The 144,179-nt window shown below is 41.1% G+C and overlaps 1 protein-coding gene across 3 annotated transcripts; it reads right to left on the bottom strand.

The window, feature by feature from the left end:
* Positions 1-25,767: 25,767 nt before the first annotated feature.
* Positions 25,768-90,669, bottom strand: MEI4 (meiotic double-stranded break formation protein 4). Of its 3 annotated transcripts, XM_070733111.1 has the most exons (5): positions 90,468-90,669; positions 78,781-79,026; positions 76,986-77,521; positions 63,327-63,458; positions 25,768-26,130 (listed from the first exon to the last, which is right to left on the bottom strand). In XM_070733111.1, exons 1-5 carry the CDS (start codon positions 90,544-90,546, stop codon positions 25,873-25,875), a joined length of 1,251 nt encoding a protein of 416 aa, XP_070589212.1. In that variant the 5' UTR covers positions 90,547-90,669; the 3' UTR covers positions 25,768-25,872. The 3 variants fall into 3 exon arrangements, with proteins under 3 accessions (XP_070589212.1, XP_070589213.1, XP_070589214.1); XM_070733112.1 differs by lacking the exon at positions 63,327-63,458; XM_070733113.1 differs by lacking the exon at positions 78,781-79,026.
* Positions 90,670-144,179: the final 53,510 nt, after the last annotated feature.

The following is a 144,179-nucleotide window of genomic DNA, read 5'->3' as shown; positions in this document are numbered from 1 at the left end:
ATAGGCCATGGGTTATCTAGGAGCTGGGGGTTATACTCTTTTATCTCAATTGTACACAGTAAAGTCTTGAATTTATTTTTTAAAAAGAAAGAAGAAAAACTAGCTACTCAAGAAAAGAATAATGCAATTGAAAAAAAACATAAAATATGTTTGCAGAATTCAAACTGACAGTTTTCTCTATGCAATATAAAGATTTCAACCACTATCCTACTTTCCCGAAGTTGATAAAGGAAGGTATAAAAAGAGCCGGGGTGGCGCAGCAGGTAGAGTGCTCTACTGCAGGCCACTGAAGCTGACTGTAGATCTGCAGGTCAGCAATTCAAGTCTCATCACCGGCTCAAGGTTGACTCAGCCTTCCCTCCTTCCGAGGTGGGAAAAATGAGGACCTGGATTGTGGGGGCAATATGCTGGCTCTGTTAAAAAATGCTATTGCTAACATGTTGTAAGCCACCCTGAGTCATAAAAATCAACTAAACAAACAAACAAATAAATAAACAAACAAACTCTGCAAATTCATCATAAGCATTGGAGAAGCCCTTCTTCCTTTGCAGAGCAGCTAGTGAGTTACCGGTAACTAACTGAAGTGCTATATTCCAAAGGAGTAGGAAAATTTGAGCTTCCATAACAGAGAAATGTGTGTTATAGTTCAGATGGAACAGACCAGCACACCCTCGAGCAGGGGCTCCTCCCAGTTCGGACCAGATTGCCTGAACTGTTAGTAACCCACTGATGATGCGACAATGACATCACGAATCTGGTTCAGTCAGTGCTGGTCTGTGGGCACCGCCATCTTTTTTTGTGAATTTTTCAGTTTTTGGATGGCTTCTCTTCCGCGGCTTGAAAGAGAGTCTTCTCGCCCACCCCCGGGTTAATACTGACCTTCATTTCTTTGCCGAAGTGCAGCTGATCAGCTCCTCAGCTATGTTTCGGGCTAAATCCTGCTACTAAGCATGCACAGAAGTGAAATTGCACAAGGGGACGCGCGTATGTGGCTTGTGCATGCATGTGTGAAATGTTGCGATGCAAACCGGTGGTGAAGATAAATGGAACCCACCCCTGCCCTCAAATCAAGTAAATGGAGAATTAATAGAGAATTAACTTTGTGCATTATACAAACTGTTACCTGCTTCTCTGGTAATGTAACAACAGGGCAGTGCAGATAAGCCCTAAGGATTTTCCATAATATTATTTTCACTCATTTACTTGACTCATATTCTCCTAATAGGTCTTATCCACCATTTTAAAAGGAGCCTTACTTCAAATGATCAATGTCCTTTGAGAATTCAAATCAATTTTTTAAACCTAATAGTGCCCATATATGTCTAATTGCCTTAAGTGCTAGAAATACCACCAACTTGCTATAGTTAGAACCAAGTGTCTGCCAAGATTTTAAGGATACAAAATAATATAATTGAATATTATCCTTTAATAAATACTAAAATCAATATAACTTACAATGTTTTATAATTTACAATAAATTACTAACATTTAGAAGTAGGCCCAATATTTGAAATTTGGGAAATTAAACTCCCCCCTCTTCATATGAAAGGCATAGCTTTAAAATATCAGTCCTTATTGTATTTGACCATTCATTAAGACTTTTATTTTGGAAATATTTTTTCCAAGTTAAAGATGCAGTCTTAATATGGGCTTCTGAAAGCTTGGTAGATTTATTTTGTGTAAAAAGCCATCCATCTGCTTGCTAGTGTCACTGTGTTTATGAAAAGTAGACTTGAATAAAACTCCACCAACTGAGAATTGCTTTATAATTTCTACGAATAGCTTCTGTGGAATCTTTTATTATAGATATTATTCTTTTGTTTTGGATGTTTCAAACATAAAGCCAACAGCTTTCCAGGTTTTTCTCCTTGTTCCCAATAGAACTGCTCAATACACTTTAATGAATATTCAATACTCGAAGCAGATAATTGGTCTCACTCCAGTTTTACAGCTCTGAAGGCACAGTATGATTCCAATGTGTGAATAAATATTCAAAGCCTCCTTCACTTGTTTTTCTAACTTTTTAAAATACAATTTAATTTTTTTCTGTTAATTTGCCTGTGTTGGGTCTGTGTTTTCATTATTGTTTAATAAAATGAGGCTTGTTGAGTAACGAAGCATTAGTATATCTGTTCTCTCTAATTTGATTAGAGATCAAATTCTCTGATATTTTTTTTAATCAAACATTGTGCAAAATTATAACTGGAAAGCTCTGATTTTGAACTAGATTAGCCACTGATTGATTTATTATAAACTCCAACCCAGCCCATTCAAGCACTTTCTACCTTCATGGTGTCAACTATAGATGCTCTTCTAATTCTTTGCTATTTGCAATAAGCCTTTTAGCCTCATTTAGAATTCTGCACCATCATAATTAAAAGGCTGTCAGAATCATATTCTAAAACTTCAGGTATTTATTAATCCCATGGTAATCTAAAGTTTGATATATTAAAATTATCATACATATTTTATGATTAAAGCAGACTATTTCACGTTAGAAATTTTATAAAGCCTATTGCAATTCATTTGCGTAGTGCAGCACTGCAGGCTACTCCAGCTGACTGTTATAGCTGCAGTTTGGCAGTTCGGATCTCACCAGGCTCAAGGTTGACTCAGCTTTTCATCCTTCTGAGGTGGGTAAAATGTGGACCCAGATTACTGGGAGCAATATGCTGACTCCGTAAACTAGCTGTAAAAAGCACTATGAAGTGATATATAAGTCTAATAGCTATTGCTATTATTTGCAGGGTTCATTTTTGTTCTTGTTTAAACAATATTTCGTCCCACCTCATTAACAAGTTCCTTCTTTCTTTTCCTTTTCCATACTCCTTTCTCCAAATCAAACTAAACACAAATGCTACCTTAAGGGATTCTGTTTGGTTCCTTGATAAAGGTAAGTGTTGTGGATAGCTCTGACCCAGCTCCTGCCCCAATGACTGTGGATGTGGGAGAGACATCCACATGCTGCAGGCCTGTTTTGCCCCCGGTGGAATCTGCTGATGAAGGCTCCTCTGACCAAGAAGACATGAGTGACAGGGAGGAGGAGAGTGTGGCAGACAGCTCAGAAGGAGATCAATTATCTAGCTCCTCCTTGGATTCCAAACAAGAGTTAATGATACAGCCACGCATGCGGAGAGCGATGCATAGGCAACAACAACTGAGAGATTATTATCAAAGAAAATGAGGCCACCCGTGGTTGGGTGGGGCTGTGGTGATTAGTGAGGCTGCTATAAATAGCAGCCTGTGAGTTTGGCCATTGTGGAGGATTATCTGATCGTTGTGTTTTGTGACTGCTTTACTGACTTTGACCTTTTATGTGCTGATTTTTCCCCGCTTTGAAACTAAACCAGAGCAAAGTGTGTTTCTCTTTGTGAAAGAAGAAGGACTGTGAATTGCCTCACAGCTGCAAGCTAAGTATCTCAGAACTGATAAGAGACTTGTATAAATTACCAGTTTGTTTGGAGACGAGTGCTCTTTGCTATACCAAAAGAGGACTTAGTTTAAGTGACTTTTCATTATAAAGAACATTGTTTTGAATTTTCAAACGTCTGTGTGTCTGAAATTTGTACCTGTGAATTTTTGGGAGGATTCTACCAGAGAGCCCGACAGAAAAGTAAGGGGCATCAAATCCTGAGGAACTATGAGGGCTGTGGATTTATGGATAAAATTAGTGAAATGGCATTTACATTCACAGAGCAAAGGATGAAATAAATCCCAGAATATTAAACAGTCTGAATAGTTCTGGGTTCATAGAGCCTGCACAGTTCACTGCTCCAGAGAGAACTTCATATGCGGCAGAAAAGCATGGTTAAAATGCATTGAGGCAGCAGCACATAAATCAATTATGTTAGAGTTGATTGCAAATCAGGGCAAAAAAAAAGCAGTATACAACAACCCTGGATTAGCTGGATGATGGAATTGGCCTCTTAGAATGGACTGCATGGAATTTCTGCAGAATTGTTTTATGCCAGAGTTTGCTGAGGCATAGCTCTGTAATTTCACTTCTGGTCTCCCTAAAGCATATCCCAGTTGTGCTTCAGTTGAAGGGCAGAGTAAGTGCATGTAAAAGGCCCCAGGCTTTATCCAGTAAACAATTTGAGGAGTTTTTCTTATCTGATCAAGACGGGTCCTGGAAATGTATGAATGCCTACCAAATCCTTCCCAGTCTATTTTTTAAAATTAACATACTAACCTTAGTCCTCGCAACAGGGTCAATACAACTAACAAAAGTTCAAAACAACAATTCTAAAATTAGCCATCCCATGCAATACACACACACACACACACACACACACACACACACACACAAATCGAAAGACCAAATATAGAATACAAAGAACTTGACTAAAGCTGAAAAAAAAAGTTCTTCATGCCAGAACAATCGATTTATTTGCAAACCGGACCAATGAAAGAAATCAAGCCAGAATGAACAGGAACATAAGACATGCCATTCCATACCATACTTGTGCATCAAAAGTGGGCATGGAATGGGTGGGAAGACATGAGAATTGACACTCTGTTCCCACAGCAGAAAAAGAAATAAAACATTGCGGTTGTAGAGGTTTAGCAAGACTCTGTGCTTTGGAAAAACTTCTTCTCTTGTTCTGAAGAGATGTTCAGTCATCCAAGTCATGGATGTCTTTTTTCCCCCAGGAGGCAACTGGATTGTCTTCTTTTTCTTTGAAGACATTTTGCTTCTAATCCAAGAAGCTTCTTCTGGTCTGACAGGACAGTGGGGAATTGTAAGATTTATATTCCTTGCAAATAGCTGGTCATTTTAGAGTAAAGTGACCAGACGTCCTGCTTTTGGTGGAACAGTCACGATTTTTAACAATTTGTCCGGCGTCCCGTGGCATTTTTTAAAAGTCCCGGTTTTTTGAAAGAATGCACAAGCTAGGGAACGGCAGGAGAACAGGAAGGGAATATATGGTTTTCGGCAGCCATGTGGCTAGCCCCCAGCCTTCTCTCCGCCCTCCCCTCCTCTCCCCCCCTCAAAAAATCTGACACAAAGATAAACAGATTTCCTCCCTTCCTCCCTCCCGCCAGCCACAATTTGTGAGATTTTCTGAAGAAAGATGTGGTGTGCATGTGGTGTGCTTTTGTGTGTGTGGAGTGAGCGAGGAAGAAATCTGGAAAAGCGAGGAAGAGGGAAATTGTCCACCAATGTGTGAGCTGGGCTGGGTGGGTGTCACGTCACCCCCGCCTGGCATTCCCCCCCTCAGAGCAGCATCCAACCCCGATATGTGCTGGTAGGGTCCAACAGGTCCACATAAGTCACCTCCCTTCCCAGCTGGCACCCCAAGACTGGCACCTCATGCAAGAGGCGGCCACTTGGTGTCCAGGCTGAACCGCAGAGCTGCCCTTTGCCAGCTTGTCAAGAACAGAAGAGGGTGGAGGAGGAGGGAGCCCATCTGCTTGCCTGCTCATCCAATGAGGAAGAAGCCTGGTGGCCTCAGTAGCTGCTACTACTCCTACTACTCTGCTGCCTAGATCGGCCTTCAGAGGGCAACACAAATTTATGCTGCGAGGAAGAACTTTGGGATAGAGGGCGCGGTGTGCAGGCTATGGGACACTCCTTCGGGCCTGGCAGCAACAAAGCCCGGGACCATGGAAGAAGGGATGTAGGGCTCTGTGAGTGTCCAGGGCTGGGCGAGGTCTTTATGCTGCTCTCCACACAGAGAGGCCTGGAGGGTGGGGTGGGAGAGCAGCTGCCATATGGTCCTTTCCGCCTGCCAAGCAGCCAAGTATTTTGCTGCCAAAGGCAGTGAGTGTGACTCAGCTGAAGGTCTGAGTAGGTGGTGCTGGGGAGAGGTGGCTGGAAAGAAGATGGCTTGCCCTGCCCAGTTGGACTGGTGGAAGCCAAGGCCAGCGGCTTGCCTGCCCTCCCTCCCGCCCTTCAGGTCAAAAGCGCCTTCTGGGTAGAACCTAACTCGCTCCTTCGCTTCCCTGCCCAGATCCTCCCTCCAAAGAGGAGTTGAATTCCCCGAATTTCATAGACCAATTTTTAATCAAGACACCCCCACCCCCAGTCAATGGTGTCCTGCTTTACCAATGTTAAAATCTGGTCACCTTATTTTAGAGGGTACTTGGAGCACTTGGAAGTTTATCTATGTACTCAGGGTTACCTGAGTATTTTTCCTGGTTCCTGTAGTTTGCATTTTTTCCTCTGGAAATCCATTCCTACTCCAATACCATTCAAAGGCTATTCATCCCAAATTATACAGCTAATACAGAGATTCTGAGTCATCCAGGTCATGGTTGTCCCAAAGGTGCTTTCTTCAGGACTTCCTTGTTTTTTCTTTGAAGATATTTCTTATACTCTTGTTCTTCTCTTGTGTGCAACTTCCTTAGTAAAGCCTGGGTAGACTGATGTTTTCTTTTTCTTAGGGAGCACCCACATAGTTCCCTCTAAGCTGAGCAGTGAGCAATCGCTCACTTAAAAATCATCATCAACTCAGAGTTTTCCAAACCTGCCCAGAAGCCGAGAGGGAAAGAGTGAGAGGGAAGGAGAGAGAGAGGAAGAGAGAGAAACAGATAGAAAAAAGAGAAGAAGGAAAAGAGAAAGAAAAAGAATGGGAGTAAGGAAGAGAGAAAGAAAATCAAAATCTAGTTTGAAACTAGCTCAACTATTTAAGTGGCATTTTGATATTGATAGAATTGCCCTATTATGAGCTCACTGTTATAGACGCACAGTACAGTATTTTATTTTGAAATTCTCTGAGGCAAAACAGGGTGGGTTTTTTATTTGTTTGTTTGTTTGTTTGTCTATTTATTTATTTATTTATTTATTTATTATTTCTGTGCCGCCCAGTCCCGAAGGGACTGCCGCTCAGACACTATACTTTTCCGCCCAGCCCCCCAAAAATTAGAGGGAACACTGAGCACCAGTGAGATCTTGCTAATTCCTCTCTATATGTATGCAAAATCTCTTATAGTAACATGCAGGAATTGAACAATAGCATTATTTGAGCCAGCCTCAATAGCAACCTTCACATAATGAGGATTTTGTTCACATGTTCACTTCAGAGGTGGTTTGCTCCTGGTTTGCACTGGTTCTATAGAACTGGTAGTGGGAATTTCTCCCCGCTCACCAAACAGGGAGCAATCATTGGCTAACCATATCCCCATCTCTCAGCAGTGTAATAGGTGCTGCTATCTTGTTTTTTTACTTCTGTGCATGTGCAGAAGCCAAGTCTTTGATACTGCACATGCAGTGTGCGCCATGAAGTGTGTGCACAGGAGGAAGTGAACCAGAGGCAAGGTAAGTTAGAACCCACTGCTGTTTCAGTTTCTACAGTCTAGTAATGTGAGTTTGATTAGTAATATTCACAATGCCACTCATAGTTTTATTCTCTCTAGCTGAGATTTCAAAAGAATAATTTAATTATTGAAAATACTGTAATTATCATTCTGTTGTTTCCTAAGCTTTCATTTCATCCTCCAGGTTAGAGACTTTCTTTTAGATCTATTTAAGAGAGATATTAGTCTCTATAGTGACTGGGTAGCGAAGAGACCATTAGATTCTCTTCCAATTAATTAGCAAAGCATCTCTTAATTGCTATGTAAATTACTAGTGGGATCTTTTACAAGGTGTGATCTTTTACCTATAACTGAGTTTACATTTTACTGAGTCCAACTCTCCATTCAGCTGTCACAATTTTAAGCTATTTATTGCCACCACTTGCACCTGCTGCCAAATACATGTCTCTCCCCTATTCCAAAAGTCTAATATTATTATTGGTGATGATATTGCTTTGCAGGAAATTCAAACTGCTCAGCACCACCTTAAAAGATCAACTGAAATGCTACGCGTTCTAACCTTCTGCAGACCACATTAATATTGCTACATTCTTTTCAGGAGCACCTACCAAGGCACTTCCAGGTTGAAAGGAATAACTGGTGACATCACCATTGCCCAGGGAATGTGCAAGGGGGCTCGTTTCAGTCCCTGTTATTTTTTCCCACTGAAGTGGTACCTATTTATCTACTTGCATTTGCATGCTTTCAGACGCCTAGGTAGGCAGGAGCTGGGACAAACTGATGGGAGCTCATTCCGTTAGGTTATTTGTGATCTTGGGTTTTGAACAGCTGAGCTCTCAACAGTGTTCAGACTCAGAGTCTTAGCCACATGGATCACGGAGACTCAGTGATCTTTACTCACTGATGGAGATGTACCTTTCTATCACATAAGTATCTATGAAGCTAGAAGACAAGTTTATTAGATTATTAGACCTGTTGTAGCCCAGTTTAGGTCCTGTGATTTTTTTTCATGTACATATTTCACTCGTCCTGTGATTTTTTTTCATGTACATATTTCACTCATGCTGAAAATATCTCAATTTTCCACCATCCTTTCTTAGCTTAAAATGCCTCCCCTTGTGCACTTCTGCCTAATATCCACATCTTGATTTTGGGAGGGGGGATTCAATGTTCTATTGTCAATTCTTGGTGCAAGAAGGGTAAACCAAATTATTGATTCATTGAAAAGGATAAGTGGATGTTGAATAATCTTGAAAGGTGGCAAATAAGATACAAGTACTTCTACAGTTCAGGTTGTTATCCTTTCCTGATTGCTGGCACAAAAGCAGTTCTGGCAGATGCAAGTCACTTTTTTTTCTATTTTTGTTGATAATTACATATACTTCACAGGGCAGAGGAATGAGGTGAACAAACTGAGCTTGCAAAATTTTCCCCATCCCTCCTATTGGCACTGACATCTGCAGTACTTATAATGTGAATTTAGTAAGCAAAATTTTCCCTCCGCCTGCAGTTTTTGTAATAACATTTTAAAAATGTAACTCCAATATTAAAAAATCTTTTGTAATTGAACTGTAACTTGCTTTTTCATTTAGGATTTGGTCCTAGTAAACGTTTTAAGAAGCAACAAAGATCCATTGAAAATTAGTAATCTTGTCATAGGTGCACAGTGCAGCATTGGCTTATAAGCACTTAACAGTTCTTCTTCCTGAGTCATTCCATATGCTAATTTAATCAACATACCTCCCAGAGACCAATAAGAGCACACAGAGTTGGCCTCCTCCAGGTCGACTAAACAATGCAGGTTGGCAGGACTGCGGGGGGGGGGCTTCCCTGTGGCTGCCCGGCTCTGTGGAACAACTACCCCCAATGTCCATGCTGCTCCCACCCTACTGGCTTTCTGCAAGGCCATGAAGACCTGGCTTTGCCGGCAGGCCTGGCGGCCATAAATTGTACATCTTTCATGTCCAGACCTTTATGAATGGTGTGTATGTGTAAAAGTTGACTCTTTTTTTAAATAAATGGGTTTTATCACGGGGTTAGTTTTAGAGATTATATTCAACTTCTTTTTATTGCTTGTATCTTTTTGTATTGTACCATATTATTTTGTAAGCCACCCGGAGACCTTTGGGATTGGGCGGCATAGAAGTCGAATGAATGAATGAATGAATGAATGAATGAATGAATGAATGAATGAATGAATGAATGAATGCAAGGAAGGCAGCAGATCTGAGTCAAAGGTTATATTCACTTACCTTCCCTACCAGTTCAGAAATATGAGCATGCACCCCCCATCTATGCACGTGTGCAACCTTCCATGAATGTACTTTATTTTATTTGTTGGTTTGTTTATTTAATCAAGTACGTATTGGTAGTATACATGGATATAACACTGTTTATATACACAAGATGCGTACTAATAAGAGGAAAATTTTAGGACAGGGACGGTAGCCATGCTGGTGCACTTATGTATGCCCCTTACTGACCTCTTAGGAATTGGGTGAGGTCAACAGTGGCCCACCCACAGATCACTACTGATATGCCTGAATCAGTTGAAAATGGCAGAATACTACCACTGATCTGAGTGTTCTATACCTGACTCCAACATATCTGTCACCATAACTTCCAATATAGAAAAGATTTTAAAAGTATGCTCACTAAACCTGAATGGTTATAATTTGTAATCACATGAAATATCCTTTCTTTGTGCAGTGTAGCTTCCCTCTTCAAATTAATGTTTTTTTTAAATTAATGGTTTTATAACTTAGTTTTATATTTGACTTTTTTTATTGTCTTGTATTTTATATTGTTGTAAGCTGCCCTGAGTCCTTCAGGATTGGAAGTCGAATAAATAAAGAAATATTCTGAATTTTGTAATGAAAAGAGTGGAGCCTTCTGTGGCAGGGGCGTTGAATTTTGAAGGTTATCAGGAAACAAGAGATACAGCTGACATGCATGCTCTTGATTGCCAGATTTATTTCCTTAGTGTTTTCATTACAGAAGTTTACTCTTGGTTTTCCCTGAACAAAGATCTTCACATATGATTTATTCTAAATGGATACGAAGGAGGGGTGGGGAACCTCATGAGACAGCAAATGGGCAATCTGAGTCTTCTGCTTGATTATATCTCAAGTTTCTTTTGGGGCTTTTTTTTTTAAATTGTCCTTCGTCCTTCTTCGTCAGTTGAAATAGCGACATGGAAGGCAGGCAACCTATTTGTCATAGCGTGACTGACGTACAAGTCTATATCAAAGTAAATGATGCTCACAAATCAAATCTTTCAATTATCTTTGCCCTACTGCCCAGTTTTCAAAGCAATGTTTTTCTGCTGCAGCAGATCACATGCTCATCACCACCAAATACTGTATAGAAGCTGGAAACCCATGAAAAAAAAACACTTGGTGAAATGAATTTATATATCCATGAGTTTAGCAAATTTGGTGGCTATTGGAACTGAAAAAACACCTATGACGCTATCTAGAAAATCATGTCCAGGATGTTAACTCTCGGCCATGTATGTTGATGGAAAAATAAGGGAGGCTGATTTGATGTACAGTGCTCCCTCGATTTTTGCGGGTTCAAACTTCGCGAAAAGTCTATACACGGTTTTTCAAAAATTGATTGATTATTGATTGATTGTTAGAGTTGAAAGGGACCATGAAGGCCATCAAGTTCAACCCCCTTCCCAAGCAGGAACCCTATAGCACACCAGTCAAGTGGCAGTTCATATTAAAAATATTAATTAAAAAAATACTTCGCGGGTTTTTCCCCTATACCACAGTTTTTCCCACCCGATGACGTCATATGTCATCGCCAAACTTTTGTCTGCCTTTAATAAATATTTTTTTAAATAAACTTTAATAAATAAACATGGTGTGTAATAATCTGAATGGTTGCTAAGGGAATGGAAAATTGCAATTTAGGGGTTTAAAGTGTTAAGGGAAGGCTTGTGATACTGTTCATAGCCAAAAATAGTGTATTTACTTCCGCATCTCTACTTCGCGGAAATTCGACTTTCGTGGGCAGTCTCGGAACACATCCCCCACGAAAAGCGAGGGAACACTGTATCCTGTTTCCCCCCACTCCCTGACAAACCGATTAGCAAAGTATTGCTTGTGAGTCTTTTAACCTATAGGAATCTTTGACCCAGGATCACCTAAGTCAGTGATGGCGAACCATTTTTAGGTTGGGTGCTGAAAAGGTGTGCACACGTGTGCCTGCACCAGAGGTGGGTTTCTCCCAGTTCTGACTGGTTAGTTCAAACTGGTAGCAAACCACTGGTGATGGCACGATGCCATCACAGAACCATTTCAGTCAGTGCCGGTCCCTCAGAGGTGGGTTCCTCTTGGTTTGGATCGGTTCGCCTGAACCAGTACAACCCACTGGTGACATCATGACACGGTGATGTCAAGGAACCAGTTTGGTCGGTGCCAGTGTGCAGAGGCCACCATCTTTTTTAAAAAACAAACTGAATTTTGTTTTTGGATTTTTAAATTTTTCCTGGGTTTTTTCTTCTTCTACACATACACAGAAGCTGAACTGCCGGCACTATGCATATGTCAAAATTGGTAGCGCCATCTCCACCCCCGCCCCTGTCATAAGCAGCGTTCCCCAGGGAAGCGTACTAGGTCCTACTCTCTTAATTCTCTACATCAATGACCTCTGTGACCATATCGAAAGCAACTGTGTTCTTTTTGCCGACGATGTGAAACTTTTCAACACCACTGATAACACACTCACTCTCCAAAAAGACCTGGACTTTGTCTCAGACTGGTCTAACACCTGGCAACTTCAAATATCAACCAACAAATGCTCCACCCTCCACATCGGCAAAAAGAATCCAAACCGCACATACGAACTGAATAAACAATCTCTCACTCCCAACCCACACTCAGTAAAAGACCTTGAAATACTAATATCGAATGACCTAAGTGCTAAAGCCCACTGCAACAATATTGCCAAAAAAACTTCTAGAGTTGTTAACCTGATCCTACGCAGCTTCTGCTCAGGCAATCTCACACTACTCACAAGAGCCTACAAAACTTTTGCCAGAACCATGCTAGACTACTGCTCATCTGTCTGGAACCCATACCACATCTCAGACATCAACACCCTTGAAAATGTCCAAAGATATTTCACCAGAAGAGCCCTTCACTCCTCCACTCGAAACAGAATATCCTACGAAAATAGACTAACAATCCTGGGCCTAGAAAGCCTAGAACTACGGCGCCTAAAACACGATTTGAGTATTGCCCACAAGATCATATGCTGCAACGTCCTACCGGTCAATGACTACTTCAGCTTCAACCGCAATAACACAAGAGCACGCAACAGATTCAAACTTAATATGAACCGCTCCAAACTTGACTGTAAAAAATATGATTTCAACAATCAAGTTATCGAAGCGTGGAACTGATTATCAACCCCTAACCCCCAACACTTCTCCTTAGACTATCCATGATTGACCTCTCCAGGTTCCTAAGAGGTCAGTAAGGGGCGTACATAAGTGCACTGGTGTGCCTTTCGTCCCCTGTCCAATTGTCTTTCCTTTCTTTCACCTATCTTATATACAGTATTCTCTTCCTTTCATATATCCTCTCCTCTAAGTTCACTTTTACCCTCATATATATTACCACATGTCTATTTTTCTTCCTATGTATTTATGTATTGGACAAATGAATGAATAAATAAAATAAATAAATATTGTTTTCGGCTTTTTTTGAGGGGGAATTTTTTTTCAACCACTGTGCATGCAAATATGCATGTGCCCATGAGGTGTGGCCACACGGCATGGGAGGAAGCAAATCGGCAGCGAGGTAAGTTAGAACCCACCCCTGGCCTAGACCCATAAGGCAATACCTTCCCCCTCCCATGCACGTGCATAACCCCCATGCTGCTCCCCACATGCATGCGCACAACACTCCCCCACATTGCCCCTCCCCGGCACATGTGCACAGGCCTCACTGAAGTCTCTGGACTTCCGGTAGGCACATTAGGCTGTTTTTTTTGCGATCCCCTGGTTTCAGGAAAGCCTCCTGAAGTCTGGGGAGAGTGAAAAACAGCCAAATGAACCAATCAGAAGTTCATTTCTGAAGTTGTGTTTGGGCCACTGGGCCGTTTTTCGCCGTCCCCAGGCTTTAGAAGGCTTTCCTGAAGCCTGAGAGAATGAAAAAGCTGAAAAGAAGGCTGAAAATCAAATGGCCAGTGCATGCATGCACGCTAGAGCTGACATAGGGCAATGCCTTCTGATATGGCTCCAAGTGCCACCTGTGGCACACATACCATAGGTTTGCCATCACTGACCTAAGTCAAGGTTCTGTAGAAATTCTCAGTCATCCAGGTCATGGTTGTCCCAAAGGTGCTTTTTCGGAGGCAACTGGACTTGTTTTTTCCTCTGAAGATGTTTTGCTTCTCATCCAAGAAGTTTCTTCAGCTCTGACAGGATAATGCTTTTATTCTCCACTATCCTGTCAAAGCTGAAGAAGCTGCTTGGATGAGAAGTGAATTATCTTCAAAGAAAAAACAAGCAAGTCCAGTTGCCTCTTGAAAAAAGCACCTTTGGAGTAAGCCAAGGTTCCCCAATCCCTGGTCCATGGGCCAGCACTGGTCCATAACATAGCCAGAAATCAGGCTGTGTAAACAAGTGAAGCCCCATCCATAGGATGCTGGCAACATACAAAACCACATCCTCACCAGTTTGTGGAAGAACATCTCTCCATGGAACCAGTCCCTGGTGCTCATAAGGTTGGGGGCCACTGACTGAAGTACATTGGAAGCTTGAAAAAAAATCCTAGGCAGTGATGATGGCAAACAACTTCTATAATGCTGAAACTATAAATATGTCCATGTGAAATTAGCAAGAATCATGTTTAATTTTCAGGCTTTAGATTAATGATCTGACTGTCGATATAATAGGATAGCCATATTAATGATGTGTAGCACCTTTTCCTACTAACGCATTTTATTAACAAGCATAAGCTTTTGTGAGTTGCAGTTCACATCATCAGACTGATCGATCTTATGGCTTTTAAATAAAATTAGGTTGTTGGAAAGATGTTACTAGACCAGAGGTGGGTTCCTCCCACCCAAACCATTAGCGACCCACTGGTGATGTCACTGAACTGGATCAGCCAGTGCCAGTCCATGGGCGCCACCATTGTTTTTTCAATTTTTTTACGGTTTGTTAAGATATTCATGAACTAGGAGAGTCAATGGTAACAAGGTCAGCCAATGAATAGCCATAGCAACTAATGGGAGCTAACCACTCCTGAATCTGTGCAGAGAATCAAAACTGGAAATATAAGCTTAAGGCTGGGCATGGCTCCAGTCCCACACTCTGTACTCTTCCGCTTTGAATTCTGATGAAACTGTTTTCTGTGTGTGCTGCTGGTTTTGATTCTTATGCAACAAACTCTAATACTATTTGCAATGTTTTTCCTGTCCTGCTGCTTGAAAAAGGGCCCTCCAGCCCAACCCCCGGTTTATCCTGACCTATTCCTTCGCCCGAAACTCAGCTGACCTCAACAGTGTTTCCGGCTGATTCCAGCTACTGAGCATACGCAGAACCCAAATTGCACAAGAGGATGTATGCGCACACACAAGTGGAGCAAGTGTGTGCAGAACATCACAATGAGAACTGGTGGGGAAGGTAAGTAGAACTGATCCCTGTACTAGATTCCTTTGAATGCTTAACTGTGACATTACTGAAATGCAGAGCCGAGATGGCGCAGTGGGTAGAGTGCAGTACTGCAGGCCACTAAAGCTGACTGCTATATCTGCAGGTCAGTAGTTCAAATCTCATCACTGGCTCAAGGTTGATTCAGCCTTCCATCTTTCCGAGGTGGGTAAAATGAGGACACAGATTGTGGGGGAAATATGCTGGCTCTGTTAAAAAGTGCTATTGCTAACATGCTGTTATGCCCTTTGTTAAAAGGGCTTTCTAAATAAATGTTTAAAAAGAAATACATGAAAACCAGAGGAAACTAGGTGTGCCCAAGAAAACAAGAATTTAGAAGAAGTGACAACAGAAACAGAATTATGTATGAGCTACACTGGAAAATGTTAACTTGATTCTATTGATGAGTATTGCCATCAGGGATTTTATTGCAGGGATATATAGATAGATAGATCTTGTTTAGAATAAAATAACTATTCATCTATTGATCTCTAGGGGTTGAGCAGTACAGCTTAGAAGAGACCCATGCTGTATTCTGTTGTGTCACCTGAGACCTGCTGAAAGTACATAGAATCGCACCTGAGCTACCTCCTGTCAAACCTTTTATGAAAGCTAATTATGTGCTAAGAAAACTTCCATACTTTCATACCCAAAATGTAATGAAATGAACTTCCTCAGGCACAAGGATTCCCATTGTCCCTGTATCATTTATACACGTTGGAAAGTGTAAGAGGCTTTATGTAAACAAATAGTCTTGCACATAAAAAAAGAATTTAAGAGTACCAAATCACCCGCCGACCCCCTTGATAGGGAAGGCTCTCAAAAATGTAATTGGTAAACATATAGATTCCATTCTCATAAACCCGAGCAGCGGAACTTCTAATGGGCTGGAAACTCTGGTTTGTCCTTGACAGGTTACACCCAAGTTACTCAAACGAGAAGGAAAGTTTCAATATGGCTAAAATAAAAACATTTGAAATAAATGATGCAGTATATGCAAAAAACTTCACCACAGGTTCCCTGTGGCTACCTGGGAAAGTCCTGGAAATAACAGGCCAAAAATCATACATAATAGGTCTGGGGGATGGTAATAGCAATAGCATTTAGACTTATATATCGCTTCATAGTGCTTTTACAACCCTCTCTAAGCAGTTTACAGAATCAGCATATTGCCCCCAACAATGTGGCATGCCATGTGGACCAACTACAGGACCGCCAGCCATTAACCGCTGATTGGGAAACAGGCCCACCCCCTAACAATGTTCTCCCTACAGCTACAACTAATTCCTGAGAGCCGCTGCTCTTATCTTTTGATCTGGAGGTGCCACCCAGCGACGAGGAATCCAGCTTGGCCAAATCTGTCATGTTGGGTGAGCTGTTCCAGAAGGTTCCAGAAAAGGAGCCAGAGAGAGAAAACACATCCTCTCCAACCTTAGCAATGCCCCGAATGAACTGCACAGGTCAACTAGAGAATGGGGATGCTGACTTCATTTTCCAGCAGGACTTGTCACCTGCCCACATCGCCAAAAGCACCAATACCTGGTTCAATGACCGTGGGATTACTGTGCTTGATTGGCCAGCAAACTCACTTGACCTGAACCCCATAGAGAATCTATGGGGTATTGCCAAGAGAAAGATAAGAAACATGAGACCAAACAATGTAGAAGAGCTGAAGGCCACTATTGAAGCATCCTGGTCTTCCATAACACAGGCTGATAGTTTCCATGACACGCCGCATTGAGGCAGTAATTGCTACAAAAGGTGCCCAAACCAAGCACTAAGTACATCTGCATGCTGATACTTTTCAGAGGTCAATCCTTGTTTTATTGATTGCATGTAATATTTTAATTTTATGAGATTGTGGATTTGGGGTTTTCATGAGCTGTAGCGCATAATCATCACAATTATGACAAATCATGGCTTGAATTATCTTGCTTTGCATGTAATGAGTCTCTGTCCTATATTAGTTTCACCTTTTAAGTTACATTACTGAAATAAATGAACTTTTGCATGATATTCTAATTTTTCGAGTTTCACCTGCATATTGAATACAAAATACAGAATAAGAGTTGGAAAGGACCTTGGAGGTCTTCTAGTCCACCCCCCACCCCCCATCTTCAGAAGCAGTTGGTCTGTTGTCTGAGAACAGGAGGAATAGAACTGGGTAGAAATGGAAACAAATCCTAATTAAATAGTAGGAGACTTATGGAGTTCACGTTTCCCACCTCAAATTAGGTAATGCAAAATGAGAGGGCTCTGCAGAATAAAAGAAAGAAAGAGTGATGCTTGCATGCAAGTCTAAACTGCTTATGCACTTGTTCTAGTTGCTTCCCGCAATAAATGTGGGAGAGGTAAATTTCTTTAAAAATGACTGTCCTATCAAATGCAGCTATCTGTCATCCTTTGAATACCACAATGAAAAACCATATTACGGAATCAGATGGTGTAATTCTTGCTTCTCCTTTCCACTTTAGACTGAACATGACAATAGATGTCCCAGAATTGAAAGTTCCTCAGATTATAACTTTCTGTCCTGCACTTCAATTATAGATAATCCTTGCTTAGCAACTACCTCTAATAACAAACATTCACAGTTATGATGGGCATGAAAAAACAACTTTAGGACTTTTTGTAAAGCAAAGAGAAGCTGAAGTAAGATCATAAGCAGAGTTGCAGTTTCACATAATGACCATTTCACTTACTAACTTGTAGTAGCTAATAAAAGGACTGTCTATAAATAATTTCTGTTTCTCATAGAATTAAAGCTTCCCATTATTGGTTAATGATCATTTAAATAATTTTGTTAATTAGAACTAAGAACACATAAAGTTATCATAACTTTTAAAAAATGGTTAGATATGGTGAGATACCAGGCTGACACTGAATGTTACAAAGTAAAATCTTTTGCTTCTAGGATAAAACAAAAGAATGAAAAGTAAGAAAAATAATTATCTTTGTCAATTGATGTGTTGACATATCTGAATATTTAGAATGTTTGCAATCTTTCACGGGTTTGTTGAAGAATTGTAAGGCAGTAAACAATTGTCAAAAATGCTTACCATGATATACAGTACTTGACTGGTATAAGATTCTTTATACTGTTTATTGCAATTACCGCTTAAGTGATTCTTATGCTATGATGTAAATTTGTTCAGGAAGATTTCCCTGCATATTTTGAACAAAATTAAAAGTACCAAAATAAAATATTCAGGATTAGATTTAAATAATTTCACTTCTGAATCTCTAGAATATCAATTTTGACGGAATTCTTTGGTGGGAGAAGGGAGGCAGAAAATAATCTGAGGTTATCCAGAATATATAACAGCTTGGGGCAGTGTTCCCTCAAAAAATTTTCGGGGTGGGCGGAAAAGTATAGTGTCTGAGCGGCAGTCCCTTTGGGACTGGGCAGCATATAAGTATAAATAAATAAATAAATAAATAAATACAGTGTGGGCGTGCGCTATCACACGAGCGAGTTCTTGCATCCATAATTCTATCCTTTCTATGTCTCCCTCCCTCCCTCTTTCCTTTCTATCTCTCCACCCCTCTTTCCTTTCTATCTTTCTCTCCCCCTGCCTTTCTCCAAGCCCTTCCTTTTCCCTCTCCCTCCTTTCTATCTCTCCCTCCTTCTTTCCTCCCTCCCTCTTTCCTTTGTATCTCTCCCTGCCTCTTTCCTCCCTCCCTCTTTTCTTTCTATCTCTCCCTCCCTCTTTCCTTTCTCCCTCTTTCCTTTCTATCTTTCTCTCTCCCTGCCTTTCTCCAAGCCCTTCCTTTTCCCTCTCCCTATCCTACTACCCCCTCTCTCTCCTTTCTATCTCTCCCTCCCCCTTTCTCTCTGTCTCCCTTCCTTCATCTCTTTCCCTCTCTCCCTCCCTCCTTCTTCCTCTCTTCCTTCCTTCCTTGCTCTTTCTCTCTCCCTCATACCCTCCCTCTGTCTTTCCCTCTCCCTCCTTCCCCCCTCTTTCTCTCTCTTGCTTTCTTTCCCTCTCTTTCTCTCTTGCTTGCTTTCTCTCTCATTCTCTCTCCCCTCCTTTCGCTCTCTCTTTCTTTCACCATGCCGGCAACAGAGAGAAAAAGAGAGCTCGAGCCAGAGAGAGAGTGGAGGGCACCGTTGTCTTCGCCTCTGCCCGGCTCTGCAGCTAAGAGGCAGCAGCCATCAACCCCCTCGCCCTCCCAGGCGTCCCCGGTGCCCGGCGCCCGGCCACGCTCTGTCTCCCGGTAGCCCAGCCGACTTTTACCTGCTGCCGGATCCGTTTTCTCTTCATGGCGCAAAGCTCACACCCTGCCGCAATCAGGGAAGCTCCAGCCGGGCGGAGCGCACCATAAAACAAGAAGAAAAGGTCAGCTGTGAGGCGGCACCCCCCCACCCCGCCTTTCCGTGGGGCCTTTTCTTCATGTTTTACGGTGCGCTCCGCCCAGCTGGAGCTTCCCTGGCGGCGGCAGGGTGTGAGCTTTGGGGCCCGGAGGGAGGGAGGGTTGCCAGCGGTAGCAGCGGCAAGGTGGTCAGCTGTGAGGCAGCTACTCCTGGTGCTGCTGCTGCTGCCGCCAGGGAAGCTCCCCCCACATGCACTTAGCCATGGCGCACTTAGCTGCGTCTTTCAGTTTTTGAACCCTGCCCAGGAGCCAATTGCCAAAGGTAGGCTTTTGCAAAAGGTAGGCGATTGGCTCCTGGGCTGGGCAGGGTTAAAAAAACGTGCGCTGACAGCTGCAGCTAAGCGCGCTATGGCGCATAACTCAGCTTACAGGGATCTATGGCTTGGGGGCCTTCTTTGGGAAAATATTTCTCCACAGCATGGTTGCAATATTCCAGTTTCTTAAATTCAATATATAAGTCAACAATCTCTTTGCACTGTAAGTTTAGAATTTGACAGTGGGGCAGTTTTGCTTCTGGGAGTGTCAAGTCATTGTCTGGGTGTTAAGTATTCACCATCGTCGTAATGATCATGATGTCAGTTTAAAAATAAAAGAACCAAGAGGAGGAGAAAGGGAACGGCTGGAATGTTTTATTTCATATCTTTGCAGCTTCTACTTTCCCACAAGTGGACATCTGAACAGAAAAAGATACAGTATACCGCAAAATTTGACTTCTATTTGCTAGGGACTGGGTTTTTTCTTTGTTGGCTATGCTTCCTCTGCTCAGCTGAGCTCTAGTTTTCCAATGAAAGTGTAGCCATCCAGTGTAAAGGGGACAGTGCTGCAGAAAACAAAAGGAGACACACACACTCTGACCCTCAGAACAGCCCGCTAAGTGTTGGGTTTGGATTCTCCTGCAGCGTACTGAGAAAGGGCATTCAGGTAAGACCAATGTTCATTCTTCAGTGCACTGCTTGGAGAATCCAAGTGTGGGACATATCCAACCTTAAGACCGATCCCGGGTCTCCAGGGTTGAATGAACCCTCTGAAGAACTCTCTGTCTGAAAGACACCCCAGCCGAGGCATAACTGTCTCATTTATAGTGACAGATAAATTTATTTATTTTATTTATTTATTTATTGGATTTGTATGCCGCCCCTCTCTGTAGACTCGGGGCGGCTAACAACAATGATAAAAACAGCATGTAACAATCCAATCCAATACTAAAATAACTAAAAAACCCTTATTATAAAACCCAAACATACATACAGACCTTATATAGGGTTGACGGGGCGAGCATAAGTGCACTAGTGTGCCTTCCGTCCCCTGTCCAATTGTCTTTCCTATATTTTATATATCTTTTCTCCCATTCATATATCCTTTCCTCTACTCTTCATGTATTCTATTCTCATATCTTTTCTTCTATCCTTTCCCTGATATTTACTACTACAGTACATGTTTTTATTCTCTTTAACTTTCAATTTGTATTGGACTAAATAAATAAATAAACAAATAAACAAACAAACAAACAAAAAACAAAACAAATAAACAAACAAACAAACAAAAAACAAAACAAACAAACAAACAAAAAACAAAACAAACAAACAAACAAAATGACCAAGTAGCCGCCCTGCAGATGTCTACAATGGATGCCTGTGTAGCCCATGCGGCCGTTGTTGCTACACTTCTGGTAGAGTGAGGTAAAATCTGTCTGGGTAAAGGCCTGATTTTAAGCTCATAGCCTTAGCAATGCATGTTTTCAACCAACATTTTTCCTGCCCATGGACAAAGGATGGAATGAAAGGAACAGAGATTCAATTTTCCTAAAGGGAGCTGTTCTTTTAATGTATCTTTAGAGGCCCTTCTGATGTCCAAGGTGTGCTATCTTTCTTCCAATAGGTGATTCGGGTTTGGACAGAAATCACCAAAATGATCTCCTGGGCCCGATGGAACCAGTTCACCTTGGGCAGAAAGGAGGGATCTAACTGCAGAATCATTCTATTCGACTGGAAAATGCAAAGGTCCACACGCACCGATAATGCTGCCAACTCAGATATCCTCCTGGCCAAAGTAATGTCCATGAGGAAGGCAACTTTAAGGATCAAGAACTGAAGACTGATGGTTGTCAATGGTTAGAATGGTGAAGACCTGAGTGCCTGTAGGACTAAGGAAAGGTCCAATGAGGGATGTCTATGAATGACAGCTTGAGATTAGCAGCTCCCTTGAGGAAGCTTAGCACTTTTGTATGTTGAGTGGTTCTCAATTAGTGGCAAAGCCACTGCGCTGGAATTTCATTGTGGCTGCAAGCAAAAGAAAATTGCTGTGAGAGAAGAAAAATCTCTCTCTATGCCACCACAGCATGCAAGAACTTAAAAATGGCATGAGAATCCAGTTCTCCCAGGGCCTCTGTGGTTTGTAAGAAGAGCTTTGAAAATGGTGCAAGAGCAAGAATTGGGTTCTTCCAGTGCTGTTGCGCCTTGCAAATGAATGATTTGGCGTGAGTGAAAATATGGCTCTCTCAGTGCCTCTGCACCCTGAAAAGGCTCCAAAGTGGCACAAGGACAAAATTTGGCTCTCCCAGCACCACTATGGCTTTCAGGGGTTGGAAAATGGCGCAAGAGCAAGAATCTGGCTCTCCCAGCAGTTGCCCCTTGCAAACAATTGATTCAGCACAAGAGCAAAATTCAACTCTCCCAGTGCTGCTGTGACTGCAATGGCTGAAATTTAGCATGAGAGTGGAATCTGGCAGTCCCAATGCTGCTGCCGCTTGCACACTGAAGAATGTGGCACGATAAGTTAATTTGGCTCTCCCGTATCTCAGGAACAATCAGGTCCTTGGAGTTTGCCCCAGCGTGCTAGACAGTGACTCCGGAGCTACCCAAACAGAGGGAGCCGTTGTGTCGGTGGACTGGGAAACCAGCTCACCCATTGGCAGCAAATTCAAATAGGGGAGCAGAAGCCCACAATTACTGGAGGAGCCCTATAGAACCCCAGATGCTGTCTATTTGAACAATCAAGGTGATGGCGGTCGGCCTGGAGCCCCAAAGGAGAACAACGTACCCTCTGGTAGCTTTGCATCCGATGACAGCGCAAAGGCTGTAACGCAATGAAAAAGGATCCCTTTTTTACTTCTCCAAATTCTTCGGCTCCTTGTCTGTTGAAAAATCCGAGATGAAGGCTTAGACTCCAATTTATTTGCCAGAGGCAATAAGCACATATCTCTCTAGCTAGAGTGAGTTGAAAAACTGGAGCTCAGCCAAGCAAAGGAGGCGTGGCCAACAAAGAAAAAATCAACACTCTCTGGCAAAATAGATAGAAGTCAACCCATGCTTGGATTCTTCAAGCAGCGCACTGAAGAAGCATCCTTTTTAAAAATTCTATTTCTCCATTATGTCTGTCAATTTAATGGCAGACTCCCATGTCTGCCTAATGAGCAGCATTGGTTTGATAGGAAGCATGTTGTGCTGCACTCAGAATCAAGAATAATTTTTAAAACTAGCATGCTAAGACAACACTAAATCTACTACAGTAGCTGTTTTGCCTGGCACTGTATAAAGCCGATCTTCTCAGATGTAAAAGATTGTAGAGCCTTATTGGGTAAAACATTTAATTGCTGGTAAAATGTTTAATTTGATTATATCATCTTACTTGTTTTACCCTAGCTCAGTGAAAGAATTTGGCTAATTATTCCCTTCGGCTATAAGTATTGAAGGGTTATCGGAATATTACTACTTTGGTTGAGTAATTAGACTCCACTCCATTTTTATGTTAATGATTCTCTCATTAACTAAAGGAGTTTAATGATAAAAACAATTAACAGTGAGCACAAAAAGAACTGAATTATTCAACTGAATAGAGTAAATTCATGTTGGTAAGAAAATGAAAATTAAAGCGACAAGGATCAAACAAATAAAATAATTTTCCAGAGCTTGCCAGATGTTTGGATGCAATTTCCATCCACATCTAAATCTGCCACTATAAACTTTTTCTGATATCTAGTGGTTACTCAGACCTTTGCAGCCCACGTAAAACAGTTCTCTACTCATCCCTTTTCATATTGGGCACAATCGATGGGAAAGATAATTCAACATAAGACACAGGCAATTTGAAACAGAAGAAATGTGAAGAGAAAAGAAGAGATGAGGTTACAACAGGCATAATAATAGATTCTTTGATGATGAGAGCAAATATTAGAAAGTTTACTCTAGAAGACAAATTGATCAGAAAATGAAAGATCAAAGAGTTTTCTATAAACCAGGGGTGCCAAAGTGCTTATATCTGGCCTGCGATGCCACCCTGAAAATAGCAAAGGACAGGCCTGTGGTTCTTCTGCCAGTGAAAACAAAGCCTGGGAGGACCACATGTGGCCCTCCTAGACTCCATTTTTGACTGTGATGGTCTCCTTCAGCCTTCTCTCCAGTGAAAATGGAGCCTAGGGCGGTCCCTGGGCTCTGTTTTCACTTGCAAAATGTTGCAAGAGGCCTTTGTGACAAAAATGGGGACCAAGGGGCGTGTGTCACATTTACCCCACTTGGGCTCTGTTTTCACTGGCAGAGGGCTGCAGTAAGCTGTTACAGCTAAAAAGCTTAGTTTTTGCTGACAGAAGGCTAGCAAAACAAACTAAAAGCAAAACAAATTTGAGCATCCAAGAAGGGACAGGAAAAGAGAAAAAAGAAAGACAAAGTAAAAGATGGGAAGAGAGCAAGGAAGAAAAAAGAAATAAAGAGGAGAAGGAAGAAGGAAGGAAAAAAAGGAAAGGGAAGAAAAATTATAATGAGAGGGAGGGTCTAAGGGAAATTTTGCCACCAGCACCCTACTGCCCTTTTTCCACCCCCTTGTCTCCTCCTGACCTCTCCTGGTGGTTTTCCATCCAATCGCTGAGGATGCTTTGGTTACAAAGTTGAGTCTCCTTGCATGGAGAGGGAGTGGGCCTCCTTCTGACCCACAAATTTTGCCTTCCCACACACACCATGAATCTGGCCAAGGAGAGTGAGAAATTGTTTAATAGCTATTCACACAATTCCATCTCTCTTGTCCTTTTTTCTCTGTTGCAATTTAGGTATGCTCTTATAATTTTAGATAGCTATTTTTAGAACAATGCTTTCCATTTCAATTTTTCTCATTAATCTTGATTAATTGTTGAAATGGCTAAAGGCCAAGGTACATATTATGTATGTAATTTGCCTGAAACGTTTTTTTAAAAACAAGAAAATTCCCAGCTATTCAGAAATTTACTATATGTTGCAAAAAAATGGCTGATGCATTGGGTTTTTCACCTAATGGGAAAATCTATGTGATATGCTTCTATTAAGTACTAGAGGGTTTTTATTCAGTACTTGTAAATGGTAGATCTTTCCTAATTGTAGCTATGCCAATCATTTATTTCTTGAAGTAATGGGGAAAACTTTTAGCCTTTTGACCTTGTGTTGCGATTTCAATTTTAAAAAGTCCTTGAATTGTACATCTTTGCTAAGAGTTAATATTCTCCAGAGATCTGTTTTGAAAAGGAAGTAAATTGATAGCTGGAGAATAATCAGAAATAGAATTTACATCAAAAAGCAAATTGTGACATAATTAATTATGGTCAATTAAGATACCATTCTGAGAAATTTAAAAACAAAATACTTGATAGGAAAAAAAATCAGCTTTGAATCCACATTGATATTGTTCATTACAATATTTTTTAGGAAACAATTCCATATTCAGTAATTAAACTTGAAAAGGGAGGCCTGCATATTTATTTAACATTCCCCCTTCTCCATTGTAGGACAATCATTTTAGGTGACTCGGTATTAATTATAATGGAATAAATTGCAGTTTATACAGCTACTATACACTCTCACACACATATATTGTAGTGATGTATTAGTGATATATTATTTATACACACACATACACACCTAAATTTCAGCAAGGATTACACATTTGATTTATAAAGTAAACAATATCTAAGTCTAATTATACATTGCAGATATCTAATTGTCACAATGAAGTATGTGACCATTCTTTATTGTGGAAATGTATTTAGTGCTTTCCAATAGAAAATAATTGAGAACCTTTTCCTGGAAGCCGTTGAGTGGGAAAATAGTGTATAAGCTACATCCTATATTCTCTCTTCTATTCTTTCTCTAATTCTATTTCCTCGAAGGTGTCCTCTATTACCTTCATTGTGTATTATTGTGTATTGGACAAAATAAATAAAAACAAATAACAGTTCCTAATCATGATGACTATTCAGAAAGCTAAAACTTAACTATGTACTTAAGTTGTCTGAAAAATATCATAATTAGGCTCCTAAATTGGTGCCCTTCATTGCACTACAATTTTAAATATTTTAATATCTGAATTCACAATTTCAGAGCTGATTTTCAGCATTAGAGCTAATCTGCTTTATTCAAAGGAACATATTATAAATGTTGCTCAAATTTTAGCCATGAAAAACTGAAGTGATCATGAAACTGCCAAACACCCAATCATGCATCTGACACCAATAAAATAAACATTTATTAACACCTTTGCTTCAGAACTTTATTCTCATTCAGTGAAGAATTTTAGTTACTTCCTGCCTCTTTCTTAGCAAAAGCTGATCAGTTTCTTCCTTGAAGTTCTGTTTGTGCTGCATTCAAAAGTGTACCCAGGCGCCATAAATAAATACAGAACAAAGGAAACTCATCCGAGAGATGGAGGACAGCTTGATCAATGTCCTGCAAAACCTTTTTCTTCTCTTTTTCTTCATAACCAAGACTGGTTTTGGTTTTTTGCTCTGTGTGTGTTACAAGAAGCTGTTCCAAAATGTTACACAGAAAGAAAATATTTTCATACTGTACATTGTATTTGGCTTGAATCTGGGATGGGGGAAAAAAGATAAATATCAGCGTCAGTATGAAATAATGTACAGTATACAGTAACTTGAAAGGAAAATATATATGATTATTTTGTACATGCATTATTTTATTTATTTTATATATATGCTGCCCGTCTCACTGTCAATGGAGTGGGGATGGGATCTTCTTCTTAGCCCACTATCTCAGTGAAGAATGCCCCCATCAGGGCCCCAGGTCAATTGGCAAAGCCAGGTTTTGTGGCTCCTTCAGAAGGCCAAGAAGTTGGGGGTGGATCTCACCTCAAGGGACATAACATTCCAAAGAGTTGGAACCAAGGCAGAAAAAGGCCATTCTCCTGGATCCCACCATTCCACCAGCTGGAATTATATTATGCAATACTTGATGGTACATTTTTAATATTATGTACAGAATGCACTGAAAAATCATGTGCGAAGTAATGTTTAATCTATTGGTGGCTTAATTTATGATGGGTCATTCATCAATGTACTACTAGTTAGTATTAGTAGTACATTGTTAATACTATTGCAATCAATGATAATAGGCAATTGCAGATTGAAAATAATCTCTAGAAAAATTTATGGCGTAGATTGGGGTGTTAAAATCAATTTAATTGATGGCCACATCATGGTTGTGTTTGAATTTGGGGGGCCAGGGGGGGCTGTGATCAGCTTGACATCACTCTTTTTTTTTTTTAATAAATTTTTATTGATTTTATAAGTTTACAAAAAACAAACATATAACAGTGCACAGTGCATGTGCCCATCACCAAACAACACACACACCCCATCACCCCCACCACCCCTATAGGAGGATTCAAAGACTTTTGAATTATTTGTCTATCTATTAATCCTTGGCTCTATCTTGAACGCTTTTTTTTACTAAAAGAGTGATTGTAGTTTATTTTTCGTATTTACATCACAGATTCTACTTAACATATAATCTTTTACCTTGTTCCATCGCACCATCAGCTTCTCTAGTTTATTCTCATCAAAATTATTTAATCTTATTTCCATAATTTCAAAATGTATGTAATCCACCATGTACCAATACCAATTCTGTAGTGTCCATTTTGTAGAGTCTTCCCATCCTAATACTATCACCGCTTGAGCACTTTCCAATGCTACAGTTTTAATTTCTTTAGATTCTCCTAGTTCCCTATATTTAATTAAGATTGCTGTTTCTTTTGTAATTATCCAATTAATATTTAACATTTTATTAATTTCATTCTGGACTACCTTCCAGAATTTCTGTATTTCTATACATTCCCAGATCATGTGCATAAAGATTCCTTTTTTCTGGCATCCATGCCAGCATTTACCTTTCTCTTTCCCCTGGAAGTATGCAAGTTGTGCAGGTGTATAATACCACTTATGTAAGATTTTTCTTCTCATCTCTTTAACTCTCGTATTTTTAATCTTATATATGTTTACTATTATTTCTTCCATTTCTCTTTCGTCTATTTGTAAGTCATCCTGCCAACATCTTGTTAAACTTTTAACTACCTCTTCTTGCCTCTGCAATAGCATTCTATATATGTTACTGGCTTGTCCTTTACTTTCATTTATCTTTACCCTTATTATTTTTTCCAAGTTATTTTCTTCTCGTAAGAAGGCTACGATCTACGCATGCGTCGCCAGGATTGACGCACCAAGGGAAAGCTCTCCCACATGAAGAAAAAGAAATAAAAGTTAACCCTTAACTACCCTCTCTAGCTTACTAAAAGTGGACTGAGAGGAGAGTGAACTGAATAAACTGTCGAAAAACTTTACCAGAAGGAGTTAAAAGTTGAAGTAAATAACTCTTTTTGACGCGGTTGGGTGAAGAAGTAAGAACAAAGCGAAGATGGCGTCTGCTGTGGAGCTGGAGGAGAAGATGGACTCGTTGCTTAAAGGTTTTGCTGATATGGGCAAATTGCTCCAAGAGATGAAAAAAGATTTATCGGCACTGGGAACCGGAATGGCGGAACTGAAACAACAAACAAAAACTCAAGACCAAAGGATTGGAAAGCTGGAAGCGGGGAAATCTTGCCAGGAAATTCGTATCATAAATCTTGAAGATAGACAGCGTCGTGCTAACATACGCTTGAGAGGCTTCCCCAAAGATTTTGGGGGGGGGGCAAACAACTTATTCAAGAAATCCTCCAGTGGTTCATTGAGAACAAAGTTACATGTGAGTTGCAAGAATTTGAAAGAGCGCATTGGGCTTTTGGACCCCGCAGGGGTGATTCAAAAGACATTGTTATCAGATTTCTTTCAGAAAGAAGAGCTCCAGAGATTTTTAAAGAACTCAAACAGATTTTAAACTTACGCTACAAAGCCTTTCCAATACGTGTTTTAAAAGATTTATCTGCCGAGACTCTCAAGATGAGAAACCAGATAAGAGAGATCTCTTCTCAGCTGTATGAAAATGGGATTAAATTTTCTTGGAGATATCCTGCCACCATTATTGTGTTTAAAGATACTAAATTTTTCCAGGCAAAGTCATTAGAAGAAGGAAGGAAGCTGCTTTTACAATTGGGATTAAATCCAGAGGAAGCAATGCAGACCCAGGCATCGATCGACCGGCCAGATGCAGCAGAACCGTTTCGCGAGTCAGAACAAACCAAGGAGGAGAAGATTGCCGAACTTCAAAGAGAATTGGCCTCACTGCAATCGGAGAAGCGTGATCAGCCTCGTGTGACCAGACAGAAGAAAAAATAATAAACTGAACTGAGTTGTCGTGCTAATATGGTATTAAGTTTTTCAACTAATTAATTTTTTTTTTCATACTTTTGTATTTCTTGTTGGGGGTTCACGCTAGTTAATAAAGGGAGAGGAGGGAAGGAGGGGGGAATCTTTTATTGTTTTGTAAAATGGGGGAGAAGGGAGGGCTTTCAGAGGGAACGTAGATCAAAGAGTGCCTCTCAGTAACGGAAGGTTTTTTTTCCGTTGCCTTCCCCTGTGGGAAGGTCAGGGGAGGGGCACAAGGGTGTGGATTCTTTGGGAAAATAAACAATTCTCCGGTAGGCTCTGTTTTGTTGAAAGAGGAAATGCATTTAGTTTATGTAAATGGGTGATTTAGGCCTTCTATCTCTCAATGTAAATGGTCTTTCATCACAGAAAAAGCGATGTAGAATCATGAAGCTGGCTAAAGACTGTAAGGCAGATATTTTATTCTTGTCGGAGACCCATAAGGGAAGGGAAAAAACAAATAAATTAGTAACAAATATTGAATGGGAAAGAATTTATCATTCGAAAGGAACGAACAAATCCAGAGGGGTGGCAATAATGGTTCATAGAAGAGTGGATTTTCAGTTAAGCAATATTAAGAGAGACAAGGATGGTAGAATGTTATTTATTAAGGGGAAAATAAGAAATAATCTAGTAACTCTAGCGGTTATTTATGCCCCTAACGTAAATGCAAAACAATTTATAATAAATGTAAAACGGAAATTAGATAATTTTGCGGAAGGTATAGTGGTTTTAGCAGGTGATTTTAATTTGGAATTAACAACAGGGAAGGGGGATAAGAAAAAGTTACATTTAAATAAAATTAATATGATGGACCTTCATCAAAATGTGGTTAAAAGAGACACTTTCTATTCTGCAAGACATAATAAATTTAGCTGTATAGATTACATGTTAATTAATAAAACAGATAAGGTTAAGTTGAAGAAAGCAGAAGTGAAAGCCATCTGGCTATCAGATCATGCTCCTATGTTAGCTGTGTTAGAAATAGGGGTTTGTAACAAACAAAGAATTTGGAGGTATAACCCCATTGTCTCTGCAAATGAGGAGAGCAGAACTAAATTACAAAAGGAACTCAATGGATTTTTTAGTATTAATGCAACAGGTGAGGTTAAAGAAACAATAGTCTGGGATACACATAAAGCAGTGATGAGAGGTAACTGCATTAGTACGGAAGCTTTCCTTAGGAAATCCTGGAATGTTAAGAGGAATAATCTATTAAAAGAGATAGAATTAATCCAAGAAACTTTAAAAATTACAAGAAACAGAGAATGGAATTTATTACTATCATTTAAGAAAAAGCAATTGCAATTACTTGATGAGGAAAATTGGAATAAAATGAAGATGATTATGAAACATAGAATTAGAAGCTGGAACAAGAAATCTATGAAGCAAATGGTACATTATTTAAAAAAAAGAAAAGAGAAATCTTTTATCTCTGCTTTAAAAGATAAGGATGGTTTAATAAAACGTAATACTGTAGAAATGGAAAAAATAATGAGAGACTTTTATGGGGAATTATATAAAAAAGAGTATGTTGTTTCACAAACCTCAGAGGTTAAAAAGCAATTAAAGAAAGAGGACAGTCAAATGTTAAATGCAAAAATTACAAGTGAGGAGATATCTAGAGTTATTAAGGGATTGAAACCTGCTAAAGCTCCTGGTCCAGATGGTTTTACAGCTGAATATTATAAAGTGTATATGAACGAATTATTACCGTATATGGAGAAATTGTTTAATAATGTAATGGAAACTTTTGAAACTCCACAGACGTGGAAAATGTCAGAAATTATAACAGTCCCAAAACCAGATCGTGATTTAACGGATCCTAGTTCCTATCGCCCTATTAGCTTGTTAAATCAGGACTACAAAATATTTATGAAAATATTGGCAAATAGGGTGGAGAATATATTACCAAAAATAATTGGAGAAGATCAATAAGGATTTGTGAAAGGAAGGAAAATCTTTGAACCAATAAGAAACGTGATTAATGTTCTACATCATGCTACCAGTACCAAAAGGAAATTAAGCATTTTAAAATTAGATGTTTATAAGGCCTTTGATAAAGTTAATCATGAATACCTATTTCAACTATGTAAAGATTTAAATATGGGAAATAAATTTTGTAAAGTTATAGAAACAATATATAAGGATAATGTAGCTCAAATTAGAGTAAATGGCAATAGAACAGAAATGATTAAAATTCAAAATGGAACTAAACAGGGTTGCCCATTATCCCCAATGCTATTTGCATTAGCAATCGAGACCTTAGCAAATAAAATTAGAAATGATAAGGAATGGAGAGGCTATCAAATAGGGGAACTTGAATTGAAATTAAACTTATTTGCAGATGATGCTATAGTAATGTCTGAAACCCCAATTGAAATGATGAAAAAAATAATGATATTACTTCAAGAATTTAAAGATCAATCTGGGCTTAAGGTTAACATAGAAAAATCAGAGATAATATGCTTAAATACTGGCCCCAAAGAGCAAATTGAAATTCAAAAAATCTCAGGATTGAAATTAGGTTGTAAAAAAATGAAATATTTGGGAATTTGGTTATTTAAAAACCCATCCAAAATAACAACGGCCAATTATAACTTAATATGGAAAAAAATCCAGAAGCAGATCAAAAATTGGAAGGGAAAAAAATTAGGAAGAATGGCTAAGATAAGGGCCCTTAAGATGATGATAATACCAAAGATGATGTATTTGTTTCAAGTTTTACCGGGCAGTTTTCCTGAGGCAAAATTAAGAGAATGGGATAATAGACTAAACTTTTGGATTGAAGGAGAGAAAAAATCTAGAATAAGGAAGCATTGGCAGTATGCACAAGAAAAAGAAGGAGGTTGGGGAAGCCCATCTCTAGTAATATATAGAAATGCATTTCAAATTGAAAGGTTAATCGAGCTACAGTTATGGGGGGAAAAGAAATGGGTAGAATTAGAAAGAGAAATTAATAATATTAATAATAAAGAATTACTATTTAAAAGTTGGAATAGAATTGAAATCAGTACCCTAAGTGATTCTTTTAAAGCATGTTTAGAAATATGGCTTAAATGGCAGAGGACAAGTGGAATAAAGTTATCCAAGCTATCAACGTTGCATGCACTGAATATAGGGGATGAGGCTAATTTAATTAGAATCATTAAAATATTAAATAGTAAAGGGGTAATGAGAATGGAACAGCTATATGAGAAAGATGGAAGAGTTAGTAGAACTAGATTGGAATGGCTGATCGGTAAACAGCAATGGTTGCAGATTAATGCAATATGTACATGTTTAAATAAAAGTGAGAATAAAGCTTGACATCACTCATGCTGGGAATGCCTGTAGTGGCCCAAGCACTTTGCCAGCGAAAACAGGCTCCCAATCGGTTTCTGGCTGCGATGGCCTCCTGCAACCGTCTGCCAGCAAAAACGTTTTGCTGGCAAAGGCACCGCAGGCTAGTGCTTTGCTGTTTTCAGGGCGGCCTCATGGGCCAAATCTAAGCACCCTGCAGGCCGATCTGTCCCCTGTGCCTTGAGTTTGATACCACTGGTCAGGATACAAAGCATTCATTAAGCAAGAAAAAAAATCATATTGCTTCACAGGAGACAGGTCTGATTTTCTTTGTTTCTAACAGATCAATGAAAATGATTTGCCATATCAAATTAAAGTAGTAATATGAGGAAACCATAAATATCTTGATTAATCAATTATGCATGCAGTATATTTTTCAGCCATCATTTCAACATGCTTTTTAATTAATTAAATGTATTATTTTATTGAAAGGTATCAGTTTGCTTTTCTTGAATATCAATGAAGCAAATGCTTTGAACAGTTTTCCCTTTCTATAAAGACAATCTAACACGCTGAAAATGAATTGAAATGAAAATGAAGTCAAATAAGGAATAGTTGACTCCAACTGACAGATGACCTTACCCAGAGACCTCATGCTAAAGTTAAATAAGTGTAGAATTCAGATGCAATCTCTTCCCTATTGCCAAAATTGAATGAATTCAACCACAAAAAAAGCTAAGCCATCAAAATACCAGGTTCTTCAATCAATCATTGTACTTAAGCCAGCAGGATGGAAAGCCTCTATAAAACTAAATCACCAAAATGGTTGATTGTGTCAGTTCTCCTCAAAGTCATAAACAAGTGCAACCAATTCTGTCTCAATATATGTTTGAGCCTGAAACCTCATTGAAAAGAATGCATATAATCAGCCCAGTCTAAACTCTCAGTGATAACAGCCCCACCATCTCTTGGATAAAAAACCTGTCCAATAGAGTTAGGTCTAGAGACCTATAAGTGGTTGGATTAACAGTCTGGGGGATTCTGCTTATCGCCTTAGGGGTTTTCAGGGTCTTTTTTGTTTGTTTGTTTGTTAAATTTATTTGCCACCTATCTAAATTTATTTGTCATTTATCTCACGAGGGCGCTACTCTACTACGCCACTTACAATAAAAAGGAAGAAATGAAAAGTGCAAACAAAACAGAAGTAAAATCATAGAATAATAAAATAAACAACAGAAAATAAAAAAGAAAACTTGTCTCAGCTAATCACCTAATACCACTTTGATGTGACTTGAGCAGTTGGTTTTCAATTCTGACTCTATGGCCCGGTAGATATTCTTAAAATTCATCTTTCCCTAGCACAGTAGGAGTCACTTAAAAAGATCTGCTGGACAGCTACCTGGAGGTGTGATTTTAAGCAGAATTTTTTTTTGGTCACTCTTATCATCACAATATAATTCCTAACGTGGGGGTCTTATTTGAGTTACATCATACTCCTTATCTCTTTTATAGAAATTTTATTATTTGAAACAGTTAATTGCCTTCTGTTGTTATGAAGTTACAGTCTTTTCCTATATTCACTGCAATTTAATTCTCATAGATTATCAGACATTTTCATTGAGCCTTTTAGCATTGAAGCTGGGTGGCTCTTGGACATTTCTGCCCTGAAACTAGGGCTTTCAATTTAACTCTTAGTGTACATCTTAAATTTCTGGTAGAGAATGGCTGTTCACTTTTCCATAACAAAGACAATTGAACAGATAAGTATAAAAGATGATAGATAACATGAAGTAAACTTATATGAAATTTACTCCAAATAGGATAACTAGAATATCTTGTAGCTACAATATCTCGTAGCTCCTACAAGAAAAGAAAATCAGCTATAAGGTTTACCAGCCTATGTCTTGAAATAAAACATGGAAACTATAAAACAAATATAATTTTAAAACAAAATCACATTAGTAAGTTCACTTTATTTACAGTTACATTGCCAGACACTATTTATTTGTTAAAATTTGCTGGTTTAAATTAAAGCATTGGAAGCCATTTTAAAATGAAACAACATTCAAGCAATTTTACATGTACAGTATTATCCCTTTGTGGAGAACAATTAACCTACTTTTTGACACAAGAGTTTGAATTACACAGCAATAATGTTACAGGAACGGCATATGCAGCACACCCATATATTTATAGTTGAACATTTGGAGTCCATTCAAGAATGCTGAAAAGAAGGTATGATTAATCAGCCCATTGAACAGATAGAAATGAAAACAGCCCCTGTGAAAATTAATATTTAAGCTTCCTGTCGTCCTGATATTTTCTTTATTAAAAGATTCCAGGTGGTTGAAAGTAGATTAAAGTTCTAATTCCAATTGTTACTGAACAAAGGCCTGACACAAAGTTTCTGCTACTCATGCAAAATCTCTGCTGACTTGAAAAACCACTTATGCATATATATGAAAACATTAAGGTAAACTGGTAATTTCTAACTGGGTTCTGTCCCAAAATAGCTATTTTTAGGAATAAGTAAGGTTTTTTAAAAGCCATTTTGTGAGTACACCTATATCTTATCCTCAAAATTCCAAATACAGGTATGCCTATCAGTCTAAAAAGGTTGGTGATTCCTTTTATGAAATTTTATAATAATCAATTGGCTACTGTTGAAAGATTACATTAAATATATGCTCCTTAGTTTGATCCAATATAGCATTTCAAATATTTTGTTATTTGTTATCGCTGTCAAGAATACAGTGATCCCTCGAGTTTCGCGATCTCGATCTTCGCGAAACGCTATATCGTGATTTTTTAAAAAAATTAATTAAAAAAAACACTTCCGCGTTTGGCTTCGGGAGTCAGCTGGGAAGCGGCGCGGCTGTTTTAAAAGGTCGCAGCCGGCCTGGGGGGCTTCCCAGCACCCCCCTGAACCCCCAACCCGGGTTCGGGGGGGGTGCTGGGAAGCCCCCCAGGCCGGCTGCGACCTTTTAAAACAGCCGCGCCGCTTCCCAGCTGAGTCCTGAAGCCAAACGCCAAAGGCGAACTTCCGTGTTTGGCTTCAGGACTCAGCTGGGAAGCGGCGCGGCTGTTTTAAAAGGTCGCAGCCGGCCTGGGGGGCTTCCCAGCACCCCCCCGAACCCCCAACCCGGATTTGGGGGGGGTGCTGGGAAGCCCCCCAGGCCGGCTGCGACCTTTTAAAACAGCCGCGCCGCTTCCCAGCTGAGTCCTGAAGCCAAACGCCAAAGGCGAACTTCCGCGTTTGGGTTCAGGACTCAGCTGGGAAGCGGCACAGCTGTTTTAAAAGGTCGCAGCCGGCCTGGGGGGCTTCCCAGCACCCCCCCGAACCGCCAACCTGTCTTCCCGGCCACCCACGCAAAGGGGAAACCCCGGCTCCTCGCTGATGCCCGCCGCTCGCCCGCCCGCCAGCAAGAGGGGGAAGACCCAGGGAAGGTTCCTTCGGCCACCCAGCAGCTGATCTGCTTGGTAGCGCAGCAGCAGCGAGGAGCCGAATCGGGGTTTCCCTTTTGCGTGGGCGGCGGGGAACGCAAACTCCACCATCTACGCATGCGCAGCCATAGAAAAAAAAGGGCGTGCATGCGCAGATGGTGTTTTTACTTCCGCAACCCTACATCGCGAAAAATCGATTATCGCGAGGGGTCTTGGAACGGAACCCTCGCGATAATAGAGGGATCACTGTACTTGATTTTTCCATCTTAAGAAAACTATTATTTATAGCTAAACAAAATTTGCAAATTCAGTCTTTCTCAATCAAATTCTTATGCAATCCTTTCCCATCCCAAGAGAAGGACTTATGCTATGCATCTTTCAATAAGTATTGCATTAAATAATGCATTATTAGTAAGAATGGTAATTGAAGGTTGGATGATGATATTCCAGATCCTTAGGAAGGAACTGATAGGTGGACAAAAATGGCAAATCCAGTCTTAATGTATGGCTATGTGGCTAACTTTAACAATAATACTCCAAGAGTCATATGATCTAGCCACCTCAGCCTGTTTTTTAATTATCTGGGATTTCTTCTTATCAGTTTTATCTCCAACAATTTGTGTTTCACTTTGTTTATCTAAAGCAATTAAAGATTAACTTCACTTTTAGTGCTTCCAACATTATTCAATATTAATATAATTATCAAGTAACTTACTTTTTCTTGTGGTTCAAGTTACTGAACCGCAATTTCCTTAGCACCATAGTTCAAAGACATCAGTATTTCTTGAGTTTTACTGATGGTTCAGCTTTTATAATATATACCAGTGATGGCAAACCTTTTTTTCCTTGGCCAAAAGGTCATGTGCATGTGCTATCGTACATGCGTGACCCATAATTCAATGCCTGGGGAGGGCAAAAACAGCTTCTCCTGCCCCCCCCGGAGGCCTGTTTCCCAACTTCCAGTGGGCCCAGTAGGCTTGTGTTTCGCGTTCCCCAGGTTCCAAAGGCTTCTAAATGCACTTTGGAGCTGAGCTAAGGCAATGGCTCATGTGCCAGCAGATATGGCTCTGCGTGCTTCCTGCGGCATCTATGCCATAGGTTCACCATCACTGGCATATACTGTATTACAACTGGAAAAACTATAGCCTTGACAATATAAACAGTTGGAAGAAAGGGATGATATTTTCTTCCATTTACAGAAATTACTCTGCCAATTCTCCAGGATTTTCTCAAACAAAATACCATGTCAAATTTTCAATCTGGAATCTGGAACCTGTGAAGAACAATTCTGCTATTTATAGTTTTCTGAAAGACTGTAAACTATAATGTTGAAGAAGACTGAAGCAAAGTAGAGACTGAGTAGATTTGCCCTTTCTTTGTTAGTGTTTTTCTCTCTTGGTTGAGGAGCCAATATATTTTCTTCTTCTCCATTTATTTTGACTTATCTAAAGGAGACTTAGATTTCCTTCATTACTTTCACATCATTTGGAACATTAACTTTCTAAATCTGCTCTCTACAGTTTCAGGCTACTTCTTTGATGACGACTTTCTTTTCATCTTCTGTATAATATGTCTACTTTTGTTTTCAGATCTTTAAAAAACATTTTGTGCATTTACATTGGCTTCTTCTGCTTTCCTCCATTTTTTTCTCATTTGGATTGCTTGCAATTATGCTTTTATCTTTTTAAAGGAACTCTAATTAGCCTTAAGCTTCTTTTCTCATTGGTTTCTTCCCATGTCCTATTTATCATTTTCTTAGTATATTAAAATCTACTTTTCTGGAGTCCAAGATCTGCATTTAACTAGCTTCAGCTTTAGTATCCCTTAAAATTTCTAATTCAAACTGTTGAACATCACCTCAATGACGCAACATTGGCATACATCAGGTAACAACTTGTTAAAATTGAAGCTTCCCATTCAGTTCAATACATTTGAGATTACTTGCTATGGTTCTCTCCTGCTGGCAGCCTCCATTCTATGCAATATTTTCCCCCTGGAAGTGCAGAGAACCTTTCATTGTACAAGTAGAGGATTTTAAAAAGAAATTAAAGCAGCAGTATCCCAGTGGGCATTGGATCCTGAAGGACACATTTGATATTGTCATTTTTATTCTTTTTTATTATCCATATTTTAAAAAACTTTTAATTTTGTTGTATTTAGTGTCTTTATTGATTTGGATAGGCTGTACATACTGCAAAAGACACATTAGAGGTAGTCATTCACATATATTAATTCAGTCACTTAACAACCATTCATAACCCATTTTCAGAATTACAATGACTGCATTTATCCCAAGGTCATGTGATCACATTTTTGTTTCGTGGTAACTGATTCAACTTTATGGCTGTTTTCAGTGTCCTGACTACAATTTGCAACATTTTTGCCGGTTACTGGTACTGTGTTTCCCCGAAAATAAGATAGGGCCTTATATTTTTTTGAACCCCGAAATATGGCCTTGGCCTTATTATCGGGAAGGGAGAGCTTATTATTTTGGGGGTGGAGTAAGTGGCAAGTGTGGGAGTGAATGTCTCATCGCCGCCACCTCCTCTCCCTATTCTTTGCGCTGGCCGAGTAGCTGGCCCGCCACAACAGTCTCATGGACTTGTAGTTCTATCGCATTCCTTGAGGTTGTGTCCACTGATTCCTCTCCACCTCCGGTTCTTGAGCAAAGTGGGAGGGGGAAGAAACTCTCGCAGGCTGCCTAAGGAAGCCGAGCTGACAGCCAAACGTCTAGCCAGGCTCATCAGCAGAAGCAGCCGGGCATGCGCTTCCTTGTCTCTTCCAAATGCCCCCCTCTCTCTCTTGGAGGGGGGGGGAGAGAGAAGAAGTGCACTTAAGATACAACACCAGGAGAAGGAACCTTTTGGATGTATGCTAAACTCAAGAAATCTTTCCCTTTACAAGAGACTGCACAGGAGCGATGAGTCTCACAAAGATTAGTTTTTGGTGGAGTTTGGAAGAGAAAGGTTTTGTGTGTGCAGCCAAAAGATTCCTGTGAGAGAGAGAGAGGAGGGGAAGAAGGAGGAAAGGCCTCAGGCAGCCCGCAAAGGTTTCTTCCCCCTCCTGCTTCACTCGAGAGCCAGAGGCTGGGGAGGGTCAATGGACACACCACCAAGGAACAGGTGGCTGTTCTTGCAGAAGATTCCCATGCATCCTCCTCTCCTCCATCCTTTGTCTGAAGGATGTGGGGAGGGCAGGTGGTGGATGAGTAGCCCAAGCCAGCAAGTGAGTGAGGTGGTGGCAGGAGGCAGAGCCGAAGGAGCGGTGACAGGGATTGCCTGGATGCACACATCTACTGCTCAAGTCCTGCGCTTGTGGGCTCACTGTAACCGACTGGCTTCGCCACCTCCTCACAGGCAGGAGCGTGTTTCAAAATGCTGCCAGAGCAGCCCAGAGGACCTGAGCCAGTCCCCCGTAGTGTGCGCGCGCACACCTCTCGCTTGCTCTCCAGACTGGGAGCTGCTGTTTCTGCAGTGCGCACACTTTTGGCCGGTAGAGAGTGGGGGGAGAGGGAGAGAGATAGCAAGTGAGAGTTGGGTACGCATACACCTCCGGCAGTGTTTTGAAACACGCTCCTGCCTGCGAGGAAGCAGTGAGGTAGGGATCGATGCTCACCTCCTCTTCCTCGCAGGCAGGAGCAAGTTTCAAATTGCAATAGGCAGAGTCAAGAGGAGCCAAGCGACTCCTGTGGGGTGTGTGCACATCTGCCTCTCACTTGCAGGTACATGCACACATCCGGCAGCATTTTAAAACATGCTCCTGCCATGCTCATCTCCTCTTTCTCCCAGGCAGGAGTGCATTTCAAATTGCCGTAGGCAGAGGCCAGAGGAGCCAAGCTAGTCCCACGTGGTGTGTGTGTGTATGCACCCACCTCTCACTTAGTCTCACTCTTGCTCTCCTGGCAAAAAGAGTGCCTGCTACAAAAAGAGCAGCTCCTGTCATGTCCACACTCTTTCCCGGAAAGTAGTTGGGGGGGGGGGGCTTATTTCAGATCATGATCTGAAAATGCTAATTGGCCTAATTATGGGGACATGTCTTATTTTTGGGGAAACATAGTATTTACTTCTGGTTTCTTATCCAACTTTTGAAAGTTTAATAGCTCTAAAGCCTATGTTTGCCTGATGAATCTTATATGAACTTATAATTTGTAAACCCAAATATATCATGGTTTTACATTGTGATCTATAACCAATCCTAAACCATGTTTAGATCTATAGAGGTTATAAAGGACCATTTATATCCAATCTTGCACTTTCTTGTTTTTCTGAGACATGTTCATATGGTGTTTTTAATGTACAGTGTCTACTTAATTCTGAATGAAGCAAAACTGTATTTAAAAATAATTTGATACTTTCGTTTGAGTCTAGATTTATAATTTAAAATCTAGCAAGCAAATTGAAACATGTATAAACTCCATATATAAGAATATATAGAAAGTTAGGATTATTTGCTTGCTAAAACTGACATACCGTGTTTCCCCGATAGTAAGGCAGTGTCTTACTATCTTTTTACCCCCAAAAGCCCCACTGTGTCTTACTTTGGGGGTATGTCTTACATTGTCCCGGGCACCGGGGCCGGCTCGTCTTCGGGCGCGGGGAGCTGCCGGAAAGGAGGCGGGCGCCGACCTCGACGTTCGGCGGGTTGCGGGGAGCATCCCCTCGCCGCTCCCGGCAATGTTTCTCGGCAGGGGAGGCCAACTCCGCGGCGACACGGACGCTCGGCTGGCTGGCTAAAGGCAGGTCAAGGGGTGGATGGGCAGTCAAAAAGGGTGAGCGGCCGCCGCTGTGCCCTCCTTCGGCCGCCTCCTTTCCGGCAGTTCCCTGCGCGCCCCTCGCCTTCGCTCGCCGCGGCGCCACCGCCTCTTCCCCTGCCGAGGCTCAGCTGCAAGCGGCTCCGAGGCGAGCGGAAAGGAGGCGGGCGAAGGAGGGCGCAGCTCCGGCCGCTCGCCTCGGAGCCGAGCGGCCTCGCTGGCCGCTTGCAGCTGAGCCTCGGCAGGGGAAGAGGCAGTGGCGCCGCGGCGAGCGAAGGCGAGGGGCGCGCAGGGAGCTGCCGGAAAGGAGGCTGGTGAAGGAGGGCGCAGCTCCCTGCGCGCCCCTCGCCTTCGCTCGCCGCGGCGCCACCGCCTCTTCCCCTGCCGAGGCTCAGCTGCAAGCGGCCAGCGAGGCCGCTCGGCTCCGAGGCGAGCGGCCGGAGCTGCGCCCTCCTTCGCCCGCCTCCTTTCCGCTCGCCTCGGAGCCGCTTGCAGCTGAGCCTCGGCAGGGGAAGAGGCGGTGGCGCCGCGGCGAGCGAAGGCGAGGGGCGCGCAGGGAGCTGCCGGAAAGGAGGCTGGTGAAGGAGGGCGCAGCTCCCTGCGCGCCCCTCGCCTTCGCTCGCCGCGACGCCACCGCCTCTTCCCCTGCCGAGGCTCAGCTGCAAGCGGCCAGCGAGGCCGCTCGGCTCCGAGGCGAGCGGAAAGGAGGCGGGCGAAGGAGGGCGCAGCTCCGGCCGCTCGCCTCGGAGCCGATCGGCCTCGCTGGCCGCTTGCAGCTGAGCTTCGGCAGGGGAAGAGGCGGTGGCGAGCGAAGGCGAGCGAAGGCGCGCGGGGAGCTTGGAAGCAATGCGCGCGGGGAGCTTGGAAGGCGAAGGCGCGCGGGGAGAATGCGAAGGCGCGCGGGGAGCTTGGAAGGCGAGCGAAGCTGCAAGCGGCCTCGCTGGCCGCTTGCAGCTGAGCTTCGGCAGGGGAAGAGGCGGTGGAAGAGGCCGCGGCGAGCGAAGGCGAGGGGCGCGCGGGGAGCTTGGAAGCAATGTCATCGCCCCCCCCCCGCAATACCGTTTATACCGTGTTTCCCCGAAAGTAAGACATATGTCTTACTTTCGGGGTATGGCTTATATAAGCCGACCCCCCTGAAACCCCCCATATGTCTTACAATCGGGGGGGTCTTACTATCGGGGAAACACGGTAGGTACAAAAGAGCTTTGTATTTTAACATCATCATTTCTTCTATCAAGAGTTCAGTATTTGAGCTGCACTTTTTTTGAGATGGTGAAGTATAAATGTCAAACCAAGTCAAGTTTAATTTAGTTGTTCAATCATAAACCATAACATTCAGGGTAGAAGAATAGAGGATCAATAGGTTATCACACAGACAGCATTCCACTTAAAATTTAAAATACCATTTATACTGATCAAACATAACACCCTTGGATTCGAAGGTAAAACTACACATTTCCTAAAACTGGTTAAACCATAATTATACAAAAATTAAACATTATGTATAATATTCATTCAGATTGCCATAAAACTAATAATTATCTGTTTATATGCATTGTACATTGAGAATAATGTTTTATTAAATGTTCATAAAGTTTTATTAAGGAAATAAATAATTATATATATTAATTTCACTTAGACTTTGAGACAAAGTTTAATATTTTGGGAGGCCCATTTTCTTTTGAACTACACATATATTCCATGAAAATTTGATGGGGGAATACAGAAATGCATTATCTTTGTTGTTGTTCTTTTTATTTATTTGTTTAATTTATTTATTTTATTAGATTTATAGGTCGCCCTTCTCCTAGCGGACTGAGGGCAGCTGAGAGATAATCCTTCAACACTGGAAATAATTTTCCTCAGTGATTTGAGGATCTGATGCTACTTGCAATTCAGGAATAGTTTGCTTATAGACATAGATATTTCTATAGACAAAATGTACACACACATAATAATCCTTCAAAATCTATATGGGTTTAGATGGGGAAGGGAACCATGTCTCACTCAAAACAAAGTGGCTATGGATATCAGACCACCAAAATCTGCCAATATTCCGTCTTTAATCTTGTTTAGGGAATGAAAAAAATATACTTTAGATTATTGTGTCACCCATGTGTTCATCATTCTGAATCAGTAGAGCAACAGTATCCCAAATATTTCTGCAAAGGAAAATCTGGCTCATACTAATACTAATTTTCATCCATAAGTGGCATTATAAAGAAGAAAAATCTGGAGAAAGTAAGAATTTGCCAGAGAAAAATACCTGAACTGATATTTGTAAAAAAAATATAAAATTATCATTTTCTTTAGTGAGTACCCACAGATAAGAATTTGGTGAAGTACAATTCACTGACTCCAAAACCAATGTTAACAACCAAATACAGTAACATACCCATAACTCAAGCTCACATAACAGAGTGAATTAAATTGATTGCATAATCCTACCATGTGTACTTAGCAACATTTCAAAGTTCAAAGATATACTCTTGTCACTCTAAATCTGATTTTTGTTAGAAGAATATTTATTAGTACTTCTAACAAGAGTATTTGTTAGAAGAGTGTTTATTATTTCATTCCATCTATTTTTCAGCAGGTTATTCCTTAAAGGTAATTTGCATTATCATAACCAGTTTTCTAATAAACAAATTTTTCTACTTAGTTATCCCTAATATGAGCTATGTTTAATATATTATATTCCCTGTATGAACAGTTTCTCTCCAAATGATGTGTTGTTTGAATTGTTAAATAAATGATTATGCTAGGGAACTCATTACATGAGAATTGCATTACTTCCATCTCCACTGTGACAAAGTTAGCCGTGACTGAACATACCTATTTACTCTACAACAAAATTTTTTTTAAATATTTCCCAGTTAAGTGTGTGCACAATTTCACTTACTAGAGATTCAGATTCACATAAAAGATCATATTTGTATATTGCCTTTATAAACACATGATTTTCAAAGAAATTCATAATTTTTATATACAAAACACAATCTATAGCATTATACTGTTATCAAAGCCACTGCCTAACAGATGCATGTTTAAAAAAATCCCTGAAAAATAATTCCTTTCAGGCAGAACAAGCTTTGACCTAGGATGCATTCCAAGAAGAATAACAGCTGTTGGTCAAGGCAGGGCTAGTCTTCAGTTCCAAGTTCTTGTACAAATTATGAGAATACAGGGAGTCCTCACTTACTACTTTAGCAATTGTTCAAAGTTAAGACAGTGCTGAAAAAATAACTTAATGGCCAGTTTACAACTTTATCAGTGTCCCTTAGTCATATGATTGCCATTATTGTCAGAACATGTTGTCTTGTGCCTGACTTGATTTCCCTCCCTTTTTCTCCCCCCTAACAAAAAATGGGAGAAGAAGAGATTTCAAAAGAAATCTATTTGCTCTTTCCCACATTGGAAAAAACACAACTCTGCTGGCCCTGAAAAGCATCAGGCATAGTAGATTACCTACAAGGATTGCTTGCTTTATTTCCACTGCCACCTTGCAGCTCAAAGAGATTGAAGAAAAAGATTTCAAGAAAATAGGCGTTGATTGCTTACCTGAACGCCTCTTCTCGTACGGTGAGCGGGTACAGCAGTCACATGGGTTGCTCATGTCCAATCCGGTGGAACTGAGCCTAGTATTAAAAAAGCTTGCCGGATCCGCCCCTTCCCCAGAATTCGCGAATCCATAGACTAGGCTCAGTTGTGAAGCTCTGTAGTGTTCAACTCTCATTGTTAGAGGAAGAAAGATATAGAAAGGTAAAGAAGACACATACAAGGGCGGGAAGTGACTGCTGTACCCGCTCACCGTACGAGAAGAGGCGTTCAGGTAAGCAATCAACGCCTATTCTCCGTACTGAAGGAGCGGGTCCAGCAGTCACATGGGACATACCCAATAGATGGTCCCTAGGGTGGGATTAGCTTGCTATCGTGTGAGATAACGGATTGGAGTACCCTTCTGCCGAAGGCAGCGTCCGCTGAAGCGTAAGAATCAATTTTGTAGTGCCTGATGAAGGAATTTGGCGAGGCCCAAGTGGCTGCTTTGCAGACCTCCTCCAACGGGGCTTGAGTCGCCCAAGCGGCCGAGGTGGCTGCGCTCCTGGTGGAATGCGCTGTGATGTTCCTTGGAACTGAGAGGGAGGCCGACTCATAGGCCTTAGATATAGTCCCTCTGATCCAACGGCCTATTACTGTTGAAGACACTTTGGCCCCCATGACTCTGGGATGATAGGCTACAAAAAGTGCTTCTGACCTCCGAAAGGGTCCTGTGCGTTGGATATAGATTCTCAGCGCTCTGGTGAGATTCAGGGTGTGCCATCTAATTGCCAAGGGATGGTCTCGTTGGAGGCAGAAGGAAGGTAGGACAATATCCTGAGATCTGTGGAACATGGAACTGACCTTGGGTAAGAAGGTGGGGTCCAGTCGCAAGACTACCTTGTCCTGATGGAATTGACAAAGGTCCTGCCTGATTGAGAGGGCAGCCAGCTCCGAAATGCGTCGGGCAGAGGTAATAGCCACCAGGAATGCTACCTTAAAGGATAGGTACCTGAGGGACGCCGATTTTAGGGGTTCGTATGGTGCCTGCGTGAGGGAATGGAGAACCCGTGGCAAATCCCAGGATGGATACCTGTGGACCTTGGAAGGTCTGAGGTTGGCTATGCCCTTGAGGAATTCCTGAACTTCAGGGAAGGATCGGAGAGGCTGTCTGCGGGGACCCCCTAGGACAGATGAAATGGCTGCCAGATGACGCCGGAGGGTGCTGGTGGAAAGTCCTTTATGGAAGCCTTGCATAAGGAAGGAAATAATTCTGTGTATGGGGATGCACAGAGGGGAGAGACCTTCCTGTAGACACCACTGGTGAAACTTGGACCACGTGTGGTCGTAGATTCGATTGGTCGAACCCCTTCTGGCCTTTAAAATGACCTCCACTGAATCGGGGTCATGACCACGCAGTTCTAAATCTCTCCTGATAACAGCCAGGCGGTGAGGTGGAACCACTCCGGGTCTGGATGGAAAGAGGCCCCCTGCCGCAGCATATCCCCCGAAACGGGGAGTCGCCAAGGGTCCTGTACGGACAGCTGTTGGAGATCCGCGAACCAGGGCCGGCGGGGCCAATGAGGGGCGATTAAGATTACTCGGGCCCTCTCGGTGAGGACCTTGTGAATCACGTCCGGGAGGATTGGAATTGGAGGAAATGCGTAGAGTAGGCCTGGAGGCCATGGACTCCGGAGGGCATTGATTGCTTCCGCTCCCGGGGATAGAAATCTGGAATAGAAGCGAGGGAGTTGGGCGTTCGCATTGGTCGCGAAGAGATCCAGGATTGGTAGGCCGAATCTGAGGGTGATTTGATGGAACAGGTCTTGATGGAGGTTCCACTCTCCTGGGTCTATCGTTGCTCGGGATAGCCAATCCGCCTGGACGTTGAGACTCCCCGAGATGTGATCGGCTAGGAGCGACTGGAGATGTTTTTCCGCCCAAAGGCCCAACTTGAGGGCCTCCCTCATGAGAGCCTTGGATCTCGTGCCCCCCTGTCTGCAGATATGGCTTTTTGTGGCAATGTTGTCGGTGAGAATGAGAACGTGCCGGTTGGGAATGCGAGGAGAGAAATGCTTCAGAGCCAGGGAAACGGCTCTTAACTCTAGCCAATTGATTGGCCTGGAAGCTTCCTCCGGGGACCACGTGCCCTGGGCTATCATCCCCTGGGCGTGGGCGCCCCATCCCGATAGACTGGCATCTGTAGTGATGACAAATTGATCCGGGCACCTGAACGGGGATCCTCTGTCCATGGCCGGAGACTTCCACCACTTGAAGGATCTGCGAACACTCAGTGGGATGACAATGCGTCGATTTGAGTTGCTGTGCCCCGATCTCTGAAAAGGTAACAGGAGCCACTGGAGTTCCCTAGCATGAAGGCGAGCCCAGGGAATGATGCCTATGCATGACACCATCTTCCCCAAAAGGGAAGATAGAGTAACTATGGATACTGAAGAATTAGATAAAATGTTAGAAATTAACTCCACTATACTGAGTTTTCTCTCGGGAGAGAGAAAAACCTGGGAGGATTCTGAATCAATAATGGATCCCAGGTGAGAAATGGATGTGGAAGGTTGGAGGTGACTTTTATCAAAGTTGATGGAAAATCCATGGTCCTGAAGGACTGACATGGTGACAGAAAGGTCTGTTTTCACTTTCTCTAGGGAGTTCCCATGAATCAAAATATCATCAAGATAACATAAAATGTGGATGGGAGACGCCCGGATATAGGCCGCCAGGGACCCCAAGAGCTTTGTAAAGACCCGAGGGGCCGAGGAAAGGCCAAATGGCATCGCCCTATACTGGAAATGCCTGCCTTGAAAGGAAAAACGTAAAAATTTTCTGTGGCATTTGGCTATAGGAATGTGAAGGTAGGCCTCAGTGAGGTCTAAGGAGACCATGAAATCTCCCGAGTGAATGGCGGCCAAAATAGAAGACAAGGAGTGCATCTTAAACTTCCTATATTTGATGAATAGGTTTAGTTTCTTTAAATCCAAAATAGCTCTCCAACCTCCGGAGGACTTTGGAACCATAAATAGGATGGAGTAAAAACCTAGGCCCTTCTGACCGGAAGGGACCGGTTGAATGGCTCTGATGGACAATAGATGAGAAATGGCCTCCTCCATACGGTTACAATCTGAGGATGACCTGGGAGAAGGGCAGGAAATAAAACGTTTAGGGGGAGGAGAAATAAATTCTAAAAGAAGGCCTGTTTGAACAGTGTCAATGACCCAAGGGTCCTTGGAGGTGAGACGCCAATTAGAGGCGAAATGAGCTAGGCGACCCCCTATGGGAATAGAGGTAAGATTACCATCTAGGTTTTTTTTTTTGAAGCCCTGTTAGAGGAAGCTCCCCTTTGGAAGCGAAACCCTCTACCCCTGGAGTTCCTACCTTGGGAACGAAAGCGGGGGGAATACTGACCTGGAGATCTCTGATAGGAAGCCGCTTGATCTTGCTGGCGCCCTGGGCGACGAAAGGGCTGCGTTTTGGTAGCCTTTTTTGTGGTTGGACCCAAAACTTTCTTCTTGTCCGTGGTCTCCGTGAGGAGTGGATCCAGAAGATCACCGAAGAGAAGGTCGCGCTTTAAGGGACCCTGGGATAACTGCCACTTTTGGCGAACTCCCGCTTGCCAAGGGCGAATCCATAGGAGTCTTCTTGCCGTTGTGGAAGCTGCAATAGACTTAGCAGAAAATCTAGTAGATTGCAAGGTGGCATCAGCCACGTACTGGGCAGCTGCAAAGACCTTGTTGAAGTCTTGTTGACCTCTCAAGTCATCGGGAGGAATATGCTGTTGAAGTTGGCGAAGCCACAGCAGCATGGCTCTGGAGAAAAAGGAAGCCGCTGCAGAACTTTTAATGGCCCAGGAATCAGCGGTGAATCCTCTTTTGAGCATTTGCTCAATGCGCTTGTCCTCTGGGCGGAGGACTTCCTCCGCCTCGCCTGGCACAGCCGCTGCCGAGTGAAGAATCTTGACAGGTTCATCCGGTTTGGGAAAGGATAGAAGCTCTTCATAGGAAGAGGAAAGTTTGTACAACTTTCTGTCCTTGGTGGAGGGATTAAGGCCAGAGGCTGGAAATTCCCACTGTTTGAGTAAAGCATCTTTAACCAATTTAGGCATAGGAATTACCTCGTTATCCTCCTGTTCCTCTGTGAAGTAAGGTAAATTCTCCTCCGGGGGATCAGTGGAAGTGGAGGCTTGTTTCTCCTGGGCCGCTAATCCCGTAGAAATTCTAGCTTTGAGGAGGAGAGATTTGAATAATTGAGAAGGAAAAATAGTAATTGGAGGAGGAACCTTTATTTGGGATTCCTCATCATCTGATAAGCCTTGAAAGGGATCCTCATCATCCTCTATATCCTCATATTCATCCTGGGAGGAATCTGAATCATCCTGAATAGGAGCTCTGACCGCTGGGGAAGAACCCAAGGGGCGGGAGGAACGAGAAGGAGGAAGAGGTAAGGGAAGCTCATTGATGGTGGAGAGTTTGGCATCAATGGCTTTGGACAACACAGCAAATATAGACTGGAACTCAGGAGGTAAACTGGAAATATCAGCAGAAATGGCAGAAGAATCCCTAAAGGCCTGGGAGGATCCTGGCTGGGGGGAATCTTCAATAATATCTGGTTCCTCTGGACCTATGCCCCATAGGTTAGGTTGGGGTCTGTCTAGGTTTGGCTCATCCAGAGATAACACAGGGACCCCAGAAGGAGGTAGACTAGAAGCCTCTGGGGGGTCTTGACTACTGATTACTTGGGCCTGCACTTTCAAACGTTTTGCTGATTTGTCATGGATTTTTTGTAGGGCTAGGTCCCTTCTCTTCTCGGCCCTGGTGACCTTGGTCGAGGGGCGGGCCCCTGGAGAAGAGGAGGAAGAGGCCTGGGGGATACTAGTAATCTCATCGCCTGTAGGCCTGGCCTCTCTGGGACCTTTAGTTGTGCCTCTCTTGGGAAAAGTAGCCATAGTCTGACAATTAACAGAAGACAAGGCTGAGCCAATAACTGAATAATAAGGAGAAGAATTTCAAGGACTTCCCAAGAGGAATGGATCCTGCTTCGAGGCCTCGAAGCTGCTGAAACTTGAGGACAATCTGGGCAAACCCAGAGTTCGTGCCCCCAAATCCAGCGGGGCCAGCCTCCCTAAACTTTATAATTAAGTAAACCAAGGCACTCTGGTTGGAGGCTTAGCCGGTGGAGAATTTAGCCTGGGACCCCCAAGGCCCGCTCCGGGATCCACGCGGTGGACTGAGGCCTACGCGGCTGGCAGGAGGCCAACACGAGAGGCCTAGATTTAAAAAGGGCGCGAAGGCCTTCGCGCCGAAAAAATCGCTCCGTAAAATTACTTAAAGGGGAAGCGATCGACTAAGTCCAGGAGACTAGAAGGCGTCTCACTCCGCAGGAGGTATTTCTTAAGCCCTTAAATATTTTGTATACAATAAATAATCAATAATTCAATAGATTAATACTTGCACCAGGACCTCCAGGCCAAAGGATTAGAAGAATCCACAAGCGGCCGCAGGAATCGTAACCGGCAAAACCGCCGGGGGAAAAACGAAACCGCAACTTCTCCAAAGGAAAAAAGCCGAGCCGCAAACGGCTGGCGCTATTAGTGCAAGTAAATAATAATGATAAAACAAATCTTACTACTTTTGAAGAAAAGGATCGAAGGGAAGGTGTTAGTATGTTGAACGAGCTATCACAATACAACCGCAGGATATGCGAACTGAGCGAATTCTGGGGAAGGGGCGGATCCGGCAAGCTTTTTTAATACTAGGCTCAGTTCCACCGGATTGGACATGAGCAACCCATGTGACTGCTGGACCCGCTCCTTCAGTACGGAGAATAAGCTGTTTTATAGCTTGCCCATGGCTCCCAGCCCTGGACTACTGATGCAGTCACGTTGTTTTCAGTGTGTACAAAATACTAAGCAGGTATTTGAGCCTTCCAAAGAAAGGGGGAGTGGTTAGGTCACTGTTTCACACTTTCCACAAAACCCGAAAGTATGAAACTGAATAGTCCTATCTCTTTCCAACTGGAAAGCACTACCACCAGTTAGCAACCACTCTGCTTTCTAATGGAGTTGCCTGGTCCAATTGAGGTCATCAAGCATTGCTATACCCGTAGCCTACTTCTGAGTAAAATAAAAAATGAGATATCAGAATCAGTTAACAGTGAGTCTACAGAGAGGGGCGGCATTCAAATCAAATCAAATCAAATCAAATCAAATCAAATCAAATCAAATCAAATCAAATCAAATCATCAATAAATAATTCATACAAGGCTGCAGAATTTCTGCAAAGAAATTGATGAAAATTTGTTATAGCTCACAGGTTCTATTATGAACAAAATTACAATCTATATACCTTTTTCAATTTTTTTATGCTGAAGGAACCCTTGAAATAATTTTCAGTGTCTGAGAATCTTGTATATTTTAAAAAAATAACATGAAAACTTCCCAGTATAATTAATTTCTAAGTGACACAAGCCATGTTTTACAATGTTTTCAATGGCAAAGCATAAGGCCGGCAGCCACATCTGGGTATGTAAAAATCCCCACCTGTCCTGCTTCAGGCTTCTATCAAACATAGTGCTCTGAAGATTATCAATTGTACTTCAAAGCTGAAGAGTTAACAATGAACAAAGGGATGTAAACAGCGCTAAAGCTTGCCCAAGGAGTTTTCTTTCAAATACAGCAAACAGAAGTATCGTCCAATGACAACCCAGGGCTATTAGCCGGTGCACAGGTCACAAGTTCAAGGTTTCTTTTACAAACAGAAACATCACACACAAGCCAGAGGTCAGACACTGAACCAGCAAAAACATGGTCAGAACTGCGCTGGCAGCTAAGATTGCAGCCAGCTGTCACCAATCAAGAGATTTTCTCCCTTGCTTGATGAAGCAGGATGAGAGGCCTTACATCATTCTCATCTGACTTCTCCAGCTGCTGAAGTATTGCCTATGGCTAATTAGCCTCATATGGTTCCTGGCTTTGTCTCTTCTGAAGCTGGTATACCACAGGCTCAGCCACTGCAACTTCCTCAGGCTCATATTCTGAATCTGAATCCTGAGCCAGGGCTGACACCCACCACTGCAAGAGCTAGTACTGCATAGGGCATGAAGTCCAAAAATAATTTGTTTTTTTAATCACAATCTCTCTTGAAACTCTAGATCAAACTTGTGGCATTACATTGTCAATATGTCACATATTGCAACATTTTTTCCCTTTACGGAACTGGAGTGGGCGTGACCTACACGTAAGGCATCTGGCCCGTGTGCCACATGTTTAACGCCCCCTGCTCTAGGGTCTGTGAAGCCCCAGTTAAGAATGATGTATGGAATTGTGATAGAAACGTATTTCATTGAGGATACCAAATATTTAGCACACATCAAAATCAGATCTATGGTTGAAGGCTATAAACTTTTATTTCTCTCTGTAACCTGTGCATGATACAAATTCATAAAATTATAATTATATAATTATAATTCATAAACTTATATAAAAATATAGAAATATATATAAATAAATTAAATATAATTCATAAAATTATCCACTACAATGTCCTACCTGTCAATGACTACTTCAGCTTCAACCACAACATAGAAACATAGAAGACTGACAGCAGAAAAAGACCTCATGGTCCATCTAGTCTGCCCTTATACTATTTCCTGTATTTTATCTTACAATTGGTATATGTTTATCCCAGGCATGTTTAAATTCAGTTACTGTAGATTTACCCACCACGTCTGCTGGAAGTTTGTTCCAAGGATCTACTACTCTTTCAGTGAAATAATATTTTCTCACGTTGCTTTTGATCTTTCCCCCAACTAACTTCAGATTGTGTCCCCTTGTTCTTGTGTTCACTTTCCTATTAAAAACACTTCCCTCCTGAACCTTATTTAACCCTTTAACATATTTAAATGTTTCGATCATGTTCCCCCTTTTCCTTCTGTCCTCCAGACTATACAGATTGAGTTCATTAAGTCTTTCCTGATACGTTTTATGCTTAAGACCTTCCACCATTCTTGTAGCATGTCTTGGGACCCGTTCAATTTTGTCAATATCTTTTTGTAGGTGAGGTCTCCAGAACTGAACACAGTATTCCAAATGTGGTCTCACCAGCGCTCTATATAAGGGGATCACAATCTCCCTCTTCTTGCTTGTTATACCTCTAGCTATGCAGCCAAGCATCCTACTTGCTTTTCCTACTGCCCGACCACACTGCTCAGCCATTTTGAGAAATCACTACCCCTAAATCCTTCTCTTCTGAAGTTTTTGCTAACACAGAACTGCCAATGCAATACTCAGATTGTACAACAATGCACAAGCACACAATAGTTACAAACTTAAAGTGAACGCTCCAAACTCGATTGTAGAAACTACAGTTTCAGCAACCGAATGGTCAATGCCTGGAATACATTACCCAACTCTGTGGTTTCATTCCCAAACTCCCAAAATTTTAACCTTACACTGTCTACTGTTGACCTCACCCCATTCCTAAGAGGTCTGTAAGAGGCATGCATAAGAGCACCTGTGCGTCTACCATCCCTATCCTAATGTTCCAGGACAATGGCCTGCGCTCTCTGATAATTACTTGCAACCTTTCCATCTCTAGAGTGGGCAGACAGCTATTTAATTCAGTTTTATAGCAGAAAAAGGGTAATTAAATCTGTTTTCCAAAAATAATATGAGGATAGATTGGACCAGCTATTCTAGAGAGGGCTGCTAAATATATATTTTCCTTTCATAATTTGATATTTAAAACATTATTGGTCCTTTTTCATGCTCACACCTGTGCCCAAGATGTTTTGTTGGAAAGAAGGAAACAGAAGCACTGTAATTATTTAGCTGACCCAAAGTAATGCTCTCTTATTGACAATTAGTTCCAAATATGGAAATCTCAACAGTTTTATACCCTCACACCTGGGAATGTGTCAGTGCATTCTAGCTTGTTAACTAAATTGTGCTACATCCATGCTGAAATTGTTCCCTTCAGACCCATGAGCTGATCAGCAAACTTGAACCTATTAGTGTACATGTGTCTTTGTTTTTAGATAACCTCCTGTGTTTGAGAAACTTATCTCTGAGACCCATCTATGAAACTTACTATCCTTTTAAAATGCATGTGTATATTTTATGTGGCTAATAAATGCATAATAAATGTTTCTCAAGTGCTCCAAAGATTCTATTTCTAGCAATGTTTTATTATTTATGCCTTCCCCTTTTTTGTAGTCTTTAGTTTTTGTTACATTATTCAGGATCTTCCTTGAGTTACTTCCAGCATTGAATATAGTAAAACATCTCCATGCTACATCAACCTTTATATACATAAATTGCCCCACGTTTCTTAAATTCACAATACTTTAAAGAGTATGTGGACATATATGTCAACGCCTTGCAAGACTAAAAAAAAAAAATCTGATCCCTTCATTCAAAATAACATGTTAAAAATAATATCCCCTTCCATATCACAAAAATTTCATTTCAAATTGCTGATCCTTCCAATCATTTGCCCAAGTTAATATTAAACTTCTGAATCTTTCGTTCACTATGCAATCCACACAGATGTAATATACAGTATAATGGAATAATTCAAGAATGAAAGCAAATATGTCAAGCCTGAAACTAAACTTTTTTTTAATTCCTCATTTGATTACAAAGGAATCTTGCCTTAACATAAAATTCATCCCCTAACCCCCAACACTTTACCCTTAGACTATCCACGGTTGACCTCACCAGGTTCCTAAGAGGTCAGTAAGGGGCGTACATAAGTGCACCAGAATGCCTATCGTCCCGACCTATTGTCTCTCCTACTTCTCATATATCTTCTCTTCTATACCTATATCTTTTTCTGCTATTCTCTCATAGTTATATTTCACTGCTTTATTTTCTCCTCTATTCCCCCTTTAATACATTCTACCTGGTTATATCCTCTATAACTTTCATTGTGTATTATTGTGTATTGGACAAAACAAACAAACAAACAAACAAATAAATACATAAATTAAATGTAAGCACTTCACCTCTTTGGCTTTCCAAGTAGAAGGTGAACCAATTGATAATACCATGTGATCTTGCTTTATTTCCAGTAAAGCAAACACATCTGAAATTCAGTTCATTTATCTGAAGTAAAGGAAATGTTCTGTTGAACTTCTGATATGTGGTTTAGTTAGAAATTCTCTTTTGTAGCATTTTGGCAATTACTTTTACAATGTAAAATAAAAACCAAGGATGAAAAGGAAATGAATTTTTGTGGTACTGTAAAGTCTAGTTCTCCAGGGGCAAAACAAAAACAACATCAACAAAAACTTACTCTTCATCAGGTGTATTAATAAAATCCTTACTTTGTTACTTCTTTGTTTATGTTAGCATCGTATTTCAAGATAATTAGTAAAATATGCATTTCTAGAAGAGTAATTCAATGATAGATATATTGTTAAATTGTGGATATTAAATTGTGGTATAATTTTTCCTGACTGATTTGCAGTTGGAAAAATCTAGAGAGATTTACTGTTTCTAATCAACTCGCCTCCCCAACTCTTATTTTCTTTAAACACTTTGATGTGCTGATGAATTGAAAATACTGATTTCTAAACAAGGTTCTTTTAAAATAGTTTACACTGTAAAATATGCTGGGCAAATTATAAAATATAGTTTTAATCCATATGAAACACTCAAAGATTGATTTAACCCATATAAAATTTACAAAGAATGACAGATGAGTCTTAGCACCAGAAAATTAGTGTTTACTTTAATTCTTATGAATGTAATAAATTACACTGTTGTCTGTAGAATTCCATGTGGGGACTCACTTTATTACTTAAAGTATTTACAACCTACTTTATTTCTGTGGATTTCTGGGAAAGGAACAAGAATAAGCCATAATAAACCTACAATAACAAATGCTTCAAATTCTATAATGCAGTATCATAAAAGAAAGCAAGAATTAACTATGGTTTCTAAAGACAGAAATGTTTGGTTAAATAGCCAAGTTGGCTCTGGAATGAAATTGAAACCCCTAGAGCTGGAGCCTCTAAAAGGTTGCCTCATCTGACTAAAGTGTCTGCCTTTGTCCCTGCCATAAAGTCTTTCCTGGGATCTACCTGTCCCATGATAGTAGGACCTCTGGTAAGGGAGGGCCCCAAAGGTCCTGTCCTGCTGAAAGGGCTGCTGGTGAAAATAAAGAGTTGGGTGGCAGTCAGATCTGTGATGGAGGCTGGGTAACACCTTTCACTTATCTCTGGTCTCAACCATAATCAAATCCAAGGCTGGACCAAAAAGACTATGAAAATAATCTTTTTGTCAGACTGGCTCTCTCGCTCTCCCTGTGAGGAGAAATGGCAGAGAAGCATGCTACTCCCAGTGCCTCACAGCTGATCTTACTTAAGCTCACTTAGGGCTATACTCTGGCTGCTCTTTATTATTCTCATCATCTACCTAAAAGGAGATTCCAAGCACTTTTCTCTGTTGCTAATGAATTGAGTTAAAAGGAGAAGGAAATTACATATCCTATTAGTTCGACTGAGTTAAAAGAACTGACCCAGATCAAAGCTGGTGGAACAGAAGAGGCATGACCACGTCTATTTTTAACACAGTCCCTTAGCAACCAACCGAAGTTAATCTCCCATGCTTGGACTCTCCAAGCAGCGCACAGGACAATTTTTTGAATTTCTACCTACCTACCTCCGCCCTCCCTTCACCAATCATCTCAGTTTCCCCTCCTTTACCAGGCCCCGCTTCCTCCCCCATCACTGCTTTTGGGTTGCTTACCTTCTCCAGCAATTGGCTCAGAGTTTGGAAGACAAGCTGAGCGGAGCTTTTGGCAGCCCCCAGACAGCCATCCCTACTCCAAAGTAGCTGGCAAAGAAGCCTCCCAACTGTTGCTTCTTTGAGAGCCACTTTGAGACTGGGGCAGCTGGCTGCAGGCTGCCAAAAAGTACTGGTTGCATGCCATGCTGTCGCTTCCATATTCTTTGCGCATGCACATCCCATTGGACTTGCAAGGCAAAGGGAGGAGCATGCGTGAAGAACATGGCGGCAACAAATATGGTGGGCGGGACAAGTGAGCAGCAGTTGGAGGACTGGTTCAGGGGCATGGCCAGCTGGCCATCAGTACCAGTTTGGCGGCCTTGGACAAATTTTCACCAACAATTTGCATAAACCGGTGCGAATTAGAATACAATTTCTGTTATAATTCTACAGAAAATCTTGCTCTTTGTCTCACTCAGAATAGTGTAACTTATGTTTAGAGTCCTAAAATATCTTAATATAATTAGGCAGAGGAGAGTTGTGAAAAGTGTGTTACTAGGCTGATGTCTCAAGCTTCTACCCATTGCAAGGAATATGCTAGCACGGGCGGTTTGTCTAGCAGGCTTGTGGCTGGCAGTTTAGGAAGCAAATTAAAAGCCTTTAGTGTGAAACTGATTAGGGTCCACTCAATATTAGGTAGCAGATAGTAACAGGCTAATTAAGGTCAGAGAACTGTGGTTATTAATTTGAGGCTAGTGCTTTTGGAGAAGAGCTCTACTACCTCAGGAAGATAATAGTTTAAGCAATCACTCCACTTTGGAAAAATAGGTCAAGCACAGGACAATGACTGTAATGCTGAACAGGTAATTCAGAAATGCTGTAAAGGTCATAAAAGCATGAATTGGTCACAAAGGTATTTTTTCATCATAACTACAAACTGAGGCAGTCCCTAAACAAGAATGACCTGTAGATAAATCTGTAGTATTATGAATATGGATTTATCAGATGTAAATAGGATTTAGGTATACCAATGGCTGCCATTTTATTGAATATAAAACATTTAGGGGGCATGTTTTTTTAAAACTCTAGCTTGCTTTTTGGAGGGTAAAAGACGATCAGCTGTGTCAGAAATGTACATTGGCATTTCTAAAACACATTCTTATCCATTCAACAGATACCAGTTTCTCACAATCTGGAACAGCAATACAGTGAACCCTCGAGTTTCGCGTCCTCAAGGATCGCGAAAGGGCTATTTCGCGAGTTTTCAACCCGGAAGTAAACTCCACCATCTGCGCATGCGTGCCCTTCCACGCATGCGTAGATGGTGGAGTTTCCCCGCCGGGCAGAGGCTTCCCTGGGTCTTCCCCCTCTTGCCCCCGTAAGACCCCAGCGGCGGCGCGAGCAACGGCGTGGGCGGGCGGGCGGCACGCGCGGGGACACCCCAGCTCGGCTCCCCAGCTGGGAAGCGGCCCCAGCAACAGCGTGGGCGGGCGGGCGGTGCCCGCGCGCTTGGGGACATCGCAGCTCGCTCCCCAGCTGGGGAGCGGAGCTAGGGATTCCCCAAGCGCGCGCGCTTTCCCCAGCAACGCGCGGGCGGTCGGGACTCCCTAGCTCGGCTCCCCAGCTGGGAAGCGGCCCCAGCAACAGCATGAGCAATGGGGTGGGCGGGCGCGAGCAACGGGGTGGGCGGGCGAAGGGCGGGCGGCAGTGGAAGCAAAAACACCATCTGCGCAAGCGCAGATGGTGTTTTTACTTCCGCACCGCTACTTCGCTAAAAATCGATCATCGCGTGGGGTCCTGGAACGGAACCCTCGCGATGATCGAGGGTTCACTGTATCTTGCTGTTTTCATTTGATTTAGTTACTTCCATCTAAATAAATTTCTTTTCCAGAGTTGTCATCTATCATTTCTACATAGACTTGAGATGTGCAGATTCAAGTACTATATTTGAATGTTACTATCAAAGAAATCCCATATGCTTTAATTAAAAAGACTGATTCAGGATGATTGGCCATTCAGCATTTCAACTTGTATACAGTTAGTGCTTAACCTACAATCATTCACTAAGTGACTGTTCAAAATTATAATGGCACTGAAAAAATGACTTATGAGTGGTTTTCATACAGCATCCCCATGGTTAAATGATCAACGTTCAGATGTTTGATAACTGACATGGATTCATGGACAGTTTCATTGTCTCAAGATCATGTGATCACCATTTGTAACCTTCCCAAACAACTTCCCACAAGGAAAGTCAAGATTCACTTAATGAATCTGAATTCACTGAATGACCAAATAATCCACTTAACAACTGCAGTAATTCAGTTAGCTGTGACAAAAAAAGGTCATAAAATAGGATAAAACTCACGTAACAACTGTCTTGCTTAGCAATGGAAATTTTGGACTTAAATTATGGTTGTAAGTCGAAGACTACCTGCAATGTATTTTGTAGACAAGCTTCCCATGGTTTTGCTATTTCATGCTAAAATCTGATAAAATTAAGTTTTACCTTCCAGATGAGAAGCAAAACTGCAATAGAACTAGAGAACTTCAATTTGTTAAAACCATGTTTTACTCAGAGCAAGATGCAAGCGCTTTAACAGCTGTTATGGATGGTATATAATTATCTGTTTTTATCTGATAGGAGTGATGACCCATAGTGACCACACATTATAAATGAAGTGTACTTCAATTTGGTTTTTTTCCTATAGTATGAGGGGTGTATACCTACTTACTGGAACAGCTTTAAAACAAATGAGTCCTACAATCATATTATGGATATGTGGATATGTTTGAGTGGGTTTTGGCACAGCTTCAGGGAATTCTCAGGTCTTCTGTAGCCACCTGTTATTTGACAGCCCAGAGGAAAGTGTGAAGCAAAGGCTACCATCAGCCTTTCTCCTGACAGGTACCTATCTCAGCATGTTTCTCCACAGGTTAAATCATCTCCAGCAGAGTGTATCAGATCTGATTTTCTCCATTAATGTTTTTCTGTTTGTTTTACAGTTCTGTGCTGCTTTTTAATATTATAATCCATATCTGCTTTCAATAATATTTTGGACAGACATCTTATTGTGGATGCCATCATTTTTATGCTTGGTCATTGGGTTCAGAATTCTTTCTTTATCAAAAATCCAGCCTTTCTGTAAGCATTCCTAAAACTGATCTCATTAGCTCTTCACCTTGCATGTTACCACAGAAGGTCTCTAGATCAGGCGTATCCAACCTTTTGTCTTGCCTGAGCTGTACTGAGTGAAGAGGAATTGTCCTGAGCCACATATAAAATATATAGTTAATGTATATAAACAACAAACTTTCTTTATTTTGGAGAGGTTTAGTTGCCCACATGACTAGCTATTCAGGGCTGCATATGGGCCACAGGTTGAATATGCTTGCTCTAAGTCAGGGCTGTCAAATGCCTGGGCCATGGAACGGATGCAGCATGCACTGACCACACCCATGTTCCATTTAGCGAAGGAGGTGGGGAAATCCCAATACATCACATGACACCGCTATAGTGATGTGAGTTTGACACCTCTGCTCTAAGTGGTTGGTTTCTTCTTGGAACCCTGCTACTACAATATTTTGGGTGTGGAATAGACAGACTCGTGCTGGCTAAGTCACATGATTTGTTTTTTACATGTTGTGAGCCGCCCCGAGTCTTCGGAGAGGGGCGGCATACAAATCTAAGTAATAAATAAATTACAATAGTACAGGATGTATTTTCTTAATAGCAACAACTTGTCAACTAATGGTGTCACTTCCCAAAAATTTTGGAGGCCCTTTTTTTCTTCTAGAATGCATAGAAGATTAAGAAGATCCAAGAAACAATCAATGGTATTTCTCACCATCTTTCATCAGACAATGAACTGTCACACAATTGTTACTACAGGGACTTGCCAATTATTTTTACAGAAAGACAAATGGGGCCTCTCTCAACATGCAGATAAAGATGCCCTAAATGCATTTTATCTTAAATCTTCTTATAATAAATCATTTCATGTTCACAAAATCAATTTCATTGCTTATTCAGCTGAAGAAAAAAATAACTTCTGTTTTCTGATTGGCACATTCAGTTTTGTTGTATAATAAAAGAAAATAGCAAACATATGTATCTAACTTGCAGAGCACTGCCTTTTTGTTTTAAAGTCATTGATCATTCTCCAGGTTGACTGGCAGGTCATATTTTAAATCTTTTCTTGTCACTTCTAGAGTTGACTTACAGCCAATGAAAGTTCAGGTCGGCAAGGAACTGTTATGCCTCAATTGAGACAAAATATAACGAACATCATCAAATTCAGCTGAAAGCCCTGATTCAAGTGCATAATAGTCTGCATGGGTGTGCCCACACCCATAATGTAATGCCCTCGCCCATGCATGCGCATAACTCCCATGCTGATCCCCCCAAATTATGCACACAACCCTTCCACCCCGAGCGTGCACACAAGCTTCACTGAAGCCTCTGGACCTCCAGTAGGCCTGTAGGGCTGTTTTTCGCTCTCCCCAGGGTTCAGGAAAGTCTCCTGAAGCCTGGGGATGCCAAAAAATGGTCCTATGGGCCAACCGGAACTTCAGAAACAAAATGGAAGTGGAGCTGCCCTACTATGTAACTTCAGATATTTGCAACCAGGCCTCGCACATTATTCCTTCTGCAGCTGGATCCCAAGTTCTGTGATCAGCAGCAGAGGCAGTTTCTAAAGGCCTTTCCTGAAGGCCTCTCTAACTGACAGCAAAGCTCTGGATTGATCTGGAGCTCTATTATTGGCTGCAGAGACCTTCAGGATTGAGGTGTACCAGGCCTGGTTGCAACTATCTGAAGGTAAGTAGTACGGCAGCTCCACTTTTGTTTCATTTTCAAACTTCTGGTTGTCCCTGAAGTCTGAGGAGAGCGAAAACAGCCGAAATGAAGCCCAAAAATCAGCTGGCCAAGGGTGAGCATGCATGCTGAAGCTTACATAGGGCAATGCCTCGTGTGCCCTCAGATATGGCTCCACATGCCATCCGTGGCATACATGCCATAGGTTCATCATCACTGCCCTAATGTATTTCTGTGAGTGACAATTCATGCTTTGTTCTACATTATTTATATGCCATCTATGTTCAGAACATTTTACAAAGAACATGTTATGACAGCGCTCTATTCCCACAAGCTCAAAACAGATACAGGAGCGCCACAAAGGAATGGGAGATGCAGGTACGGTAACAAGAATGGATAAAAAATAATAATTTATATTTTGACTTATTTATAATAAGATAAAGAACTATTTTTTCACCTCATATACCTCTGCCAACTGTGATATAAGACTCTAAGAAACAGTTTAGTGAACTTGTTCCATTTTCTGGGAATCAAATCATTCTTAACAATACCTAATCATTTCATTTCATTTTGTTTCTAGGTATCTTAATTGCCCCATCTTAAAGGCACTGAGCCACGTGATCTGATTATCTAAACACTATAGTCAACCTATATAAAGCATTCAACACAACCACTTTGTTAAGGTGTGTGCAGAGCAATCCTTGAGTTTCAAGGACATTCATTCATTCATTCATTCATTCATTGGATTTGTATGCCACCCCTCTCCGTGGACTCGGGGCGGCTAACAACAGTAATAAAAAACAGCATTAAACAATCCAATATTAAAACAATTAAAAAACCCTTATTATAAAACCAAACATACATACAAACATACCATGCATAAATTGTAGAAGCCTACGGGGCAGAGGTGGGTTTTAAGGAGCTTACGAAAGGCATGTACATAGAAAAGGGGTATTGCAGTAGATATGAGTAATTATTCAGTCACACACACACAAATTCATTACAATGCATATAGTGTTTACTTTAACAAACAGAACAGTCCAAATAAACATTCCATGTCATACACATTCAAATCAGTCAATCTCTAAAAGTACAATAATATTCTTATGAGTTTGTCTTTGTCATCTACAGTCATACCTCGTCTTACGAACCTAATTGGTTCCCGGGGGAGGTTCGTAAGACGAAAGGTTCATAAGAAGAAACATTGTTTCCCATAGGAAACAATGTAAAGTCAATTAATCCGTGCAACAACGAAAAACCCCCCGCAAAAAAATGCTGCCGCCCGGCTGTCACCTTTTTAAACAGCCTGGGGGCTTCTCAGTGGCCTCCCGAACGCCAAACGCCGAACTTCCGGGTTCGGCATTCGGGAGGCCGCCAAGAAGCCCCCCAGCTGTTTTAAAAGGTGACAGCCGGGCGGCGGGGCTTCTCGGCGGCCTCCCGAAGCCGAACCCGGATGTTCGGCAAAAGTTCGGGGTTCAGGAGGCTGCTGGGAAGCCGCGCAGCCCGGCTGTCACCTTTTAAAACAGCTGGGGGGCTTCCCAGCAGCCTCCCGAAGCCAAACGCCAAACCTGAACTTCCGGGTTCGGCTTTGGGAGGCTGCTGGGAAGCCCCCCCGGCTGTTTTAAAAGGTGACAGCCGGGCTGTGGGGCTTCCCAGCAGCCTCCCGAACACCGAACCCGGAAGTTTGGCAAAAGTTCGGGCTTCGGGAGGCTGCTGGGAAGCCCCCCGGCTGTTTTAAATGGTGACAGCCGGCCGGCGCGGCTTCCCAGCGGCCTCCCAAACCTGAACTTTTGCCGAACTTCCGGGTTCGGCGTTCGGGAGGCCGCTGGGAAGCCCCGCAGCCTGGCTGTCACCTTTTAAAACAGCCTGGGGGCTTCCCAGCAGCCTCCCAAACGCCGAACCTGGAAGTTCGGGTTTGGCATTCGTAAGATGAACAAAGTTCGTAAGAAGAGGCAAAAATTTTCTGAACCCCGGGTTCGTATCTCGGGTTGTTCGTAAGATGAGAGGTTCATATCTTGAGGTACCACTGTACATTCAACAAAGATATCAGAGCTTACAAACACATCAGAAAAACAGAGCATAACAAATAGATTACTAGCAAGTCAAAACAGAATGAAACAACTGAGAGAATAAGGCATGATCTCTAGTTCCCTCTATGGCAACTTATAATACTACAGCCAATCAGAACATAGCATACATTTTAAAGCTATGTCATATGAATCCATACATCCATACATTGCTGGCTTGCTTATATTTTACCAACCCAACCATTTGGACAGAATACTAAGTAGGGATGGACTACTGCCTGGATGGGGGGGGGGGGGGGAAGAACACAGTGGGGTAGCGAAAATGGAGCTTCACCGCAGAGCACCCAATTTGCACTGAAAGATATTGAAAAGAAATGCAAGGCATCCTGCATAAGCCACGCCCACAGTGTGGTAGTAAAAATTTTGGTAGCCCTCCACTGGTACCAACACACTTTGCAAAGCATGTTGATGTCAGGCCTGTCAAATTGGTGGCTCACCCCTGCTCCACAAAGGCAAAGACATCACAATATGTCACGATACATCACATGATGTGATCGAGTTTGACACATGTGATGTAAGTGAACCAGCCTATCTTGAAACATTAAAGCAGCCATGTCACATAATGAATCTGTTTTAATAGCTTTTTTCCAATTGTTTCTGGATGCATATGCATGCATGGCTGCTTCCCCAAAGTTCAATACTGAGATGAATTTCACCACTGGTTGTATTAATCATCCCTACCTATATTGAAATCAGGTTAATAAACTACTGATGTAAGTCAGAATACTTATAAAAAAGAAACCTTCAGGAATAATAGTATCAAGGTAAAAATCTATAAAATGTATAACAGCATAAAATCACAGAATTGTACCTTGTTTGCATGCTGCAATTTATTAGCAAATTGACTGATTTCTCTGAAAAGCAGGGATATTGTAGAACGCTTCAGTATGCTACATTGTCCAAACAGAACAAGGGTATGGGAGATGGAATCCTGAATCTGAAACTAAATTAAAAAATCATTAAGTTTCATACCATTTAAAAAATAATTTTAACTAAATTAAAATGTCCAGCTATATTTAGAACATTTATAGAACATCCAAAAGACTAGTAAAGACTAAAAAAAGGCAAACTAAATACATTTTACTGAAATGAACTATGCATCTGTATAAAACTATTTTGTATACTTTATCACCACTAAAAATGAGTAGATATTGTCAAAAGATTATTTGATCATAAACAGCATGCTAAATTACCGCCTTTCATGACAATGAACCAATTTTAGAATAACTTCCATGCAGTGCAGCTACACTGATTTACTGAATACCATTTATTTATTAGATTAGATTTATTAGATGGTAATAAATGCCTTCAGAAATCAAGGGCAATATAGATAATGCTCCAACGTTCTATTTTCCCCACAATAACTTTGTGATGTGCTTTGAGCCGATACAAAGAAACTAGCCCAGTGTCACTCAATATGCTTCAGTGTCTGAGGGGACCTTAATATCTGGGTGAGATATGTGAGAGTTTAAGTTCAACATTTATGCTGATATCTGATAGGAATAAAATCAGAATGCAATAAACACTTCTATAACTTGATTTGGTGTCTTAAAGCTGTAGGTGCTTGGCATGCCCATAGGACTGGCTACCACAATTCTCTATTAGGTCGATATATGGTGTTTTCAAATATATCAACTATAATAATGATTTTTGGAATGCATATACAGTGGTACCTCGAGATACGAGTTTAATTCGTTCCGGACCTGCGCTCTTAAGTCGAGCAGCTCTTATCTCGAACGACTTTTCCCCATAGGAATTAATGTAAATAATTTTAATTGGTTCCAGCCCTCAAAAAACTCACAAAGTTAGTCTAAATTATGCAAAAAGACATTGCAAGAATAAATGTAACTTTACTTATTAATAAGATGATAAGCTGAGAGCTTTCCTTCCCTTCCTCTTTTTACCCAAAACAATCAACATGGCAAACTTTTATTTTTATTCATTAAACTGTAGTTATTTATTCAACTTCACTGCCACCCAATCCTGTAGAGGGAGGAAAGAAGGGAGGAAGGAAAAGGAAAGCAAGAAATGGAGGGAGGAAAGGAAGGAAGGAAAGAAAGAAAGGAAGGAAGAAAGAAAGGAAGAAAGAAAGGGTGAAGGGACAGGAACAGAGGAAGGAAGCAAGGAAACTTATGAAAGGGGAGAGTAACTTCACTGCCACCCAATCCTGTAGAGGGAGGAAAGAAGGGAGGAAGGAAAAGGAAAGCAAGAAATAGAGGAAGGGAAGGTAAAAGAGAGAAAGAAAAAGAGCAAGAAAGAAAGCAAGCAAGAGAGAAAGAAAGAAAATGAAAGAGAAATAAAAATAGAGAGGGAGAATGAAAGAAATGGAAGGAGGGAAGGAAGGAGAGAAAGCAAGAGAAAGAAAGAAAGAAAGAGAAAGAAAGAAAGAAAGAGAAAGAAAGAAAGAAAGAGAAAGAAAAAAGAATGAAAGAGCAAGAGAGCAAGAGAGAAAAAGAAAGAGAGAGAGAAAGAAAGAAAGAAAGAAAGGCAACTTCAAAGAAAGGCTCACTGAGCATCTCTCACTCTCTCTCTTTCTATCCCTCTCTCTTTCTCTCCCCCCTCTCCCCCCCTTTCCCTCTCTCTTTCTCTCTCTCCCTCTCTCTTTCTCTCCCCCCTCTCCCCCCTTTCCCTCTCCCCCCCAGGCCGGCAGCGATGTTTTAAAACAGCCGCGCCGTTTGCGAGCTAACTCCTGAGGTGCGGAAGTTCGCCTTTGGCGTTTGGGCCACTCGGAATGTGAAATTCAAAACAGCGTTCGGATCCCCCCACCCCCAGCAGAAGCCAAGGACCCCCAGAGTGGGGCGGCAGGGGAGGCGACCGCCTCTCCACTCACCAAGTGCCGGGATACGAGCCGAGAAGAGCCGGGCTGGCTTACTTTCCTTCCTTCCCGCGCTGATGCAGAGCCACTCGAACAAAGCGTCACGCCCCCCTGACGCTTTTGGCGGCAAAAGAGCCCAGCGTCGCTTCGGAAGCCGCCGAAAGCATCAGAGGGGCGTGACGCTTTGTTCGAGTGGCTCTGCATCAGCGCGGGAAGGAAGGAAAGTAAGCCAGCCCGGCTCTTCTCGGCTCGTATCGCGGAGAGGGGCGGCATACAAATCCAAGTAATAAATAAAATAAAATAAAAAAATGTCTCTCCTCTCCCAGCTCTTATCTCGAGTAGCTCTTAAGTCGAGCAGCTCTTATGTCGGGGTTCCACTGTACTTTGCATAGTCTTTGTTGCATAACTGTTTGAAGTTTTAACAAACTTCAAATTATCTACTTACAACCTGTCCTCCAATTTATGACTGCTGTACGCACACTCTCACACACACACACTCACACAAATTCCCAAAGTCACATAATTGCATGTTGGGTGCTTCACAATCAAGTCACATTTACTACCAGTTCTAGCATCCCTTAGTCACATGATCATGATTTACTATATTTCTTGCCATTGTGTGGTAAAAAAACACCCATTAGATGTGCTGGATTTGATTAATGACCACTTGGTTTGCTTTATGATAATTGTAAAAATGGTTGTAAAATTGTACCCGGGCACGTAATGACTTGTTAAGCAATCCTAACGACCAATATTCCAGACTCAATTGTCATCATTAGTTGAGGACTACCTGTGAACACCTACAAAACCCATGCCAATGCACATGGAATCTTTTTATCCCTTCACCCAAGACAAAAATAAGATAAGTGATACTTTCAAATTTTGTTCAATCTTGCTCTTAACAAAATAAGCTCAAAGACATTGCAAGAGTTGTAAGCTTAGTACTGTCTGAGTAATTGTAGACTACTTATATGAATAATGAGAAGAACTGAAATTTTAATACATTTATTTTCTTTACTGAACTAGAATTACCAAATTATGGGATATCTACTTTCAGGGGTCATCTTAACTCCTTCATAGTTCAGTCCAACAAATTGCTGAACAATCAAGCCATACCTTCGATGCAAGGATTTCAGAGCTATACAAAATAAGAAAGTTCAGTTCCTGCCTTCAAAAATAATCCACCCTCTAACTTTTTCTTAGCATAGGATTGTATGGCATTTTTGTTTATTTTTAGAATTCTGAAAACAATGTTATATAAAACTGGAAGCATGGCCTACAACATATCTCAAGTAATGTATTGCCAATATCTAATGGTTTGTCAACATCAGAATATTTTTCCTTGTTTTTTTTAATTTCAGCCTATATATGAAGTTAGTAATGTTACTATTATTAAATTAAATGACATGGATTAACAATATTTGTAAAACAGTAACAGTGAAAGATTCTAAGTACATGTTTCTAAAGCCATCTTCATATTTTCCTAAACCTCTGTTGATGACAACCACCCTGTGCATTACAGTACTCTTAAGAAATATACTATGACTAGTTATTAATTTTGACTAAATAGCAAAAATTGAACACAGTGTGAGAGTCCTTTTGCTTTGTTCATTTCCAAGTTGATTTTTGGAATTTCAATATCTCAGTCATCTTGCTATCATTCATTTATTTTTAATGTCTATATAAATTAAAATATTATGAGAGATTCTAAGCTTCTATTGTTTAAACTGGCCAGGTTTTAAGCATATAAAAAGAAGATATATAAAATTGATAAACTTGGAATAGGAATCTTAATAATTCAAATGTCTCTTTTTGTAAAATATATTGACAGAGTAGGAACTTTGTCCAAATTTAATCTGCTGTTCAGTTCGGCACTATAATTATTGAGCATTTCATTTTTATTATTGTCTAAGGTTATTATGGTTGTTTGGTACTTCCAAACCAGTTTTCCCCAAGTTGGTTTCATTATTAAAACCACACAAGTAGCATAGCTATTTAAATCAATGGTGTTATTCTGGATTTCTTCCTATGCAGACAACAGACGTATATGGCGTGTGGGGGAGTATTTTGGGATTGTTATGTGTATTGTACCTGGTCTTTGGGCTTATGTGAATTTTGTTGTATGGGTATACTGTGTATATATGTACAATGATGGAATGAGACACCTTCACTTCTCTGGGCCTGTTTCATCCCCAGCCTTCCGCCCCCTAGCCATTCGGTGCTGCCTTTTTTCCCTGGCCATTTTGCCAAACGGGCTCAAAAGCACTTTCACCCTGGCCTTTTGGACATAGGGAATACTTTCAGTGGGGGAAGAGGAAGGGAGGGAGGGAGGGAGGGAGGCTACCACCTTCCATTCCTTCTCCTGTAAAGCACAAGGAATGAGGAACAGGGTGGGATTCTTAAGGAGGCGATGTAATTTTGTTTTAGAATCACTGAAGCAGAAAAGATTCTATGAAATAGATATTTTTTTTTATAAAGACAGGGAAACTGCGCTCATTTGTTATTTCGATTTCTGCTTTACTTCTAATGAAATTAAAATATAAAACTCCTGCTCCTTCCACTCCAGAGTGGAAGGGAATGAAAAGGAACTAATCCTCTGATTGGCTGACAGGAAAGTGTTCCCTGCATCCAAAAGGCCAGGGTGAAAGTGCTTTTGAGCCCATTCGGTGAAATGGCCAGGGAGGAAAGGCAGCTCCGAGTAGCTTGGGGGGTTGCGCAAGGCTGGGGATGAAACAGGCTCAGAGAAGTGGGGGAGGCAAAAAGTGCTAGACCCATACAACGACAATAAAGTATAACAATAACAATAATATAATCATGGTAGCCGATTCTTAAATTGCTGGGAATTGGGCAGTGTACAGATATTTTATTTGTATTATTCATAACTACTGATTTCATTGGGATTTACTCCCACCTATAAATAAGATTTTGTGAATCATCTAGACATAACAACTGCAACAGCATTCAGACATTTATTGGGTTGGGATGCCATGCTTCTGGTGAATGTTTTTCTCTCTCCTTCATCCACCAATACAGTTAAAACTGGAGAGCATAGAAAGAGATAGCAATATTAGTATTTACTTCCTATTCCATATTTTTTCTTTACATTTTTTGCCTAATGAGTCTAGATTATTTGAAACTCTATCATTTATGCATCTTAATCATTAACTTTGGGTCAGATTATTAATCCTATATATCATTGTATGCTAAAGAAAGAAAAGGTTATATACAATTTTTTCTTCCTTCCCTGCGTTTATTTATAAACAACAGCCTATAAACAACAGCAGAACATTGAAGAAAAATCTCAACCCTTGGCATATTAAATATAGAAACAATTTAGCATCTAGCATAGCTGAGCACTTATTCAAGGATATGGAGGGAGAACATGACAATGCAGTGATAGAAATGGTTATATTTTTGATTGTACAGGTAATCAATTTATGACCCTTATTATATTTGGAATTTTCTTTTTTTGAGTGAAATGATCATTAAGCAAGTCATGATATGGTCATTATCTGATAGCATGGATGCCTCAAGGTGGGGAAAACCCCAACAGCTACAGGGCCTGCTGGTATGTGGAACTAGGCGGCCTGGGCTAGCTATTATATAGGATCTCCCATTGTGCAAAAGAGTGCTGAGGGTGCACAGGCCTTTTCCCTGCCCCACAATACCTGGGAGGCCCTACATAAATTAGAACAGCATGCAAAAATGTCTCCCTTACTTTTTACTTTTTCTGCAACTGCTGTCAGGCATGCCCAGCTGATATGCGGTGCATCCTTCCTACAAAGTCTCATGTCATGGGCCCCTACCTCACAATTGGAAAGCTCATGTTCCAAATTGTATGATTTGGAGAATCAACCCTCCAAATGATTGTGAGAATGACACAAGCTTTTGTTATCATTGGGAATACAGTATTTGTATGGGTGCTGTGAGTAAACTGGAACATCAGTTAAATATATTTTCCCCTGGATTTGTATTAACAAATAAGTAGGTTACTTGTTGAAAATGCTATTTGCTGATTCATGAGATCTAGTAAATTCAATAAGGTTTACAGTGGAACCCCGACATAAGAGCTGCTCTACTTAAGAGCAACTCGAGATAAGAGCTGGGAGGGGAGAGATATTTTTGTTCTACTTACAAGCCCAAATTCGAGATACAAGCGCCAAGGAGCTGTCTCCTGAAGCCAAACGCTAACTTCCGCGTTCGGCTTCAGGAGACAGCTGCGAAGCGGCGCACGTGTTTTAAAAGGTTGCAGCCGGCCTCGGGGGCTCGGGGGGGGGTGCTTGCAGCTTTCTTTCTTGCTCTTTTTCTTTCTCTCTTTTACCTTCCCTTCCTCTATTTCTTCTTTTCTTTCTCCTTCCCACCTTCTTCCCTCCCTCCCTCCTTTCACTCATTCCTCTCTTACTCTCCCCTTTCATAAGTTTCCTTCCTTCCTTCCTCTGTTCCTGTCCCTTCCCCCTTTCTTTCTTTCTTGCTCTTTTTCTTTCTCTCTTTTACCTTCCCTTCCTCTATTTCTTCTTTTCTTTCTCCTTCCCACCTTCTTCCCTCCCTCCCTCCCTTCACTCATTCCTCTCTTACTCTCCCCTTTCATAAGTTTCCTTGCTTCCTTCCTCTGTTCCTGTCCCTTCCCTCTTTCCTTCCTTCCTTCCCACCCTCCGTCCATTCATTCACCCATTCCTCTCTTGATCGCTTAAAGCCGGTCCCTGGTGCAAAAAGGGTTGGGGACCTCTGTCCTACAGGATTGGGTGGCAGAGAAGTTGAACATATGTAAATTTAAAAGTTTAAGAAAGTTTACAAGTTAAGTGAAAGAAACTTCATTATTCATTTATATGTACATGTACATTTCTTCATTAAAAACATGTCTTTCTGCATAATTTAGACTAACTTTGTGAGTTTTTTGAGGGCTGGAACCAATTAAAATTATTTACATTAATTCCTATGGGGAAAAGTCGTTCGAGATAAGAGCTGCTCGACTTAAGAGCCCAGGTCCGGAACGAATTAAACTCGTATCTCGAGGTACCACTGTACTTCTAATTAAGTTTGCATATGTTTGTAGCCATACGGATAACACAGCATCAGATACTCCCCCCCCCCCTTTCTAGACAATACAAAATCATATACAGAAACTCCCCCGCCCCTTTTTCTAGACAAGATAGGTAACATATTGCTAATCAAAATATCCATAGATAAGAGCGGACCAAGAACTTCACAAATGGTATTAGACTTTTACAAAGAATAATGTAAAATGCCACTTATCAGAATTAAATACAATATCAGTGTTCCAATAAACATCCAAGAAATAAATCAGAGTCCAAATGTTGGCCTTCTTCCAAGTTCCAATTTATTAACAGAGTCATGTTGGCTATGAACTATAGGCAACCCGATACTAATTTTTCCTACAATTCTCTTCCTAGAATAAGGTTCATCCCTTGTCCCCACACTTACAAGTTCATCACATGGACCACTCTAGTCCTCTCAACATCCACGATCCTCCGGCTGATGCTGAACAAAAAATGACCTTGAATCTCTGGAAAGAATTTGTTGTGGCTAGTAATTTTCCCTCTCAAGCAACCATCCTCCCCAATTCCCACAGTACTATTCTACTTGTGGCAGGCCAAAATCTCCAACTCAATACGATGGCTTCAGTCTGACACACAAATGATAAATTTTGGTTACATTTTTACAATAAATGATGCTTATAATTAATAAAACAGATCATGAAACAGATCAATGAAATGTAGAAGGAAGAGATTAATTGGGAGTACAAAATATAAAAGTTAATATCCAAATAATGAAATGAGGCATGAAGAGGATTTGAATGATTAATTCAATAAACCCTGAGACCATGATATATTGCCTTTTTTGTATCAGTAAGCTAACTAGCAAAGGACTACTGACAACTGCATACGTTCTTCCATCTGGATTAATGTAAACTCACTTGACAAATCTTATCTGGACTGATTATGTTAATGTATTTACATTAAGTTCCTTGGGCATTTTTTTAAAAAAATATGCTTAGAAAGTTACAAGAATTACTGTTTCCAGAAGAGGTATTTTTTTATTATATGAAGTATCTGAAATAATAGCCTGGTTAAATTTTTTTAATGTTGAATGTGATTGTTCTATTTTTAAAAACAACTTTAGGTCTCTCCATATAATCACATTGTGATATTGGACAGTTTGAGGAAAAAGATGAAGTGGCATTATAATCTCAATTTCACATTTCTGATAGCTGAAATTTTAACACTGATGAAAGCACACTTTCAGTTGAAGGCAACAAATTGACAGTTTAAGCATAAGGAGTATTATCAAAAATTATTTGATCCTCCCAGTATTGCTGGGAAAATATTCCTTGTCCTAGGGAACAAGAAAGGACCAACATTAGAGGAGAGAGACTGGCTGTTCAGTCATGAATTATAATCTGCCAAGTGCTTGCAATTGAATTTGGTTGACCATGTTGAGAAATCATAGTTTAGCTTTCTGATTTCCAGACTTACAGCATTTCCTTTTAGTGGACAAATGGTTTACAAAATAATGGATAGGATTCTAATTTGTTTAAAAGAACCACAGTCACAGATACTATAACAGCGGAGCTGTTTTATAAAAAAAAATGTTTAGTCTCATATTACTTTTCTTATTTCACCAGAGTGAAATAAACTATCCAACAGAATGGTTAGGCAAATGCTGACAGCAGAGTCCAGGATAGATTATATTTGCGTGCCATTGCAACCTGTTTAAAATCTCACATGCTACTGGCTTTCATACAAACAATACAGCATGTAGCTTGAAATTTGAAATTTTACCACGTATCATATTTGCACTATTGTTCCTACATTATATATAATATACAAAAGGGTTAAGTGCGTATTCCTTGTCCTCTGCTGTTGACTTACAATTTCTATCATTCTAAATATTGGCCATATTGATAGAGTGGCGGTAACTAAAATATAACTTCCACCCACTTCTCCTAAAAATATGATAAAGTAATTCTATGTTTCTACAATACAAAGATATAAAAGGCTGCATAATCCTAATTAGAATGAATATGATTAATACTCAATGATATGGAGAGCAATTGCCTGTTAACACAAGTAAGATGAATTTGATTAAATTAACATATTTTCTAGATTAAATCAGGAAAGCCTAAAGCACAATCAGAAATATTCCACTGGTCTGCATTTTCATACAGTGTCAAAGACACTTCGTTGTTAGCGACATTGAGCATTGGGTCTCCTTTGCAGAAATATCATTGTCAAAGAAAACTAAACAAGGAGAGAAGCAACTTAGAACTAAGGAGAAATTTCCTGACAGTTATAACAATTAATCAATGGAACAACTTGCCTCCAGAATTGTGAATGCTCCAACACTGTAGGTTTTTAAGATGTTGGATAACCATTTGTCTGAATAGTGTAGGGTTTCCTGCCTAAACAGGGGGTTGCGCTAGAAGACCTCCAAGGTCCCTTCCCACTCTATTATACAAATCTAATAAACTATATTATAAAGTTTGTTACTCTTCAATACAAGGATCAATGCTTATTTAAATAGATACTGAAACAAGATCTTCAAAATTAAGTTAAATCATATTTAACTTCTAATGTTCTATAAATCAATAACTTTAACTACTTTCCAGTTTCATGATAATACAGGAAGGAAGAATCACCATGTCATTTTTTAAAAACTGGGGGGGAAATGAGCCACAGCTTTTAAATGTTAAGCACTAGACCAGATCATGACAGAGATGAAAAATATAGTGAAAAAACATGGAGAAAACTATAATCATTTCAAAGTGTACTGGTGTAAATAAGTTATTTTTTTACTATATTTATTTAGTGGATGTACTTCTAAATAACTAATCCTAAACCTATTTGTATTTAAATTCCAAGAATCATGACCTTAATCAAACAAGATTTCTCTTGTTTCTTTTCTCTAGCTCAAATGAAGTAGGAAAGAATAAAAGGTTAATGCAACTTTCAGTAACCCTAGTGCCCCACATCAAATTCTGATGTTTTACTGCTTTTATCCCCAGCTAATAGATTAAAGGAAATCTAGTCTGTGCTAGTAGCTCCAAAGAAGTTAAAGAATTTTATTGGCTTTCAAAAAATACTCAGGAGATACGTTTACAATAATTTACCAGATACAATTCAGCCATATTTTATTTTTCAATCTCGCAAATTATTGCTAGCATATGATTCCAATGGAATAAGTAACATTTTGGGCTTTTAATTTCAGAGCTTTACCAAGGAGCCAAATTCATTCATGCTCAGGCTATTACTATACAATTTGCTTTACTAGCCACTGCAACATATTCCTGTCATTTATAACCATGATGCAGAAACAGATTATAAACCAGATTTTTAAAAAAATATATGCTTGAAGTGTGAGTTCAAATAAAGTTACTAGTCAAGTGACAAGTTCTATTCTAAATTTTATTGAGAAACTACTGATCTGCAACTTCAGATTGAAAGACTTAAGATCCAATGGCACTATTAGGATCATCCAATTCATTGGTCAGGGGCCACTCTATGCATCCCCAAAGGTACCCCCTTGTCAGTGGTGAAACCCTGTAATTGAGCCACCACGTGGGTGAATGGACCTACATGTCTGGGAATCTGGTTACTCTCCATGAAAGGGAACCAAGTCCTGGCTGGTATCACATAAAGGTCTGGTTGATGTCCATGAGCTGTCATACATCAGTCTGAGGGGTGTGTGTGTGACATTCAGATATGACTGATGTCTGAAGTAGTTCTATGGCTACTTTTTGCCCGGTCACATTCTCTCTCCGGTGGCTTTTTTCTCTGCTTTGGAGGCCTTTTTGTGTGCTTTGGCCTTGGCCTTTATTTTAGTGACTGCCTCCAAACTGGCCAATCTAGGTTTAGTGGAATCTCTGCCGGCTTTGCCAGATGACTGAGGAGACCAGGCTTCCTCAGCCAAGCAGCTGGATCCTGCGCCACTGTCTTCCATTGTTGACCCTGGTTAGAGTAGGGCAGACACACTTGCAAGCATCGCTGCAGGTTCAGCATCTTAGTACTCCTGATTGTCCTGGATTACAGGATGGAGCCCAGGGCCTGCCACAGCCTTGATTTTAGGGCCTGGATCCTGTGGATGTCATCAGGATCAATTAGCTAATAGGGAAGAAGCTCCCCCTACTATATGCGCTAGTCTCGCCACTAAATCAGGCAGTCTTATGCATACCGCCACTGCCATTGTGATTAGGGAGTAGTGGAGCCAAACACTGACCAGAGACTCCCTCTCCTGAACCCCTCTGGTCAGTCGAGAGGTATTAATGCCATGGGGCTCAGACCACAAACTGGAAGAGGCAGTCTTATGCAGTAGCAAAGCTGCCACCGTTTCCTGGCAGAGAGTGTACCGTAGCCATGGACTCCCGACCTCAGATCCAGGCTGAAAGAGGCCACCAATGACAATGACAAAAAAGTTGAGTCCAGCTGAAACTCCTCTCAAACTACTACCCACCCAAGCAGAGAGCCAAGAAAGGTGTTGTAAAGCAGAGAGATGTTGAATAAAATGGCTTCCACAGTCTCCTACTACGACAGTCGGCCTGACACAAAATGGTTACCACCTCCAAGCTGCAGTCCTGAAGCAAAAAGCCAAAGGGGCAAAGTCAATTAAAGCCCAGATGGGCATCTGTCCACTGTTTTGTTAAGGTTCCAGGTAGCATCCAAACTAAATCAGAATCCAAGTCAAAGTACTCCTCAAAGTTCCAATTTATTGCCGGAGCCATCCTGGCACCAACACTGGGAAACCTGAATCTGAGTTTCCCACCCAGTTGAAAGTTCACATCCCTTGTCCCTCACTCAGAAACTTGTCACGTTGCTCACTCAGATTATGCCAGTGTGGCAAGTCCTCCTTCCGCTTCTGCCCAGGTGGGTGGGCATACAATAGCCTTGAATCACTCGAAAGAATGTTTTGTGGCTGCATCTTTTCCCTCATGAAAATCACCCCTCTCAACACAGTTCAATTATTCAACAGTGACATAAAAATTAACTTTAGACTTAAAAAATGTGCTATATTATCCATGAGGTGAGGAAAGAAAAATAGGAGGAATAGAACAGTAAAATGGAAGCATAGTGAAAGCATTAGCAAAAGATGATGGTTACAAATACCTAGGCATATTGGAATCAGATAACTTCCTGAATGGAAAAGTCAAAGAGTTAACATAAAAGGAATACATCAGGAGGGTCCACAAAATATTAAAATCAAAGCTGAACGCTGGAAACATAATTAAAGCCATTAATACATGGACAGTTCCAGTGATATGCTACTCAGCTGGAATCATCAACTGGACTTTGGCTGAACAAGAAAACCTAGACTGGAAAATGCGCAAACCTTTGAATATGTACCATGCTTTATATCTTTTATGTTTGGGTAATTTTATATTTGAGATTAATAAATATACTTAAAATGTTCTATAAATTACATTTTCAAAGTTTCTTAAATATTATTAGCATCATCCCACTTAATAGGGTTTTCAACTACAGTATTATCTAAGAGTTGAAAATCATGGTATTAACTATTACAACTTCAATGTGTACATATTTAATATAAAAAAGAGCTATTTTTTCTGGAACTGCAAAGAAATTACTCTTGAACAATGTATTACTAAATTTAATTACCCAGGAAAGTCTGGGGAAACCTATAAATACTGCACTACCTGGATATTTCAGGGATTTTTACTATACTTCAACATATCCCTTAAATTATAAAATATTTTCAAATGCTGACATTCACTGAAATTCCGTCCTTATCAGACAGCAGACCTGGATATATTATCACCCCTTGAGCTCATTTAGTAGGAAAGAGCTGGATTCTCTTGCACTATGAAATATTTGAATTTAGATGACACAGGCTAATCTTCAAAATGCATGCATAACATTTATGGAGTACTTTTTGAGCGTTTTTAAAACCAGATTATAAATTGCCAGATTGCTCACTGAATGTCTTGCTAGTTTCATCTAGAACCATCAAAAAGCATTTGAGCATGTAACAAGAGCACTTCTTTATTACGAAAGATAACTTTTACAAGCGGACTCTGCTCAATAGTTAGCAAACTTTCAATGAGGTATATACATTTTGCCCAGATGGAATGTGTTAATAAAAATGGTTATAGTCCATAAATTCAGTTGCACAGGCTCCACAAATCCCCATTTAAGTAGCACAATTTGTTCCTGTGCAGCTTTGTGATGGGTTGCCTAGGGAGGCAATTCCCAGTGAGGAGGAGCTTGGAAACTTGCGATTATAACAAGCTGACAGTGATAATTTTTAAACTGAAGATTTACATTCAATTCCCAGGGTATCTTAAGGTAGCTGTCCAGAAACAATGCTAGATTAATCTCATTATGACTTAACAAGAAAATCATAAGTTTCCTCAGACTGGTTCTGTCAATAGATTCTACACCCGCTATAAATATAGGCTGTCCATTAAACAGTAAATGTTGATGTGCATGATTCAGTTATATATGGGTTGTATACTATTTACAAACTCATTGCCTTACATGCTCTCATTCATGCAAAAGGCTGGAAGCTCAGAATTTCCAGCAATGTAAAATGTTTAACATCACATAAGTAAGCATCAGACAACTGAATGGTCATTATTCTTGCAAACTTAAAAATACAGTAATTCCTGGAATGTATTTTACTTACTCTGTTGAGATAGCTGCTGTTTAAAATAATTAGTACAAGTCTTTCCACAGAGTCTTCCAACTTTTTAAAACACCTTCCCAATATCCGACAAGAAAAATCAGCATCATTTAATAATTTAGCTATGACAAAAACAGCCTGAGCCATAAAATCTGGAAAGGGTTGTTCAGGAAGGTTATATGATGTAACCAGGCCATCGAGTAACTGGGAAAAAGAATTGGACACCACGGAGCAATCCCTTCCAAGTTTCATCAAATCTATTTTTGCACTATTGGACTCTGCCAGATTTCTTAGTTCAATGAAATGTTGTAGGAACTGCATATGCAGTATCACAGATTGATTCTTGCTGGAAGTCAATGTGGGAAGTATATTTGACAAAATGGGAGGGCCCAAACTGTTGAAATCCTGTCCCCTGAGGCTTAAACTAGGCAGGTTTTCTGTACAATCACTTGAGACATTACATCCAGAGTCTTCAAAAAGGTCGCTGCACTCTGTTGCATTAGAACCTGCCACACACTGGCCTGTAAGTGGCAGAATCCCTGAAAGACAAGAAGAAAACTAGACAGTCAGTATATTACAATGGATGGAGAACTGGACTCTAAATCAAGAGACCTGAGAGGGGAGTGAACATTTCCTAAAGGTATTACATTAGGCTTCAAAATTTCCTAAAGGTATTACATTAAGCTTCCCAGAGACCAATGAGCTCACACAGTTGGCCTCCTCTGGGTCCCATCGACAAAGCAATGCAGGCTGGCAGGACCTCCAGAGGCAGAGGTTCAAGTTGGGAATCGGGTCATTTCTGGCCTCCAGAGGGCCTTGGGGGGAAGGGGGAAACCTATTTTCACCACGCCCAGCTCCTAGAAAGCTTGGAGAGAGCAAAAAACAGGCCTTCCCCACCCGCTATGGAGCCTGAAACAAGCTGCTACCCAACTCCCAGTGGTCCCAGAAGGCCCAAAAATCAGCTGGTTTGCATGCACATGCATATGCCCACTGATATGGCTCCACATGCCATAGGTTCACCATCACTGTCTTAGACCTTGCTCTTAACCCTATCTCTCAGTCCACACAAGTTCAGAGTACCAGGCTTTTGGCTAGCTGTGACCTGATCACAGATAAGAGGAGCCACCTGGTGTGTATTATTACCAAAACCGGGCTGACTTTTAGGACAGTTATGTGAATTCAAAGATGTGGCTAATCAAATAAACATATATACTGATTGCTTATTTAGTATCCTATGACTATCATTAAGTGTTGTGTCTTATGATTCAGGTGAATGTATTTATGATGACTATGATCATCATTATGATCACTTATCACTTTTGTGATAAGAACTTATCCACAGAAGACAAATTCCTTGTGCATCCAATAACACTTGGCCAATAAAGAATTCTATTTATTTTTTCTATTCTATTCTATTCTATTCTATTCTTTCTTGACCTATTTAATTTAATTGATATAATCATAGGTTTAATGGTAACCATCTTCTATTATATATGAAATTAAAATTCTGTAGCTACTTTTTGGAAAAACTCTGGAATGTACATGCAAGGCTTCAGGGGTCCATACACAGATTGTGATCCCAAAATCTAAAGGAGTTTGCAGCCTTTTACTGTCCAAAAGGAAGTGAAGCCAGCAAGAGTTTTGGGCAACTCATCAGTCTTCCATGCTGGCTGTCTATTCCGTTTGGCTTCATTTTAAGCTCAAATACTAATGGCAAGGCAATTTATAATTTCCCAAATATATGAATAACACACTTACTTTTAAAGAGATAATTACTAGAAATACATTTGAAACTTACTGTTTTTTACACTGATTCCAGAAAAACATTTATTCAAAAGAAGTTGTTGCCTTAAATAAAGAACTTCCATTTCTAATGCTTCAACTCTCATTTTCCATTTAGAATCCTGTTCAGATACTGTATTGGCCAGGTGCACTGCATATTCTTTGCTGCTTTTATCTAGTGGCTTGGAACGGATAATTGCTAAAGCCAGTGCCAACTGCAATGTTTTGAAATACCATGTTGCATCTTCTTTATCTTTTATGTCTGTTAGAATGAAAGCAAAGCCATATTAGGTATTTCTTCCCAATTAAAAAGTTGCTTTATGATTTATTTATTCAATGATCTAAAGGAAATATTCTAGCTCTGGCAAGGTTTATATTAATCAAAAGATTCAACCATCCAATACAAGTAAAATTAAATATTTACAAATTGCAATGACATGCTGTCAAAAACAAATTGTAGTTTCAAAGTTTGAAAATGAGAATATGAATCAAAGGATTCTTATACTACGCTAACCTGGTTAGCATAGGACCTGGTTTCATTTATTTATTTTATTTGCTTTATTTACTTTGTCAAAACATGTACGAGATAACAGGTATACATATAAACATGGACACTTTGCACATGAAATGAGTACAAATAAATGGGGACAGTAGGACAGGGACTGTAGGTACGCTGGTGCGCTAATGCATGCTACCTTACAGACCTCTTAAGAGTGGTGTGAGGTCCACGGTCGACAATTTTAAGGTTGAAGCTATGGGGGTTTAAGGAAGAAACAACAGTGTCAGGTAAAGCATTCCAGGCATTAACCACTGTATTGCTGAAGTCATATTTTCTCCAGTCAAGTTTGGAGCGCTTTACCTTGAATTTGTATCTATTGTTTGCCCTGTATTATTGCAATTAAAGCTGAAGTAGTCGTTGACAGGTAGGACATTGCAGCAGACAATTTTGTGTAATATGCTTAGGTCAGACCATAAGCAGCAAAGTTCAAGGTTACCTAAGCCCAAAATTTCAAGCCTGGTGGCATAAGGGATTCTATTGTGTGCAGAGGAGTGGAGTACACTTCTCATGAAATATCCCTGAAACGGCTCAATTGTATTAATGTCCGATATATAGTGTGGATTCCAGGCAGACAAGCTGTATTTGAAGATTGGTCTGGCAAAGGCTTTCTATACCCTAGTTAGCAGTACAGTATTACTGGAGAAGAAGATTCACAAAATTAGGTCCATAATTCTTAATGCTTTTTTGGCAAAGCTATTACAGAGAGCTCTGGGGCTTAGATCATTTGAAATGAGTACACCTAGGTCCTTGACAGAGTGAGGGTCATCTGTGAGTTTAGATTTTTGTTGCCAATGTATAAGACAGAGCATTTGTTAGTTGAGATTTGGAGTTGACAATTGTTTGACCATTCTGATACATAGTCAAGGTCACTTTGTAGGGCAGCAGTATTGTCGGTGTTGTTAAATAGTTTTACCTCATCAGATACTGTCTATGTACTGTATATTTGTTAGTGTACAAATGCATTCTATTGATTAAAATTTAAAATCTATGCCTAGACCTTGTATGCAGTGGCTGGAACATAAAATGGCCTTATCAATAATTTGGGGTAGAACTTCCCTCTATATTAAGCTCCTTTGAAACTTAATATGAGGAAGACCAAACTAAGAATTACTCTAAAGGTTGATATTCAATGCTATCTCAAAATTCAAATTCTTCAAATGCTGATCCTGTATTTACAATTTTGTCTTTTTACCAACTACCCATAAATTTTCCCCTCCCATAAATTTCTCAGATAGCTGAGTAAAGGCCATATATAGGAGAGATTCCTGACATGCATCCACAGCATGAGCATTACATTTTAAAAAAGGTAAATCAGGGCTGACTTTGGCTAGTTCTTGAACCAAGAAATTCCAGATGGGTAAGTAGACTGAGAACTTTAAAAACATTGAACTGTCAAGCCTAACAAGATAATCTTTATGTTTTATCTGATGTGAAGCCACTGGTTCAGGCAGTGGTTGTGTAAACAGCTGAATCCATAATCATTCTAGATTGTTGCTGTTTAAATAGATTTTAGTTGAAAGATGAATTCTAGTCCTTAACCCCAATTAATAATCAATGAATAAAAATTGCCTTTTCTGAGAGTTCTTCCAGATCCAACCCAGCACCCAATTCCTGGTTGCTAACGTTTCTCTCTAAAGACCTTTAATTCAGGGTTGGGTAGGGGAACTAATCAATTTTGGATTTCAACTATATAAATGAACAGCATTGCAAACAATATACAGTATAATAAGGCTATGCCTGTTATGAAGATAATTTGGATAAATTGCTTTGGATCTCATGTGAGCACAGCATGTCTCATTTATTTTCATTTTTTCCCTGTCTGAAAGCAGATTCCTTTGCTTTTAGAACTCTATTATAGTTTACTTTAATTATTTTAATCATTAGAGGAGTACCAATCCTTCTCAGGGTCAAGTAGAAGCCTGAAAAAAAGATTTGAGTGCTTTAATTTAAAGTGGAGATACTGTATTCACATGAGATTCAAACAACGTCTGAATAATTTTCAAAACACAAAACTTTAATAGCTACTATACATTACAAAATAAGTAGTTTATGAACAACTGCTTGAAATGATGGATATTTTGTGTATATTTATAATTGTTGGAGGTCTGTTGGCTTTTAACAAATAAATTACAACATTTGCTTGAAAAGATTATCTTTTCAAATAATTATCTTTGTAGCGGAGTATGTTTAATGGAAGACAGTAAATTTGCAAGCAACCATACTCATTGAGTACTAGAGACAAAGTGAGTACTAGAGGTGAATTAATTGCCTAAATCAGGGTCTTATTTAAAGGAAGATGGTATGTCTGAAAGAGAGATATTATCTCTTAATGAAAAAGGAACTCTATGAAAATGAGACAAAATAAAAAAGCATGGCATTAGATCAGATAAGATTTGTGTTTTGGTTTATCCCTGTTATCCCTGTCACTCTTCTGTTTTGGAGGGTTGATTTAAATGTAGGACTGTCTTCCTTTTGGGTAAATATAATAATTTTACAAGTAATGCTAATTTCTATATTCTCCCATTTTAAAAAAGGTAAAGATTTTCCCTGTCCAGTTGTGTTCAAATCTAGAAGGCGGTCGGTGATCATCTGTTTCCTAGTGAGGAAGCCTAAGACACCTCCATAGTCATGTGGCTTGCATAACTACCTCCCCACCAAAGTGGTATCTATTACTCTTCTTGTATTTGCATCAGGGATGAAATTCAGCAGGTTCTGACAGATTTTGGAGAACCAGCCAAACCAAGTCAGAATATGATGAAGAATATGCCTACAAAATGTGCCTACAACTCTGAAACCAACCCAATGTTTTTGTTAAATCATAGGGACCACAAAAGAGAATGAGTCCCAAATTTACAAACATATTTGTTGATCCTATTTTGAAATACAAGGGCACATACAGACGGCCAGTTTAACAGGCTTTCCTCCAACCACGAGGCTGCATATTAGTGAGTCAATATAAATTTCCATCAGCAACTGTTTCTCCTGTACTTTGGGACCCTAAATTGGGAGGTGGTACTGGCCTAACAATTTTCTGAAAACAAAGTTAATATGTCGTATTTTGTGGATTTCATGCAGAAAATAGGGACAATAGGGTTGGGAGAAGATGTAAGTTCTGATTTATTAGTAGACTATTGTCTAGGGCAGTGATGGCTAACCTTTTCTGGACTGAGTGCCCAAAGCAAGTGCTGTGGCCTGCCAGCAGCCCGTGCAGCTGATAGTGGATCCTGTTTGAGAAGCAACCAACTTGACCTGTGCAGCTGGCACCTGAGTCAGATAGTGAGGAGGCTGGCAAGAACTTGGTGCCAGAGGCAGAGGTTCATCCAGGGCCTTTGGAACCTCCAGCACCACATAGCAGTGATGAGGAAAAAGAGGCTTCTCCTATTCTTAATACAAATGTAGCCCGCATTATTGCATTCTAACTACTGCACCACCACAGCTCTTATCTTTAGAATATGCTCAAATCACCACAGTTTAAGAAGCATTAATCCATCAATACTACAACTGAATGGAAATGACTAGCTGAGCTTACTATTTTATTTCAAATAAGGTTAATTTTAAATTAAAAACATTAAAATAGGTGCCACTTTTCATTTAGTGCTTTCACCAATATAGATGAAGCTACTTCTGCACATGCCAGCATCTAAGAATTTAATCTTGCTGCATGGTGGGTAATGCCATTTCAGCCAAGAATTATTATATTAAGTTTACCCACATAATCTTAAACTCAGGAGGAAAGGACTTCAAAGGGCAACTTTCAAATGGCTTACCCTTCTGCTTATCTGGATGATATTATCCTCTCCCTTGAAAGATAACCTATATGCAATTTTTATGTAAAGTGGAGGAATGAGGGCCCCAATTAGTCTCATAAAAATGTAGTACATTTACTATAGATCTAAATGTATATAAGATAAAGAAAGCACATAAAGTTTAAGAAACCCAATAAAAGAAAATAAAGATAAATTCCTGTGAGTTGTATGTCTGTGTGGAAAGATAAAGGGGAGTAGGAGGAAAAGGAATGGCCCCTCTTTTCTTAAGAGTACACCACAATGTCAGTGAGTGGCGAATTAGTAGAATGATACAAAGGCACAGCCTATATGTTATTAAATACAGAAGTTACTAAGTGTCACAAAAAGTAATGAGGGGAATGGGAAATCAGCACTCATGACACAATACTCAAGAACATTATGTACAATGATGTATACAGACTGTAGATGTCAGAACTAGGGAAATATACTGTAACATTTTACACAACTGAAATATAGCCTTGACAAAAAATAAAGCATACTTATGATACTAAAGCATAGCTACTTGAAACATAACTATCATTTATTCTAGATTGGGAAATATTGGTAAAGTTCCTGATTAAACTTACATGCAGAAGAAAGAGTGATATGAGGAATTGTGGCTAAAACATGTATTTCCTTTTCCTTCTGGTTTTCTTTGTGGGAAAATAGGCTTATGCTACATGCTATGATAGATGATGACCAACTTTTATTAGCTTAAGGGCTGCATCAGGCTTTGTGTAGCAAAGAAGGGCCATGTAACAAAAATTCAGTAGGAGGGCCAGGTTCCAATTTTGCATGGGAAAATTTGGATTTGTCAAAAGGTGAAATTGGCATCTTGAGTATCTGCAAACTTAATGATGTAATTTTGCTCCTAAAAATATGCATACTCTGGGGCCTGGAAAATACTTGTGGTGTTCTATATTAATCATATTAAGCTGTTGAGAGAGCAAGAATAAGAGTACATTCTGAAAACTGAACTAACTTTCAGTGACAACAGGAAGCAAAGAATATATCAATAAAGAAAAACCTACCATCACTGGAAAAACTTTATGATTCATAGCTGGACACAAAATGATTCTAGATGCTTAAAGTTAAATCAGCAAAATTCAGGATCTCAAGAAATTGTCTGCAGTGTGAAACAGATGTCATTTGTCCTTGGATAACGTTTAGGTATTCTCCCAGGAGGGAGATGGTATAAAATTAGTACTAATATATGGTACATGTGATTTCCCCATCCATGAAGAATTATAGCCTTGTTATATTTTTCTCTCTTTCAAAAAAATGTTGTAAGTTGTTGACATAATTATGACAAGGGAAAAATCACTCCCACTCATTAGGGCTCCACAGCCAAAGTAATCAGTAGCAGGAATTGTGCTTTCTTTGGCAAGAGAAGAAAAACTTACATAATTAATTAACTTGTGCTGTTTATTTTTAAAAAACCAGGTTTCAAGAGAAATCATAGTATTTTAAGGCACTGGTAGGGATGCAGCAGAAAAGACAGGGTAGATAGAACAAGCAGATAATTTTTTTGCTCAAAAATTACAATTTAGAGCTATGTTGGTTCAGTGATTAAGGCAACAAGCTAGAAACTGGAAGATTGTGAATTCTAGTCCTGCCTCAAGCACAAAGGCAGCTGGGTGAATCTTGGGTCAGTCAACTCTCCTAGCCCTAGAAGGGAGGGAATGGCAAATTTAAAGCTTTAATTGATCAGCTTCATGATAGTGTACTTGAAATGTATAAGATTGGTATAACATACATACATACATACATACATACATACATACATACATACATACATACATACATACATATATATCTTCTTGAACTTTCAACCCATTAACCTCACCTCCCAATCTCATTTCCTTGCTAGAAGAATAAGCCTCTTCAGTACTGTCTCATGAGAATATTAAGGGAATTTAGATTAAGTGAACAGTAACTCAACTTCAATGATAAAGCAGCTGATAAGGAGCACAGAGAGTCTATTTCATCATAACCATACTAGCATTAAGATATGATTCCTACATCAAACACAAATAAATATAAAAATGTTAGCATAAATGTGAGCTCATTTAAAAACTAAAAGTCCTTTGTATTACCTGATGATTAGCTATTGTACTTTTACCTATATCAAGTTTCTAATAGATATTTTTAATTATGAAAATTTCAGAAATAACACTTAATCCAGGTAGGTTTTTAACAAAGATCAAAGCTCTGAAAATCATACTTCTATCCCATGATACTTATACTAGACGGGATTGTAGAATTATCGGGGACAGTTGATCTGAGGACATAACTATAATACAAAAATTCTGTGATGAAATCTAGAAACATAGAAACATAGAAGACTGACAGCAGAAAAAGACCTCATGGTCCATCTAGTCTGCCCTTATACTATTTCCTGTATTTTATCTTAGGATGGATATATGTTTATCCCAGGCATGTTTAAATTTAGTTACTGTGGATTTACCAACCACGTCTGCTGGAAGTTTGTTCCAAGGATCTTCTACTCTTTCAGTAAAATAATATTTTCTCATGTTGCTTTTGGAGTCCTTATTTATCAACTGCAACCCTTTTTATTTTCCTCAAGAGTTTACTTGATTTCTACTAATTATGGGGTATATTCCTCCACAAGCCTGTGTAAACAAGGCATTAAGAACTCTGGCTGATCAGTTTATGGAGGCTAAAGCCAAATACCCCGATTCACTGGCCATTATTTTGGGAGATTTAAACAAGGTAAACTTAAGGAAAGAGCTACTAAAATACTTTTAGCATATCAACTGTTCCACTAGAGGCAAGAATACTTTAGACCACTGCTATACAACACTAAAAAATGCTTATCGGTCTTTTTCACAATCACCCATGGAATCATTGCATGATTCACTTTTTACCTGCTAACAGGCAAAGTCTTAAAACCACAAAACCAATAATTAAATCAGTGAAGACTTGGACTGAGGAGACAAAGTTAAAGCTCCAGGCTTGCTTTGACTGTACTGATTGGAATATTTTTGAAGATACCTCGGCAGACCTGGATGAACTCAGATACTGTAACATCATATGTCAGCTTATGTGAAGACCTATATGTATAGACCAGGAACTTACAAATATACAGCAACAACAAACCTTGGTTCACAGCTCAATTTAAGCAGCTATGTCATTCCAAAGAGGAAGCCTATAGAAAAGGTGATAAAATGCTGAATAATCAGGCCAGAAATGTATTAACAAGGGAGATCAGAGCTGCAAAAAGAAGCTACTCTAAAAAGCTAAGGAATCAGTTCTCAACAAATGAACCAGCAAGCATGTAGGAAACTCTTAAAAATATCACTAGTTACGGTAAACCACCTTCCCAGGCTGAAGGAAATCAGCAACTGGCAGATGACTTGAACATGTTTTACTGCATGTTTGAAAAGAAACTATAGCCACTTATCTCCAAAAAACCCCATCTTGTTCTGTCTGGGTTCCCCCAGACCTCAACACCAACTGGAAAAAACAGCCAGACACTCTGGTAAAAGCCAAAAGTATTTTATAGCTGGAAAAAATAAACACAGAGGAAAACCTGTTCTTCCCAACAGACAGGCTATAATACGTTACAGCAGAGTCCTGATGTCCAGACAATACAGCAAGCTTCTTGCTGGCACCCCCCCCCCCCCAAGGTTTCAATAGTCAAAGGCAGAAACCAGGATTCCCAAAACGCCAAAGTTCACAGCCAGGTCCCACGACTCTCAAAGATAAAACTCCACAAGCCAGGAAGGGTAGGTCTGCCTTTTAGCCTTTCCCAAGAGCACCACACCCAAACCCAGCTGTTGCCTCTTTAATGCTGAAAGTACTTAGCCAATTGATTTCTTCTCTGAGTAGCTCTTCTTTGTCGCAGATCAATTATGGCTTGTGCATAATTCTAAGGAATCCAGGCTGCTTGCTGGGGAGAGCTCCCCCTGGTGGGACTCTGGCTGTCCTCCCTCTTCTTCAGCCTGGGATTCCTCCTCCTCGTCTGTCTGCACCTCCTGTTCCTCAGCCTCTCCCTCTGAGCTGGAAACCGACAGAAGATCAGCCGTTCCCTGAGGGGCCTCAGACGGAACCACAACACATCTTAGACACACCAACAACAGGCAAGCCTCCTGCAACTGACCCCACACTATAGGGTTCACAACCCCTGGTGATAACAGAAAAGGAAGTATGTCTTATTTCACAGACAAAAGCCAGGAAAAGCTCCAGGTCCAGACAAGATAACTCCTTCTTGCTTAAAAGTCTGTGCTGACGAATTGGCCCCATCTTCACCTGAATCTTCAATAAATCACTAGAGATGTGCTATGTTCCTTCTTGCTTCAAATGCTCTATCATCCCAGTGCTGAAGAATCCCACCATCAAGGAACTGAATGACTTAAGATCAGTTGCTCTAACATCTGTAGTTATGAAAACCTTTGAAAGGTTAGTGATGTCCCATTTGAAAAACATCACAGATCCATTGTTAGACCCCCTGCAATTTGCATACTGAGCAAACAGATCAACATATGCTGCTGTTAATACAATTCTGCACTACATCCTACAACATCTTGAATCTTCAAAGACCCAAAGGGTCCTCCTTGTAGACTTTAGTTCTGCATTCAATACCATCAGTCCAGACACTCTTCTAAGCTGAACCAGTTAGTGGTACCTGAACACACTTGTAAATGGATCATAACCTTCCTAAGAACAGGAAGTAGCAGGTGAAGCTAAGCAGAATCATATCAGATCACTGTACAATTAGCATACCCCCCCACACACAAAGGCTGTATCCTATCTCCATTTTTCTTCTCTCTATACATACCAATGACCACATTTCTAATGACCCATCTTTTAAACTACTGAAGTTTGCAGAGGACACAACAGTGATTGGACTCATTTGAGACAATGATGAATCTGCATACAGACAGGAGGTGAAGCAACTAACCTTGTGGTGCGACCGGAACAATCTGGAACTGAATACACTCAAAACCCTAGAAAGGATAGTAGACTTTAGGAGAAACCCGCCCATACTTTCCCCTCCTACAATACTAGACAACACAGTATCAACAGTAGAGACCTTCAAATTTCTAGGTTCAACTATATTGCAAGATCTGAAATGGACACCTAACATCAAAAATGTCATTTAAAAAAACCCAAAACAAAGAATGTTCTTTCTGCAAAAACTCAGGAAGTTCAAACTGCCCAAGAATCTGCTGATACAGTTCTACAGAAGAATTACTGGGTCTATAATCTGCACCTCTATAACTGTCTGGTTTGGTTCTGCAACCAACAAGATTGACACAGACTTCAGAAGATAATCAGAACTGCAGAAAAAGACATTGCTATCAACCTGCCTTCCATTGAGGACCTGTATACTGCACAAGTCAAAAAGAGGGCTGTGAAAATATTTTTAGACACTTCATATACTGGACACAAACTGCTTCAACTCCTATCCTCAAAATGATGCTATAGAGCACTGCACACCAGAACAACTAGACACAAGAAGTTTTTCCCCCAAACACCACTCTGCTAAACAAATAATCCCCTCAACACTGTCAAATTATTTACTAAACCTTCACTACTATTAATCTCCTCATCGTTCCCATCACCCATCTCCTCCCACGAATGATTGTAAGACTGTAACTTTGTTGCTTGTATCCTTACAATTTATATTGACTGATTCCTAATATGATTTGATTGCTTATTTGTACCTGGATTATCATTAAGTGTTGTGCCTTATGATTCTTGATGAACTTATCTTTTCTTTTATATACACTGACAGCATATGCATCAAGACAAATTCCTTGTATGTCTAATCACATTTGGCCAAGAAAATGCAATTCAATTAAATTCTATTCTATTCTAGGATGAGGACATCATTCACGCTAATAGGAAAAAGTGTCTTGCACTCAAGAGCAACAAGAGTAATTTTGTATATTTTGGTCTTTGGAGGAGAATGCCTTGTTTAAACTTGTGTTTATCATTTTATAAGTATTAATTAAATATTACAGTGCATCTATAAATGTTCCATCAATGAATCATGACATTTTTTTCAGTTGATTAGTTTTATTGTTTATCTGACTGATCAATTGGATGTCACCATCATTGAAATCCTATTTTTGGAACTATAAGCTTGATGCACTTCCTAACATAACGAGAATGTAAAAAAACAAAACAAAGCTAGTCTCTTCAGAAACAGCCTGGCTGTCAAATCACAATACAGGTAGTCCTCGACTTACAATTCATTTAGTGATCTTTCAAAGTTAAAACGGCACTGAAAAAAAAGTGACTTATGACTGTTTTTTATACTTATGACTGTTGCAGTAACCCCATGGTTACATGATTTACATTCAGATACTTGACAATTGCTTCATATTTATGACAGTTGCAGTATCCCAGGGTCACGTGACCCCCTTTTGTGACCTTCTGACAAGCAAAGTTCATGGGGAAGCCAGATTACTTTAATAACCATGTTGCTAATTTAACAAGTGCAGTGATTCGCTTAACAACTGGGACAAGAAAGGTCATAAAGTGGGGCAAAACTCCCTTAACAAATTTCTCACTTAGCAACATAAATTTGGGGCTCAACTCTGCCCAGAATCCGCAAGGAGTTGGGCGGCTTATAAATTTAATAAATTAAATTAAATAAATTAAACAGATTAATTTAATTAAATTAAACAATTAATACCAGTAGAGATAACGGTATCTCTACTGAATAAGAGTTGCGCCAAACACCAGTATTGGGATACTCTCACTTTACCTCACACAACCTGCTGCAAATATAATAGGACAGGTCCGAACAGTCAATTCTAAGTGTTCACCCCCATTTGCACTGCTCCAGGTTGATGAAAGTGATTGATGGTTGAAACAAGCCCAAGGAATTTCCTATCCTGTCCTACATTAAACCAGTCAGGACAGCTGTCAGTCAGTGGCCTAGTTCTACTGACAGAATTACAATTAGCAAGGAAGGGAAAACGGCTTTAGGCCAAGAACGCTTCTTTTAATCACCTCAAGCCCTGCAGAATAACATAATTTAATCGGTGTGTGTGTGTGCGCGCGCGCGCGTGGTTTTCTGCCTTCTGACTGACCCGAGAAACTATTTTTCCACTTAAATTTATTTTAACTATTAATTTTTTAAAATTTGATTTATATGCCGCCCAACTCCCTAAGGATTCTGGACGGCTGCCCAAATGTGCGCTGGAAGACAGCGAATTTCACATAAATTAATTTCGAACTGGGATTATTTGGGGACATTTCAAAGGCGCTGGGTTTGACCACGAGGCCAGGCATCTCTGCATTATTTCGTGGCAGAAGCAGCAGCAACCGGGCATACCGCCATCTACTCGGGCTTTTCACTTTTCAGCAGCCCTGCCCGCTCACCTGCAGGCCGTCGTCCTGCAGCCGGCAGGCTCTCTGTAGGGCCGCTGCCTTTCATCCAGGGAAAAGCTGGGACCTCCATGCCATTCCGCAAGCTTCACACACACACACACCCTTGCTTATCTCGGCGCTGCTTGCGCCACCGCAAGCGCTCCACGTAGGCCCGAGACAAACCACGCCGCTGCCCCGCGAAGGCCCCACGCGCCTCAGCGGAGAAAAGCGCCCGCCCGCTGAGGACGCCGCGGCGGCTGGGATGGTTGGGATTGCGCCGCGTTTAGCTAAAACTCCGTGCAACTGCAGGTTTTCTTTTTTAAAAAGCCCGTTATGAACGCCCCAAAATGTGATTAAGCGCTTATAAATGGGACGGGGTTTGCACTTAAAAACCAAAGCGAGCCAATGGCTTACTGGCTCCTGAATTTGAGGGACAAATGCTTGGGGGGGGGGGGGAGGAGCTGTAAGATGCGTTCAATAAACCTCACTGGTCTTTTGAGAGCAATAAGATAATGTATTAACGTCAGCAGAAAGTGGGTATTTATTTTCGGGATGTGTGTGTGTGTTATGCACGCGTGTGGGGCTCCACTTGATGGTAAACTGGGTAACCTTCCTGGGAGCAAATTTAGGGGCTCTATCTCTAGTGGATATTGTGTTCTTCAAGGGTGCAATAATCTTCCTAATCACGGTGGAAAGTCTGATTGAATAGAATAAGAGTTATTTCTGAGGAAATCCCCCAGGTTTGTGAAGAAAGACATGCAGCAAAGACCTGTACCAAGAAACAAGCTTTTGCTCTACAAAGAGGAAGTAAACCTATGTACTTTTTAAGCATGCTGAACATATGGCACAACAGAAGAATTTTTTAAGGTGTTCAGCTCATCCTGTGCTTATTTCCAACTGACTTATCCTCCACCATGTGAGGTAGGCTATTTGTTCATTGTTAGATTTCCACCCACATTTTCTTCCTGTATCTCAGAGCAGTGCATATAGTAGTTCTTACACAGTGACCCCTGCCCTCCCATCCTACATCTAACAAGTCTGAGGAAGATTGAGCTGGGAGAAATTGACCCAAGGCATTTAACTTCAATGGCTAAAGATGGATTTGAACCTCCGGGTTCTTAATCAACGTTAAAAGTCATATTCAGAAGTCTTTCCATCAGTTTTCTACCTACAATATTCTTCTGAAGTTGGTTAGACTGAAACGTCTTAACTACTAAGTATTTAAACTACTTAGAAAATCCGTATTTTCTACTATAATGAAAAAAGGACCTTGATCTGAAATATCAGAAAATTGACAATGGAGGGAAAACCAAACATCTGAAGAATAATAGGAATATGCAAAAAATACATCAAAGACAGAAGATTATGAAAAGCTGGTAGAATTAATAAAACAATTCCAAACCAGTGATCCTTTGTATTACCCTTATTATAAATGTGCATTTTAATAGAGTTGTTCTAGAAAAATCTTCCATACTTAGTTGGGTAGGGGAATTGATAGAAACTATATTTAAAAAAAAAGAAAATTGATAGAAAATTGGAGAAGGCTGTTTCAAAATTTAAAATTTTGCTTGCATCTTATCCAAGATATATTGTTTTGCTCATTGACACTATTACTATCTTTTTAATGAAAGATAAAACATGTTGATGTCTTCAGTATGTACTGTGTAATGAATTATAATGACTGTGTAACTGTTGGTGCCTTATAATATTGATAATTATGACAGAAATACAGTTCAAATATGCAAAAGCTCTTTCGATCTCAATTTGCAACTATAAATGGATCTATTGAAATGGGATGCTCAGGGAATAATGAAATGTTTATCTAGCAACTTTTCAAAAATATCCCAATATGGCTTCAGGCTTTTCCACTCAGTTGATTCCTCTTAAGATGGCGCAGAAAAATATGAAATATGATACTTCTGTTTCATTTCTAATCGAAGAGGAAAATATTTTTCAGCATATTGTTGTCCATGTCACACTGATTCAGAGCAATTAACGATATATAAAAATATGCCAACAATACAAAAGAGCAATAAGTAGCTACCTACAACAACAACAAAAACAAAAAACTCATAATAAACACATATAATTAAAACAATGCAACCAAGACTTCTAGTACTTAAACTGGGAGAAAACTCCTTATCGATCCTCACATAATAGGGTCATCTAACAATCTGGTTGAAAGTCTGAGGGAAAAGCTATGTCTTCAAGATCTTAACAGGATTTGAGCCATCTAAATTTGGCGTGTGTGTGTGTGTAGGTAATCCCGTTTTAAGGCAAGTGCATGGACCCTGCTAACTACAGTATATAATACTGTACAGTATATTACAGTATATTATTTCAGAGAAGGGACCTAGAGCATGGCTACTCTGTTGAATTTGATAGGATGAATGGAATTGCAGATGTCAATCCCATAAATCTTGAATTACACCCAGAAACCTACTGAGTCAGTATAGCTTATGATGCGTTAGTGTTAACATGGTGCGCCTAAAACTGCATTTGTTATTGCAAATGCCCTCCTCTTTACAGCTGCCACCTCCTCAATGAGATCCCCAAATTGTGAACAATCTGGAAGAATCAATCCAATACAGAGTCAAAGGCAGAAAATATCTGTCCCCCTAAAACTCTGAACTGCTTGATCTTATTAAGTCTGCTTTCCCACAACCTCCAGGCACTAGGAAAAAAGCTTGCTGACACCATTTGGGTGGCCTGGGTAAAGATGTACAACTGAGTATTTTCATCAGCGTACTGAGAATACTTAATTCCACCGGTGGATGACCTTTAATATCTACTGTATAGATATTAAATAGGTCTGAGAAAAGAATACAGTCCTGAGATGCCTTGTAATGTTAGATCATGCTTCACTTCCAACACTAATTGGAACAAGCCTTGAAAGAAGGTGGAGAACCACTGCAATATTATGTCTCCCACTCCCACCTCCATAAATCAGTTCAGAAGGGTAGCATGGTTAATGGTATTGAAAACTTCTGAAAAATTCAAAATGATGAGGACAGGTGTACCTTCCATCCTACGCTCCCAGAAGTTATCAATACATACGATCAATAAATTTAAGTACTATAACCTGAAGTCTGACTGAAAAAGATAATCCATTACCTCTAGAGTCCTCCGTGAGTTGTAAGCTTACACTCTTCTGAATAAACTTCCCCAAAAGCTGGGAAAAGATATAGATACCCCCCAAAATAACCTGAGAATAAGAGGAATATTTTCCATCATATCTTTCGGACTATTGTTAACAAATTACAAAGTATAAATGTCATTCTTTTTTCTTTCTTTCAGTAGCCTGTTTGAGCAGTAACTTTAACCTTTACTTTGAACGGCATGAGGAATGTTCTCTTTAGAAATTGCTCCTGATGGAGATATTAGAGGTAGCTATTTAAAAAAATCTGGTTTTAATAAAAAGGTCAAGCCTACATGTGATTGAAACTTCATTTTTGACTGTTTAAGTGCCTCAGCCTCAGCCTCCAGTGTTTTATTAAGGGTTCACAAAGAAAAATGCAAAACTAGGATTGATGTTACTGTGTAATCTTTTTGCCTTTATTGGCTTGGTAGAATATGACATTTTAGTCCTTAAAACTCATTTCAGAAAATAGTTTTATGCATACAATCATCTCAGGTGTCAGTTTTTATATTTCTATCAAACTTGGCCTTGTTTAACTACTGCAGAACAGAGTGCTCTCCTTTTTGAGAGTTTTATTTACAGGACTGACAATTCAGGTCATTTTTCCTCTCTGGGGATCACATCTTTTCCTGAAGATAGGCACATATTGACCTACCTTCCCATAAACTGTCTATGGGAATAGAGTTTCCAGAATTCAACTTAAGGAAAACTGACACAGATACCACAAAAGAATGTGCTATGCGGAGAAATCCGCACTTGCACAAACACAAGGGCAATGGGGAATCAGTAAAAGAGATCCTCATGGTTAGAATAGAATATGTCTGTCACATCTCCTTACATCATGGCTAGAGTCACCAACTCTGTGGAGTTTTGACCCAGGAAGATGAAGTCAGTTATTCTTTCCACAACATCTTCACCTACTTGTATCAAATGGGCACTAGTAGCTAGTATAATTTTAAGGTGTTTTTTCCACATGATGAATATTAGACTGGTTTTTGCATTTTCTATCTTCAACAAGACATTCCCCTAAGTCAGTGGTTCCTGGGGATCGGGACCCTTTTGTGGAGTCAAACAACCATTTCACAGGAGCCTAAGACCATGGGAAAAGACAAATTTGTTTTTTCCCATGGTGTTAGGAACTAAAGCTTCTATTCTGGCACCTTGGAACATATTTTTACAATCCGACTAATCGGGTGTTTACAGTGGGGTTATCCCTCTGACCTTCCTGCCAATCAGGTTAAAGCTCTGTTGGGAGAATTGGCACTAGACGTATGGTTGGAGGTTACCACAACATGAACTGTATTAAGGAGTCGCGGCATTAGAAACGTTGAGAGCCACTGCTAAGTGCTGCCTGCTTCCATCCACCAATGGTATTAGCAAAACTGGAGTTTATAATATTTCTTACAGCAATTTCCAATTCCAGTTTCTACTCCAGCATTTCTCATTATCTGCATCTAAACTAAGTACATATAAAATATATAGTCTTCTTGAAAAGTTTTCCCAGCAACAATCAATTCCTTACTTATACATTTTTTGTTATTGATGGAGAGGTCTAGACTAGTACCATTTTTTAAAAAAACAATTAAAAGCTATTTATAGTTTGTTGCTTGCATGCAGTCAAAAGATTTAGTATAATCAATAAAACAAAAGTACATTTTGGGGGGAGGTCTCTTGCATTTTCCATTATCCACTGGATATTTGCAATGTGATCCTAGAGATCACTGTCTCCTCTGAAGCCTTTGATAATTCCCTTCCCTTGTGTTGTTAAAGTCTGGGTTGTAAAGTCTTGACGATTTTTTTACTAGAAGGTGAAATAAGTGCAATTGTTCAGTAGTTTGAACATTTATAGAGGTTCTTTTGGGGAATATCAGTAGACCCAGACAAAATGTGTGAGCAAGACAGTGAGGGATATGAGTATCAGCCTGATTGGGTAGAATTATATTCCCCAGCTTTTGTACATGCCTATTTTTATATTTTCTGATTGACAGTTTGTGGATATGCATTTATACTTTTTAATGCAACAGTATGGAGATAGTTTGGTATTATGCTTCTTCTAAGAAGGCTTTTTTGTCTTTCTAGTCTTGCCCATAATCCTGTAGTGCTATGACATAAGGAGTCTGCATGCCCAACCTTTCTTAGCTTCTGAGACGAGACAAGATTGGCGAACAGGTGCTATTGGCTGGTAGAATATTCAGGAGATTATTAATATTAATCTCTTGCATGTATAATAATTATTGGATGCAACCTGTCCAAAGTTATTATCTGATGTGTCTCATTGGATGTTAGGATCTACTTGTTTTCCACCCTAATATTTTAACTATAATTCTCTTTGTTGTATCCTGTAATGGCTACCTTGTAACTCTGTAAATAGTTTGTTCCTCTTTCGGCGCTGTCTGAGCCCAAGCAGGAAGTCGCTCCTAATTGGCTCAGACGCGGCCGGCTCTGGCTTTGGCGGGAACCGCAAATATATAAAAGGAGCGGTTTCTCCAGCCGGAGTCAGTCGGTACTCGCTGAATTGTCACTTTACCTTGCTGAGCTGTCACTTATTCTCTGAGCTGAATAAAAGTACCGATTGCTCCAAACCCTGTCTCTGGGTCTACTTCACTGGCGACGAACGGACGGAAGAAACTTCGCGTGCAACATGGACAAAATCCAGATCGGCCAGGCTCCGGAACTCTTCGATCCCGAGAAATCGACATGGGACGAGTACATGGCCACCTTCGAGATCTTCCTCGAGGCGGCGGGAATGCAGGACGCCGAAGCCGATCGCAGACGGGCTATTTTCCTTAACTACTGCGGCGCAGAAATCCGCAGACTAGCCCAAACTCTCACCGAACCAGAACAAGCAAGAGCCACAGCGTGGGACGTCCTACAACAAAAACTGGCGAGCCACTTCAAGCCGACCAAACCAGCCATGGTTTTTCGGCATCAATTCCACATGATGGTTCAGAGGGAAACCGAGTCGATCAGCCAGTTTACAACGCGGCTGCGAACGGTACTTGCTCAATGCAAGTTTAAAGACCCGGAAGCTCGCCTCACCGACGCCCTGGTTTTCGGCATGAAAAGCAACACGGTGAGAAATAAACTCCTCATCGAAGAAGAGCCGACTCTACAAACCGTAATTAAACTGGCGCAAACCGCAGAAGCAGCCGACGCGGCGGCGAGAGAATTGAAAGAGCACGGAAGGCGAGAAATCATTGCGAAAATCGACTCCGCGTCTCCCAGCGCCGTGGAAACAGACAACCCCAGCCAACAAAGTTCCAGCGGAGACAACTGCCTCCTGGTGCAAGACCAGCCGAGACACCTGAGAGCTACTCACCCAGCCCCCTGCGCGGGCTGCCGGGGAAATCACCAGCGCCATCGATGCCCCTTCCGAGACGCTACATGCCGCCGTTGCAACCGGAGAGGCCACATCGCCATCGCATGCAGAGCAACAGCGCCAGAGGACACATTTGCCACACCGCAATACCAGCGACCTCAAAACCAGACCCCCCAAGCGCGAGAAAGGAGACCATTCCGCAACGCGGGTCAAAGGAACTACTCAACCGCTAACCGCGACTACTATAGAGGTAACTCTCAATTTTCCGTGAATAACACGGCAACCAAAAAGGGGGCTAAAATTGTTATATCACTGTTACTCAATAACCAACCTTGCTCAATGGAGCTGGATACGGGCTCTAGATATACCATCATGCCCTGGGAAAAATTTAAACTGTATATGCCTAATGTATCTAAGGCTGACCTAAATCAAACCTCTTTGGTGATTAGAGACTTTCAGGGGGGAGTAATCTCGGTCTTGGGAACAGCAAATGTACCTATCGCATTCAAGAATGTTAAATGTACCCTTCCCATGCTTATTGTAACAGGGGCCAAGCACTCTCTTCTGGGTTTAGCATGGATGGAACCACTGGGGATCGAGATTTCGGGTGTGTGTAATGTAAACTGTTATGATATGCCTAACTTTGTGAAAGAGTTCCCTGAAGTGTTCAGCCCCACACTGGGATTGTATAAGGGGCCCCCTATATCTTTCTCTATTGACCCCAAGGTCCCACCGATCAGACTAAAACCTCGCAGGGTCCCCCTGCCGCTCCTCCCCAAACTAGACATACAGCTGGACAAACTCATTAGCCAAGGTATTTTGGTCCCTGTGGAGCAGGGGCCATGGGAAACTCCCATAGTTACCCCTCTGAAGCCAGATGGCTCCTTAAGAGTTTGCGCTGATTACAAATCGACCCTAAACAAGGCACTCCAACACCACCCCTACCCCATCCCGGTTGTGCAACAACTGCTACACTCCCTGGGGGAGGGGAAAAGGTTCGCAAAGATCGACCTGGCGCAAGCTTACCAGCAACTTCCGGTCGATGAACAAACAGCAAACGCTCAAACAATTGTAACGCACAGGGGGGCTTTCAAATGCACGAGGTTACAGTTTGGGGTAAGCATAGCCCCAGGAATATTCCAGAGCATTATGGAACGCCTATTGTCAGGGGTAAATGGGGCCATTCCATACTTTGATGACATCTTAATTGCAGGGGAAAACCAGGAACAAGTAAATAAAAGAATAAGGGAAGTACTTAAGAGGTTACAGGACAAAGGTTTAAGAATCAAGCCTGATAAATGTGTCTGGGGAACCAACAGTATAGAATTCCTAGGATATAAAATAGATAAGGAAGGTATCCACCCCACAACAGAGAAGCTGAGAGCAATTAGAGAAGCCCCAGAGCCACGAGATAAGAATGAGTTGCAGGCATTTTTGGGCCTCCTTAATTTTTATTCCGTTTTTTTAAAGCAGAAGGCAACAGTAGCAGAGCCTCTCCATCGTTTACTCCAGAAGGAAGCCCGCTGGACATGGGGGAAAACTGAACGTGAAGCTTTTTCTCAAATAAAAAATTTATTAACCTCTAAAAGTGTAGTAGTCCAATATAGTGCTTCACTACCCATTAGGCTCACGTGCGACGCTTCGCCGTACGGCATAGGAGGAGTCCTAGCTCACGTTCTACCTAATAAGACAGAGGCCCCAATAGCATTTTTTTCTAGAACCATGACCAGCACAGAAAGGAATTATAGCCAGTTAGACAAGGAGGCTCTAGCATTAGTGGCAGGGGTAAAGAAGTTTCACAATTACATTTTTGGAAGAAGCTTTGAGCTAGTCACTGACCACAAACCCTTACTAGGCCTGCTAGCCCCCAACAAGCCCACTCCACCTTTCATGTCTCCAAGACTAATCAGATGGGCTCTCTTCCTCTCAGGGTATCAGTATGAGCTCACCCACAAGGGGGGGAAGGAAATCAATCATGCAGACGGCCTAAGCAGATGCCCCATAGCAGACTTAGTGGAAGACCCTGTTCCTTCCACAGATGTGTTAATGATAGAACTCGAGGAAAACCCACTAACCACAGCAAAAGAGGTAGCTGCACACACGCAGCAAGATCAAATCCTTAAACAAGTGGTGAACTGTGTTCTAAAGGGATGGCAAAATGATGTTGTGAAACCTGAATTGTGTGATTTTAAAAACAAAAGACTTGAATTATCGTATGTAAAAGGTTGTTTACTGTGGGGGGATAGAGTGATCATTCCCCAAAGCCTAAGGGGAAAGGTACTCAAAATGTTACATGTGGGTCACCCTGGGATTGTCAGGATGAAGAGCCTGGCAAGGGGGCATTTATGGTGGCCAGGGCTGGATGCTGATATTGAAAATTGGGTTTCAAAGTGTGATCCGTGCCAAGAGTCACGACCCAGTCCCCCCAAAACAACTCCGGCTGAGTGGGAACAGCCTGCTGGTCCTTGGTCTAGAATCCACATTGATTTTGCTGGCCCAGTGGGGTCTCAGTATTTTTTAATAGTGGTTGATGCTTTCTCCAAATGGTTGGAAATAATAGCAATGAACAACATAACCACAAGTGCCACTATCAAGGTATTGAGCAGACTGTTTGCATCCCATGGTTGCCCAGATCTCTTAGTGTCTGACAATGGGCCACAGCTAACAGCCAGGCAATTCGAATTGTTCCTAGATGGCCTAGGGGTCAGGCATGCCCTCATCTCGCCTTATTCGCCCTGGGCTAACGGATTGGCAGAACGTTACGTACGGGTGGCAAAGGAGGCATTGCGCAGATCAGGCCCTGGGGATGTGCAACAGAACTTGGACCAATTCTTACTCACCCAACACATTACCCCTAACTCGCACACACATGTAAGCCCTGCAGAGTTATTGATGGGAAGGAAGTTGAGGTCACCACTAGACAGGTTAAACCCAAGGTTCTGTGTTAATAATAACCAAATGTGTACAAAACCTGAAAGAGAAATGTATTTGGGACAAAATGTATATGTAAAAAGTTTTGATGGAAATGTAAACTGGATGAAGGGAATTATTGTTAAGCAAAATGCACCTAAGACCTATGTTGTTAAACTAGAGGATGGTCGTTTGTGGAAACGACACATAGACCACATTCGGAAGCGAACAGAAAATCAATTGCCACAAACCGCTGACATGGACTCTCCCCCTTCAACAGACTTTAGTACATTGCCCGAAATAAGAGACACGCAAAGAGACTTATCGGGCCAGGGGGAACCATCCAGCGACGCCGAACCATCCTCGTCCTCCGAAGCCTTCGTTGGGCCCGCCAGGCCGAGTCCGCAACACCGGGAGAACAGCGGCGAGCCATCCTCCACAGTCGGTGGCGAAGGAGAAATTGAACTGCGCAGGTCAGCGCGAGCTCCTCAGAGGCCCCACCGATTGGACGACTTTGTCACATGGCTTTCTTGATGGATGTGTCCAACTATGAGGGGAGGGGTGTTGTATCCTGTAATGGCTACCTTGTAACTCTGTAAATAGTTTGTTCCTCTTTCGGCGCTGTCTGAGCCCAAGCAGGAAGTCGCTCCTGATTGGCTCAGACGCGGCCGGCTCTGGCTTTGGCGGGAACCGCAAATATATAAAAGGAGCGGTTTCTCCAGCCGGAGTCAGTCGGTACTCGCTGAATTGTCACTTTACCTTGCTGAGCTGTCACTTATTCTCTGAGCTGAATAAAAGTACCGATTGCTCCAAACCCTGTCTCTGGGTCTACTTCACTCTTTCACTCCATAAATTGATAAAAACCATAATTGGATTACTCTTAAAAATAAATATAATTAAATCTTGTTTTGCTGCATTAAACTTTGAACTTTGGGGAGAAAATAGGCTTCATAATAAATATATTTCTCATTCCTTCCATTTCCTTGACTGGAAGGCACAGGGTCCAACCAAAAAAGAAAAATCTTCACCAGCAGCTGCCAATGAACACAATTATTTCAGAGTATCCTGTTCCATTTAAAGAGTTTGTCAATCTGGCTGACAGTCTGATTGATTATGAACGGGAGTTGAATAATCAGACTTTGAGGCATTCATTATACGGTTTCTTTATTGTTGTTCTCATTATGTGTGTGTGTGTGTGCTTTAATGTAAGACATCTTGAATTGCCTTGTGATTGAGGTGGCATTCAGACTGATTAAATAAAATCAATCAATCAATCAATCAATCAGACTTACAAAGTATATGTTTACAACTGAAACGCTCAGACAAAAAAAAAATGTTTCCACACAGAATAAAATTAAAAGTTTGAGAAAATATTGGAATCTCATGATAAAAGAATCCAAGCCCTCTAAAAGACTTAAGAAATCACATTCTGAGGAGCTTGGGAACATGGCATGATGAGCTAATTCCACTTCTAGGCCATTTATGCAAGACAAAATTTTGGATTTTTTTAATGCAGCCTCTACTAACTGATAATGTTTTTGTGAGGTGTCCCTGTTTTTGTGAGATTTTCCTGTCAAAATTTAATCAGCTCTCATCAAGATGTCAATTTATTATAAATCGAGTATAGTTGTAGGAATATGACTTAGGCATATGACTTGCTGTTCTTTAGGCAAACGAGTTCATTAGAATATGCAGAAAAGAAATAATCTCCCTTGACTTGCCTCCAGGATTGTCAACAATCATAAAGAATTTAATGAAGTTTGGGAGATAACAAGACAACAAGGGAATAAGCCTTTACCCTGTCTGTTCCTTGAAGTTAAAGGAAGAATATTTCATAATCCCAGGTTGTTACCAAACACCTGAAAATATGATGTGAAATCATGTGAAATCCATTCAGATACTGAATTACAACAATAGTCCTCCCAAAGATTTTGCAAATATCAAGGTATTTATTTATTTATTTATTTATTTATTTATTTATTTATTTATTTATTTATTTATTAGTTGGACTTGTATGCCGCCCCTCTCCGAAGACTCGGGGCGGCTCACAACAAGTAAAAACAGTCACAACAATCCAATTAATTAAAATATTTAACGATTTAAGAAAAACCCCATGTAGTAGCAAACACACACACAAGCATACCATGTATAAATTAACATGCCCAGGGGAGATGTTTAGTTTCCCCATGCCTGACGGCAAAGGTGAGTCTTAAGGAGTTTTCGGAAGGCAGGAAGAGTAGGGGCAGTTCTAATCTCCGGGGGGAGTTGGTTCCAGAGAGCCGGCGCCGCCACAGAGAAGGCTCTTCCCCTGGGACCCGCCAACCGGCATTGTTTAGTTGACAGGACCCGGAGAAGGCCCACTCTGTGGGACCTAATCGGTCGCTGGGATTCGTGCGGCAGGAGGCGGTCTCGGAGATATTCTGGTCCAATGCCATGAAGGGCTTTAAAGGTCATAACCAACACTTTGAATTGTGACCGGAAATTGATCGGCAGCCAATGCAGACTGCGGAGTGATGGTGAAACATGGGCGTACCTAGGTAAGCCCATGACTGCTCTCGCAGCTGCATTCTGCACGATCTGAAGTTTCCGAACACTTTTCAAAGGTAGCCCCATGTAGAGAGCATTACAGTAGTCGAACCTCGAGGTGATGAGGGCATGAGTGACTGTGAGCAATGAGTCCCGGTCCAGATAGGGCCGCAACTGGTGCACCAGGCGAACCTGGGCAAACGCCCCCCTCGCCACAGCTGAGAGATGGTTTTCTAATGTGAGCTGTGGATCGAGGAGGACGCCTAAGTTGCGGACCCTCTCTGAGGGGGTCAATAATTCCCCCCCCAGGGTAATAAACGGACAGATGGAATTGTCCTTGGGAGGCAAAACCCACAGCCACTCCATCTTATCCGGGTTGAGTTTGAGTCTGTTGACACCCATCCAGGCCCCAACAGCCTCCAGGCACCGGCACATCACTTCCACCGCTTCGTTGACTGGGCATGGGGTGGAGATGTAAAGCTGGGTATCATCGGCATATTGATGATACCTCACCCCATGTCCTTGGATGATCTCACCCAGCGGTTTCATGTAGATGTTAAATAGCAAGGGGGAGAGGACCGACCCCTGAGGCACCCCACAAGGGAGAGACCTTGGAGCCGACCTCTGACCCCCCACTAACACCGACTGCGACCGGCCAGAGAGGTAGGAGGAGAACCACTGAAGAACAGTGCCTCCCACCCCCAGCCCCTCCAACCGGCGCAGAAGGATACCATGGTCGATGGTATCGAAAGCCGCTGAGAGATCGAGGAGCACCAGGACAGAGGATAAACCCCTGTCCCGGGCCCGCCAGAGATCATCCATCAACGCGACCAAAGCGGTTTCCGTGCTGTAACCGGGCCTGAAACCCGACTGCTGGGGACCTAGATAATCAGCTTCTTCCAAGGACCGCTTGATATAGAAGAGCTATGGTGACGCAGTGGTTAGAATGCAGTACTGCAGATTACTTCTGCTGACTGCTGGCTGCCAGTGATTTGGCAGTTCAAATCTCATTAGGCTCAATGTTGACTCAGCTTTCCATCCTTCCAAGGTCAGTAAAATGAGGAACCAGATTGCTGGGGGCAATATGCTGTCTTGGTAAATCACTTAGAGAGGGCTGTAAAGCACTCTGTAAGTCTAAGTGCTATTGCTATAGATATCAACCAAAATTAATCTCCATTAGCTATTTCTCCTGAATATTTTAGACACAATGTTTCATTACTTTTGTCATTGAAATCATGTAACAGTTATCTTTTTCATTAAATTGATAAATTATCCATCTATTAGCTATAGATATTAACACAATTAAAGAAACATCTATGAAAGATAATTCCTTCCCTTGCCATATTGAATGAAGTTTGGTTCTTTGAGTTTTAAAATTTATTTAGTCTGCCCAGCACAGAATTTCCCCCCTCCAGTGAGAGTACAGTGATCCCCCGATCATTGCGGGGGTTCCGTTCCAGGACCCCCCGCAACGAGCGGGTTTTCGCGAAGTAGCGCTGTGGAAGTAAAAACACCATCTGCGCATGCGCAGATGGTGTTTTTACTCCCGCAGCGCTAGCGAGGAGCCGAAGATTGGGGTTCCTGTTTTAAAACGTCGCCGCCGGCATGGGTGGCTTGCCAGCACCCCCCCGGACCCCCAACCCGGGTTTGGGGGGCTGCTAGGAAGCCGCCCATGCCGGCGGCGACGTTTTAAAACAGCCGCGCGGCTTTCCAATGAGTCCCGAAGACAAACGTCAAACTTCCGCGTTTGTCTTCGGGACTCATTGGAAAGCCGCGTGGCTGTTTTAAAACATCGCCGGCGGCATGGGCGGCTTGCCAGCACCCCCCCGAACCCGGGTGGCCGGGCGAGCAGCGAGCGAACGGCGGGTGGCCGGGTGAAGGGCGGGCGAGCGGCGAAGGGCGGGCGAGCGGGTGCTGGGGAGGGCTTCTCGCCCTCCCGCCAGCAAGAGGGGGAGCGAACGGCGTGGGCAGGCTGCGGACAAGCCGTTTGCTCGGGCCGCTTCCCAGCTGAGTACTCAGTTGGGAAGCGGCCCGAGCGAACGGCATGGGCGGGAGAAGGGCGCGCGAGCCGCGGGCGCGCGGGCAGGCAGGCTGCGGACAAGCCGTTCGCTCGGGCCGCTTCCCAGCTGAGTACTCAGCTGGGAAGCGGCCTGAGCGAAGCGGCAGCAGTGAGGAGTTTGCGTGGGCGGTGGGGAAACTCCTCGCTGATGCCCGCCAAGAGGGGGAAGACCTAGGGAAGCCGCCCAGCAGCTGATCTGCCCGGCGCCATCTACGCATGCGTGCCCATAGAAAAAAGGGCACGCATGCGCAGATGGTGTTTTGACTTCCGGGTTGAAAAATCGCAAATTAGCCTGTTCGCAATGGTCGGGGACGCAATAACCGGGGGATCACTGTACACAGAAGGACTTTTTTTTTTGGCAGGCAACTCTTTTACTCTCCATCTGACTCTGTCCACTCACAATTGCTTAACAATCACAATTGGGAAAGTTAGACCTGTGACCACTAAGTCATTTTGCCTAAAAATTGCAACAACTTATAACTGAAATTCCATGGTTGTTTCTGGTCCTTGATAACATATTACACCCCCAACCTCTTAAACATTAATAAGCCGGCCAATCATAGGATCTAATTAACATCATTTCATATCGTCTTGTCTACAACTTATTCAGCACAAAATATATTTTAAAGTTTACATTCCTGAATATGCTAAATAATTTGTAGGCAGAACAAGATGAAATAATATGGCAGATTAACATTAACACTTTTGGGGGGTTGAATTGTTATTTGTTTTTGCTTGTTCAGAAGTGGAAAGATGGATGAATATGTTTCACATGTCCTTCAATTAAATATCTATCTATCTGTCTGTCTGTCTATCTATACACACACACATGCATATTTACATACATACATACATACACACATATATACAACTTAGTTTTTGCCCATTGAAAACATTTGTTCTCATTTCATTGGAAAAAATACACAATCAATCCAAAATCAAATATTGTATAGGTTTGATTGTGCTCATGTTATCAATTAATCAATGACAATTAAGCATAGTTATCTCTACCCATTATTTGTAACTATGCCCTCTGTTTGTCATTGGAACCAACCTATTACCAACCAATTGTAATTGGAACCAACCAATTACAGTGAACCCTCGATCATCGCGAGGGTTCCGTTCCAGGACCCCACGCGATGATCGATTTTTAGCGAAGTAGCGGTGCGGAAGTAAAAACGCCATCTGCGCTTGCGCAGATGGTGTTTTTGCTTCTACTGCCGCCCGCCCTTCGCCCGCCCACCCCGTTGCTCGCACAACGGCTTCCCTGGGTGCCCGCTCGCTTGGGAACATCCCAGCTTCGCTCCCCAGCTGGGGAGCGGATCTAGGGAGTCCCCCACCGCGCGCGCGTTGCTGGGGAAAGCGCGCGCGCTTGGGAACATCCCAGCTTCGCTCCCAGCTGGGGAGCGGATCTAGGGAGTCCCCCACCGCGCGCGCGTTGCTGGGGAAAGCGCGCGCGCTTGGGAACATCCCAGCTTCGCTCCCAGGGCGAAGCTGGGATGTTCCCAAGCGCGCGCGCTTTCCCCAGCAACGCGCGCGCGGTGGGGGACTCCCTAGATCCGCTCCCCAGCTGGGAGCGAAGCTGGGATGTTCCCAAGCGCGCGCGCTTTCCCCAGCAACGCGCGCGCGGTGGGGGACTCCCTAGATCCGCTCCCCAGCTGGGAGCGAAGCTGGGATGTTCCCAAGCGCGCGCGCTTTCCCCAGCAACGCGCGCGCGGTGGGGGACTCCCTAGATCCGCTCCCCAGCTGGGAGCGAAGCTGGGATGTTCCCAAGCGCGCGCGCTTTCCCCAGCAACGCGCGCGCGGTGGGGACTCCCTAGATCCGCTTCCCAGCTGGGGAGCGGAGCTAGGCTGCCCCAAGCTCGCGCGCGCTGCCCGCCCGCCCACGCTGTTGCCGGCTCCGCTTCCCAGCTGGGAAGCGGAGTTAGGGTGCCCCAAGCTCTCGCTCCAGCCCACCGCCGCTGGGGTCTTACGGGGCAAGAGGGGGAAGACCCAGGGAAGCCTCTGCCCGGCGGGGAAACTCCACCATCTACGCATGCGTGGAAGGGCACGCATGCGCAGATAGTGGAGTTTACTTCTGGGTTGCAAACTAGCGAAATAGCCCTTTCGCGATCCTTGAGGACGCGAAACTCGAGGGTTCACTGTATTACAGTATTGCCAATTATTGGGTTAAGCATCAAATTAATCTCCATTAACTATTTCTCCTGAATACTTTAGACACAACTTTTTGATACTTTTGTCATTTAAATCATGTTACAGTTATCTCTTTAATTAAATTGATAAATTATTCATGATCTCAGTTTGTAAGGAGGTCAACAAATAGGGTGGTGCATTGATCTGAATGCTAGACAAAAAACAAAGAAATTTTTAAAGCTCAATAAATGTCCACGTGACGATCAATGTGCCTCAGCTTATTTGAGAGCAGCTTCAAGGATAAAAAGAAGTCATATATGTTATATGCTGCTTATTAATCATTATGTAGCATCTCCAGGCACAGTTACATTAGTATGAACGAAAGGAACCATTTATTCTGGGCAATTGACATAATTGACATTTTTTAAAAATTGCAAAATCACCTTTCAAGTGGCATCTGATTCACACAATTCTATTACAAGTAAAATTAATAAGGTTAATAAGATTGATCATGGTGTTTAATTGTCCCGATATAAAACTGGTTTTAGTGAGGTTCTTCATCAGGACTGCTTTTCAGCCTTAGAGTTTGACTGTTTAAATGTAACCCATTTTATTTATTGCATAAAATTACTTTCCTAATGTCCACTGTTTTCTTGAGCTCCTTGATTTAGACATAGCAGATTTTAGGCACTGTATATATGTGTACAGCTTAATTTAAAACCATAAATAAAAAATACATATTGTTCATTTTGTTGGATAATTTGAAATAATTAATTCAAAATTATGATTGTAACCCTTAAATGTTGGTAGCTTTGTAACAGAATATGTAAGTGTTATTTACAGAGGAATTGTAAATAACAATTTACAATTGTCGTTGTACAATTGTCGTTGGGTTTTGCCTCCCAAGGACAATTCTATCGATATGTCCATTACCCTGGAGAGGGGGAACTTTTGACCCCCTCAAAGAGGGTCTGCAACTTAGGAGTCCTCCTTGATCCACAGCTGAACTTAGAACATCACATTTCAGCTGTGGCAAGGGGGCATTTGAACAGGTTCTCCTGGTGCACCAGTTGTCACCCTGTTTGGACAGGGAGTCTCTTCTCACAGTCACTCATGCCCTCATCACCTCAAGGTTCGATTACTGCAATGCCTTCTATATGGAGCTACCTTTAAAGAATGTCCAGAGATTGCAGCCACACGAGCTGCTATGGGCCTTTCAACGTATACCCATATCTCAACACCACTCTACGAGCTGCATTGGCTACCGATTAGTCTCCGAACGCAATTTATAAAAGACTCCAAAGGCTTCCCTGAAGCCAGGGGAGAGTAAAAACGCCCGGAGGCTCTCTGGAAGCCAAAAATGTGCGAGCCAAAAATCAGCTGGCCAGCACATAAATGCATGTTGGAGCTGAGCTAGAGCAACAGCTCATGTGTCACCTGTGGCACTCGTGCCATAGGTTTACCATCACTATCCTAGAGCTTTAATAGAATAATAGAGTTGGAAGGGACTTGGAGGTTGTCTATCCCAACCCCCTGCTCAAGTAGTAAACCCTATACAATGGCGAACCTATGGCACGGGTGCCACATGTGGCACACGGAGCCATATCTGCTGGCATGCGAGCCATTGCCCTAGCTCAGCTCCAATGTGCATGTGTGTGCCGGCCAGCTGATTTTTCTCACACACAGGCAGAGTCTCTGGGAGGGCTTTTTGACTTCCAGAGGGTCTTCAGGGGGCATGGGGAGGGCGTTTTTGCCTTCCCCTGGCTCTAGGGAAGTCTTTGGAGCCTGGGTAGGGCAAAACACAAGCCTACTGGGCCCACCAGAAGTTGGGAAATAGACCATTTCTGGTTTCCAGAGGGCCTCCAGGGGGCGGGGAAAGCTGTTTTCATCCTCCCTAGGCATTCAATTATGGATGTGGGCACTCATACATTCGCAATAGCATGCACCCACACTCTTTCGGCACCCGAGGAAAAAATGTTTCGCCATCACTGCCCTATACCATTTCAGACAAATGGTTGTAGCAGGTTATCTGTCCACATTATGTCCTATGGGTCAAAAGATAACATGGATGTCTGAATATAAAGGTTCTTAGAAAGTTCAGCTTGGAAGCTCAACATAAATAATTTGGTAGAGTTGCTTAGGTTTCCTTTTTTTAGTGAATAAAAAATTTAGTTGTACAGTAACAGCCTTCAGATTTCCATGATAAAGCCGTGTCTCTAAAGTATCGTTAAAGCCATGTTTTCAGAAGTTAATTGGGTAAAAAGTGGCACCCAGGAGGTTCTTCAAGCTGTTCATCTATTGATATGAAAACATTTCAGTATTCGTTAATGTCTTCAGACAAATAATTAGATTAACCAGTTTAATCTATATGAAGGTACCTTCATGGCTATTTGGACTAGCAGCCAGCCAGTTATGTCCAATATATATACTGAATATAATGTAGAAAATCAAATCACACCTTTGTATAAAGATAATCCTTGATTTATGACTGATTGCTTAGCAACCATTGAAGTTATGATAGACCTCCCCCTAAAAGTATTTATAACCTGGAATTCAAAGTAATTCAGATTTGAAGTTATAATAACCAGCACCCCTCCAGCCATGTGACTACATTTATGAACATTTCTGAATTAGTCACAGGTACCAATAGAATAGATAATCACAGGTAATTAGAAAGATGGCATGAATTCTATCTTCTTTCCCATTTTCTGTCTTCCTTACCAATGTACAGGTTTAGATTATTAATTTAAAACTGGCAAAAATGTTTCACGCCATGGTTGAAAACCGGAGTTATTTAGAAAAATATCTTGGTGATACAACCAGATACAGATTTGCCTTAGCAGGCAAACCTGCATATATAATCTATTCAGGTGTAAAGGTTCAAAAGTTGAGTACTCCAGAAGACATTTTTTTTCATATCTAAATGAAGTTCTTCTGTATAAAAACCACTGTATGAATATTTTATGAGTGGATTATAAAAAGAATTTCAGCAGAATAAAAGAAAGATTGGGTTTGTCCACCAAATTGAATTCTGTCTTCCTTATCATTTCACAGTTTTAGATTATTAATTTAAAACTGGCAAAAGTGCTTCAAGTCAGGATTGAAGAACAAAGTTATTTTTAAAAATCTCTTGGGTGATGCAGCCATGGCAAAGGCACATGCATCTATAATCCATTCAGGTGTACAATTGTTCAAAACCTGAACACTCCAAATTATTTTTTTCATATCTAAACAAAGCTCTTCTACATAAAAACCACTGTATGAATATTTTATAAGTGAGTCATAAAAATAGTTTTAGGAAGAAAAAATAATAATTTCTTTGCCAGACTACAGAAATAAGCAGATTTCATAACATCATTCTTATCCAGAAGGGAGAAATAATTATCTATGTTAAATGTGCATATATATATTATATATTTGTTCAACTCGCATACTTTCAGCAGAATGTTAAGGGTATTTGTTGGCATGGGTGCCAAGATAAAGGAGTGTTTATGCATATGTTTTGGGAATGCCCGGTAGTGCAGAATTTTTGGCAAAGAAATGCAAGAGGATATTAATAGGATGTTAAATATAAGATGGATAATTACTAAAGAAATGGCAATATTAGTCAAAAGTAATGAGATGGGAGAATTTAGAGAAATAAAACAAGCAGTGATAGAAAGCGCTCAGGCTTGGGTTGGAAGGATGCGACAAAATGGACAATGCAAAATTGGTACCGGTACATGGTGGACCACATTTAATTTGAGATTATGGACAAAAGGATGAATTTGGTTAATGAAACTGACTTGCGACAAGTGATGGGACGATGGGACAAGGCAAGATGATACATGGCAAATAGAATCCGAGACCAAGCTACAAGAAACAAATTGGAATCACTTTATAATATGTAAATAAATATTTTGCTCTTGGGTTAAAATGGTTTATACAAGAAACACCCCCGATTGGTGGTGGGGCATGAATGTTTGTCTGGTGGTGGGCACAATTCACAAAATACTTGTTTTATGTTGTGTGAGTCTTATATTGTAATTAAAACTAATATATATTACATATATATATATATATATATATATATATATATATATATATATATATATATATATATATATATATATATAATACAATACTTTGGCTTAATACAGATATACAAAAACAGACAGTCATATTTTGTCTCTCCAAGACAAAATTTAAAATGAAAAATATTTTAAAATATCTATCCAAAGTTATGGTATCTTTTTGCAAACATATAGTTTATTCCCCTCATGGATGGTTTTGAAAAGGAATGGGTGGCATAATAAAATTCATTGTTTTTGAATAAAGTGTCTGTATATACCTGAGTTTATTTAATTCACAGCAGTGGCAAAACATTTCCCTAACAACAGCTCAAGTCAAAGAATGAATTAAAAACACAGACTGTAAAATGCCAGCAGATGCAATTAGAATATATTCATATTGTAATGAAAACGTGAATAAAATAGAAGCCAACTGCATTTATATATTAATTAGGCAAACAGAGGAGGCATTGCCAGAAAGATCTAATCAAGTTCTTGCTTTTACCTGTACAAAATGTTGTTGTTTTTTCTGCTTGTCTTTCTTTAACTTTGTTTTCCATTGAAGTCAAAAATCTCCCCAACCTCAGCGTATCACTTTTCTTTCCTAGTTCTCAGCTTAGACATGTTCTTTTTTCCTCCTCCTCCTCGTCCCCCCCCCTCCTTCTTTCTTTCCTCTTCTTCCTCTTCCTCCTCCTTCTCTCACCTTAGATCAACATGAACTTTTCTTCAACACTTTCCACCAGTCTAAAGGCAATCGGAAAATGATATCAGCCAGGCAAATTATGAAACAAATCAAAGTATTTAACTTATATCAGTAATTTATTGGAGAAATAGAAATATGGGTATTCCTCAACTTATGGCCAGTCGCTTGGCAACCATTTGATATTACATTGGACACACCACATCGTTCTTACAATCTGGTTACAAAGTTCCAACAGCCAATTTTCCCCAGTGGTCATTTTGGAATGCTTAACAACCAGCTGATATTTACAGAAATTTATAGTCCCATGGTCACATGACCATGGTTTTCAGAGTGTTTGTCAAAAAGCAGCATTTAGTTCTGGGGTTTGACAAAAACACCTTATAGCAAACAATGTGTTCATAGATACATAGAAGATTGATGGCAGAAAAAGACTTCATGGTCCATCTAGTCTGCCCTTATACTATTTCTGTATTTTATATTAGGATGGATATATGTTTATCCCAGGCATGTTTAAATTCAGTTACTGTGAATTTACCAACCATGTCTGCTGGAAGTTTGTTCCAAGCACCTAATAGTCTTTCAGTAAAATAATATTTTCTCACGTTGCTTCTGATCTTAAATTAACCTCAGATTGTGCCCCCTTGTTCTTGTGTTCACTTTCCTATTAAAAACACTTCCCTCCTAAACTTCATTTAACCCTTTAACATATTAAAATGTTTCGATCATGTCCTCCTTTTCACTTCTGTCCTCCAGACTCTACAGATTGAGTGCATTTAACAACCACAGAGAATTACTTAACAGCTGCCACAAAAAAAGATTGTAAAATCGGGTCAATCATGTGGATTTGCTTTTAAAACCATTTTAAGACCTGCTTTTAAAACCATCATGTTTTACAATCATAATGAGCAGATTCTATTACCATCATAACCATGGTGGCGCTGGGGTTAGAATGCAGGACTGCAGGCTACTTCTGCTGACTGCCGACTGCCAGCAGTTCAATTCTCATTGGCTCAAAGTTGACTCAGCTTTCCATCCTTGTCAGATCAGTAAAATGAGGACCCAGATTGTTGGTGGAAATATGCTGGCTCTGTAAACAGCTCAGAGAGGGCTGTAAGCCACTATGAACTGGTATATAAGTGCTACTGCTATAAATTGAGCACTATCTGTCTGTATTTAGACAAATATTAACAGATTGTCAATTCTCCAGATAGTTGATACTATAAGATAGCAATGCATTGTAATCTGCTAAATATGAAGAAAACAGTTTGGGTGCTTGACAGAATGTTTGTCCTGTATTTTAATATCAATAATTGAACTTCCCAGTTACTTAAAATGCAATTTGGCTCCTAACTTTGGAACCTTGAACACACTTGTGCTTAAATGAAATTTTGCAAGCTGAGTCAAGCATTTGAACAGTGATTGTTATTGATTTCAGCAGGGAAGTCACTGAATTTTGTAGTCCACTGGATACATCATGATTAAACCTTGGACATTTTGCATACAGAGCTTTCTTCTTCCAATGACATACCAGAAAAAAATAAATAGCATCTGTGAAAGATGTACAAGGTTTGTCAATGTTATTATAAGACATTCTGTGGCAGATGCAACTACTGTGTAGAAAATGGAAACAATGGACAGCATGTGGTTATTGCCACAGTGTTAACTGCATTTTGATGCATTATCAAACAAATGAGTACATCATCAGAACTTTTTAGTTGTTCTAAGGGAGGGGTGTCAAACTCATAATGGCACATTGTCATCATATAACATATCACAACTCCCCCCCCTTTAGCTAAACTGGGGATGTAACATACCCCCCTTTAGCTAAACAGTGTGTAACATATCTGATACTCCTGTTCTAAACCAAATCACAGATAGTACATCACTAGAGCTCTACCATTATTATAACCTCACTTGAGCACTAGCATTATTATAACCTTCCTAGAACATTTTTGACCATTTAGTACAGAAAATATATATTAGAGAAAACTTTTCTCTGTTTGGAAAATTAACCAGAAATTGAATAGCCCTTTTAGGGTCTAGGAAAATAAATGAATGAATGGACGGACGGACAGACAAACAAACAAACAAACAACCAACAAACAAACAAATAAACAAAACAAGTATATAGTGGTACCTCCACTTACGAACTTAATTCGTTCCGTGACCAGGTTCTTAAGTAGAAAAGTTTGTAAGAAGAAGCCATTTTTCCCATAGGAATCAATGTAAAAGCAAATAATCTGTGTGATTGGGGAAACCACAGGGAGAGTGAAGGTGCTGATTCCTAGAGAGGCCCCACAGAGGCTTCTCCCCACCTTTTCTGACCCTGTTTCCTCCCAGGAGATTCCTAGAGATGCCCCACAGAGGCTTCTCCCTGTCTTTTCTGGCCCTGTTTCCTCCCAGGAGATTCCTAGAGAGGCCCCACAGAGACTTCTCCCCACCTTTTCTGGCATTGTTTCCTCCCAGGAGATTCCTAGAAAGGCCCCACAGAGGCTTCTCTCCACCTTTTCCGGCCCCGTTTCCTCTCAGGAGATTCCTAGAGAGGCACCACAGAGATTTCTCCCTTTTCCGGTTACAGTTTCGGAGGGTCGGGTTTGTAAGTGGAAAATGGTTCTTGAGAAGAGACAAAAAAATATTGAACACCTGGTTCTTATCTAGAAACGTTCGTAAGTAGAGGCGGTCGTAGGTAGAGGTACCACTGTACAAGCATTAGCAATTATAGGGAAGAATTTCTCATACCACTTAGAATTTACGTAAGCAAATACAGTGATCCCCCGCGTTTCGCGATCCCGATCATTGCGAAAGGCTATATCGCGATTTTTCAACCCGGAAGTCAAAACACCATCTGCGCATGCGCGCCCTTTTTTCTATGGCCACGCATGCGTAGATGGCGCCGGGCAGATCAGCTGCTGGGCGGTTTCTCTTGGTCTTCCCCCTCTTGCTGGCGGGAGGGCGAGCGGCGGGCATCAGCAAGGAGTTTCCCCACCGCCCACGCAAACTCCTCGCTGCTGCCGCGCCCGCCGCTTGTCTTGTCCGCCCGCCGCTTGTCCGCCGCCTGCCTGCCCGTGTGCCCGCCGCTCGCCCACCCTTCGCCCGCCCTTCGCCCGCCCACGCCGTTCGCTCGCGCCGCTTCCCAGCTGAGTCCTGAAGCCAGAAGGCAAAGGCGAACTTCCGCGTTTGGCTTCGGGACTCAGCTGGGAAGCGGCGCTGGGGTTTCCCCACCGCCCACGCAAACTCCTCGCTGCCGCTCGCCCGCCCTTCGCCCGCCCACGGCGTTCGCTCGCGCCGCTTCCCAGCTGAGTCCTGAAGCGAACTTCCGCGTTTGGCTTCAGGACTCAGCTGGGAAGCGGTGCGAGCGAACGGCATGGGCGGGCGAAGGGCGGGCGAGCGGCAGCGAGGAGTTTGCGTGGGCGGTGGGGAAACCCCAGCGCCGCTTCCCAGCTGAGTCCCGAAGCCAAACGCGGAAGTTCGCCTTTGCCTTCTGGCTTCAGGACTCAGCTGGGAAGCGGCGCGAGTGAACGGCGTGGGCAAGCGAAGGGTGGGCGAGCGGCGGGCCCGCGGGCAGGCAGGCGGCGGACAAGCGGCGGGCGGACAAGACAAGCGGCGGGTGCGGCAGCAGCGAGGAGTTTGCGTGGGCGGCGGGGAAACCCCAATCTTCGGCTCCTCGCTGCTGCGGCGGAAGTAAAAACACCATCTGCGCATGCGCAGATGGTGTTTTTACTTCCGCACCGCTACTTCGTGAAAAACCGATCATTGCGAGGAGTCCTGGAACGGAACCCTCGCGATAATCGGGGGACCACTGTATAAATGTTTTTCTAACCGATTCATTACATTCTTACAATATATGAAATTCAAGAAGTTGGGACTAGTATGAATGGGCTGGTTTTATCAATTGTTTTTTAAGATCTGAACACTGCCCAGCAAAGAGAAGAATTTGGGAATAATGCATTTGTTTTGTCCACAAGCTTGGTTCTGTCTACAAAGTTTTTGTTTTTCAAAAATGTAGTGGGCTGCTATCAGTTATCAGTGATCATTTAAAAGGGACATTTTCTCTTTTTATTTTAATATGCAGATTGTTTGATTCAATTTCTAATTGTATTAAAAATCATTTGCCTTTATGAAATAATGAAAGCTTTATCTTCTACTAAGTCAGTAACTATATGGACAAGCTACATTGTCATCATGAGTTCTTAATGAACATCTGTTCGAGATTGACCTCAGTTGGAGAGGAATTTATTATACAGGTAGACCTCAACTTACGACTATAATTGAGCCCAAAATTTCTGTTGTTATGCAAAGTGCTGTGTAAACTCACTAAGTGAAATTCATTAAGTGAATCTCCCCCATTTTATGACCTTTCTTGACAGAGTTGTTAAATTAGTAACATGTTGTTAAGTGAATCTGGCTTCCCCATTGACTTTTCTTGTCAGAAGGTCACAAAAGGGGATCATGTAACCCTGGGACACGGCAACCATCATAAATATGAACCAATTGCCAAGCGTCCAAATTTTGGCCATGTGACCTTGAGGATGACTTGCTGGGAAACATGCTGAAAATGATGAGTGGTATCTTAGCATGCAAACCAGATACTGTACTGCTGAGCTGCCGCACTGCATATGTGGACTTGTGACTCTTTTCTTAAATCAAATCCACTTCATTCCCCTCTGCTTCTGGAATGAAATAACTGATTGAATAAAGAATTACCGTAATCAAAATGCAAAGAAGCTTTACCTATTGATTATGTGACCATGAATTGTGAGCGGAAAGGTGTAGAAAACCAGATTTTCTTATTACATCTAAAATTGAGACTTTTGGTTCAAAGCCAAGGAATGAAATTCCTATTTGTGGCTATTCCCAGTGATGGGAGCTACGTGTTCACCCCACATTGGGCAAAATAATAGTGGTGGCGGGAGGCTCTACCCACCCACCCAGACACGTCTGTGCATGCGCAGAAGCTTCTGCGCAGGCAAACCAGTAGCGACAGAATTTGAAACCCACTACTGGCTATGCCTAGCTTAAAATTTTCAAGACTGCCTCCTGCCACATAACTACCAGCGACTGGTAAGGGACCACAGAGTTGGCTTTCTCTGTGTCCCATCGGCCAGAGAGTGTCAGTTGGTGGGACTGCAGGAGAAGGCCTTCTCTGTGGTGGCTCCGGCCCTCTGGAACCAGCTGCCCCCTGAGGTTCATGTTGCCCTCACTCTACAGACCCTCCGCAAGACCATTAAAACCTGGCTTTGCTGGCAGGCCTGGGGCTGAGGATAGTTTGATACCAATATGTTCTGGCCATTTAAGGATGAATGTATTTTAACAGATTTATACTGTTTTATATTGTTTATATTTTTTATGTTGTACATTGCCCAGTCCAAAAGGAGTTGGACTATCAGTACAAATAATAAATAAATAAATAATAACACATAAATAAAATGAACAACTATATTAGATAAAGTCATACATGAGCCCTTAAAGAACATCAGGAGGTCACTTGAAGGAATCATTCTAATTTGAACATTCCATCTGCAATGTAGATTAGAAGGTATAATCCTGGATCGTTGGTCAATTATTCTGAATAATAGAAAAATATAGCTTAGCTCCTGCAAAGAACCAAGTACAATACAAACTGATATATTCTGAATTAGGGTCAGAATAATTCTTAATAGTGGCATAGATATGACATGCTGGAACAAGGGATGAAGTTCCTTGCTGAGTATAAAGAACACTTTCTGTGAGAGCACCAAAGATGTCAAGGATTAGACTACACATTGGGTTTTTTATCAGAGGGAACTTGATTTTATTATAACCCAGCTTGGCTTATTCACTGCTAGTGAATATGCTGAATTGGAATGTACTTGAATGTGTCATTGTATAACATGGCACACAATTATATTTGAACTAGTTTTGTATTGCCTTCCCTCTACCTTCAATATCTTTATTCATACGGAAAGGGCTTAAATACTTTAAAGGTGCGAAGGGATATTATTTTGTCAAGAAAATTAAAAATTGCATTGCATGTTGGCATTTCAGCTGATTCCTAAATGGTAGCTCATTTTAGGGTTAATTTTGAATGATGTGCCTGCCATTTTCTTTTGACCTCATAGAAATTGGTTAAGTGCTATGGAGACTGTTTCACTGGTAGTGCTCTGTATCTCTGTCTGTGTGTGTATATGTGTACAGTATTTCAGTATCTTATGACTCATAAAATTTTGCTTACACATTCACACATTAAACACTCACCCTTTCTTCAGATTGTCTTTTACACCAACGTCACGTTCTTAATAATAATAAGCATGGGGTTATGTAAAGATCTTAATGTGCCTTAGACCTCTTAAAAATTATTTATCTATTAGATTTATTTATTTTATTTATTTATTAGATTTGTATGCCGCCCCTCTCCGAAGACTCGGGGTGGCTCACAACAATAATAAAAACAATATTCTAGCGAAAACAAATCTAATATTAAAAAAGCACATAAAAACCCTATCATATTTAAAAAGCATGCAACACATACATACCCAAACATAAATATAAAAAAGCCTGGGGGAAAGGTGACTCAGCTCCCCCATGTCTGGCGGTATAGATGGGTCTTGAGTAATTTACGAAGGACATTTAATTAATCCAGTGACAATTTCCCTTTAATGTATGTTCATAGAAGATCATTTCATCCATGACTGGATTGGAGTTACATGGCAGATCAAATGAAGTGGCTGGCAAGTTGGCATAGAACAAAAGAGAGTGGTTGCTCAGAAAAGGTATTTAAGAATATAGGCAATCCTCAACTTACAACTATTCATTTACTGACTGTTTAAAGTTACAACAACACTGAAAAGATGTGACATCCTTGCACTTATCACTGATGCAGCATCCCCATGCTCACATGATCAAACCTAGGGTGCTTGGTAATAGGAATGTATTCACAGAAGTCACAGCATCCTAAATGCCACTTCACAACTGACTTCTGGCAACAAAATCAATGGGGAAGCCAATCTCAGCTGTGGTTGTCAGTTGATTAATTGTATCAAGTTAATATCTATCTAAACGTTTGGCTCAAGTTCATGAACACAAGCACTTTTTCTAAACTCGGCTGTGCTCTGCTAGAAACCCTATTCTAGTCCTCCCTTCCTTTCTTCCTTTCCCCCTCCCTCCCTTCCTTCTAACTCCACTGCCAGCCACCTGTACTAGAAAATTGTATTGGATGAGTTGCTACTGTATGTTCTGTCGGGCTCTCTGGTAGAATCCTCCCGAAAATACACAGGTACAAATTTCACGCACACACACGTTTGAAAATTCAAAACTATATTCTTTATAACGAAAATTCAAATAAACTAAGCACTCTTTTTGTATAGCAAAGAGCACTCGTCTCCAAAAAAACTGGTAATTGATACAAGTCCCTTATCAGTTCTGAGATACTTAGCTTGCAGCTGTAAGGCAATTCACAGTCCTTCTTCTTTCACAAAGTGAAACACACTTTGCTCTGGTTTAGTTTCAAAGCGGGGGAAAATCAGCACACAAATGTCGAAGTCAGCAAGGCAGGCACAAAACACAACGATCAGATAATCCTCCACAATGGCCAAACCCACAGGCTGCTATTTATAGCAGCCTCACTAATTACCACAGCCCCACCCAACCACAGGTGGCCTCATTTTCTTTGATAATAATCTCTCAGTTGTTGCTGCCTTTGCATCGCTCTCCGCATGCGTGGCTGTATCATTAACTCTTGTTCTGAATCCAAGGAGGAGAGAGATAATTGATCTCCTTCTGAGCTGTCTGCCCCACTCTCCTCCTCCCTGTCACTCATGTCTTCTTGATCAGAGGAGCCTTCATCAGCAGATTCCACCGGGAGCAAAACAGGCCTGCGGCAGGTGGATGTTTCCCCCACATCCACAGTCCTTGGGGCAGGAGCTGGGCCAGAGCCAACCACAACACTGTATAGAGATTAAAGAGAACGGATTGAAAGTCAGAAGGATCAACCAAACCTAAGACCAGACCAAGAAAATAATTTGTAAAAACAGATTACAAGCCTCCCCACTCCAGCCTCAATTCTCATGAAGATAACAGAGGACAGAAAAACAGTACATTTGTATACTGTAATAAGATTCAAATAGTTGCTCTAATAAAAAAATAGCTTTTTGTGTGTGTGGTGTCTGTTTTTTTATCTTGGCCCTCCTAAAAGGGCTGACATACCATCTTACATAAACTTCTGATAACTTCCAGCAGTATAAAAAGCAATACATGTGCTGAATTAGAAGTATGAGTAATTACACAGAAGCTATAAAAAATTGCTTAATTAGTCTCACCCTCAGCATAGGTCTACTTTGCAATGGGCTTCATTATACATACAAAGAAAAGAAATGGCACATACGGTACGATGGTTGACACTGCTTTTGGGATTTTGAAGAAAACAATCATATCCTGGGGCAGCGTATCATGCTGAGCTTTGCTGGAATCATTTGGGAGACTATATTCATTTGCCTTGGATAAGAACAAGGTTCCCAGTAGTGGAGGAACATCTCTTGGTCTGTACTGAATTTCTTGTTTTGTTTCCTCATATGTGAATAATTTTCTGTCTGTATCGTAAGGTGGTGTTCTTTAGTTTTGCTACAGTTTGCTTTGTTCAGCAAATCCTTTCAACTTTTACCTCAGGCATGGGTCCGTTGGCTTTGAATCCCCAAAATTATTGACTTCCTTTTGCTGTGGTGCAACAAAAGACTAGAAATCTAAAAGGTCCTATGTGAGACAAAAGGATTTCTCCAGATATCCATGAATTTTGGGTCATATCAACTTCCAAACTGAGGCCCTTCACCTGCTACTTAGGGTCTCCTGGCAAAGAACAGAAGAGAGAAGACCTGAGAAGCATAGGATGGTAGGGTATTCATTCATTCATTCATTCATTCATTCATTCATTCATTCATTCAATTTGTATGCCGCCTTTCTCCGAAGACTCGGGGAGGCTTACAACATGTTAGCCATAGCACTTTTTAACAGAGCCACCATATTGCCCCCACTATCCGGGTCCTCATTTTACCCACCTCGAAAGGATGAAAGGCTGAGTCAACCTTGAGCCGGTGATGAGATTTGAACTGCTGATCTACAGATCTACAGTCAGATTCAGTGGCCTGCAATACAGCACTCTACCTGCTCTGCCACCCCGGCTCCTGACTGGGTATCCTACGTTCCAGCTGGATTCCAGAAATGTCATCTCTTTGAAGGGACATTTCAGAACTACTGAGAGGATAAAGTCCATACAGAAGTTTTAGTCCAAATCCAATTCCAAGATGAGAAGACTTAAGACAGAAGGATTAAAAAACACCCATCCAAAGTTTTCCTTGACTGAGCAAAGACACAGATCATTGGTCATTCATTATCTTCCACACCACAGTGAGAAGCCCTATATTGAGCTTCTATTTTAATTATGGTAACCTTTGCTAAAACTTAACCCGCAAATATAAATTTTGAGTAAAACATGCTTGTTTTGAATGGACAGGTTAGAGCAGGGGTATCAAACTCAATTTCATTGAGGGCCACATCAGGGTTGTGTTTGACCTTGGGGAGGTAGGGCAGAGAGGGCGTGGCCAGCGGGCACGGCCAGCTTGATATCATTTGGGTTGGAGGCACCTGTGATGGCTCGACCGCTCTGCCAGAGAAAACAGGCTCTAAGTTGCATTTCCGTTGGCAGAGGCACCATGGGCCAGTCCTTCACTGTTTCTAGGGCAGCCCCGTAGGCCAGATTTAAGCCCCCTGTGGGCCGGATCTGGCCCTTGAGCCTTGAGTTTGACACCGTTGGGTTAGATATTTCTAGCAAAAAGAAATATAGGCTTGGCCTTTTAGATCCCAGCGCTTACAAATTTCAAAAGCAGCAGCTTTGTCTTAAAACTAGTAAATGTTTTTATTTAAAAAATTGGTTTCATTTCATATCCTGCCTCAATACTTATTGCTGAAGGGCTTGTTTATGATCAGTCTAAATTTGCATAGGTATACACGGACATGTATTTATGAATAAATGAATTATTTTGCAGTCAAATCAAACAACAGATAGAAAAGACCTGAAGGATCCAGGTAAATTTTTAAAGATAATAAAAAGCAACATTTCTTTCATGTCTCAAATTCAAGGGCATTTTCTGTTTCCAGAATAACAAGCTGAGATTAATTTTCCAGTTTTCTGTAGCTCTCACATACATAGCAGAGATGTTACTTGATATGTGTAGAAGAAAAGAATTACCCTTGTAGTTTCAAAGAGTAGATGTTGAAATGATTGCTTATAAAGAACATATTTAACAAGTATATGTCTTGCTGGTTTATTGTTAATGTAGATTCTAACATCTACCCTACCCATCAAAGGAGCATTTTAGCCTTCAGTTTCCCATTAAAGTCAATGAATGTCACACTGCTAAAATATACTCAGTTCATTGCAAGTGTACCAGTTGCCATCCTGGGTGCCTGGCAGTCAAAAAAATGTCACAAAGGGGCAAAAATAAGCTTGAAAAATATAATTAAAGTGACAGTCGACAAAAGTCACTAGAATGGTGCTATAGCTGGTAACCATAGCAACCAATACAACACAAGAGAATTAGCACTACATAGTAGAGAATGAAAAGGGTGCGTTTAATAGAGAAATTAAGAATTTCACCATGTTAAGGAATTGTGGCAATCTTCATCCTCCTCATTAATTTGTACAATGGGTGTAATGAACAATGTGATTTGTTTGTATTATACCATGACAATCTTGTGAAATAATAGTGGTTCTCACTTTTTCAAACGATGGGCCACATCTGTTAAGAGAGATGTTGAAATGAACTAAATTTAATCGCAGTTTGATTACTTGAAACCAATGGAACACATTACTCACAATTAGGTCATAAAATGAAAGGCTTGCTAATAATTGAAGGCCACCTACAAAAACAATGGCAGAAGGTACATGTGAAGCCAAATGTTGAATGCTATTGAATGTTCGGAAAAGTCTAATAAATCCGAATTATTCTGTAATGAAGCCAAATTATATAGAAGCCTTGCTAAAGATGCCGACTTTAATATTTAATTTATCATCCTGCAAGTCTACAAAACAAACAACATTCACTGAACCATATGATAGAATCATATGAAAATGTAACAAGATTGAATAAAGGATATGTCACAACACATAACTAAAATAAAGCTAGGACATAAATATATTTAGACTGATATGAAAAGAAGTGATGCATGTAAAAGAAATGAGTTAGAAGTAGCTTATTCAAAATATGAGAGCCTGTTTGGTATAGTGGCTAAGACATGAGGCTAAAAACTGGGAGTTCTGGCCCTGCCTTAGCCACAAAGCCAATTGTATCACCATGCACCAGTCACTCTTTCTTAGCCCTGGAAAGTAAACAATGGCAAACCTCTTCTGAAAAACACCATCAAGAAAACTGCAAGGACTCATTCAGGTAGTCTCTCAGAATCAGACAGGATTGAATGGAAGAAAGAAAATTAAAAATTTGGGATGAAAACCATGTCAGAGTTTGTTGTAGAAATCACATCCAAAAAACACACAGAGATAAACTCTATCTGGACAGAATGGACAACATTTATCCAAAATGGTTTGAGGATTCCTGCATCGCACAAGGAGTTGTATTTCCAAAGTCCCATCCAACCTCATGATTCTACGATTCTCCAGAAAAACAGTGTAGTCCAGAAGAAAGTACAAAATCAAGGTGGTAATTTCAGAGATGTGATTGAATTTGAAATTATTATTATTATTATTATTATTATTATTATTATTATTATTATTAATTAGATTTGTATGCCGCTCCTCTCCAAAGACTTGGAGCGACTCACAACAATAAAGCACAGTACAAATCCAATTAATAAAAACAATTTAAAACCCTTAATATAAAAACAATCATACATCCCAGGCATACCATGCATAAAACGGAACAGCCCAGGGGAATCAATTTCCCCATGCCTGACGGCAGAGGTGGGTTTTAAGGAGTTTGCGAAAGGCAAGGAGGGTGGGGGCAATCTTGATCTCCAGGGGGAGTTGATTCCAGAGGGTCGGGACTGCCACAGAGAAGGCTCTTCCCCTGGGTCCCGCCAGATGACTCTGTGGGACCTAATTGGTTGCTGGGATTCGTGCGGCAGAAGGCGGTCCCGGAGATATTCTGGTCCAATGCCATGAAGGGCTTTATAGTTCATAACCAACAATTTGAATTGCGACCGGAAACTGACCGGCAACCAATGCAGACTGCAGAGTGTTGGTGTGACATGGGCATATCTGAGAAAGCCCATGATTGCTCTTGCAGCTGCATTCTGCACGATCTGAAGTTTCCAAACACTTTTCAAAGGTAGCCCCATGTAGAGAGCTTTACAGTAGTCAAACCTCGAGGTGATGAGGGCATGAGTGACTGTGAGCAGTGACTACCAGTCCAGGTAGGGCCGCAACTAGTGCACCAGGCGAACCTGGGCAAATGCCTCCCCTCGCCATAGCCGAAAGATGGTTCTCTAATGTTAGCTGTGGATCGAGGAGGACACCCAACTTGCGGACCCTCTCTGGGGGAATCAGTAATTCTCCCCCCCCCCCAGGGTAATGGACGGACAAATGAAATTGTCCTTGGGAGGCAAAACCCATAGCCACTCCGTCTTATCAGGGTTGAGTTTGCTCATAATTGAAAATATAGAACACCTGTTGGAGCTTATATCTAAATTGCTACTGAATTCTGATTTGGAGACAGAACAAATTAAACATGACATAATCAAATGTTGCCTAATATAAACAGGACAATTATCTGCAACAATGGGAGTATCAATGAAAGACAAAAAAAATCTAATCCAATTTGGACAATAAAAAGTGTTATAAGATGTTCTTCTACTGATACATTACCCCAGTAATGAGTATTAAATGGACAGTATTTCTTTTTTCTTTTTTTTCGGTATAAGATTTTAATTTTTCTCCACCATAAAGTAAAACAATACATAGTTATAAACACAACAACAATGCTTAAAATCAATCATATTTCTTATTATTCCCATTTTTATCTGAATTATTGTATTCAGTTTGTTTGTAATTTGTGAATGCAGAAAATCATCTTGATTAGGCAATTTTATAAATGTAGAAATAACTTCTTTTAAAAACCTGAACTTTTCCTTTGTGCACCCCAAATCCTCCATATGGTCTGTATTCCAACTCCTAGTTACAGGATAGAAGAAACTGGGCCAACTTTGCTCTTCAACAATGTCTTCCTAAATATAAGAGGTTTCAAGTCTATAATCTGCAAGGGCAAGAACCAAACTCAAACACAATAATAATGATTTCTTTTCTGCAAAGGATTATTTGAAACTACATACTGTATATACAGTAGCTAAATTCCCAGAGCCATTCAAGGAAAAAATGCACAAGAAATTTATTAGATGGGAAATGAACATTCTGGGCAAATGTAGGAAAAATGAGATAGACAAGCTCAGGTGGATTAAAAGTAATAACGTTCTGGACGACAACAAATGAAAACTATGATGCAGCTTGTTTATGGATTGCAAAGAGAACTCTCACCAAGGATTCTTCCCTAGTGGTCAATTTTATAGTTGCACTAGCACAAATTTTGCAAAGGAATGAACTTTTCATTACAATACATTATTGCAATGGAAATGATCAGAAAGATGTGGTAGGTTCAGAACAGAGCCTGAGACAGTGGTGGGTTGCTACTGGTTCTCAACGGTTCAGCAAACTGGTAGTGGTGGTGGCGCAGGCTTCGCCCACCCGCCTGGACATCATCCAAAACGCTCTGCTCATGTGCAGAAGCTTCTGGACATGTGCAGGAGCATTGCACAAGTGCAGTGGGTGTGCACCCACATGCCACCATTCCTAAATCAATAGCAAAGGTAAGTGGAACCCACTATTGGCTTGAAATTATTGTGGTGAAATATGGCCAAGGTAAAGAGGGGATTCAAAAGATCACACAGGGATTCCTTCCAAAGTTTTGTTGCTTGGAGCTAAAGATTTAAGTGAGTACATTTCTCAGGATGGATCCCTTGAGGCTATGAGTCTCAAGATCTAATAAGCGTTGTGACAGTGTTAAACATAACTATACACCTGATGTAAATCATAAATTTATAAATTCCTTTGAGATGTGATTACATAGGTATATGTGTATGTGAGCATATGCATATTAAGATGAATCAAAAGTAACGCCTTTACCTCCATAATTATATTTAGAGGGATATGGATATTTAAATAGTAATTGAAATGAGCTGGTTTTTTTAAAAAAATCTGTGTTTACCTTTTCCAGATAAGAATAGGATAGGATAGAATTATTTATTGGCCAAGTGAGATTGGACACACAAGGAATTTGTCTTGGTGCTTATGCTCTCGGTGTACATAAAAGAAAAGATACATTTGTCAAGAATCATGGAGTACAAAATGATTACCATAGGGATCAAATAAGCAATGAGGAAACAATATTAATATAAATTTTAAGGATACAAGCAACAGGTTACAGCCATACAGTCATAAGTGGGAGAAAATGGGTGATACAAATGATGAGAAAAAAACTAGTAGTAATAGTAGTGCAGACTTAGTAAATAGTTTGACAGTGCTGAGGGAATTATTTGTTTAGTAGAGTGATGGCGTTCGGGGAAAAACTGTTCTTGTGTTTAGTTGTCTTGGTGTGCAGTGCTCTGTAGCATTGTTTTGAGGGTAGGAGTTGAAACAGTTTGGGTCCAGGATATCAGGGGTCTATAAATATTTTTACAGTCCTCTTTTTTCTCGTGCAGTATACACAGGAGTGGGCTGCTGCCTGAACTCCACCCCAGAGCACCCAATTTGCACTGAAAGATACTGAAAGGAAATGCAGGGCATCCTGCATAAGCCACGGCCACAGTGTGGTAGTAAAAATTTTGGTAGCCCTTCACTGAGTATACAGGTGCTCAATGGAAGGCAGATTGGCAGCAATTGTTTTTTCTGCAGTTCTGATTATCTTGTGAAGTCTGTGTCGGTCTTGTTGGGTTACAGAACCAAACCAGACAGTTATAGAGGTGCAGATTTGTCGCTGTTCAGTCAACCAACCAACTACAGACAACTTTTTAAAGTCATAATAAAAGAATGTATTTGTCCCTTCTATCAAGGTCTGAGAGCGTTTTCCATTTCTTTGTTTGAGTCAAACAGATGCTTACAAAGATATTCCTTCAAATCAGAGAAAAAGTAGAAATCGTCTGGCGCTAAATGTGGACACTTCAGTTTTAACCGCAACAACACAAGAGCACACAACAGATTCAGAACCGCCCCAAACTTGACTGTAAAAAATATGATTTCAACAATCGAGTTATCAAAGCGTGGAACTCATTACCGGACTCAATTGTGTCAACCCCTAACCCCCAACACTTCTCCCTTAGACTCTCCACGATTGACCTCTCCAGGTTCCTAAGAGGCCAGTAAGGGGCCTACATAAGTGCACTGGTGTGCCTTTCGTCCCTTCCAATTGTCTTTCCTTTCTCTCACTTATCATATATATTTTCTTTCTTTCATATATCCTCTCCTCTAAGTTCACTTTTACCCTTATATATATTACTACATGACTATTTTTCTTCCTATGTATTTGTGTATTGGACAAATGAATAAATGAATGAATGAATGAATGAATGAATAAATAAATAAAAATATTTTAAAAAGTATGGAAGACTGGAGACAATAGGACAATACGATCCACCTTTGGATTTGTCTCTTGGGTGGCTTGTGAGGCCCAACACTGTCATAGTGCAGCAAAATTTCCTTCTTGCACTCTGCTTAATCATTATTTAGAAGTTTGAGTATTATCTGATTTGATAGTGTGCTAGGGTTCAAGGACATCCACTTGAATAACAACACTGCATCTTTTTAAAAAAATCTCTATAATCATGATTTTTCTTTTCTTGGCGCCTGGATTATTGGAGATTTACAATGACATTTTATTTCTGGATCATAATGTTGAGCTCTTGTTTTGTCATCTGTCGTGATGCTGTGGGGGACACTCTTTAACTTCATTCTCAGTGCATGACAACAACTGCTGGCAAATTTAATTTTTTGAAGCTTTTATTTCTGTTGCCTCCATGACCCATCTTTCTCAAGTCTTCCAGTATCAAAGAACATAAAAAAATATCACCAACACATTCCTGTAGGATACCAAACTTTCCCCAAATTTTCCCTTTTAGTGATCTACTGATTGTCCTTCATTGGACTATCAACCTTGTCTTGTGAAAATTGGTTGCTATCACAAGTCATCTATTTTGTTCTTGGTCACACAAATCACTTCTTCCCATTTTGCCTTTTTGATATCTTTTGACATGTTTTTGAATTATTTTCTTCTCTACAAATTCCATTTATATATAAATTTATTTATTAGATTTGTATGCCGCCCCTCTACACACATACCTTAAAATATATCAATAACATACATATACATGTATTTTAAATCAGTCAATCATGAACCAGTATCTTATTTTGCACAATTTTTCAGCTCCTATTCATTGGTCTGTCTCTTGTAGACACACACACCCAGTAATGGGCAGCCAAATTTTTTACCACCACACTGTGGGGTGTGGCTTATTTTGTGGGTGTGGCTTAATGGTCATGTGACTGGGTAGGAGTGGCTTGCCAGCCATATGATCGTTCAAGTGAACTGTTAAGTCCTCAACTTACAACCTTACCAGTGTCGCTCGCTGAGGTGACAATTTGCTTCGCGTTTCCTGCACTTTCGTGGGTAGCTAGGCAAACGGGTGCTGCCAGAAGCATAAATGCTGCCAGCGCCATTTCCACCCACGTCTTCTGCTTACACCTCAGGTGGGAGGTGGCCGCGTGAGGCTGAAGAGGAGCCAGGCAGGAGAGAGGGAAGCTCGTCCGAGGCCAGGAAGGAGAAAAGAAGAAAAAAGCAAGGAGCGCAGACGCAGCAGCAGCAGGGGGGAAAAGGAGAGCCGAGCCGAGCCGAGCCGAGCCGAGACCAGTAATCCAGGAAGTGACAGCCGCCGATCAGCTGGAGCTGCGCACACACCTTCATTTCCGCCAGTGGAACTGCCTGCCACCCACCCCTGCACACCCCTTCTTGACATCTTTTGGCCCAGCATCAAACAGCATTCATAATCATATTATACACAAACTACATTCAGCAGTGAATATTTTCATCAGTTAAAAATTCAAAACATTGCACAGTTGCTAAAAGTGCACTGATGAGTTCTTGCAGGTTTTCATTTCACAAATGATAGCAGCACAGCCATTTTAACTACCACCCTACATGGCATCGGACCAGATTACTTATGGGACCACCTCCTGCCGCATGAGTCCCAGCAAATCGGTCAGGTCCCACAGAGTCGGCCTTCTCCGGGTTCCATCAACTAGGCAATGTTGCTTGGTGGGACCTAGGGAAGAGCCTTCTCTGTGGGGGCCCCAGCCCTCTGGAACCAACTCCCCCCAGAGGCTTGCACCCCCCCCCCCGCACTCCTTGCCTTCCACAAGAGTCTGAAAACTCTTTTGTGTCAACAGGCTTGGGGTTATTAATTACTTGCCCCCTGGCTGATAAATTAAATGGGAGTGATTGATTTTTTAAATGTACTTGGGTTTTAGACTAATTAGTTTTAAATTTAAATTGGATTTCAGATGTTTTTATTGTTTTTTATATGTTGTAAGCTGCCCCGAGTCCGCAGAGAGAGGCAGCATATAAAGCCAATAAATAAATGAATGAATAAATAAATTTTCTACCAAGTGAAGTGAAAGAACAGATGTCAAGGAACACCACATAGTTTCTAGTGCATAAGTATTACCATTTGTGGCATCTTAAAACATTGGAGGCATTATTTTTCACTCAAGCCTTGTACTTATACATTACAAATATATACATATATAATTACATAAAAGTGTCACAAGGAGTTATTGCAGCTGGAACATTCATATTTTAATTTTTTTGAGTCAGTCTTCCTTCACTTTCTCTTTTCATAGAGCAACCTTCAAAAAGATAATTATTTATTGCGATTCATCAAACACATGTAGATAATCATTTATATATCAGAGAAATGGAAATGAGAAAGTTATACTGCCCAAAGTCACTGGAGGGCAATGAGAGTTTCTAACTTTAATAAAAATAAAATGAAAAATGATGGTGTTTTTCTTATTCCTGAGCCCATTCTGCAATTGGTCAGGAAGAATTTGGTTGGTTATTGGACTGCTTGAAGGCTGTTTGAATGAAATCTTTTTGACTGATAACTCTCTTCAAGCTCAGACTTGCCAATATAGACCAGACTCTGATGACAGTGTGATGAATACCAACATAGATCTGTAAAACTTAGGGCAACCCAAAATAAGGAGAAATTCATTTAAATGCATCATATAAAAGTTTGGGAATGAGAAGATTGAAAAGCCTGATTATTATATGGTCTGAGTAGTTTCTTTCAAAGTTACTCAAGCTGCACTGGCTCTAAGTCAATGTTTGAGCTACTTTATTCTGCTGCTTTTTAGATATAGTTCCCGAAAGGCAAAGACCAAATTATCCAATATATTGTTTTATATCGGCTAAATATCCCAAAGGTACTTTTCCAAAAGTCAATTGGACTTTTTTGAGGTTTTCTTTTTTCCCCCTTGAAAATGTTTTGCTTATCATCCAAGAGGTTTCTTCAGTTCATTGGTTGAAAAGTGAAAAGTTTTCAAGGGAAAAAACCCAAGAAAGTCCAGTTACCTTTTGAAAAAGCACCTTTGAGACAACCACAGTCTGGATGATTGAGAATTACCATAGACATATTGGCATATCTAAAGCTAATTTGGTGTAATGGGTAAGATGCCAGACTAGAAACCAGGAGACAGTGAGCTCTAGTTTCACCTTGGTGTGAAACCAACTGGGTGTCAGAATCCCAAAAGAGTGAATCTGCCATTCAGTCGAGAGAAGGGAGGTTTTGGGTTTGATTTATTAGCATTGCCTGTACCAATGGATGTTTTACAATGTATATCCTGGTGCCAAGCATCTTGAGATCTTGCTTTCTTAAGTTAGACAGAGAGGCAATCCTTACAGGGCGACTTTGGGCCAATCATGCTTAGCAAGCAGTACACTTCTGAAAAACCTCTCCAAAGAATTGCAGGGGCCAGTGCCAGTAGAAAATATAACTAGAAGGCAAAACTTTCCTATTTATTTATTTATTGCTTTTTTCTTATGCTTTCTTTGGGGGGAGGGGGAGCAAACAAAAAAATCTCTTTCATTCACTTTCTTGTTTCTCATAGTTTTAGTATGGTTTTTATTCAACTTGCTAGTCTGTGCTGTCAATTTTTAATGCTGCAGTTTTAATGCTTGTTATTTGTAATTATGGTACTTTGTAAATATTTAACTGTCAGAGTTCCAAGTAACACCCCCAACAAAAGACGATTCCAAGGCTAGGAATCAAAGTTCCATTTTATTATAGATGTCATATTGACACATCTGGGAAAACCCAAATATGAAAACTTCTAGGTTTTCCCCATCCAAAGGAAAATCCAAATCCCTACCCCAGCACCCACATGTCCATCACGTGGTCCAATCAATGCACCATCCCAAGTGGAGATGCTTTCCAGCCACACCTTTCCATGTGCAGGGCAGAGTCAACTTGACTCTCTGAGAAAGGAATGTTATTATGACTACATACCTTCCAGCTCCATACAATCCCTCCTCCCAGTTTCCCACAGCACTAAATGTGGCAGGCCTGAAGATACAATGCCCAAGATGGCTTCCAAGCCTGATATTAATGTTTTGTGTTTGGATGGATAAGCTATTAAACTGAGAGAACATGCAATATATTTCACAAAGCAAGTTGGTCAACGAATAGGCATAATTATACAGTGGTACCTTTACCTATGAACATAAATCGTTCAGTGACCAGGTTCTTAAGTAGAAAAGTTTGTAAGAAGAAGCATTTTTTCCCATAGGAATCAATGTAAAAGCAAATAATGCATGCGATTGGGGAAACCACAGGGAGAGTGAAGGCACTGTTTCCTCCCTGGAGATTCCTAGAGAGGCCCCATGGAGACTTCTCCCCACCTTTTCTGGCCCTGTTTTCTCCCAGGAGATTCCTAGGGAGGCCCCACAGAGGCTTCTCCTTGCCTTTTCTGGCCCTGTTTTCTCCCAGGAGATTCCCAGAGAAGTCCCATAGAAGCTTCTCCCACATTTTCTGGTCCTGTTTCCTCCCAGGAGATCCCTAGAGAGACCCCATAGAGGCTTCTCCCCGCCTTTTCCGGTTACAGTTTTGGAGGCTCGGGTTTGTAAGTGGAAAAGTCCACAGAGAGGGTCAAAGTCAAACAAACAAACAAACAAACAAACAAACAAACAAGTAAGTTCTTGAGAAGAGGCAAAAATAATCTTGAACACCCAGTTGTGATCTAGAAAAGTTCGTAAGTAGAGGTGTTTGTAGGTAGAGGTACCACCACTGTATTAGTTGACATGACAAATTCACCTCTCTTGTCTGTAGAAGTGACATTTCTGCATGTGTCTTTCCTTTCAATGCTCAATCTTTTTCTAAGCAATTGAAATTTAATGGCAAGCTGTGTGACAACTCAACTGAGAGAACTTACAGAAGCTCAATGCTTTGTACCTTTGGCAGTATTAAATCACAGATAGTTCTCTGACAACATGAGAATGATAACTTGTGCCACTTTTACTGGGTGTTCTTTATAAGCTATGAAGAAGGGCAAACTAATATCCTGAAGGCAGAGGTGGGTTCCTCCTGTTTCAAACCGGTTCTATAGAACTGTTAGTAACTTGGTGGCCTGGGTCACTGGAACCGGAAGTGACCCACACCTGCCACGCCACTGGGCTGGTTTTCTCAGCAGCCCCATAGGCGCTGCCCTCTTGGTTTTTGATTCTGCACATGTGCAGCTTTCTTTTTTAGTATTGTTGCTTGCGCTGGTTGTCATTTCTGGGAAGTGACTTCAATTGCAATGCGACCCGGTCAGGAAGGTAAGTAAGTAAGTAAGTAAGTAAGTAAGTAAGTAAGTAAGTAAGTAAGTAAGTAAGTACAACCTACCCCTGCCTGAGTAAGTAATCTTACTAATGGGAAGGATAACATAATTGCAGAGTGTTATGTCCGGGAGTACCAACGACAGGAGATGCCTAGAAAGGCTCCATACAGGAAGTGTTATGAGAACAGGAAAGGGCACCGGGAGAGGGGCGGTAACATAGCGACCGGGGAAAATAAGGGACAATCATTGGTTCGTTCCTCAGCCAGCTGGTAGTTAAATAGGGAAACCCCGAGGAGGTTTGACAGTTGAATACTGACTGTTGTATTAACGTTATGTTTATGTTGGAATAAAGCAGTTCAAGCAAAGCCGCAATTACGTGTCCGAATCTGTACAAAGCCACATCACAGAGCATAGCTGAAACTGCTTTGCCACTGTGGATGAGACAATAAGAGCTTCAGTTCATCTAACTCAGATTGCAGTCCCTCTCGTTCAGTACTATCTGCCTCTGACCCAAATCAATAACTTCTAAAGATATTTGCACTCCTGGCACCTCTGAAAATGCTTGTGATGGGCTCTCCAACAATGTCTTCCTAATTTTATCTGGGGATTCTGGATAGTGAAAATAGGATCTTCTCATGGAAATCTGCAAGCACCAGTAAAAGTCATCATGATATCCACCACTGTACAGTGATTATATGCCTCTTGGAAGGGACCTACTTCAGAATTATTTTCATTAATAGCCTTCTTTATGTATGGTTATCTTAGGGGTATTTGACGATACCTGGGCTGTAGTACTGACTACCATGGAATCATAGAGAAGCAAATTGCACTGAGTTCAATTGGGCTTTACTTCTAAGTTAACTATAAGACTGTATCTCTACTCCTACTCCACTCCTAGCTCAGTGGACATTTTTTTCTGAGCAGACATGCATTGGATTGGCCGTATAGTATTTCTGGGAAGATGCAATGTAAATGACTCTAATGACTTACAAACAGTCTTGCACTGCATTCACAACCAGCTCTCCGATGACTGACAGGCATGAGCTCACCAGGAGCATTTCATCCCTGGTGGAGATCCAGTGAATGTTGTAAGTGCAAGGTGGGTTGTAAGTCATATTTTTCAGTGCTATTGTAATTTTAAACAATTATTAAATGAACAATTATAAATTAAGGACAGAATGAGAATGGAAGATGACAAAACAAATGAATGAAATCTGTTTTAGCGAAATTTAAACTGCAACTCTATGTACTTTGGAGAGAGAAAGCGTAGCTGACATAATTAGTACACCTTTTCTCCATGCTAAGATTTACTGTGATTTGCACTTGTTTTATTATTGTGGTTTATAAACAAAAATCTATTGGTTATATTGGAAATAGTCGTTGATTATTCAACAAATCATGGTTAAAATAAATGCTAACTCAGTGCAAGGTGTGGAACCAGCCAGTCACCTTGTATCCAAGCAGATATGTATTTAATATTGCATTTTTAAATTAATTAATTAATTAATTAATTTACTTACTTACTTACTTACTTATTTATTTGATTTGTATGTCACCCTTCTCCAAGGACTCGAGGCGGCTCACAGCATATAATATAACAATACAACACAAAGGCAAATCTAATTAAATTTAAAATTACAGTTTAAAAGTCCAATATTTAAAAACAATCATATTAGTTCAGTCATATAACATATATCACATTTCATTGGGCAGGGGGCTGAGACTTAATTGCCCCAAGCCTGGCAACGAATTCATTCAAAAAAGGTCACAGACTAACATTATACTATATTAACCGATAACAATTTTCTAGATTCATTTCAGTTTAAATTTTTTTTTTTAATGCTTAGGTTCTTGAATTTGGGAGACGATTAAAAATGCAATTAGCCTGAAGAAAGAATGGATATGGCGATTCTTGCTGAAATCAATTAATGTTGTAGATTCTGGGTGACTAATGCAGAAAAATAACGTACCACTTGGCACATGAATGATGGAAGTTGTTAAAAAAAAGAAGCAAGTTCACAGAATTGATTTTTCTGTGTCAGCGTCCTGATTTTGCAAACTGCCTTTTCTCTTTACAGTCTGACATTAATGTTTGGGCAGAGACTTCTACCCTGTGTTTTTCAAAATAGAAATAAAATTAGAAAATATAATAAATGATACAAACTTCTCCAATACATACCCACATGTGATACAGCTCTCTAGATTTTCAAATGCACTGTAACATCTCAAGGCAGCCAGGACTTTTTTTTCTGGCATTCTGCAATTACCTTTGCAGTTTTTCAATGGTTGCAAAGAGGGGGCCATACTTGTGCTACCACTTACTCCAAAGTGCCTTTTGAAGACTGAATCTGAAGCACTACAATATCTATGGATATGTGTGCATTGAATGGGCATTGGGTATGCCCAGTAAAGGGCAGCCATTCGCAGCTCTACTGGGACGCTTGGGAGGGGTGGTGGGGGTGGTGATATGCGTGTGTGCGCATGCCCACCCTTCATTTTCTACGCAAGCCGAAGCCGTCCCATCCGGGAGCCACCAGCACAGGGGTGAACTGCTAGCTGGAATGCTAAATTGGGATTGCTGCCGTGACTCCTGAGTGTTAGCGGGGCCAGCACAATTTTGCTTCTGCAGCTGTGGAGGTAGCAAAATCGCGCATGGAGCCTCAGGTGCACCTGTATTTTGGTGATGTTTTTTTTTGCTTCCACACATGCTGAAATACAGGCGCATCTGCAGTTCCATGTATGATTTTGCTACCCCCATAGCTGCAGAAACAAAATCACGCTGGCCCCGCAAGGACTCATGAGCCGCAGCGGAGATCCCAATTTAGTGTTCCAGGTAGCAGCTTGTCTTGGAGAGGACGCTCCCCAGTATCTGGCAAGCGGGCAACGCGAGTCACCATTGTCTCTCTGACAAGCTGCTTTCTTTCCTGTAGGATTTCTTCCTGCTGGCTGCTCCTGGCCAGGATGGACCGCCACCGTCGTGCAGGACCCAGTCCCATGGCTGCCAACTGGCTGCATTGGCAGCAGTGGCAGAGACACCTCAGTTAGTCCTGCCAGGGAAGAATCCTCCAGGAAGGAGAGCAGCTCATTGGGGAGACAACGACGCTCCCGCTTGCCAGGAAGGACAGCAGCTCATCAGGTAGACTCTGGCAAGCGGGCGGAACAGGAGTGATATCGTCTCCCCAATGAGCTTCACTCCTTCCTTGGTGGGGCGGTGAGATTCGGCTGCTGCACATGCACAGAAGCTTAATCTTGTGTGCACATCCATGCATGTGCGTGTACTACCAGCAGTGATGAAGCTGCGTGCACAGCTTCATATCCACCAGCGGAACAGCGCTCCATGCCGTTCCCCTTGCTGGCCAACCCTGGGTATGTCCTTGTATGTACCTGTGCCCCTAATCTGAAGAATCTCTTTGCTTGTGAGTGATACAAATGTTGTAAGTACAGGTAGTCCTTGATTTACAACAGTTCATTTAGGAACTGTTCAAAGTTACAACAGCACTGAAAAAAGCGACTTAAGACCATTTTTCACATATATGGCCATTGCAGCATTCTCATCATCTTGTGATTTACATTCAGACCTTTGACAACTAGTTTATATTTATGATGGCTGCAGTGTCCCAAGGTCATGTGATCCCCTTTTATGACTTATGAAAGTCAATGGGGAAACCAGATTCACCTAACAACTGTTTATTAACTTAACAACAGCAGTGATTAATTTAACAAATGTGCAGTGCTTCCCTGGGCGAACCGGCAGTGAAGAAAACCAGACCTCACTCCGTCACTTAACAGCCATCATGACTTTCAACTGTAAGGAGAAAGACTCCATTATAGTCATGAGTCAAATACTACCTATATTCTATAGTCTTATAGTGATTGTCTGGGATTTGTCTGGGAATTCTACTAATCTCAGCAGCTTAACAGATATATTGCACAATTGGCTTTAACGTTGAACAATTCAATTTATTCAGTAATTTTGTTATATTATCGGTAGTATGAAATTGGGTGGATCTTTGAAATCAGTTAAAAAGGTGGGATTCCAAGCCATTAGATCAGTCAGATCCTTTTTGATATGTATTGTACTTATATATATAGCCTGCTGCTTATCCTGACAGGTTAAATATACCATAGCTTTGAGAAAGAGCCACATTCTAATGGAATAACAGAAAGGAGCTGCCAAGTCTAATTGTTAGGGGGATTTAACTGTCAGAACTAACATTTCCAGATGATTACAAAGCTCAGGGACTTTATCCTGGGGTAGCTGTGCTGCTGCCTGAGTTTTGATTAACCAATCAACAGCTCTCTTTTCCATTATTTAATCCCCCAGCCCAACTCACTAAAGCAAAGCATTCTAAAAGCAGTGTCAATACCATGCAAGATGATATAAGACCATGTCAGTAAACAGTCAGGTAATAGAGTTGTCAGTTATGAAAACAGAAAAGAGAAAATGATGCCTCTATTGCTGGAAATGAGTTCATTTTCTGCTTTTTTGTTTTCAGGTTAAATCAAAGCAACTGCATGCTGGTTGAGGATTTTGGAGATTCGGGTCCACGCATTTTCAAGCTGCCAAAGTTAAAAAAAACACTGGTTTGCATAGACTATGGATTTTAATGACAGAATGATAGAATGGAAGTAGAGAAACAACTTGGCCTTGTAATGATAGATTATGGCCAACTAGAGAATACAGAAATGGTGGTCATATTAGCAACCCATTCCCATCATTATGAAGACTGAAGAGACTGCTGCAGATACAAAAAAATCGAAGAAAGTAGAGGAGTAAGGAGTTCACAGAGAGGGGCGGCATACAAATCTAAATAATAAATAAACATTTGTTTTGAACATTTCCAGACATTCCCTTCTGTTGAAAATGAATATGATGTGTATTTTGCCTGTACTCCTAAGTTAGGTTGTTTGTATCAAAAAGCGAAGAATATTGTTAAGAACATAAGAACATAAGAAGAGCCGTGCTGAATCGGGCCAAAGCACACCACTGTGCCTACCGTCCCTGTCCTATTGTCTTCTTTTGTTACTTTTTAAACTTAGCTAATGTTTAATTAGAAATTATCACTCTATAATTAATTTTTTTAAAAAGCCCATTGAGTCCAGCATTCTGTGTCACACGGTGGCCCACCAGTTGTCCATGGGGATCTTGAGCAGAAAGAGAAGGCAAAACCCTCCCTTTCCCTTGACAAATACCCAAGGGAATCCTGCCTGCCTCAACCAACATAGAGGTGGCACTTGGACATCCCTTTCAGTAACTACCGATAAACTTGTCATCTATGAATCTGTCTAATCCTGCCTTGAAGTTATCAAGGCTGACAGCTGTCACGACCTCTTCTGGAAATGAATTCCATAAACCAATCAACTTCTGGGTGAAGAAATATTTCTCTTTATTTGTCCTCACTTTCTTACCTATGGGCTTTAGGGAGTGCCCTCTCATCCTAGTATTGTGTTACCATTATTGAGGGGGTGGTACAGTACTATCATATTGATACCCTACATGGCATTGGACCAGACTATTTATGGGATCATCCTCTGCCACGAAACTCCCAGCGAACCGACCAGGGCCCACAGGGTTGGCCTTCTCCAGGTCCTGTCGGCCAGACAATGCTGATTGGCGGGGCCACATGGAAGGACATTCTCTGTGGTGGCTCCAGCTCTATGGAACCAATTGCTCCCCAGAGACTCATACTGCCCCCACCCTTCTGGCCTTCTGAAAGGCTGTGAAAACATGGCTCTACCAGTAGGCTTGGGGGCCATAGGACAACTACTTGGCTCCAGAGAGATAAATGTTATTGAATGAATATTTGGTTGGTTTTTTTATTGGTTTATATTTCTTGTGTTATTTAATGCTACATATTTTATTGTTTTATATTGCCTATGTATAAAACGTATCAGGAAAGGCTTAATGAACTCAATCTGTATAGTCTGGAGGACAGAAGGAAAAGGGGGGGACATGATCTAAACATTTAAATATGTTAAAGGGTTAAATAGGGTTCAGGAGGGAAGTGTTTTTAATAGGAAAGTGAACACAAGAACAAGGGGACACAATCTGAAGTTAGTTGGGGGAAAGATCAAAAGCAACGTGAGAAAATATTATTTTACTGAAAGAGTAGTAGATCCTTGGAACAAACTTTCAGCAGATGTGGTTGGTAAATCCACAGTAACTGAATTTAAACATGCCTGGGATAAACATATATCCATTGTAAGATAAAATACTGGAAATAGTATAAGGGCAGACTAGATGGACCATGAGGTCTTTTTCTGCCGTCAGTCTTCTATGTTTCTATGATTGTACGCCACCCAGAGTCTACTAGGAATTGGGCGGCTTAGAAAATAAAATAAATCAAATGAAATTAAATTATTATTTGCAAAATACGGAAGATCAAAAAGTATCTCATACAATAATGAGTTGTTGCTGATATGAGCATATGAAACCCCACAACTGAGCCGCTTTGGGAAATTGTGCCATTGTCGGTTATATCTGTGCAATACTATCGTATATTTTCTGTTCATATATTTTGAAGCTGAGAAAGTAACAATCTGAAAAGTAAGCAATTCTACAGTCAGAGATTTGAACTGAAACACAATTACAACCATTTAAACCTCTGACTCCCATTAATTACATACATTTTACAGTGGAACCCCGACATAAGAGCTGCTCTACTTAAGAGCAACTCGAGATAAGAGCTGGGAGGGGAGAGATATTTTTGTTCTACTTACAAGCCCAAATTCGAGATACAAGCGCCAAGGAGCTGTCTCCTGAAGCCAAACGCTAACTTCCGCGTTCGGCTTCAGGAGACAGCTGCGAAGCGGCGCGCGTGTTTTAAAAGGTTGCAGCCGGCCTGGGGGGCTCGGGGGGGTGCTTGCAGCTTTCTTTCTTGCTCTTTTTCTTTCTCTCTTTTACCTTCCCTTCCTCTATTTCTTCTTTTCTTTCTCCTTCCCACCTTCTTCCCTCCCTCCCTCCCTTCACTCATTCCTCTCTTACTCTCCCCTTTCATAAGTTTCCTTGCTTCCTTCCTCTGTTCCTGTCCCTTCCCTCTTTCCTTCCTTCCCACCCTCCGTCCATTCATTCACCCATTCCTCTCTTGATCGCTTAAAGCCGGTCCCTGGTGCAAAAAGGGTTGGGGACCTCTGTCCTACAGGATTGGGTGGCAGAGAAGTTGAACATATGTAAATTTAAAAGTTTAAGAAAGTTTACAAGTTAAGTGAAAGAAACTTCATTATTCATTTATATGTACATGTACATTTCTTCATTAAAAACATGCCTTTCTGCATAATTTAGACTAACTTTGTGAGTTTTTTGAGGGCTGGAACCAATTAAAATTATTTACATTAATTCCTATGGGGAAAAGTCGTTCGAGATAAGAGCTGCTCGACTTAAGAGCCCAGGTCCGGAACGAATTAAACTCGTATCTCGAGGTACCACTGTATACCATTTTGATGGCAATCCTAGCATTCATTATCATAATCTTCCTGAAATAAAAATTACTCTCTTCTCATTTAACCCATTTATTGACCTTATTCTGATGGTGAGCTGTAGAGCACATTTTAGAAAATGTGGACTTAGGCGATTCTAATTTATTCCTCAAAAATTAAATTAGCTTCTAGATATTCTGAAATTATTATATATAAATCTATTATATAGTTTGATGGCTTTCTTGAGTGCAGCTTTATTTTTATTAAAATATCATAAGCTAAAATGCCATACTAACAAGACTTATGGTCTGATTAGCTGATGTGCTCTCCGTATATATATATGTCACATGTTTTTTTTGCTGAATTTGAAAATTAAGGGAGACTAGGATAGATGTATTTCAGCCTTATTTTGGCCTCATCAGCTAGCCATACCCACTGGGACTTGAACCTGCTACCTTTGCCTTGTAAGGCAGAGAATTATCCTCTAGGCCAGTGATTTTCAACCTTTTTTGAGCCGCGGCACACTTTTTACATTTACAAAATCCTGGGGCACACCACCAACCAAAATGACACAAATCTAATAAATAAATAAATAAATAAATAAATAAATAAATAAATAAATACATACATACATACATACATACATACATACATACATAAATAACCCCCTCATATATATAATCCCATGTAACATCCCCTTATAAATACAGTCAATCATCAATCATCCCTCCTGAAATTTATACCGCTGTCTCATTTATGGGTACTTCTCCTGTCTTTCCCCCTTTTCTCTCTCATGTTTCTCATTTCTCTCTCTTCCTCCCTTTTTCCCTCATTCCTTCTCCCTTTCACTTCTCCTCTTTTTCCATCCCTGTCTCTCTCCCCCCCTTATGTGTGTGTATGTATACACACTCCAACCATTTCCAAAACCAGGTGAGGGCTGGGGTTTAATTCTCTTTTATTCTTTTCAAAAACAGGTGAGGGCTGGGGGTTTTTTCTTATTATTTGGGTGCTTTTTACCATATGCTTCAAGAATCACCTCTCTCTCTCTCTTGTTTCTCTCTCCTCTCATTCTCTGCCTCAATCATTTTCTCATTTCTCCTCCCCTTTTTGTTCTCATTTCTCTCTCTCTCTCCTTTCCTCTTCCTGTCTCTCTTGCTATCTTTTTTTCTCTCTCTCTCTTGCTTTCTTTCAGTATCTCTTGCTATCTCTTTTTCTCTTGCTTTTCTTCTCTAGTGCTTTTTCTTGTTCTTTCTCTCTCTCTGTTGCTCTCTTTCATTCTCTTATTTTCTCTCTCTCTCTCTTTTCTTTCTCTCTCTCTTAGTCTCTCTCTCTCTTGTTCTCTCTTATTTTCTTTCTCTCTCTTTCATGCTTTCTCTCTCTTGTTCTTTATCACTCTCTCTCTCTCTCTCTCTGTTGCTCTCTCTCGTTCTCTCTCTTCCTTTCTTCTCTGTGGAGGCCAGCGAAGGTTTCCCTTAGTTTGAATGTTCCAAGCAAGCAGCCCCTTTACTGACAGCCCGGGACAGGACTGTGAGAGGGGTGGGCGTTCCCACAGCGCTTGGAGCGGCTAGCGGCCGGATCGCCAGCGCCGCTGCAGCCACCGCTGTGGAAGAAGCCGCACCCCAAAAAAGCTTGAGAGAAGGAAGGATCGGGCTGGCGGGGACAGCCACAAGTGGAAGCCTCAGCCCTGGAGCCCCCTCGCGCCCATGGCTTCTCGTCGATGTCTCTGCCTGCCCGATCCGCTGGAGTGCTAATAGCAGCGGCGGGCAGGAGCCCCCCCCGCTATTCCCGCCGCCGCCACCGCTATTAGCACTCCCGCGGATCGGGCAGGCAGAGGCATCGATGAGAAGCCATGGGTGCGAGGGGGCTCCAGGGCTGAGGCTTCCACTTGCAGCCCCCCCCCTATTCCCGCCGCTATTAGCACTCCCGATGCCATTGCCACCGTGAGGAGGCAGGGGCAGCCGCGGCTCCCTTTACTCCTACTGCCGCACCTCCCTGCCCCTGCCTCCCCACGGTGCCTCCGGCCAAACGCGCCTCTGGCTTCTCCGCCCTGCCCCATTGCCTGCCCACTCTCCTCCGCCGCCGCCTCCTGCCTTGGGGCGAGGAGTCCGGGACTGTGTGGCTTTGCACCATGAAGAGAAAACGGCAGCAGGGAAAAGTCGGCCGTTTTCTCTTCATGGCGCAAAGCCACACAGTCCCGGACTCCCGGCCAAACGCGCCCCTGGCTTCTCCCCCCTGCCCCATTGCCCGCCCGATCCGCCCACTCTCCTCCGCCGCCTCTCGCCGCGGCACACCTGACGGTGTGTCGCGGCACACCAGTGTGCCGCGGCACACCGGTTGGGAAACGCTGCTCTAGGCTACAGTATCCAATCCCTTCAGCTCTGCACCAGGGAAGGGTTACATATTTTTGTGTCGAATCACCCTGGTGTATTGAAGGAACATCACAGATCCTTATTTGTCTCTCGGCCCAACTCAGCGCCATTTCCAAGGCAGTTAATTTTTATTGATAGCCGACAATTCTATATGTATGTGTCACATGTTTTTTTTGCTGAATTTGAAATTATATATATATATAATTCCCAAACAAACACAAAAATAAAGCATTTTTCAATCCCATGGATGTGCTTCCATTAATAGTTACTGAACTTTATTGTCTGCACTACTGGGACACACATTGTATGAGTCCCTGCTATAGTTTAATCACTATTGCATTGTGACATTGTAACATACATTAATGTCAAAACTTGGATTGAGATCTCCTATCACCCATTTCCTCCCATGTTGACTGTATGACTGTAACTTGTTGCTTATATCCTAAGATTTTTATTAATATTGCTTCTTCATTGCTTATTGACCCCTATGACAATCATTAAGTGTCGTACCACATGATTCTTGACAAATGTATATTTTATTTTATGTACGCTGAGAGCATATGCACCAAGACAAATTCCTTGTGTGTCCAATCACACTTGGCCAATAAAATTCTATTCTATTCTATTCTATTCTATAATCTAGCTTGTTTTTCCATTCCTGGCATTGACAATTTTTCTTTAAATTTACAGTTGTTCAGCAGTCCCTATCAAACATTCAATTATTTCCAACATTTCCAGGAACATCACCTAAAAGGAAAAAAAAAATGGCAAGATTAAGTATCAAGCTAAATTACATCTAGAGCAAAGGTAAAAACAACCAGCCGGAAAGGCACAAGATTAAAGACCAGTATTCAAGGCAGACAGCTGGCTCTTGGTTCATCACAAATGAAATATTTATGGAAAACCAAGATAAGAAATCTGAGAATTTGCCTGTAGCTCTGCCAGGCCCTTGTGCAAAAATCAGGCTAGTAGCAGATGAACTTGAATGATAAAGTTTCTTTGTCTTTGTGAAAGCTAAAGGAAGTCAAGTCTAAACACTTGTAACCAGACTCACATTTATTTTATCTTCCCATTGCCTTGGTTGCAGCTGTTCCTTCTGTCCCTCAAGGTTACTCCTACTGCTTATCACATTATCTCAGTGGGTTCAGAAGAGTGTTTTGGTTGCTTGATGAGCAAGTTATACTATGTTCTCTTCCATGGCCATATATTGTATTTCCAGATCATTCATGATTTCTCAGCTTCTTTCCAAATAACCAACTGATGATCTATAGCTGCTGTGAGCATGATCATTGGTAATTTTGAGAGCATTCTTTCCCCATTCAGTTTTCCCCCTACTTTTTGTACTAAATATCGGGGTTCCCCAAAATCAGGAGATAATCTCCCTTTTTGGTAGAGATGTTTCTGTTTTGGACCTAAATTATCATTTAATAGAGAGCAGTGATAATGAACCGGTGGCACACGTAGCCATATTGGAAGGCACGCAAGGCATTGCCCTATGTCAGCTCCAGTGCCCATGCATGCATTAGCCAGCTAATTTTCAGCCTTGGGGAAGGCCGCTTTGCCCTCCAAAGGATTCAGGGAAGCTTCTCTGAAGCCCTGAAATGTGAAAAACAGGACAATGGGCAAACCAGAAGTCTGTTTGTCTGAACTTCCGGTTTGCCCATTTGGCCATTTTTTCACCTTACCAAGTTTCAGTGAGGCCTGTGCACGTGTGCAGGTGGGGGGGGGGATTTGCACATGTGCAGGGGGAAGCACGAGGGTACGCATGTATGGTAAGGGGAAGGAATGGATGTGGGCACACGTATCCTTTTGGCATGCAAACCAAAAAAGGTTCGCCATCACTGACATAGGGGAATATCATTTATTTAATTAGAAACTATTTACGTAAAGAATAAGGAGGATAGCTTTAAAGGGAAAAACATTATTAAAGAGATAAGAAAAAATACAGATTAAGTGTGGGACAAATAGAAAATATGTGCAAACATTTCAGACAGATGCCTCCCTAATTCCAACACTTACAAAAAGAGAAAAGAAGGGAAACAGAATCAGACTTGCAAGATTACTATAGCCAATCTAAGCAAAAGTGGTCTTATTTATTTTGTGATTAGATCTGCCCAGTGGAGTTGACAACGTGGCCACCAATCGTAGACAGCTCTGGGTAGCTAATGAAGAACATATTAAAGTCATGTTAATAATAACATA

The sequence above is a fragment of the Erythrolamprus reginae genome, chromosome 1, assembly GCF_031021105.1.
Source record: "Erythrolamprus reginae isolate rEryReg1 chromosome 1, rEryReg1.hap1, whole genome shotgun sequence".
Classification (NCBI taxonomy): Eukaryota; Metazoa; Chordata; class Lepidosauria; order Squamata; family Dipsadidae; genus Erythrolamprus; species Erythrolamprus reginae.
Note: the sequence above shows the minus strand (reverse complement) of the source record. Positions and strands in the feature narration are given on the sequence as shown.

Coding starts and splice junctions, on each gene's coding strand:
- MEI4 (XM_070733111.1), bottom strand. CDS start 90,546: ATGGAGGTCCCAGCTTTTCCCTGGATGAAAGGCAGCGGCCCTACAGAG. Junction 79,027..90,467: donor TGCAGGACGACGGCCTGCAG/GTGAGCGGGCAG, acceptor TCATTCTAACAG/ACATAAAAGATAAAGAAGAT. Junction 77,522..78,780: donor TGGAATCAGTGTAAAAAACA/GTAAGTTTCAAA, acceptor CTTGTCTTTCAG/GGATTCTGCCACTTACAGGC.